Source organism: Scleropages formosus, chromosome 18 (genome assembly GCF_900964775.1).
Source record: "Scleropages formosus chromosome 18, fSclFor1.1, whole genome shotgun sequence".
NCBI classification, from domain to species: domain Eukaryota; kingdom Metazoa; phylum Chordata; class Actinopteri; order Osteoglossiformes; family Osteoglossidae; genus Scleropages; species Scleropages formosus.
The window spans coordinates 12,155,387-12,298,406 of record NC_041823.1 but is presented as its reverse complement, the minus strand read 5'-3'; the positions used below and the strand labels follow the sequence as shown (position 1 = coordinate 12,298,406).

Below are 143,020 nucleotides of genomic sequence, written 5' to 3'. Positions count from 1 at the left end.
AAAAGAAAAAAAAGACAGGCTGGTTTGGAGAAAAGCCAACACACAATTATGTTTGGTGGAGAAATATACATGCAGAACTTTGTCAGCCTCACGTTAAATAAGTCATACAGCATATTCCCCGAATAGCCGCTTAAAAGCCATTGCTTTTAAGTCTCAGGCAAACAATAATTGAAATATAAAATTTCGGCATGTGTCCTAATTACGACGCTGAAGGGAATTGTGGGAAGAACCCAGCTGAGATCTGATGTCAGCGGGGAAGGAGGCCAAAAACACACAGAGCAGGAAACATCTGAGGCTCGCGACACAGCGTCAGATGTGGTTAAGAAGGAAAATTACTAAGAGTGGCAGATATTTTCTCATACAAATTGAAAACCTAAACAACCGCTGGGAGAGACAAAAAAGCTAACCAAATTAAGACATAAATAAAAACCCTGACATGTCCTTCCTCAAGTTACTTTTATGTCTTCATTTTGCTGCTTAACAAATTCCATATCTCCCCGCCCATGGTAATGAGTGTCCTTTTTTCCAGCGACATCCAGTAACATTCAGTATTGTCATCTAATGCCGAATGAATGGAATGCGATGCTCAGCCAAGAAGAGCAGCAGGATCCACACATGCAGGAAAGAACATCTTACATTTACATTTATTCATTTAGTAGACGCTTATCTCAAAAGTGACATACATCTCATAGAAAAGGAGAAAAAAAAAAATCTTCAGAGGACAGTGCATGCTGACACATTCATGTGTATTTCCTATTGCGCCAATGTGCTTCTGTCATGCTGCACGCCAGCAACAACAACTGGAACAACTGTTAAAACCCAGGTACTTAACTCTACATAGCTAGGATAAGCCCAACACAAAACAAACCATTATATCATCATTGCTGCACAAGATCATTCAAGGTCTAATAATTTAAAAACTCATAAAAACTAGAAAATATATACTCAATATGCTGGACAGCTACAATTTCACAAGATTGGAAACCGATCCTCATAGCTATAAGGGGAAAAAGTGAGAAGTTACAAGTAGCACTGTGTGAACTACTTGTTACTATTTGCTAAAAGATCATTGATAGATTCAGGGAAAAAAAAAAAAAAAAAAAAAATCAAAATCAACTGAACAGTAACTGTTTCTGATGGTATTTATCCTATATCTTTATTTGGAGACACGAGGGACTGCAAATTGTGCTGGTGCCTCCCTGGGCTGCGGACTGAACTACGACTCAGTCTCTAGAATTTGCACATTCTTCCAGTCTTTGTGTGGGTTTTCTCCTACAGAGCAAAGACATGTGTTTCAGGTAAAAAGGCAAACCTCAATTGCCTGTAAAGTGTGTGTGATTGCTCTGCAATAGAGCATGAGGCGGCGTGCACAGTGTTTCCGGGATAGGTTATGGATCACAGCAGCCTCGCACTGGGCAAGTGGCTACTGAAAATGGACAGATGAATTTTCATTGAGTGTTTTTGACACCCGTGACATCCGAGGGGCCTGCGAGATCCTTGCCCTCTGCAGACATCATCCAAAAACAGGATTTTATTGACAGGTCAGAGGAGCCATCGCAACACATCACTAAGAGAGCAGCTCTGGAGATTTACGGTTTCTCCTGCCAAAATCGAGATCAGAACCAGACACTACCGGATGCCAAACCTCGCAGAGCTGTTTGATGAATGAGACATACCTAAATTAGCATCTGACTTCTTCTAAGGAAGACAACACACTAATTAAAAGACCATCTATTTAGAACAAACACAATGGAAAGTCAACACTTACACAATTACACAAGAAAGAATGCTCATCATCATGCGCATTTAAACACAGAGCTGAGTCCTGCCAAAACCAAAGTCTTATGTAACAGTTAAAAACCTTTTGGACTTACTTTTCATAAGCCTTAATATACATCCTCTACATTCCTTTTAGAACAGGCAACAAGCCTGTAATACCAAACCATACAGCAGGTTCATATTTTACCAAACTTGATTCAGATAATAAATCAGAATACCACTACAATCTTAAAATATATTCTGGTTTAACTGTAGTTATAATTTAATTACGTATCAGCTGCCACCACAATATGATAGTGTAATCCAGTGCTGCATGCCTATACATCAATCTGCTTGAAATATTTTTGGAACTAAATTTGGAAAAAATTTTGGAAAGATTATTTTCTGCACGGTGGTTTACCAAAATCGGTAGCTGCTCAAACACATGGACACACCCCTGCTCCTGTTTTAAACGGTACACTCATTTGTTGTGTATTACATGATGTATAATAGATGTGGAAGCAGTGCTCAGCTGGGTGCCGAGGGAAGCCTGACCTTGGCAGGCCCTTTGTCTCAGACACTAAAGAAGGAGGGTGCTCACCAAATGCATGGGTGGCCTCCTGTTTCAGGCTGCTCCTTCTTCAGGCTGCTGACTTCACAGCACCACCTCCTGGTTAAAGTTGACCCCTTAGGAAAGATGTAAGCTAGTCGCTCCCTTCTCCATTTCTTGATGTGAAATTTCTTAAACTGTGCGATCATTAACATCTGCAGGGAATTAGACTGCGTTCAGTACCAGTGTTCAGTTGTGTTCTGTTCAGATATTTTCGGAATACCATAATGCAATAGCTTAATTAAAATATATTATAATATGCAATGTCACGCGTTAGCGCATTACCCCAACCTTGGCCTACACCAACCGTTCCTAACTTGTACTTCAAAAACTAAGAGCAAAAGAATGCAGTCTACATTGTTCAATTCTTTTAAATGGGTTATAAAGACTATCCAATTACAGGCATTGCCGGTCATTTTTTCTATTGCCACTTCAGTACTGTCCACACTGCTATGAAACAACAGAAAGGTCACAAAAAACACAGATGCACACACACACCACCTACATAAAGGAAGTTCTGGTCAAGACTTTACGAACTGCTACAACCCTTGACCTCAACCAAGCCAAGTTCAGTGTATGGCAGGGGTGAAGGGGCGGGATTGCAGACACAGCTCGCCACCAGCACACCTCACCTGACAGGGACTCCAAATGAGAAAATTAACAAGTAAATCATTATCAATCTTTCTGAGCAGGCTGTAAAGTGGGGTTACTCTGGTACGATGAAAGTGGGTTTTGTGGCTAAAACACCAGGTTCATAGAGCCATCAAGCACTTCGAACTACATACTAGGAGACAAACAGCGGGAGGGGGTGTGTGCATGTCTGCAAATCCCCAGACTTTGCAAGTGTGTGTGTCAAAGAGCGAGTGTCTATGTACCTAGAACTGCAGGCCTGCCTGCAATTGGCAGAGTGAGAGAGCGTTTTACTGCTCCATGTCTGTCTCTCAAGGCGAAAGCTGTTATCTGCCCTCTCCCCTGCACTCAGTCAGCCCCCAGTGCTATAAAGCCACAGAAGTGCTCCCACTTTATGACCCTTTATCTACATGAAAGCGAGGGAGGCAGGATACACCACTAAGCCACTTTACACACATGAAAGGCGGTGACACGGGATACGATACGTCATTTCAACCCAAGCCATTAAAACCATCAGCCGCAGCCCTGGGCATTGTCACTGAGATGTCAGGATCCCACCCTGGACAAAATGCAAAAAGTGGCAAAGAGGAAGAAAAAAAATAAAATAATAATAAAAAAAAAACTTGCAAAAATCTAAAACTTTTCATTGGTGTGACATCTGCAACACATTTCTGTTCATATTTACTGAGGAGAGTACACCTGCGTTCTCAATTATTAGTCCTTAAATTAGTTTGCAGTGCATGTTATTAATCAGACATACATACTGTCATTTTCAACTCAGACAAGGGTGGCAATGTGAGCATGGAAAAATGAAGCGTAATTCTTATGGGCCTGACCTCCAGACACCGGCGCATCCATGAACACAGCCCCCATTTTCTCAGCGGCCACTGCCATCTCCTTGGAAACGGAGGGGTCTATGGTGCTGGAGTCAATGAGCAAAGAGCCTTTCCTGACCTTCCTGTTTGAGGAGAGAGCCAAGGAAACACAGACTGTGAGAGACACCAACATGTCAACTGCTGAATTCTGACCTGGCAGAGTTATTATAAATAACCCATAAAGCAGACTCCCGCTTGCTTGATTTGTACTCAGTGTTCTCCTGTTCTGGTAACACGCAAGCAACTGACAGGTTTGGAAAGAATGTATGAAGACATTGGGCATGGAAATCACAATGTTGCAACAGCAATTGAAGTGGAAGCAGGTTTGGGTTTGGAGGTACTGCAGGGATCTGTCATATCTTCAGCTCCACTACTGCTTTCTTCACAGGCTTACTGTTACTGTTCTTCAACCCAGATTCTGGCAGAAGAGCTCATTTTTGGTATAGCTCACCTCTTAATGTCCCATTTTTTAGCTGTTGATTGACTGAATCGCACAATTCAAAACACATCAAATATTCCAAATCACATTATCCAAAACCTAAGTGAAGCTGAGGAAAACAATACTGGGCAACAACTGAAACTGGTCCCTAGAAGTAACTCGTTTATAAGGTTGTATATAATCTTTGTAATAATTGATTTTTCAAAGTGTAGGTTTGAATCCAGCTCATTCAGCATGGCATTTTCACGTTCTCTCCGTGTACATGTCGGTTTCCTCTGGGTGCTCTGGTTTCCATTCACAGTCCTAAGATGTTTCAGGTTTTCTGGTGACTCACATTGTCCATAGTGACTGAACATTTGCATGTGTGGCTACCCTGTGATGGACTGCCATTCTGCCTACCACCATGTATTTCCAGATAGAGTTTCGATCACTGTGACACTGACTTAGGCAAGCGGTTGATGAAAGTGGGAGAGCAGTAAGACCAAAAAAAAAAAAAAAAAAAAAACCTCTGCTGGGACAAAAACCAACATTCACAGGGGGCTGCCAGGACTAGGGTTAAAAAGCACTGTTTTTTTTGTTCATTTACATTTATTCATTTAGCAGGCACCAATGCCACGTACATCTCAGAGAAAAATACAAATGTGCTACATCAAGAGGAGAGACTTGAATGTAGACATGTGATTCTAAAGTACAGTTAATTTGTCACATTCCACCTTATGAACATGCGTCACATGGGTAACTGCATAAATAAAAATTTATAAAGCAGAATGATCTAGGAATAGCTGCTGGGCAATCAGGAGAGATAGGAATAAGATCTGGGTCTTGCAGAAATGTGAAGAGGCTCTTGACAGTCTTTGTCCTACTCACTTGAGAATCCCGTTGGGCCCAGTGTACACTTCAATCACATTAGGGCTTGAAGGCAGCATGGTAATGATTCGATCCGCATTTTCCGCTACCTCCGCTGGAGAGTCTAAAATCTAAGAAGAGAACCAACCCCACCATTGGTATTTACACTTTATATAGCCTGATATGGTGGCAGGGGGTATGACAGAGCATATTTTCCACAACAGCAACAAAAAAAATTGTCATATTCATGAAGTTTGGCAAATTTCCTGCATCTAATCCAGGAATATATGTTTGTCTACAACTACATTGCACATGATGGCCAATTTGAAAGCATAAATCTTTTAAAAAAAAAAAAAAAAAAGGCCAACCACACACATCTGTTAAAATATGATGAATGGCAAACAATTAAAAGCTATTTTACAATCACCTCAGTCACCTGTAACCAACAAACCAACCAATCGACCAATTTCAATAACCACTTGTCCCAAGCAGGGTTGCGGTAAGCCGGAGCCTATCCTGGAGACACTGGGTGCAACACCGGGGGGTGGGGGGGCACCAGTCTATCGCAGGGCCACACTGGGTACCTAGGCACATAGCCGGGCAAAGGTACTGGAGCAATTGCAGGGCAAGCACCTTGATCAAGGGCACCACAGCTGGAAGCGGGGTTCGAACCAGCAACCTTCGGAGCCAAAGGCAGCTGCCCCCACCTGTAACCATTTCTTTAAAATTCTGCATGACAAAAATGTATCCTACTTCTATGGTAATCAGGTTCTGTCTTCATTTTGGAATACGTGTGTACCGAGAACCCCACCTGAGCACCAAGGCCCTGAAGTTCCTTGCAGGAATCTGGGAAGATGTCTGTGGCAATGAGGGGGTAGCCGTGCTTCAGCAAGTTCATGGCCATGGGCCTTCCCATGTTCCCTAGCCCGATGAAGCCCACCTGAGTCTTGGAGGCCATGGACCTGGAAGGTGCTAATTAAACAGAGAGACACTTTTACACACAAAAACAGCGGGACGTCACATATGAGTATTTTCACAGCTCAGTCGAACTGCATGTTAAGTGACAGACACATTTACAGGACAAAACAACAGAGAGAAACAACAACAACAACAACAACAACAACAAGACTGCCATGTCCATGATTTAGACTTACATAAAAACTAATGGAAAAGCCCACAGTTCCTCAAACACTCCTGGTATGTGCCAATATCTTAATCTCTCATTTAAATTTAATGAATAAACAGATACAGTAAAGATGATTGTTAGAGACATTTAAACATGTACATCGGTTCAGCAACTTGACTGGCTTTCCAAAATTTTAAAGCACTTCCCAGATCTCTGAGGCTTAAGAAGTACACGATAAGGAGGTCCTGCACTGTCACAGGGATGGTGGATGTGGAACATATTCTATACACACCAGCAGAGTCCTCCTCAGGGAATCCAAATGACACAGTGAAAACAATGCAGCTCACAACAACGTAAAGTCATCACACCAAAGGCTTCACCACAACCAAATGGAATCTCCAAAGCTGTACTACTTGGTTGACCTCATCACTAATGATATGAGAAAATGATCTGATAGAACGGTGTGTGTACAAAATAAATTTTTATAAGCATCTCAGAATTAATTGTGCCACGTTACCACCTGTGATTACTTTTGCACACAGAAGACACTAATTAATTAATTAATTAATTAATATTTGAGATTTATGTAAAACTGCACATTTTCAGTGCCAGTATTACTTGGCCAGACTCATCAACCAATATCAGCTTCAGTTTCTGGGAAGGCTGGCAGAAATTAATAACCAACTGATTTTTTTTTTTTTTTTAAGCAGTCTTATGCCACCACCTTATGAACTATAGTCTGTGTCCTTTCAGATCTGTATACCAACGCCAAGTCTGATCACATAGCAAAGAAAAGTTTAAACATTGCCCTGTCAAGACAAGTATTTACATTTTCAAACAAAGGGTCACAGGCAGATCAAGTGTTGAAGAACGCAGAATTGAATTTAATAATGACAAGCGTGCACAAGCGGTCAAGACATCAGCATCACACCGGCAGAAGTAAGCAGCAAAGGCTGTACTCAAAATTTCAACTCAATCCTCCCAAGAAAATTCAAATAATAAATTAACACGACAAACAGGCCAAGTTACATGCATTTTTAGTGATTATAATACATAACAAAAGTTAGTTCTCCTGTGACAAAATTAAAAAGGCCTTGGATTATGAGGAATACCACATTCTGTTAGAGTTAAGAATACAACACTTGTAACACAGGTTGCTGGTTTGAATCCCATCCCTACTGTGGTACCCTCGATGAAGGTACTTACTTTCAGGTAAGTACCTAATAATAATAATAATAATAATAATAATAATAATAATAATAATAATAATATCTAAGGGCTTCAGGCAGTTAACTGTATGAATAGAGCAGTTAAGGTACACCAAGCTCAGCTGTAATATTGACATACCACTAGAAAAGTGCTTTTTAATTAGGACGGGGAAATCCTTCAGTAATTTTAACTGGCTGCCAAGAAATGGTTTAGTCAATTAGTTAGTGTAATGATTAACTTAGAAACGCGCCTCCTTCCATGATCATCACGCACACGCCGGAACCTGTTCGTCCTCACACCACGAACCCGTCAGGACTGCAATAACTGCGCACACACACACACAGCACTGATATGAACGGAAAGCTCTGAGTTGATCCTGACCAATTTTCTTTAGACAAACTGGTTCACCAGTTGGAGACACTGCAGTACATCTAGATACACAGATTTCTGCCCTTGTACGGCGGGACAAGTAGGGGACAGTGCTTCACACAGGAAAATAACTCGCTGACACTAATGTGACCCGTCAGCCTGGTTAGTAATCGCCCACTGACAAGCTCTGATACCCCTGAAACTCAGCTTCCGGCTTTTGGACGACTAGCCGCATGCTAACCCTGCACGGTAGCGTCTAGCGAGCTATACTGCCTTAATCAATACAAATCAAAACACTGCGTGCGCATTCTAACCAGAACTCCAGTATAATAAGAGCATACATTACCAAACGAAATATCGACATAGCTATTCCACTTTTTAAACAAGTTCTGAGACCGTCTAAACAGAGCAGCCATGCTATCCGCCTCACAGAGCCAGAGAAGAGTGCACGGGCCGTGAACAAGTTACCGAGTCCGGTATCCAATGAAAATAAGCCCTACCGAGCCCAGTGCCCAATGACATGGGAGGGAAGGCGGGCGTGTCTGTATAGCATTATTTGATTGGGTGTTCAATTCAAAGTTAAGACGCCAACCTTTCTTTACCGACTATTATCTGCAAGCCTTGCAGCAAGGTGACCTGTAATGTAGCATTAATAATACAAGTGTACTGATTTATGCAGCTAGGTATTATTACAGTTTAAATTCAAGATAAAGGAATGAAGGGCACAACAGCAAGAGGGATTCTATCCTGACCTCAGGCATAAACACTAAGTACTTTTTGTCACAGTTTTACATTTCAAGAACTTTTTCTAACTACTTGGATGTATATTTACTGAGATGATCACGTCTCTGTCTGCATAGTCATCCAGTCTGTTTAGCTATCTTTGTGACTATGCTTGGATGTTGATAAGCTTTGGAATGATACTTTCTTAATTAATGTGTGCCACTTCAGTTTTAACAGCAGTACATTTGATTTGAATTATGCATCTGCTGTGTGGGGAAATCAGGTGTGGCTATTGTACACATTTGGACTCAGATATCCATGTACTCCACTGTGGAAGGGGGCTTGATGTCCAAGATTACAAGTTTTCTCTACATAGCCAAAAAATCATACATAACAAACTTTACAATGCTGATTTATATAATAGAATTTGTGATGTACCTAGTCACATAATCATTGATGTATTTTGGAGTAACTCAGTGTCTTGGGTCTTTCAAAATCAAACGCTGTCACCCAGGTGACTGGACAACAGTTGATCAGATATCGCCTCACGGCGGGTCTCCCCCAGTGTTTAAATGAGCGCCGACTGGGAAATACATCTTCAAAAATAAACACCCTATATCATAATATATCCATGTGACTCTTAGTGGACCAATCAGGATTCAACTTCGGCTGTACCAATGCGGTAGGCTCCTTACGTCCCCTTTATTCATAATGAGAACTTGGCTGCACAACGGATTTTGCGAGTAATCCATGTTTGCATGTATCATGTTTCTATATGCGATACAGAGGCCTAATATGAAAGGCCCCGGACCCCTCGATGTTCACTCTGGCATTGCCTGTAATGCGTGCATGGATGGATCCATTTATAATAACCACTTGTTGGACCAAGGTTGCAGTGATCTGGTGCCTATCCCTCAATCGTTGGGCATAAAATTGGGGGTACACTCCTAGACGGGATGCCAGTCCATCGCTGAGTAACCATACACGGTGACTTACTCATTCAAACACTAAGGTCAATTTAGTGTTACCACTTCAGTTTAATTCCATGTCGTTGGAGTGTGGGAGGGAACTGGTGCACTCAGAGACATCCCACATAGACACGGGAAGGAGATACAAACTCAACACAGACTGAGCAGGGAATCCAGGTATTGCATGCTCTATAGCAGCAAAATTTGCAGCCCACACATTGCAACACAGGATAGAAACTACAACATAGACAGCTACAAAACAAAATCAGTTATGGTCTCATTTAGGAGGGCAAAAACATAAGAGGTAGTATTATAAGTAGTATTATACACAAACATTGGGGAAATATGATTAGCTTGAACATTCTTAAGACACGCCCCCTTACAATCCACTTGTTACAAATATGGCTCAATAAAATGTTAAATTTGTAAACATAAAAGACAGCAGAATATGCGCATACAAATTCTGTTTCAAACGGACAAAATATGCGCTTTTTGGAAAATAATGAAACATGGGAAAATCTGTTCTTTAACTACTACTGTTACATCGTACAGGCCGCTGATTCGGATGATATCGTCACTTTTCGGAGGAGCACGAGATCGGAAATGACGTCACGATGTTTTGAGTTTTCAGGAAGTTGGCCAGGAGATCGGCAGTTGTGGCGAAATGTCAATAATTCTGTGGATTGTTTAATTTTCTTCAGTTTCCGATGGACAGGGGTATTTTATGTAAGGGTATTATGTCCTGGTAGATTGGCTGTTACGTCCCAGCTCATCTTGCTAACATTAATTTCTGTGTTTTATTTTTTCTGAACCGAAGAAACCGAGGTGGTAGTCATGACGTTAAGCTCGCTAGCTACTAGCTAGCATTTTATGGCAGTCATTGACGCAGTGACAGAGTCTTTATTTAATATTGAAATTTTGTTAAAGCTGATTATACTGTTTTAATCTTTTGAACTGATATAATCAGTTTGCTGTTGATATACGTGTCGGGGCGTTGTGTTGTGTGTGGATCATGGCCTCGTGTCGTGAGTCAGTGTGTGGGGGTGTCAAAGATCTGATGAGCACTTCTGTTCTGTTGTCAGTTGTCTGCTTGCGAGCGATGTCATTGTCAGTCTTGTGATTTCTAAAACAGAGACTAAATGTCGTGGTGTGTGAAATGTTAGTGGAACTTCACTTGTTCTTGTCTTCCTCACAAAACTAAGTTCAGTATCGTTATCTAGATTCAGAAAACTTAAAGTGAATAAGTTATTTATCATTTATTGTAATACATCTGACTATAGAATCCTCCTCTTCTGTTGTTATTCTGTATATTTTTATTTACAGTATAAAAAATATGCATGTATGTAACAGGATATCTTACTGACAGAGGAGTGAGGGATAATATCACAGAAAACAACTGTTCAGCATCCTATTTTGCCTCAAACTAGCTGTGCAGGACTTCCTGAGACAGTGGCATTCTGGTGCAGTGGGTTACACTGTTGTTTCACAGCACTTGCAGAGCAGGTTTGAATCTGGCTTTGTCTGTCTGAAGGTTTCATGTTCTCCATATGTTTGCTTAGGTTTCCTTTAGCTGCTCTGGTTTCCTGCTACAGTCTTAACATCTGTTTCAGGTGGATTGGTGACTCTAAATTGTCTAGTGTGTGAGTGGATCTTTGAGAATGTGTGTGGCTACCCTGTGATTGATTGGTGAACTGTATACTTGGACCAGCCTAGTGGAATAGGTTCTGGACCACCGTGACCCTGACTTAGATAAGCGGTTAACCAAGAATGGGTGAGGACTTTGAGTGCAGAGTTGCCTTTTTCTCGTGTCGAGAGCCGGAACTTCAATATGCTGTTTACCCGTTTTTATTAATTTTTGAGTAATATGCATGTTTTGCAGGCACAAACTATATGTTTTTCTCCATTTTTTTGTTACTGTATTTTTATATAGCTTATAGAACCTATCAAAGAACTTAAACATAGGGGAGTAATATATATGCACACACGTAAACTCCAATTGACCATGTTGGGAAATTACACAAAGACATTACAAAACCTTATCAGCTCTTCCATTTGCAGTTGACCTCAAATTTCCTTGACAGCGCCATGCTTAAGACATTTTACCTCTTTTTTTCTTCCTCAGAAGCAACTGGCTAGCTAAGGAATGGCATCATTCCCTGACAACACACTGTCAAACTGTGGCATGGAAACATCCAACTTTGCCCATGTTGTCTTTCAAAATGTTGGGAAGACCTACCTTCCTCATGCGGCTCTTGAGTGCCGCTACACCCTCAGCCCATTCATCAAGCCGCACCCGAAAGACTGGGTCGGCATCTTCAAGGTGAGTTTTTCTTTTTTCCTCTCTTCCCACCCATTTGCGTCTTTTTTTTATTCCTATTCTTTAATTTCAAGTGACATGAAAAGAATAGGACTTGGTATTGAATGTACTTTGCCCAGTATGCAGCTGGACCCATTTCAGGAAGACTTGTATAAAACATGCAGACTGGCAGTGGGAGATTAGGATTTTGGCTTCCTCCTCTATTGGAGTTCCCCCACGGAGGGTGGTAATAAAACGTGATGGTACTCACTGACTGTATGTGGCATGTGTTTGAGTGAAAGCCCAGACTAATGTGGAGCCACAGGTGAGGCATGCTGGGACTGGGAGAAGGAGGACCATGAGTCGGCCTCTAATTTGACCCCATCAAAGCAGGGGCTCTGTGGAGCCTTGCCTCTGAACCTCTTTGTGGGGGCCTGCTGAACACATTTGACATATGCTTTGTGGAGCTCTTGTATTTTTACTGAATAATTTAATCTGCTGACAAGAAAATGTGGAAGAAAGCACATTTTATAGGAGCACATTTGTCACATTTTAATTTTAAGTTACCGTACAATAAATTACTTCATACATTCTGAAGAAGTTTGAAGTTTTGTGTTCTTATACCCTTTCTTTCTTGCTCCTACGTCAGCATCTGTTTACATTTATTGATCAGACATATTAATACGTAATAAAATAGGCTTGTGAGCTACAATTACATTTTTTTTGTAGACAGTTGTGCAATAGCTAAGGCTGAGAAAACAAATATATTTTATGCATAAAATATATTTCTAATTAATTTTAAATTTTGGTAATGAGTGGGTTACTGGAGCAGTTTGTAATTCTGGTCCTGCAGACAGCCGGTGTGTTCTGTTTTTGTTCCTACCGCATTGTTAATCAAGTTGTTGTGGAAGGTATTCATTAACTAAACCTCATGATTCAGCTTATGAAAGAAAGAGGTCATTGTGAAATTGCTGTCTTCAGTTGTTTTTAACAGAATTTGAGGAATGTCCATTATTGTGAAGAATATTATACAGATGTTTTCATTTTGGTAATACCTGCATAATGTTACCTTAATCTGATCATTTGTCAGACTTAAACTGATTGAGTGTTGTGCTTAAAGGATTGGTTTATCTTTATTTACCATAACTGATGAATAAATTAAGGATTGAGTTTGTGGTAATTAATATTATTAGCACTATTTTTTTACATTTTTACAATCTTTATATTGTATATCACCTTGGACAAAGGCATAATTTCACTAAAGAATAATAAATAGTTTATGAATTCTGCCGTTAATTCAACAAACAGCTTAGTTAAGGTTAATTAATTACAATCCAAGATGACCCATAACCAGTGTATGCCATGGATTTACAGGACCATAGCTGAAAGATACTTTAAAAATGTGGAGGGTTCCTTAGCATACTGAGAAAATGTAAAGTATTGGGAGTTCCTCAGTGGGGTTAAATCAGTGTTTCCCCATTGATATGTTGGCTCCAGTGGGCAGGCCCATCCATGGAGCTGCCCAAGCTCAGCATAACCCTGGGAAAGTGAGGCCTGGGCTCATAAATCCTTCTTGCGTCCCTGTGGAGTGTTGACAGATGAGCCTGGCGCAAGGATACCTGGGCCATGACTCACATGCCCGCAGCCACGTTCTGCTGCTGACGCATGCTTCCTTGCCCACAGTCAGTGGTGTGTCGTCGCCCCCTGCTGAAGCACAGCTGCAACAGCCTGTGACTTCCAGGGTGCTCTCCCAGGTGAAATTCCCCTCCTGAGTTGCCTCTAGGCAGAACTGGCCCAAGCATTGCTCTGAGAGTAAATCTTGCACAAATGTTATACAAGTCATGGATGACTGCAGCACAGCTCTGACATGAAGTTAATTTTATAGTTTTTCTTCTTTCCTAAAGCAGTTATAGACAGCTATATGCAGACACGATTCCTTCCGTTATCCTGACACGCAGGTGTATTTTGTTACTAGTATGTCACAGCATCACCGAGAATGCATTAAATTTAGCATTCCCTTAAGTTTTTAAGTTCAGGTAACATCTGAATATTACTTACTTCGTCATGACAATCTTGCAAGTCGTGTTGTGTTAACAAGGATGTTTAACTGAAGAATAAGTCGGAAACTGGTAACTTTTTAGTGCTTTGAAAAGTAAAAATGTTTTAATGTGTTTGGATGGGAAATGCAGACTAGGTAGTGTGTGTCCGTGAATGTGGCTGATATCTCTCCATTGCATGTTCATGTGGGTTTTGTGACTTGCGTAAGAACACCCTGAAATCTTTCTGTTGGCTTTTTAAAACAGCAGCTCTTACATGGAGGCATAATTTTAACAGTCATGTGAGCATGGTTTGGACCGTCGGGGCAAGTCGACAGAGTCGCCCGAGGAGAACTCGAACAGGGAGTTTATAATTACCCTGTCAGCTTGCTGCTGAGTGTGACTTGACTGTGTGATTTATTGACAGTTCTCTGTATTTATTCAAACAAATTGTTCCTGTGCATACATGCTGTTAAAAATGGTTGGCACTCTTCAGTCACCTGCAGTTCTCTGCTGTGCAATTACCATGTTATTTATGGCTTTCTCTCCTGTATGGAGGTATAAGCAATGATATCTAAACAAGTTGTACCTTTCCCTCTTCTGGAAAATATTTAACAGAAGTCTTAAATGATATTTCAACACATTGTCTTGAGTCATTTCCATCTCGTTGACTGTGTTTGTTCACTCAGAATAGTTTTTGCAAGTGTGTTCTTTGTGTGTATTTTCAGTGTATTTTACGGTACGTGTTGCCATGCAGTCATCTTCATCTTGTGGAGCTGTTAGTCATCTTCAGTCTGGGCCCAGAGTTAATGCAGTCACACATTTCCTCAAATGTCTTTGGAGCTCTGTAACTGGGGCTACTGCTGGCTAATAACATTAATAATCTTAATGTTTTAATTGCTTCCTGTTCTTTATAGCCATAACACCCCAACTACCACACAGTGCCCATGGGTATTCCTCTCATACTGACATCATTGTCAAAATGACAGTCTTGGAACAAACCGCACAGAGTTGGAAGTAAACGTCAGGGCTGCAAGACCTGAGATCCCAGTGGAGCCCTGAGGAATTTGTGTGTGCGCACGCGCACGTGCGGATCACTTTAGAGGATTGTGGCCTTGCTGTCCGTGTGTCTGCATACATGTGCACATGTGTTTAGAAACACAGGCTTCTCTGCGTGAGTCTGATTCCATCTGACAGTTTTATAGCAGAGGGCTGAAATTATGGATGTATTTTCTGTACTCCCCTCATCAGCCATCAGTTAACAACACATAAAATTCCTATAATTACATCTTGGTTTCCAGTTTGAAGTATGTATAAAATTTTCACCTATTTTGTCCTTCCTGTTTGAAGTTTCAGCTAACTGAACCCATGCTTTCTCTCAGGCTGCATGAAATAAGGGACAGAAAGAAACATTGAAATTATTGCTGAACTTCTTCAGGTCTAAAGTTAATTTGCATTAAACTCAATGTCGTGTTTAAACAGTGATGAAAATTTAATTCATACTTATTTTTATAATTTCCTCCTGGTACTGAAATTTGGCTGCACGGTTTAACTTTAAAGTTTTTGTAAAGTGCTAGTGCAGCAAGTAGCTGCTCCTGGGCTCTGGGTTCAAATTTGGCTGAGCCTATATAGAGTTTGCATGTTTTCCTTGTGTTCACTTGGGTTTCCTTTTAAGGTCTCATGTTTGCTCCTACAGTCCTGAAACTTGTGTTTCAGGTGAAATGGTGACTTTAAATTCTCTTTAGAGTTTGTATGATTCCCCTTTGAAGGAAATGTTGTTTGGGGTGGCACGGTGGCACAGCGAGTAGCGCTGCTGTCTCACAGCGCCTGGGTGGTGCGAGAGAACATGGGTTCGATCCCTGCTCAGTCTGTGTGGAAGTTTGCATGTTCTCCCGTGTCTGCATGGGTTTCCTCTGGGTGCTCCGGTTTCCTCCCACAGTCCAAAGACATGCTGTTCCGATTCCCCTATAGTGTGCGAGTGTCACGGAGCGAGTGTGTTTCACTGATGCATGGATGAGTAACCCCTTGTAAGTAGTGTATCTAACAATGTAGTCACCTTGGTAAATAAGGTGTGTGGGCTAGTAACGCTACATAGTATCCGTTGTAAGACGCTTTGGACAGAAGTGTCTGCTAAGTGAATAAATGTAAGGACTGATCCCTCCACTGGATAACTGTTATCAATAAGGAATGAGGAGAAATTACTTAAAACCATAATATCCAAGTCTAGCTTTTTGACTTCTTCAGTTTCTTCTTAAAATTATTAGTAGCTCATTATAGTGGCTTCTGTACTTAGTAAAGCTTTGCCTAGGTTAAAGCTGTGCTTGTGTTTAAAGGTTGAACGTGAGGTTTGACTCAGAGATCCAAAAAAGTAAAGACAGTAAAAAAATTACAGTGTGGATGTATTGTGAATCTTTCTGTTTTTAAGGCCCATCCCTGTAAGTTGTGTGTTCAGGACTTTAATGGCTCTCTTCTCTGTAGGTTGGCTGGAGCTCTGCACGGGACTACCACACATTCCTGTGGTCACCTCTCCCTGAAAACTATGTGGAGGGAACCACAGTCTCCAGGACGGTGGTGTTTCAAGGTAAAATTGTAGGAAATACTTTTCTGTAGAATGAGCTTGTTTTACTAGGGAGGTAGGGTCAGCTCAGTAAACTACTTAGTAATCAGCTTTTGACTTTTTTAATGTTTTGCAGAACACCATTGTCTTTGTAAAACTGGATGATGACAACCTGTAATGTTCTTAACCTTTAGGTTAGCTGAGTTTCTCTTCATTTTTTTTGTGTAGACTTAACTAGGTGTGTGGTCACATGTAAAAGTGTAAATTGGGGGAAAAAAAAGAGCTTTCAAGTGAGATGGCTGACCACAGGCTATCTCTCAATGTCTCTACTGCTGTTAACAGCCTGCCTGCTCCACAGGGTACTACGTTCCCAGCGATGATGGCGAGTTTTACCAGTTTTGCTACGTCACTCACAAAGGGGAGATCCGCGGGGCCAGCACCCCATTCCAGTTCCGTGCCAGTCTCCCAGCGGATGACCTGCTCACTGTAGAGGATGACAACAATTCAGACATTCTGGTGGTCACGACAAAAGCTGGCATTTTGGAGGTGAACATTTAAGGAGCCTATTCCATTCTGGGCCCGCAAACAATGTGAAGCATTAATGAACAGGATGCCATAAACAGTGACCATCATTCTGCAGTCTACGGGGCCGTTTGCTTACGTTTCTAGTATTCTTGGTTGTGGACAGTTTTTCCCTCCTTTTAATTTTAGCTTGTAGCCAGGAAGCATGCAGAACATGATACAATAGTATGACTACAAAAAGATAGCCATTTTCCTGACTAGCCCAATGTTTTCTTTTGCAGAAAAAGCTGGAAGAGTTGCAGAAGGACAATGAGGATCTGACAAAAGAGGTTGCTGATCTGCAGAAAGAAAAGGAGCGAGTTCTGGAGGAACAGAAAAAATTGCAGAGATTGTGTGAGCAGGAGAGAGAGGTCTGCACTCAGCTAAAAACTGAGAACCAGGTGAGAAGAGGAGGAGAAGTAGGGCGAGGAGAGGTAGGTGAGGGAAAGAGAGATCTGAGGCTTGCATCCGGCAGAGGAGAGGAAGAGGTGGAGAGGATCCCCCTGGCTAGAGGGGGCTACATCATGTTTTCAGCCGCCTCCCCTGCCTTTTTTGATCTTTGTGTGCGATGCCCTGAGTCAGGCTGCCCAGCTTTCCTTCGTTTGAAGAATTCTTAGCCCACCATCGATCACAGGTAGAAACATAAAAAAAGTCAAATACTGTTCCTATGAACTTTGTCTTCAAAGGGCCATCTTAAGTCTAAGATTCATGGCATCTGCAGGCAGGGCAGAAAGAGACTGTGCACGTGCTTGTATGCACGTGCATATTAGTGTGTGTGCCTCTCTCTGTGCATGTGTCTGTATATGCTCCTTACATCTCGTGTGTGTTTGTGTGTATCAGTCATGATTTATGAGCAATCCTGCTCCTTGTTCCATGGTATGGGAAACATTTGTCTGACTTTGCTCACTAGTTGGGAAGTATTCTGTTTCTGGGGGCTGGTGTCACTTGGTGCCACAACACTCACAGCATGTGAGCACAGTGCCAAGGCCACACAACCTCTTTGCTGCTGGAATATGTTAGTTAACAGCACTAGAGCAGCGACTGGCCTTTGACAGAGCACTACCAGAGAATCAGTTACATACTTTTTTTGACAAGCCGTCTCTGTGCTGTGTGTTTTTAATGGGCACCTCTGTTTATGACTATATGAATACTGGACAGTGTTCATGGGTTTAGTCTAACACTTTATTAAGCTGTTTCTGGATTCGGGGGGTAAAACCATGTACATTTCTGCTCAGGAGCCCATGGGGTTGTGTAGTTTTAGACTTCTAGTGCCCCCTAGTGTGGCGATCATGTCTGATGTCTGATACTGTTCAGTTCATTTTATTTTCATATAGGGTGCATCTCAGTGAGGTGACTCAGTGTTGGTCATTGTGTCCAGCAATGAAAAGAGAAGCCAAAAAGACAATAAGCAGACAACGCTGTATGCTAATGTATTGATAAAAATGAGCCATCTGGCAACTGAGGAGAGGAAAACAAAAAAAAAAACTCCTAGCTGAGGGAATTAAGAGAGTAATAAACTTTTTGGGAACCAAGTACCAGTTGTTGCCCTCCAGGGCAGATAAGGATGTCAGGAGGATCAGTCTGTGATCAGGGTACATTACCTGATACCTCCCCCTCTACCACAGATACCTGATGCATTCAGTGTACTTGTGCAGAAGGGGCTTTCGTATAGACTGTTTACTTTGTGTGTGAGTGAGTGAGGGTGCGTGCATGAGTCTGAGAAAGAGAGATTACTTTCATGTTCTCCTGTCTGAAACAGATGGTCCTGGCAGCATTTCAGACACTTTGTGAATTATTTAGTTGGTGAGTATTGACAAGTTCCAACAAGTTGGAATTTTATGCCATGGGTACTTATGCCCTTTGTGAATCAGCTATGATGGTGGAACCACAGGGGATTCTGGCCCAGACTCTACATTCTGTGCCTTTCCTGTGTATGAGAGGGAAGTCACATGATCTGGCTGGGTCCCAGTATAAGGGCTGCTGCTTGGAGTCTCTGTACAAAGTCGTCATTCCATGGGTGTTGGAGGGATAGAGGGTGGGTGTACCCCTTTCATGTTGTCTTTCTTAAATTGAGATATAAATTTGATAGGAATAATTTTATGACCCCCCCCACCTACATCTGGAATTTTTTTGCTCCTGGCCTGTACATGTTGCTTTCAATACTAGTCTTGTTTCTTTTATTTGTGCATGATCAGCCAACCTTCTGGTGGTGCTAGTGTTTATAGCCCAGAATCCAAAAGATGATGCAATTTTACTTTCTCTGGCTTGCTGAAGTGCATGCCCTTTTACTCCCTTCCCCGAGGAGCTGTTTTGTTTTGTTGCTCAGAGGCAGCCTGCAGTTAACCACATATACCTTCCCACGGTATGGGGCACCCCACCATGCTGGGCTATCACTTTGTCCACTATCACTGACAGTGTGTATCTCTTATACCATTTCAGGAGCTCCAGTGTAGTGTGCATACCCTACGGGATGAGGCAGAGGAGGCCAGGAGGAGGCACACAGAAACCAGCAGCAGAGTTGTCCAGCTGGAGGAGGACCTCATTGGGGTAACACAGAGGGCAATCCAGAAGGAGACAGATTTGGATTGGTGAGTTGTGAAGGAGCTTTTTTGGATATATTATTGTGCATTATTTGTTTCTTCTGCAACTTGCAGAACTTCCAATGCTTAGCAGCCAGATGTTTCCTGAAACAAGTAATGTAAAGTAGCTTGCTGGAGGATTTAAAGGCAATATGCCTGAATTTACACTCGCCTCCTTCTGGCTGCACCCATTTCCTTAAAGTCTGTGGTTGCCTCCATCTGAAGAATAACATTATAAGATGGAATCTTGGCCTGTTGATGGCTTAGGGGTGTGGCTGTTTCAAGAAAAAAAAATGATTACATATGACTAGAATTTAATGGATATTGTATTCATCTACAGCCTCAGGGACAGGGTGAAAAAGCTGACCCAAGAGAAAGATGTGCTGGAATCTCAGCTGAAGAACGAGAGGGATGAGAAGGAGTTGTACAAGGTGATGATCAGTGCCTTTGAGGAGGGTTTCTCTGCTGCAGTGTGATCACTCCCATTTACACCTTGTTCAGACGCATGTTCTTGTCTGTTTTCAGTGTCTGTTAAGATGTGTTCCTCTGCTTCTGTTCGGAGTCTGGTCTGTTTTTAAGCCAAAAAGATATGGTTTAAGGTTTTACCAGTCTGCGGTTCATTTCTTGCTACTAGTGTAGCATTATAGTGATCATAATTCAGTAGAAAGTCAGTGAGCTTGCTGTTGCAGCAATTAATATTATTTACTCGTTTAGCTGAAGCTTTTCTAAAAAGTGACTTATCGAAGATGTGTACATTAAGTTGCCTACAATAGTTTACCCTTTAGACAGCTGAGTGTTTTTTACTGTATCAATTTAGGGTAAATACTTTGTTCAGAAATACTACAGCAGGAACAGGGAATTGAACTGTGGATCTTTTATTGGAAGGCAGTAGCTCAAAACCACTGCTCCACCTGCTGCCTCATTGTACCTTATGTTGTTATTGTTTTGACAAGTGGAGCATATTCAGCGTCACTTTACTCACCTCTGTTGAAGCCATGCTGTAGAATGTGCAGAAGTGTGTTAAATAAATAAAATCTCTCTGGCCTGGAACTACATACATTTCATGGACATTATTGGTGTTCAGGTTTTACTTTGGCTGTGATTAAACTGTGAAAGTTTTACATGCCTGTGTTTAACCAGGGCTTTAGTTGTTGTGTATTGTTGATGGTTTCCGTCTGTGTGCTTCTCATTCTTGGGCCAGTTATTGCTGCATGGCCACAGAAACACTGTCAGACCTGTGTCTAATTTAGCCTGCCTTTCATTGAGCAGTGATAGACTAAGTTTTATTGCCAGGTTCTCCACTCTCCTCCTTGGGGTTATCGTGTTTGTTTTGAGCCATAAATTCACTTTGATCAAAGTTAGTAATGAATGTACTTACTCTTAGATGTGGTACACACAACAGTAACAAGGTAGAAGTGGAGGTGCCCTTTAAAGAGCCGTGTGTGTCGTGCAGATCCATCTGAAGAACAGGGAGCTGGAGAACACAAAGCTGACAGCCGAGCTGCAGCTGCTGAAGTCAGTGGATGTGAACAAGGAGAACATGATCATTCAGCTGAAAGAGGAGGCTGGCCAGTTGAAGTTGTGCCTGGCAGAGAAGGAGAAGCTGCAGAGGGAGATTCTGGCCCAGGCCTCTCCCCTGGTACTTTTTGTTTGTATACACTGTCTGTATGTGAAAGGCTTCATGAAGAAATGCATTTAACATACTCTTTATAATCTATAAAACAGTCCATATCCACCTTGTCATGCTTTTAACTGATTCCATACCCACAAACATCAATATTGTATAGCTCAGAATGGGTTCTAATACACTTAATCCAGATATAATTGATTATAGATGGTTTTGCCGCACTATTGCCAGCAACAGACACTACATATATATTTTATGTGTACGTCTGAGTGTGTGTACAGTTCCTCCTTAGTGCATTATGTTCATGGTAAATTTGTGTGTTTTTGACAGAGAGAGAAGGACATTCTGAAAGAGCAGCTGCACCAAGCTGAGGAGCAGCTGCAGGCTACACGTCAACAGGCCTCCATGCTGATGTCCGAACTGAGGGAGGTGTCAAGCATGCGAGACCGCAGTGCGGCTGAGCTTTATCGCACCCGGCAAGAGGTGGAAGAGCTGCTCAAGGGTCATGCACATAACCAAGCTGAACGCAACCTCCGAGGGGCCACCATTCACCAGCAAACAGTATGTCAGATCCTAGACCCTGCCTTAGTCCCTCCAGCTGCTCCTTACCATGTCCTGACCACAGTGATGCTCTTTGCTTCAGGGGAGTCGGGAGGAGGCTGGTTCTGGGGCTGCCACGGTGACAGAGGCAGAGCTGAAGAGGGAGGTGGAAGACCTGAAGTTGAGGCTGCAGATGGCCGGAGAGCACTATAAAGAAAAATATAAGGAGTGTCAAAAGTACCAGAGACAGGTGGCCAAGCTCTCGGAGCTGCAAGGGGTCAGTCTGACATGTTTTAGAAGAAACTGTGCTTGTTGCCATAGGAACTCTGCCTCAGTGTCTTGAAGTTCCACAAAACCAAGAAATTGATCAAGGCATAAACACATTTGCTGATAGCAGCATTAAAGTCCCAGATTTATTTAAAATTGTTTCTTAATTCATTAAATAGTATGATTAAAATTGGAAAATTAATTAGTATTAACAGTAGTGAAAATTACCTTCTGAATTAATGTGTACACAGTCACCTAATTTAGCATTCCATTGTTTGTTCACTGTTGTAGCTCCTACCAGTTAGACAATCACTTCCGGTAATTGAGCACTAGTGTGACATTAGCTTTCAGTCAGGCATCTGAAAATTCTGAAGTTGAGGGTCACCACAATACGTGGCCCGTGAATTCCATCCGCTGAGACCAGACAACTGTTGTGCGCGTTGTCAGTATGTTGGTTTCTGTTTGAAGGAGCTGAAGAGGAGCGCAGTGACATCCAGTGCTTCCACAGCAGAAGTGGCAGTAGGTGCTAAGAGTCCAGAACCCCCAGGTAACCCTCACCCCTGCACTCTGCTGCTGCTGCTCTATACATACTTACTTGAAATATGTACAGTTAAGCCCCGGTTCCTACCCATTCCTCACTGCTTCAGGGAGCCCATTCTCTGTGGATGTTGCACTTGACCCCCTGACTCAAGAAAGTCTTAAAGATGTAAACAGAGGAATGAGTGAGAAAAGCGAGAAATACAGAAGATGCAAGCAGATGCTGAGTGTAAGTACACTGTATACATGTGCATGAAGCTCACAGATTATGGTTTCTCTACAAACTGGTTTATGGTGTCTGTGTATTTTATGTTTAGAGAAAGCAACGGTGTTGAGAATAGGTTTATGTAGAGATGGAGGGGTGATGATGATGCTTTAAGTGTCAAAGAGAGAAATGGAGGTGGTTGTAACAGGGTTTTATATGTTTTATGTGTAGGAGGAAAAGGAGAGGAGCAGCATGTTGGTGGATGAGCTGGCTAAAATGGAGGTGAAGTGGAAGGAGCAGGTGAAGATCAATGATGGCCTCAAGCTGCAGCTGGCAGCAGAGGAGGACCGTTACAAGGTAACGATCTTGCTTCCTTAGAACGCTGATGCCACGTGCTGGAGCCTTATAAGGGCAAGGACTGTTTTTCACACTATAATTACTTATAATGAGAGGCATTACTTCAAATAGGGCAGCAAGGAAATGGAGATGACCACTGTTAGGGATGTATCAGAAAGCATGACCACTTCAAGGCCACCTGCAGTGGAGAAGATCATATTTAGGGTAAACATCAATGCTGACAGGAGAGGACTGCATAGAGAAGCACAATAGCAAAACAGGAGGAGAGTAAGTTCTCTGCAGCCACTTCAGCATAGCTGTACTGATGAAGACCACTCTCAGGCTAGTAGAAACTAACCTTTGGTCCACCGAGAGAGCATTGAGGTCTTCTTGTATCATTTGCACTGGGTTATCTCGTACTTTTAGGCCCTGAAATCTGCATTCTTTCAAACATGTTTTTATCTGTTTGAAACAAAGGAGCTCCACTTTGATACTATATTTGGATTAGCCTAAATAAAGGAGTACCAAGGTTTATGGGCCAGCTCTCTCAGGGACATCTTTTATGATTGTTTATGAAGAGACTTGAGATGTGGAGACTGAAGAGTCCCAAAGGCTTGCCTCCCTAATGCAGTTGCTGGCTCACAGTGTTTCACCCAAACCCAGGACTGCTATTGTCCAGAAAGAGTATAGTTTTATAAGATGGTTGTGATGTAAATACGCTAATTACGTTGTCCGCATCACTGGCTCCAAACCTCCACTCTGTCTCCACTTTAAATTAAATGCAGGATCAGATCTAAGTTTATTTGATGTCATTTGGGATCATTTCAACAAAGTTAGTATCTCCAATATATCGTCAACATTTCTTTGTTGCAGAGTCAGGTGGCAGAAAAGGGAAGGGAGGTAAAAGAACTGAAGGAGAGCCTTGCCTTGCTTGTGAAAGAGAAGGAGAAACTAGAGGAGGTAAGCACTGGAGTTCTGTTATGTGGAGACGGCCGTGTTCAGGCTAAGAATGTTGTGTTTTGGCTTGGTATCCGGTTTGGGTTTATCATTGCTCTCTAATTGCACCACCAAAGCCAGTGACTTCTTTTTTTTTCCATTCAATTACTGTGAACCACAGAAAGAGCCGCATGGACCAAAATGTCTGAAAGGTAACGCAGTTGCCGTTCGGAAGGCAAAATGACCCAGTTTGAGGTTGAGACTCAATAAATGAAATTGGCGCCTCCAAAAAAACATCAATAAAATGCAGACTTAAAAATTCCTTTGAAAACAAGTTTTTTTTTTTTTTTTTTTAATGAAGGAGCTAATTAAACTGTTTGTGTGAGAGTGGAAGCACTGAGTCCGCTGGACTGGGTTACCATGTCTTTTATGGGCATGTGATGTATTGTTTGGAGAAGCGACGGAAAGCATTGACGTAGGAATGGAAGCCTGTGTGTCTGATTACAAGCTCTCATGAGCACATATGAGAAGATGTATTTGAATGGGTTGCTGCCTTTGTAATTTGAGGTAAAAATGTCCTCGCTTGGTTCCCATCTTAAGCTGGAATACGTCATAGCAATTTTGATCATTTACGGTTTTGTTTTTGGTAATTCTGAAACCATATGACACACACAGACTCGCTGCTTAATCAGGGACATAGTCTTTGGTCCACTGAAAGGCAAGTTAATTTCCCCCATAAGTTTGCCTTGGGTAGTTAAATAAAAGTGGGTGCTGGCAGAAACAAACAGTTCCACAACATCTTCCATTAGTTATGTTTATTTGAAGGACCTCACTCTTGTTCAGTTTAACATGTATTTAATAAGTCCCAAAATGTAGTCCTTTGCTGCCATCCCTTTGTGATAGAGCGCCTGTTACTACAGGTCTACACCAGTAATACTAGTTCAGTCTTTCTGATGGGTTACAGGAATTATTGGGCTGTTTGGAAGATGGCATTCAGCCACCCTCTGATCTGTTTGAACTTAGCCCTTCTGCATCCCTACTATGTGGTCTTTTGGAATTTGTTTTGCTTTTTTATTTATGCAATTTTTTCTGCTTTTTTATTTATGCAATTTTTTCTGTTGGTTTGTGCAACGCGGGTAATATTGCAAACACGTAGGAGCTGCATAAGAGGTTGGACAGAGAGCTAGAGCAGCAAGCTGCAAGCAACGGTGCTGAGCGGAGTCAGCCTGTGTTCCTGCAGTACCCACTGCCGTACCCCCAGGAGCCCTCCCCGCTGACTCCCCTGGTGCCGGGGCTTCCTGTCGACCTGCAGTTTGGCAACCCCTACAGTAAAATTCACACTCAAGGTGGGACCCCCTTTTCTACCCAGAATCCACACACAAAACAGGCCCAAGTATGAGCAATCGTCTCCGTGTGCAGTGACCATTTTCCCCTGGACTGCGACCAGGGTCTCTTTAAGAATCACATGCTTGCTCTCTCTCTACCAAGATGGTGCTGACAGCGAGTTCTTGAAAGACCAGGTTCCCAGATGCCCACCTATGGACTCTCCCTCTTGGGACCGCGATGTTGTCTGCATTCAGCCGTCCCGCAACCTGAGCCGCCCCGACGGACTGGAGGACCCCGAGGAGCAAGGCAGCGTGAGTTTCATTTAACATCCGTTACATGACAGACCCGTTGTGATGATTGCTTTCTGCAGTACGTGATAGCTCATGTTTGCTGGAGAACACAGGTGTGAAACTTTCCTTGGTGGACCTCACCTGCTCTGTTTTTAACATCAGTGTGGAGGTGTCATTAAGGACTGTAAAATAATGCAGCATTCAAAGAACTGAGAGTGCTCATAGCTGCAGTGTACTGAGACTATGGAAATCACAGGTATGTGAAAGTTGCTCTTTGGCCACCCAACAGGACAGCTGTGAGGGCCAGCCAGAGACAGGAGAGGTCTGCAGTCCCCCAGTGGATGACGGTCAGGCCCCTTTCTCCTTTGACTCAAGGTAACCTGGAGCAGAGGCCATACTTCTTAACATTTAATGAAACCTTCTAGGCTCACGTTTGAGGATCATATTGTATCAAACATCCAAGCTGCCACTCTGCCTTACTACACAGCAGTGTTGAGTCTCACTGGTGTAGAAGAGGAGGCCTTCACTTACCGCACATAGCCCACCCATGTAGACAGACAGATGCTTTTCATTATGCTGTTAGGTTTTGCCAGCATTGTGTGGCTGCATCACAGTGTTGGTGAACAGGGGCTTCATCATTTAATGGGTGGCCTGCTGGGTAGTTAGGAATGGTGCGTGTGACCAAAAAATGGCAAATTGAGGTCCCTTGCACCTTGCTGTTTTACCATTTTGAAAAGTATCCAAGTAGAACTGTTTTCTTGAAAAAATGTCCCTATAAATTAGCATGATTGTGAGAGATGTTATTTTTGGTAAGCAGTGGAATTAAGTACTGAAATGTTACATTTTAATAATAAAGCACCCTTATAATACCCCATGCATCCGTGGGAATAATCTGGTTTTTCACATGTGCAAACAACAAAGCAACACATGGCCTGTATTCCTTTGTGTAGCACGGAGGTCCAGAAGCGCTGCCCCCTGTGTGAGGTTATCTTCCCTCCCAACTATGAGCAGCGCAAGTTCGAGGAGCACGTGGAGAGCCACTGGAAGGTGTGCCCCATGTGCAGTGAGCAGTTTCCCCTGGACTGTGACCAGGGTCTCTTTGAGAATCATGTGCTCACGCACTTCTCCAGAGATGTGCTCACCTTTGATTAGGAGAGCTTGCTGCCCCTGGTTTGTCATCCAATGCAAAGAGCAAATGGGGCAACTTGTTTAATCTCTGTTGTGAGACATTAGCTTGTCAACCTAATCGCATGCACTGAATGTCAAGATGATTTGGGATAAAGACATCATAATCAGTCCTGTTTCTCTTCGTAGTAAGTGCAGACAAGATTAGGAACAGATGCCTGATATTTTATTAAATAGTGACTTTATCATATAAGTATTTTACACTTAGAGCATTGGTTGTGAAAATCATATAACATTTATAGCATAAAGGACACTGGGGGAAAAAAATGTTACTACTTGTCCCAGAGAACTATGCTCTCTAGTTCAAATGTTTATTTTCTCATCTGCACAGTGCTTTACCATATTATCAAGATTATTTACCTTCGTGCTGGGCTTCTGTAACATCTAAATTTGACAGTTAACAGTGGTTCTCTATAAACATTTAATTGCTTTAATTTTTGAGTTAATAAAACATGATCAGGGTGAGCTGAGATTGCTCCCCCAAGTGCTGTGTGGCTCTTTATAATAAAGTCTTTGTTTGAAATCAACTGTGTTTGTTTTCATGTCCCACTACTGAATGATACAAATTAGCTGACTTGTGCTTTAGCATTGATATCAGTAGCAGCCACCTTGAAGCAACGGTCTCAGATAGTTGTAAACATTGGCCCTCCAACTTCTTCAGAGGTACTTCACGTTCAATAGTACCTGTTAAATGTTTACAGAAAACATCCCCAAGAGTTCATGAACTTCAAAATAATTGCAGAATATATTGTAATATTTTAATAAGATGAACATTTAAGAAGCAGCTTTTTAAAGGAAAGTTTGACATACCACCTTCAATTCTGAAACATACTTTTTTGCCTTCAAACATACAAGTGCATTGTTCTCCACAAACATATGAAAATATAATTTAAAGCACTTACAGGAGATGTTAACAAATACATTCACTATACACAATATCAAAATAGTCCCCTCCATACCTGTTGTATAATACTGTTACAAATTTAAGCTAAATATAAAGAGGCTCCATAACAATATTCAGATCCATGCAGCAGATGGTTGGACAGCCCTGGCTCTTGGGTACACAGACGGCTCTGTCCTTCTAAAAACAGAGGCGTGTGTATCCAAACCCAAACGTGACCCAACAGACAGGAAACACTGGACTTTCTGAATGCCCGAGCAGTTTTCTCTTGTGCCTTTTCACACCCCAGTGTCCATTCCTTTGGAAGAGAGTCTTCCCCTGTGCAAAGAAATGGCATCAGGGTGCTTCGCGGCCTGTAAAAAAAACCCACGGGGCATCGATGGAACGTACGGGATTGACCAAATACAGCTGTCAGCTCAGATAACAAGGCACCGCGGTCGAGCTTCAGTCTGGCCAGGGCTGCTTTTGAAATGAACACCAGCACTGCACAAGAACTGGAAACAATACTACAGAGTAGGCTTTTGACTAGATACTCTACGAGGGTCACCATAAAGCTACACTGGCATATACGGGACTGCAGAAATGTCAAACACAAGGCAGTCTGAGAGACGCATGGAAACGCACAACATACAGTACAGTACTACCAATTCACAGGAGGCGAGGCGGAAAAAGAAATATTCTTAAAAGAAGCGGTGCCTCCACACAACAGTAACACGCAGGTTGGTCCATCTCACCTACGTGGCAGCGCACACATCCTCCTGACATAATGGAAATGAACATTTCCCAAACTTGGCAAGCAGCACCAGCAAAGCGGTTACAACACTTTACCCAGGTGATGAAGGGGGAAGGAAAAAAAACATATCCCGCTTCCTCAGGATAGGGTCCAGGGTGCAGGGAGGGAAAGCAGAGCCACAGCCACAGAATCCCTGGAAAAGGGTGGAACTATTCCTTCCAGATTCCGTGGGGAATGTCTGGGGCGGGAATTGCATTTCCGAAAATGCTGGCAAAAAACTGACCTGAGATTGTCTTTTGGCATCGATACAAATTAAGCATTAATCATCTGGGTCTGAAGAAAATACAAACTTTGTCGTATTTAATCTTATGTTTAGCTTCAACTCTCCAGCTCTCTCAAAGTCTTAGATGAAGAATAGTTAGCAACGTAAAACTGGGAAATAAAGCACACCTTTTTAACTGATACAGTATACACACACACACACAGATACTTTTTACACACTCGGTAACAATCTGTGCTGATTATAAACATTCACACTAACTTGCCCTTTTATGATCAACTTAAAACAGTCCAATTTCGTACTCCTCACACCGCTGGAATGATAGAGAGTAGAGATTAAACCAACACGTTATTTCTGCTGCGAGGCCACATACTCTCCAGATGAGTTCAGACGCTCTCTGTCGATCCCCCCTCAGATCCTCAAATCAATTCCCAAGCACCTTTGCGGGCCCTGTTTGCCACCTACGTGCTTTTATGAAGGTACCGGAGAAAGAAGGGGCGCATGATTCATAGCTGTTGCCTTGCATGTCCAATACGAGTCCCTCACTTTTAAAAACATTTAGCACCGTATGACAAAATAGGCAGAAAGATGTATGGTAACAATGTGCAAAATGTATCAAATCACTAACTCAGCAAATATTTATCATTCTGACATACAGACAGGAAAACAAATGGTGACAGTTAAAGCATGCAATAGAGCTGTAGTGTAGAGTAATGAAAGAGTGTATGTGTGTGCGTGTGCATGTGTGTGTGGGGAGGAGACTCAGCATTTGCTGGTGATGGGGGAAGGGAGGGGGTTGGGCTAGTTGGCACGGCGACCAGCACTACTGCTGCATCTTGCGGATGATGTCGGCCGACACCGGCGGGTGGAAGTTGATGGTGTGGTGCCGGAGGCCCTGAGACGTCTTGTAGCTCTTCCCGCAGCGGCACTTGAAGGGCTTGCGCACTCGGATCTGGGTCCGGTGGCCGTTCTTGGCGTGATACTTGATACCGTTCACATTCTGCAGAGGGCGGAGACGCAGTTAGCAATAGTGGTGAACGCTGCGAGGTGCTTCAGTGTCCCCCCACAAGCCCGTCAGGCTCTGCCCCCGCGTGTTCCTCGTGCAGATGAGTGTGTTCCGTTTCCTGCTCGCCGGTGTGTCATCCCTCCCTGCGTCGGCAATTCCATTTTGCCTGACTGTGTAATTTATGTCGGCCGCACACCAGATGTGAACGGAAAATACCGTAAAACCGAAGAGGGCTTTTTTTTTTTTTTAAAGTTGATTTCGATTGGTATGTTAATTAAAAGCACTTTGTCATGTCATCTTCATATGCAGCTCCTTGCTAAATCCCATTTCCAACAAAAGGAAGCCCTTTAAATCTTAAGTCCTTCCGTAGTTCGGTATCAGGCCTGGGAAGTGGCTCTCACTGTACATGTGAAATCACTTGTCAGTATTATTCTCATTAACATTTTTACTGGATGTGGTTTTTTAAAGAAATCACTTTAAATGAATCACATACACGTATATAAAAACACACAACCCCTCATGGCACTTACTTTAAAGTGCACTGCGCCTCTCTTTCCCCCGTATTTTTTAAGAGAGTGGCGAGGAGGTAATTCTGTGGGCTCTTTTCATGCTCCAGGAGGACGCAGTTCCTTTCCCTGTGGTTATGACATAGCTCTTGCTGCCCAAAGGGACTGACAGGTAGTGTACTCTACACCTCTGTAACATTCAGCCGAACAAGTGCCTTTCAAGGAGAAGCGGTCTTCCGCCCTAGCGGGGAAATGCCGTCCTGTCTAAACCTTTCAAAACAGACTTCAGGGTCCAAGACTGACCATCTCCAGACCCCCAGCCATCTGAGAGCCATCCTGCCCACCCGCCATCCCGCAGGAGTCCCCGTCACTTGCCTTGTATCGCTTTTTGCAGCCAGGGACAGGGCAGGCGAAGGGCTTCTCGTCACCACCGTTCATGCACATGGAGCTCAGGATGGACTCAGAGCTTATGGCGCTCTCCGTGGTCCAGGACTCGTCGCTGTCGGACTCCTCATAGTCCACCTCCTCCTCGTCGTACTCGCTGCCTGGGGGACCGAGACCGTAAAGAGAGACGTCAGATCAGCACGGTCGCACAGCCGCAGAACAAAGCAACATCGTTTTACTGCTCCACCTGAGCCCACAATGATGCGGCGCACATCAGCCATGCAGTAGATTAAGGATCGAGAAGGCAGGTGCTGAGGAGCAGCAAGGGAGCGTTGGCTTTGGGAGCTGTGCGAGGGAGCAACTGCAGATGGGAGGAAGAGGTTCAAGGCCAACCGTGGCCACGTTGAGCACCGTGAATTTGGACTGGAAACTTCATGACCCCTTAAGAACACCAGTTCCAGATCCCCAAGATGCACATCTGCCCCCTTCCCCCCGGAACGCCTGGCTGTCGCTGGAAAAAGTTAAAAAGACGTGCGGCTGTGCTCATGCTGCGACCCAACGACCATCCCAAAAAAACGTCAACATCTGCTGCGCAATTAAAACACCTAGAGCGCTGAGCTTGAGGTAATTGCCTCTGCCCAGAACCGGGGGGACCACCCTGCTCTAGACGGACAGACCCGTGCTGCTGGCTTTGGGGGATCCGTGGAAAACAATCTGGCGAGAGCGGCACTTCCCGAGACATTCCAGAGCGGCTCTCTGCTCAGAGCATCAGAGCCTTCAGGCGAGGGAGGCAAGCGAAGCTGTGGGAAAAAAATGCTGGGCTCCTTAAAAGGCCACAAGGTTAATACAATGGAAGCCTGTAATGGCAGCGACTTAAAACACATGCTAAAAACAGAGCAAAATTCAAAACCACAAAAACTTAAAGTGCGCCAATTAGGGGAACACGGGAAAACATTGCGTATAAAGAAGTTGAGCAACATCAGAAAGGAGGCTGGCACACCATGACCACAGTGCGTCGAGGCAGAGGATGCTTTCTCTCGTCCTTTTCATTCTGAAACACCCACATCCTTTCGTCTACAGATTTAAGCGCAGCCGATTCGCACATATCGGACGTCTCCGCCTTGAAGCAGGACTTCCACGGCATCTTGGGAGGGCCGCGCACGTGCGCATTCCTTCTGGGCCTTCCAAGCTGTGAGGTGCTGTATCTTTTTTTACTCGATAGGCACAAGATTGATCGGGCAGTGCGGCATGCTGGGAAGAAAGTGCTAATCGCCCCACTCCATCTGCATCATTTATGCACCTGTCTGACCGGAGCTGTCGCTGTGAAAAACAAGGGGATAAAATCCCAGCCATCCTACCCGCTCAGGGGAACCGGAGCCAATTTTCTGCTCCCTGGGCTCCCCGTTCCCACCCCCTCACTGATGCCTGTTGTCTAGCGTGGCACGGCGGGGATCCAAACTAAATTTACTACAAAAATGGCTTTCCTTTACTGTCTGCTCTTGATCATAACCCCCCATTAGTGTGAGAAACAGCTCCTCTGAGGACTGTGTGGGAACAGAGTGCAACTCCTCTGGGTTCAGCCTCTCCATGGGATCTTCGTGGCCTTACCACCATTAATTGCTTGTAGGACACATATTACCCTATTTAATTTTTCCACTCAAGCATAAAACACAAATGTATTTGTTTACCTGCCACTATAGGTATTTCACAATGACTAACGCAATTCACTAATCCTAACCTGACTGCAGGAACACACACGAAAGCTCTTTTTAGGGCCAAACATGAGTCCGTCCCTCCGTCCAGCCAGTGTCAGCGGCCTCTCGTCCAGCGCAGGACCACAGCGGTCCGAAGCCTATCCCGGAAGCATAGGACGCGAGGCTGGGTTCACGCCGTTGGGGGCGTCCGTCCGTCACAGGGCAATCACACGCAGACATACGCAGACACTCGGCTGCCCACCGTGGGAGGAACCAGCGCCGCCCACCGTACCGCCGTGCTGAGCAAAGATGACTCCTTAGGTTAATATTTCAGGAAAAGCCTTTTATCTTGAAGGGATGTTGTATGAAGGTCTGTGTTTTCACTGCTCTATTTTGCGGGCACATTTTCTGAATTTAGACAAACGCTTCGTCACTCGCAGTGCTGCCGAATTACAAGTTCGCAATGACGCTTCCCTGGTGTCACCAGCCACCTGATGTTATAAAGCGCACAGAGTCACTATGGAATAACATTTACATCTAATCATTTAGACGACACTTTTCTCCAAAGCAACTTACGACGATAAGCTACTTACAATTATTTTCATACATCTGGGTAGTTTTGCTGGAGCAATTCAGGGTAAGTACCTTGCTCGAGGGTACTGCAGCAAAAGCTCTAACCACTATGCTACCAGCTGTCCCTATTAACGAACAAATCATTGGGAATTAACCAACAAAGTAATGAAATATGATTATCAGGTATAAAGAGACTAATCCAGGCTTTCCATGTTCAAACACTACTATTTAGATTGAATTTTAAATACAACTGTAAAACCTTCCCTGTAAAATACCTCATAAAAACAATGTTCACCGCAACATTTTTTTTTTTTCTTAAGTGGGATTACACTCGACAGGTTAGTCATCGCACATCAGTAACCTCCAGTAACAGAGACTGTGGTTATGGCCTACAAAACCATCAACGGGTCTGCTCCCCGATATGTACAAGACCTGATCGCTCGCTACACCCCAACCAGACTGATACGCTCCTCCACCTTGGCCCACTTGGTGACCAAATGCAATGAAAGGTCCAATATCAAAAGCACAAAGGATTCACACACACACACACACACACACACACGCACACACACACACCATACCTAAGACACACTCAGGGCTCACCTGTAGGAGTGCTGCTGCGGAAGGAGGAGGATGGGGTGATGGGCGGAGTCACAGGTGGTGTCAAGCTGCCACTGCTGTGCCTCGGCGGTGTGGACACACTGTTCCGCGACATGCTGCCCGTCAGGGGCAGGGACAGTTTGGGCTGGATTTTCTTCTTCAGGGTTTCCTGTTCACGGCGTGCAGCATCAGTCATGAACCTGAAGAGATGAAGCAGAACCGCACACACAGGTTTAAAATTATACAGCGCATCTCACACAGAGCCGTAAAAAGACAAGAACCTAAAAGAACTGATACAAAGTGTCAAACCTCTTTTCTGAAATGAGTCTCATCGGTATTAATTGCTTTAGATTATTTTCACAGGGCAGGGGGTGCAGTGGCGCGGCGGGTTTGGCCGGGTCCTGCTCTTTGGCGGGTCTGGAGTTCTAGTCCTGCTTGGGGTGCCTTGCAATGGACTGGCATCCCATCCTGGGTGAGTCCCCTCCCCCTCCAGCCTAACGCCCTGTGTTGCCGGGTTAGGCGCCGACTTGCCGCGACCCTGCTTGGGACAAGCAGTTTCAGACAATGTGTGTGTGTGTATGTTTGTGTATTTTCACTGGTTTGCTTGAGGATGCTTTGAAACCTCGTAAGAAAATCTGCTTGCTGTTGGATCCTTGAGCAAAGCTAGTTACACTAAACTGCTCAGGAGAATGAAACACACACATTTTCTGAACCGCTTGTCCCATACGGGGTCGCAGGGAGCCAGAGTCTAACTTGGCAACACAGGGTAAAAGGCTGGAGGGGGAGGGGACACACCCAGGACGGGACGCCAGTCCGTCGCAAGGCACCCCAAGCGGGACTTGAACCCCAGACCTGCCGGAGAGCAGGACCCGGTCCAACCCACTGCGCCACCGCACCTCCTGAGAATGAAATACATCATCTAAAAAGTAAAACCTACAGTATCAATAGGTACACCTCAGCATGGATTGAAAACCAGTCTTCATCAGTTCATCAAAATCTATATCGGTAACATTAGCCATTTTATTTCTGTGAGATGTCCAGAAGTCAGATTGTGCAGCTCTCTTCTAGACTTTAAACGGCTTGAAATTGCAAATTTCATGTTAAATTTTATTTTTTGTAATTAAACACATTTGAGCTAGGTTGTGTCCCTCTTCCTCCTACCAGAGAAAAGTCAGATTTGGTGTACCGCGCAATAAATCCACGTTCCCTTGCCCGCCTCTCCTTTTTCTGTACGCATAAAGTGCAACTTTTGGAAAATGTATCTCTAAAAATATGTACGAAACAACCCGTCTACCAGTAGCTGCCATTTGTTTAAGTAAACATGTAAGAAATACAAGTAATCGTTTTGGCTGATTTTAATACAGCTTTCAATGTCATATTTAAGCCAGTACCCATGATGCAAATGTATTAAACCACGCCGAGCAGTGCGGCAGTTGGAAAGTAATACACCCATTGTAATAAAGGCCGCTGCGTTAACAGCCTCACCATCCCATCAGGCATCACTGATTATATAACTGCACAATCTGCAAAAATTTCTTCCTTGAGACAAACTAAGTCACTTCGCATAACACCATCAGCCAGAAAACAAAATCATAATTCAATTACACACCTTGTCTTATTACTCCCTCATGTTTGTCTCACGTGTGGGTGCAGTTAAGTTCCAAGACCAGCTGCTGTGGTTGGTAGCCATAGTTAGTCAGCAGTATGACATGGCAGCCACACTCAGAATTTATTGGATGTACCAGATATACCAGTAAATCTACGGTTTGAAAAAAAAAAAGTTAGTAGGAAAAATTGACGGAAAAAGTATTTTTCCCATTATGTTTTACTGAAGTGTTCCTGCAACAAACGTCTGTTTCCGAAGAAGAAACATTTCCAAGCACCAAGAGAGGACAGCCGCATTAAAGCCGTACCGAACATCAAAAGTGACTTATCGGTGACTGCATATCCGCAACATGTGTACAATGTCTTTGACAAGGAAATGAAAAAAACTGCTCCTGTACTTGGAGCACTTTATGGTGCCTATTTAAATTTGTCTTGAACAGGGCTGGCCAGCGGGAGGTGAACTGTAAAGGTCGCAGGGCGGCTGCACGTGCGGATGCTGCCGCGAGTGGAATGAGCTCCACATCTGGGCAACACGCTTTTGCGCTGGTGGAGGATACGGCGCTAGAGCCGAGACGAGCGTGTGCGTGTTCCTCGGCTGTGCATCACCCCAGCCTGTCCCGCTGGGCCTGATGTTCAGGTTTGCTCAGAAGGACGCACTCGATGAAAGCGTCACCTCCCCAGACATCCGCGAGGTAACCCAACTCATCATCTCTCAAGAACGCCACCGCTGTGTTGATGAAGGACACCCGAAAGGGCTAAGAAACAGGCCTCCCAATGTGCCTTATGTGGTGCTGTGCCATTTTATTACAATAATCATAATAATAATAATAATAGTCATATAATTGCAAAGTGGTTTTTAACCGACACCTTTTGTCCATGATGACTAACAGAGTTACTCATTCATATCACACATTATATCCTGGACAGATCACCAGTGATGTAACCGGAACACAGTGATCAAGAACTTCACACATGGACCTCATAGAGCAGCTCCTCTGCTGTCTGCGACAACCAGCATCGACATTAAAGCCGGTCAGGGCAGTCGACGTTAAACCGACTCGTCTGTCCACCGGTACGGACTCGGAGGCGGTGACGTTCACACGGCGGAAGAAGGTGTGTTCGAGATCGTCTAGCCTGTGAATAATGACCCCGTCGTTTCCTTCCCAGGCACCTTGACTTTTCCGAGCCAGCAGAACCACCGATGTGGAAACCATCAAGACGCTGGCTCATAGTGACGTGTCAGTTTTGGCCTGAAGATGAAAGCCTCATATTCTGGCAGAGCGCGACTTGTCAGTGGTTGACTGTTGGGCTGAAACATCTTGCAAGGTTAGAAAAGGTTGGCTGTGAACACCCTCAACAGCGCGCCGTGTTACTCGGCCCTTTGGGATGGGAATGTTCCGGGCAAGCTGGTTTCTTGCCATGTTTTTCCATCTTCCTTACATCAGCTTTCAAGTTTTTCTAGATATCTGAAAGCCAGATCTCGAAGAAACAGCTGCATCTCTTTAGCTAATAATTAACCAAGAACAACATGAGGCCATTGGATCATCGTCGAGACGAAAATAACTGAATATTCAGAGCATCTGCTGGCTATTAGAGGGCCTTTTATTCTGCAGAAGCGACATTATAATAGGATTCTCACAGCTAAGAGTCTTGCCATTGCAGCGTTAATTCCTTTACTTTTTTTAATGACCGAACTTTGCAATTTAGGTAGAATTTCATCACAAATTTGTGAACGTTGTTCATAAAGTGGACTGTTCACACACTTAATAAAAACAATAACTAACAGGTTACATTCAAACCACACCGAATTCTCGGGATTTTAGAAAAGTGACGTTTGAGCGACCTGTTGGAGCACTACAGAAGAGTGTTAAATGATTAGTTTAAGTCGTTTAAAATGTTGAAAGTGTCGAAAACGAATGTCAGTCGTACACGTCAAAGTCAGACAAAGAACGCATGGCGGTTTTGAGCGCCTGCTCACAGCGAACCGCGAAGGGCGTTCCTGCTCACCTGTTGATGTAGCTGAGGGCGACGTACGTCGGCTGCTGCAGCTCCTGTTTTTCCAGCACCCGCGGGTCTGTGTCTAAAAGGGAAGGAGAGCAAAAGTCAGCGGAGACCTACCTTCCCCGGGACGCATCGTCCACCCCGGGGCCCGGCACTTGGGGCAGACACAGGGCCTCAAAGACGGCGCTCGTTTCCCTGACATGTCATTGCTGCTTCTACTCTTTATTCCATGAAGACTGCTTACTGTGCACCCGGCGACAGTGGACCTCAGAGTTTCACCGGAAAGACGCACTTTGCACGGATCCTCCTGGAGTTTCTGGAACAATCCGAAAAAGCTAATCCCAACAGAACTGCGTAGAAGGGACCAATAATGCTGTACAAGCGCTAAGTTGTAGCGGCAGCCTTGGTAGCCATGGATAACAGACGCGATATGTTCATGTAACAATGTGCATCCGAAAGGAAAAATAACATTTTATACAGATAGAAACCTGTTACAAGACAAAGCAGGATGAGGGAAGGTCGTAAGTGACTTCGGTACGGACTGCTTAAAAAATCTTTTTTCTTTTTTTTTTAAAGAAACTATTCTTTATTAAACGTGGAATTCCACGGATTCATTTGGAAATCATAAGTCAAGAAATAACAAAAAAAAAAAAATAAAAAATACTGGAAACTGTAAATGACCACAAAAGAAGAAAGAAAAAAAACAAATAAAAGGACCGAGGATATCAATAATTAAAAACAGTATCCAGCACAAATATGATGCATATTTAATGAACGCATTCCAGTATTTCAGTCGGGGTTCAGAAAGGTCACAAACTTGGACAATATATTTCAAATGAGCTAATGAGAAACACGTGTCGGAACCTAATGGGCATGATCTTTTAACCAAAGGTGCGCAATTTTGCTCTGCTGAAATAACCCTGTATTTACCATAAAACATGTAACACATCACTTCCTGCTCAAGCCACTTTCTTCCTGTCTTGTTCAGCATTTAGGAGACATCTGTCCATTCTGTAACATGTCATTAAAGTTTGAGGTGGAAAGCACTGAATTTTGTGCGCACAGGACCGGAGTGGGGGGGGGGATTTACCGCGGTATACCACTGCGCTCTTTCATTGCGCTGAAAGCGCATCAGAGTACACGGGGGTCTCGCGTGCGTCCGTGCGTGCATGCGTGCGTGCCTACGTGCGTACGTGCGTAAGGCGGGAAACCCGTCTCCTCTCGCACTGGGAGGCCACAGAGCGCTCGTCGCTGTATAGGGAGGACGACCTGTGACGTGGTTGTGTTCATTTATACGTTATCCCTTCAATCAGCCGTACCCAACTTACATCACTTGTAAGTTATTGCCTCCTTCATTTAATTAAAAACCAGCAGAAAAAGCTGGGTATAACTGAAACGATGTGCCTGCTCCTCCTGTTCCTGTTCCACTACTCATTTCGCCCTATACGAGACCACACTCAAAACAAATTTTTTTCCCTCCTCCTCCTCCTCTCATGCTTTTTCCAGACATTCGGCGGGTTTTGCACGGCTCATGCGGACAGTGTCCAAACCCCGAGGTGAAGCAGCCACAGCTAGCCGCCTACTACCAGGCACGCATGAGCGCCAAGTGAGTGACGATGCGCTTGACAGCACTGCCCCCTTGTGGCCACAAAACAAACTGCACGCTGCGGCGCAGCTCAAGGTGAGCAGGTTTTATAACCACAGCGCAGGAATCAAAGCGGCTATAAAACACTGACCCGCTGGAGCTCGGTGAGACAAACAGAGGAAAACACGGTATTTCTCTGCCGTTTCCTCTTGGCTCCTCAATAGGAAAACGACCATCAGCAGTCCTTTTTCAAAAAATTTCCCGCAAAGGATAGCATTAAATAGCCACAAAAGTTTTGTGCTAAACCTAAAAATAATTCATTTAAATAAAAATCCAAATTTCAAACCGAAGCTTTTGTAGGTTTTAAATTATAATTTCTTAAATTACTCTCTTATGCAGAACTGGAACACATGTTTGCAACATCACGACATTCTGAGAGCAAATTCTGCCGACTCACATTTGCTCTTGCGGTAATAAACAGTTGAGTAGTGAATTTTTGAAGGTACAAACAGTTCTCCGGTTTATTTAGAAAATTTTAATAATTACATAGTGTTCAGTTTGCTGTTTTCTACCATTTAGAATACATTACAGGTGGTTCCCGCATAAATTGTACTTTTGCTGAGATGTAGGTTGCTTTGAACAAAAGCATCTGCTAAAGAAATAAATGTAAAGGTAAGATGGGGTTATATTCCACGAAACCCATCATAAGTCAAAAATATTGTAAGTCGAAAATGCATTTAATACACCTAACCTACAGAACATCATAACCTAGCATACGCGTGATGGCCATTATGGGCTTGCCGCTTTAATGCTGGGCAACTAGCTTGAGTTTCTCCTCAAAAGTAATTGCCCTCCTCTTCTTCTTCCCACCAGTAGCAGGAGACAGAGATGGGCATTTCATAGACATGATGGATGTACAAAACACAACACAGATACAGGGGGGGTATCCAAAAAATAAATGCTAGCAACACAGAACACTGCAGAATATTGGTTGTATATACTAGCGACCGCTTGCAAGACTGGGAGATGCAGATCGCTGCCCAGCATTGTGAGAGTTTCGCACTGTATATCACTTGCCCAGGGGGAGAAAAAAAAAAAATCAAAATTCAAAATTCGAAGTCAGGTTTGTACCGAATGTCTATCGCCAGCTTACCGTTGTAAAGTCAAAAAAATCGCAAGTCAAACCATCGTAAGTCAAGGAGCATCTGCACGTTTGTGCCTGTGATGGAGCAAAAGCAACCCTTGTTTACCCACCTAGCCAATAGATGGCAGTAAAGCTTACAAAGAGATCAGGAGCGTGGGACCACCTTTCTTCAACTCACTTTCACTGTGTTTACAGTCTGTGTTTGTTGTTTCAGAGTATCGGGAATCAACAGTAATGAATAAACGGTAACACGATGAATGTTACACCTGTCCGCGATGAATCAGCGAGCAATCAGCGCTGAACAGGAGTTTGTGGAGAACGTTTTCAATTTTTGCAGTCATTTTGAGTGTTTTCATTTACCTGAAATGTAAATAAAATGCCAAAATAAGAATTCTCACCATGTAGTTTTTAAAAAATTCTTTAGCTTTAGTGTCTTGAGAAACTAACATGCAAGTAAAAGGAGAAACGTCGCCGTTATTTAACCTATATTGACTGTGACTTAGAGGTGACTTAGACTTCTGGTCCCAAATGTGTTTACACTTTGAAGATACAGTGTATATCATATAAACAGCTTCTACTCAAAATGGAACCCAGCAGAATTAAGGCTTTCTTCTCAAATGTATTTACGCACCTCTAATTAAAAAAAAAACCCAATGTACATACCCTCAGTTTCACACCCCAGAACCTTATTAAAAAGTGAGAAGTCTAAAATCGTATGCTCAATGAAATGCGACTTCCTTGATAATGTCGTTAATTTAACCCAGATGTATGTCGTGGGATTTACTGCAAGGCTTCGGAGAGCTACTTTAAGAGCAGTTAAAGGGTTCTCTCCAAAGCAAGATTTTTTGAGCAGGTATAACTTTTGAAGTTTAGCGCTATTAAGAGTATTCACAAATCATGTCTGAGTATATTTGGTTGCTTTGTGAACTTTTACCACTGATCATTCCTCGTTACCAGTATGATTACACCGTACAAACACGCTCTTAGGACTTCCTTTACAATGCTGTACAACGCGTATCCATTGACGCGACGTTATATGTGTATCGGTGTGGACTAAATCCACTCTGCTCAGGTGATTAGTTCCTTCTCACATAAATGCAGAGAGGACTTCCTGTTCTGAAAAGCCAGACCCATCCACGTACCCGACTTTGTAGAGACAGCCACATCCCGTGAACACTGCTTCGCTAAACTTGACATTTTAAGTGCACCGTACACATCGACGTGCCCCTCGTTTCGTCGGCGAAACAGCTCCGCGTTAATGGGAGCTCGATTCAGACCCTTCCCGTAACGCCGGTGTCCCGTCGCAGCAGCGGATGAAAGCGTCGTAAGCGCAGCGGGGCCTGTGCTGGAATTACGAGGGGGTCTGGGAGGGCGGAAGTCTGCGAACCCCTGGCTGGGACCCCATGCTGGGGATTTCATGTGCGCCAGTCGCCCGGCGAGCCGTGTGCTGGAACGCGGGAGTGTGGCGTGAACGCTGCCAACGAGGCGATTACCTGACACTGCGCAGTGCGTGAGAGGACATTAAAACACATGGCTGTCAGAGGGGACACGCCGCTACGGACGTTCCCCTTCCACCATCCACCCCCCCGGGCCGTGGGCCTTACTGGGCCTCCGAGGCCATAAAATGTGCGTGTCACTTTTAAGCTCATGAGTGATGGTCATATGCAGAAAACACAGCACTTTTACATTAAACCCATGTTCTCCTGAAAACAATTAAGTCTCTCTGTGGATTTCGGCCTTTAAAATTTCAGTCGCGGGCTCCTCTGGCCCAAACGCTCGCATTCGAGTCCGGGAAGAGGTCCGAGCCGGAGAGGCCCGCCAGGGATTCCAGCTCCCCGGCCGGTCGCCATGGTGAGACGTGTCGCCTGAGGGACGTATGCGCGTAGCGTGCGCTCTGCGGTCGTCTCCACACGGAAGGAGCCCCGAACCCCCCCCGTCGCCCCTCACCCTTAATGAGTTCTCACCCTTGCCTGTTTCGATGCTCGGCTTTGTGTTCTCTGCAAGTAAACAAATTTTTCTGCACAGTTTAACTTGAACCATATTAACTTACATTAAAACCCCACGAGGCGACTAAATGGGTGTATCTGCAATCACCCCAAATGGGTTGGTGCTGTGAATTAAAAGCTAAAACACTTTATATAATTAGGAAAAAATGCAGACTGCGCTGCTGGGCATTTACGACACCCTGGCCTGCACAGGAACACGGCCCACGCCAGGCCATCTGCGGCGCGTTTCGACCACTAGAACGCAAAACAAACTGAATTAGTGAAACGCTGCAGCAGAACACAAAGGGCCTTCGACACATTCTCCACCATTATACACGTGTTTCATTAGCGCCTTTTAATCTGGCAAAATGACTCTTGACACCCTTCCCCCATCATGCCCACCACAGACACACACACACACCAATGTGCAACTGCACACACCCTCTTCATCTTTACAAAGAGCTCTGTGCAAGGCTCGAATTCTTAGGTGCTGTAAACTGTTGAGCTGTTGCATTGTTGGGTGGCATGGCAGGTAGCGCTGGTGCCTCGTAGCTCCTGGGCTGTGGATTTAGACAAGGGTTTGAATCCAGCCCAGTCTGTCTGGAGTTTGCATGTTCTCCTCCATGTTTACATGGCTTTCCTTCAGGTGCTCTGGTTTCCTCCCACAGTCCAAAAACATGGCTCAGGTGAACTGGTGACTCTAATCACCCTTAGTGTGTATGTATTAGTGAATGAGGGTGTGACTGCCCTGCGATGGACTGGCGTTCCCTCTAGGGTGTACCCTCCATCGAGCCCCATGCTTCTGAGATAGGCTCTGGACCACTGCAACCCCACATTTAACAAGTGATTGGCAATACTGAACGGATGGATGTTGCATGGTTTCAGTAGCCAGGGAGGCACTGCAAAGGAAATCCCTGCAGCCCAAACAACACGGCCTGCCGGACGGGGGCCGCAGCTTGTTACTTATCGATCAATGCACTCCTACACCCCATAAATCAGACCTGCTCTAGGTCAGGGCTGCATGGGGCCGACGGTGGAGGGGGGCAGGATTACCGGCCATTTACAGAGGCCACCCGGGCAGAAAGAGCAGGGAGGGGTGGGGGTGACACACTGACAAAATGACAGGCCCAGGAGCAAGGAGGTGGTCGCTCGCTCCAGCAGGTGGTCCTCTGTGGTGGTCTTGTTTGAAGGCCACACCTGAGGGTTATGTCCATAGATTTACTCCCAGGAAGTCCACCCTGACCAAAGGCAGACTTCTCCGGGGGCCCCTCAAAAGGGCACTGAAGATGAACGTGCTGCAACGAGAAGGCGCCTTTCTACTTCTGGTGTCCTGCTTCCGACAGGACAGGACGGTGTCCCTCACCGCACCAATGGCCAAACACTTCTGACAGCATTCTTGAAGTCAGGTGGGAGCTCACGGTTTCAAGGCCCTCATTACCCTGCCCCTCCCCAAAAGCCTATCGCGCCACTCGTTACGGCGCGGTTTCCAGGCCCAGTCTGTCGGAGCCTGGCGGACTGTGGCGCTGCCAGCGCCATGGTGACATTTTTATGGCAGAGCCAAACTGCAGGGCACACTTAATGTCCTGTGTGACAACGAGTGCATTAATCAGTGATTTGTTTTCACAAAGCTCCAGTTGTACCACCCAAAGGCTCCCGCTCTCAGCCAGCGGTACTTCCTAAACAAAACAGCGCAATAAAAATGGCCAACATGCTTTTCACAACTGTTCTTTTTAACACCAAGCTGGGAAAGTGCATTTGACTTGAATGAACACTACTGGTATAGAAAGGTGAAAAACACACATCTTTATATTAAACGCAACCTAAATTCGGACCCCACGATGCTGCTGTGGGTAGCGCTGGTGCCTTACAGCGGCTGGACTGCGGGTGCAGATTGCGCTTCGAATCTGACTCGGTCCGTGTGGAGTTTGCACGAGTTTCCGCCCACAGCTCGAAGATGTGTTTCGGGTGAAGAGCTGATCCTAAACTGCCCATAGTGCGAGTCTGAGTAATGCATGAGTGCGTCTGTGATTGTCCTGTGACGAACTGGCGTCCCATCCAGGGCGAACCCTGCTTCGCACTCTGTGCTTTTGGGACAGGCTCCTGGCCACCCTCATCCCGCACTGGACAAGCAGTTATTTAATAATGGATGGACAGATGAAAAACTACATTTCCTAAATTATGTCAGCAGCGTTAAATCAAACTGTCTGCAAAAATTAAATCAAACCATCCCCCGACCATTTTCTTTCTGCATATGTCAGTTATGAATCACTTTAGCTACATTTTTATGGATCAATGCCTGCTTGCAGTGCTGAGCAGCAGCGCTACTCTCATTATTACTGCTGTTATTAAGCACTATACGATCCTCAGCAGAGCCATGTTTACACATTCAGCCCTATTCCTCAATCAGAGCTGCATTCAAAGCATCTGAATAATGGCTCGGGGGCAAGGGGGTGGTGCTGTAATTAAGTCCACCAGGTGCAGGGTCTGGGGCACCAGAAATGGCCCCCTGGCCCGAGTTTATTACTTCCGTTCTCTTGTGTGTGTGTGTGTGTGTGTGTGTGTGTGTGTGTGGAGGGGGGGGGGTTGGACGCCTCTTAAACGAGCCTCCTGTACACAGGATGAACGCAACCTTCGCTCCAAACATGGTGCGATTATGACAGGGCAGAGCCTTCATTATTAAAACATGATAAATAAAGGGGTTGCCACTAGGAACCCAAGCCTTTTTTGCTTAACCTACAAAATTTAATGTACAGCCCAGGTTTCTGACACATTCCAATCACAAGTGTGGCGAATGATGCATGGAATTAATCACAGTCAGAAAAAAAAAAAAAAAAACCTAAATTCTTAATGGGAAAACTAGATTTGCTGAAACGAATCAAGCACCGTTCCCAAAAGAATTTGAACCAAACATTTTGGAGATGGCCAATTTCCTTAGGCCTCTCACTGCATATGGACGTACAATTAATTACCTTTCTGAGTTTTCGTGACAGGCAGGACGTGAACGTGCCTACTTTTCAAAAAATTTGTACAAGTTTCATTTTGATGCATTATAAACTGTACATGAGAGCACAATAGCATAAAAACAATTGTACAGGTATCACAGCTTTATTGAAACAAATCGAATGCATTTGTCAAGTGACAAATCAAATCAAGTAGCGGCTGGTCAACGTGTTACTGACTCTGGACCTAGATCACTGCAAAATACACCAGAAACACACTTGCGCACCCCTTCGGCAGACTCGCCACATACTGCACAAATTAAGTGCGAGATGTACGTCGCTTCGGAGAGAAGCGTCTGCTGAACGAATAAATGCAAAGAACTTCATAACTAATACCGCACGTCGCAACAAATGTTAAAATATAAATGCAGAACTGTAGTGATGAATGAGATGAAGGATCTCTGCTTCCATAAATATGTTTCAAATTAGCAAACATATTGTAAAAAAAAAAAAAAAAAAAAAAACCACCACTGCTGGTGTGGAGTTGCCCATCTCAGGAGGCCCAGGAGGGTTTGCGGCTGGCGCTCTTGTGGTGCTTTGGCGACACCTGCTGGCCGAAGGCGCGAACAACGTTTCGGAACCAGAACCCAGGACTTATTTTACAGCACCTTAATTAAACAAGGAGAATGTGCCCGGAGCAGCAGGACACCAGATGAGGGGAAGAAGGCCAAATCAAGAGCCCCTCTCTGTAATTAGGGCCTACGGCACTTTACACGAAGTGCCAGGATTGGCACTTCTGTAGGCGGATGCTGGGATTTGAATGGGGAAGGGGAGGGGGGGGTTTGGGGATTTTTTTCCACTCTGGGCACCCTAATGGCCTCATTATTCCCGAATAAGCCATTTAGCTCACACCTCAGAAGCACACGGTTCCACTCACTCAGGAGGAAGACGGGAGTCATGAAAAACGAGCAAGAAACGAGCACATCCAAGGGAATACCGTACGCACGAGCGATCCGCACGCAGCGACACTGTGATGCGCGAAAGATACGTAGTCCAAGCACAAAAGCAACGCTAAAGGAGTTAAACAGAGCATTCGTAGATAACTGCAAGCTGTGGTCTATCATTCTGTAAACCGCTATAGAAGAACGAAGCAGCTGATTAATGCGTGTACATTTCAATACCAACAGTAAATAATGCTGCCTGATACAGAGAGATGAACATATTTGATGCGGTTAATAACACAGTACCAGTACTGGTGAATTACACCTCTGGAGGTCGGATTGCTGGTTGACTTCCTGTGCTTCAACACTCAGTCAAGGGATGTGGTAACTATAAAGAGATGAAGTGAGTTTTCACCCCGTGCGTGTGCACATTTTGCACCACATGCACGCGGTTTCTAAACTTAAAACGTGCCACTCGCATCCATATGTGGCAGTTTATTTAGTTCCTGTCGCTCTAAAAATGTAGCAGTGCCTCTCTTTGTAATGAGTGTTTCAGAACATATCGGGACTCCTACAGGTTAAGCATCATCTCCAGCTAACTCGCAACAAAATGCAAAATGGTGAAGATCAGATGAGACGCGCGCGCACACACACACACACACACACACACACACACACACACACAGAGTCTGAAACTGCTTGTCCTCCATGGGGTCACGGCGAGCTGGAGCCTAACCTGGCAAGACAGGGCATAGGGCTGGAGGGGGAGGGGAGGGGACACACTCAGGACGGGACGCCAGTCCATTGCAAGGCACCCCAAGCAAGACTCGAACCCCAGACCCGCTGGAGAGCAGGACTCGGCCAAGCCCGCTGCACCACCACGCCCCCAACAAGACATATGTATAAGTTTAAAAATTAAAACCAGAAATGAACACCAAACCACTGGACCAGCAGTGATGTGAAAGACCTTTTAATCATTTTAATTTAATGAAGCAAGAAAAAATAAATAAATTTACGGGGCAGTTGGTAGCACAGCAGTTAGCGGTTCTGCCTTCGGACCCCAACGTCGTAGGTTTGAATCCCACCTCCAGCTATAATACCCTTGATCAAGGTACTCACCCTGTATTGGTCCTGTAACATTACCCAGCTATATAAATGTGTAAATAATTTTAGGAAACATTGTAAGTCGCTTTGAGAAAAACATCAGCTAAACGGGCAGTACAGTAGCATTAGTGAGTAGCGCTGCTGTCTCACAGAGCCTGGTTGGTGCAAGAGGATGTGGGTTCGATCCCCACTCAGTCTGTGTGGAGTCTGCATGTTCTTCCCGTGTCTGTGTGGGTTTTCTCCAGGTGCTCTGGTTTCCTCCCACAGTCCAAAGACATGCTGTTCAGGTTCCTCCGCAGTGTGTGTTCCACTGATATATGGATGAGTGAGCCAGTGTAAGTAGTGTATCTAGCAGTGTAAGTCACCGCGGTGAATAAGGTGTGCGGACTGGTAACACTACATAGAGTTCATTGGAAGTCACTTTGGAGAAAAGCATCTGCTAAATTAAAATGTAAACATAAATGTAAAAACAGCTTATAAAAATAGATTTCAGCAGCTAAGACAAAATAAATGATGCCTCCTGCTATCTAGCTGGCTTCATTGCACAGGCCATAGTTTTATGCAGCAGTAAACTGTTTCGCCAACAACCTTCTACTTTAATTATTATTGAAGAAAACGTTGAGGAACCCATGCAACGGCCTGATAAAATTAATAATAGCCTTCGGCCAGTTTAGCACTTGTACTGCTGTTTATTACACGTTCTGTGGTTACGGATGAATTTAAACACACAAAAGTCACATTTAAACTGCAAAAACATTCTTCCTTACTATTATTTAGATATTTTAACCTCTCACTTACAGTTATGTAGCACCACTGAGACAATAAACTTTACTAATAGGCTGAGTCACTGCCATAAAAGACATGATGATAAATACTAATAATCTGTGTGAATTTATAGCCTTATACCCTATCCAAAAGTCGAAATGGAAAAAAAAAAAAAAATTCTCCTTGACAAGTGGTCTAACAGCTTGTCTGGTACAGGGGAAACTATAAAATATTAGCAACAGTCTGTAGTAGAGTTATACATAAATATTGGAGGGGGCATATTAGACATGACTGAACACAGACCCCCCCATTGCACCTATGTTCTTAACACACTTGACAGCTTCACAATTTCTTCATGGCTGGTCCTTTTATCTCATACTAGATATTAATTAAAGCTGCCTTCTGGTGGATTTCTGGAGAAGGAGTGGACAAACCCATGTCCATAATCCTATTAAGCAACAGGACTCAATCCTAGTAAGTATCAAAGAGATCCCCAGAGCAGGACCTGCCAAAGAGCCCAACGTCAATGTCCAGCCTTGTGCACGTTATACACAGCTGGGGTGCTTGCATATCTAAAAATCCACGTCCAATAATGAACCAGTGTCTTGCAATGGACCGGTGTCCCATTCATTGTGTCCCGTACCCTGCATCACAACCTATGCTTCCGGAAGAGGCTCGGGACCACAGCGACCCTGCAGCGCACAAGTTCCCTGACTGGAACGGATAGATGGAAGAATATAAACAAGGTACAGAAAAGCAGTGCCCGAAGCACAACAATCCCAGAGGACCAGCCTCTCCGATGCCTTAACTGCATTGAAGATATAAATCCCCATTTCCCCCAATAAAGGAGCACGTACAGTACAATAGTGAGGTTTTACACACTGCCTCACTGCTTCTCCTCGGGACATCACACACACACGCCCGCTGTCAGCCTGCTAATAAAAAACACAGAAACATTTCCACTCCTCGTTTTGACATTTTGCAGTCATATCATAAAAAACACTTGATTATTTTCACCACGGGGGGTGCGGTGGGTTGAACCACAGTCCTGTTCTCCGGTGGGTCTGGGGTTCGAGTCCCGCTTGGGGTGCCTTGCGACGGACTGGCATCCCGTCCTGGGTGTGTCCCCTCCCCCTCTGGCCTTACGCCTTGTGTTAGCGGGTAGGCTCCGGTTCCCTGCGACCCCGTATGGGACAAGCGGTTCTGGAAATGTGTGTGTGTGTGTGTGTGCGTGTATTTTCACCACCTGACCTCCATCCCTGAGTGTCACTCAGGAGATGAGTGTATTATAGTGTCCCAGTACAACGGAGCAACAGAAACAAGGGTGTGTGCGCCTCTGTGTTCACAAAGCGTGTGGAAATTACTGGATGCAGCCACAGTAAACACAGTGTCTAAGTTATCAATATTCATATTTTTATTATACAAGCCAGGCAGCCCCGGCCTCAGGAACTTGTGATGAGTCAACACACACGGAGGAGTAACACCGTGCCAGGTGTTGGCGGACTGAAAATATATTACCAACAACAGTGCGTGCGGCGCTATGCAGGAAAATGGGGGGGGGGGGGGGGGCGGGCGCGTGCAATAAGCGGTGGAAAAACCGCAACTTGTTAGAGCGTCGGAGGTGCGCGATCGGGCGACGGGGGCGGGCACGCGATCTGACTTCCGCACGAGACGAGTGTCAAATACACCCCCACCCCCGCTGTCACACCCGTCCGTCGCCAGGAGAGTGATCGTAGATCACTGCGCGTGTCATATCACTAGACTAGTCACGCACTAGACAGTAAGTCTTTTCCTTGTTAAGTTTCCAGCAGCTGCATTACTCTAGACGCCGCCGCCACGCTGCCGATGATGATGTATCACACTGACTTAGTAATAATATGATTCCGACTTGGTTAACGCCTGTCTCTCGCGCACGTAACCGCTATTCGCACTCGCCACGAGTGGATCATCGCGCGTGTGACCGTGTCTATATTACGCCGCGCTGTCGCCGCGATCGCGTGTCAAAGGCGCGCTCCGGCGCGGCCAACGCGGCGCTCTCGGGGCCTATCAGCGGCGCCGGCCGCTGCTCGAGCCGGTCCACGCACGAGCGTACATAGACATAGTGAGTGCGCGCGCACGGGTTCGCTCGCGCCGGCGCTCTTCTTCGCGTCCGCGGGGGCAGACGAGCGTTAAACAAAATGAACGCTCGGCGCGGTCGCGGTGGCCTCGGACTGAGCGCTCGATCCACGCACTGGGCGCCCCGCGGGCACACCACGCCCAGCAACAGCGGCCGTGCGGACGCGGGAAGGGGGAAGGGGGATGTTGGAGGAGGAGGAGGAGGAGGTGGAGGGGGGTGTCCACGCCATGCCGGTTCGCTCTGCGCCGGCCATCACGCCACGGCGGCTCGCTCACCGATGTGGTTGTCCTCGATGTGCACGATGAGCTCGGCCAGCGACTCGAAGTGCAGCCCGCAGCCGCCGAAGCGGCAGGTGTTGGAGAAGAAGGAGGCGGCGGCGATGCCCGTCATGGCGCTGCGGCTCCGAGACGAGACGAGAGCCGCTGTTCAGCTACATGGAAGATGGTGGAGGGCGGGGAGGGAGGCCATGCAGCGGCGGCAGGAGGAGCAGCGGGAGGAGCGGGAGGAGCAGGAGGCGGAACGGCAGCAGGAGAGGCGGTGGCGGTGGCGGCGGCGGCTGGAACGGCGTCGCGAGGGGAAACGGGGCAGCGGCGCGTGAAGGAGGGCCCGTGACACTCAGCTCGTGACGTCACGGGTACCTGTTGCTGAGCGGAAAAAAAGAGAAAGAAAACCCCGGTGTCACCTGACAGCCCAGGAGGTCCTACTAGTCACTTAATAAATACGCAGCAAATCCGACACATTTATAGATGTACGGTTCTGGAACAAAATCTGCCCCATACTGTACCGGGATCCAGGGTAAATACTCAAGTGTATTGGCGGGCACCGCACCGGGCAGCAGGTGGCGTAGTGGTTAGAGCAGTGAGTCACTTTCAAGGAATCCCGCTCCCGCGACAGTACCCTTGATCAAGCTAATAACCCCAAATTGCTCCCGTAGAAAAAAAATTCCCCGGCTGTATAAATGGGTAAATCATTGTAAGTAGCTTACGAAAGAGGTCACAAAGCCAATAACCGATTTGGGCTTAAAAAGTTCTAATATAAATAAATTTTAAAAAATCTTTATTTAAAACTTATCTCAGCTCAAACCAAAAAAAAAAAAAAAAAAAGAAAAACGTTTATTACTGGAAATAGTAATTACCAGTACCACTAAGTAACTGCAAACCAGCCTTTAGCACAAAAAACTTCTTTTTATTTTCAACTAATCAACCACTTGATATCCGTTAATAACAGCATTTAATCTCTGATTTTCCACCACTTCTCATCTATATGTTACAAGTGAACAACTGAATTATAACTATAAGCCATATATGTATTTTCCAGTTTGATGGTCGTAAAGAATTGTGTCACTTTAACCACACTTTTATATAACAGTGAAAGAAAGTTATGATTTATCAAGAATTGTTCTTTGAAAGAATAAATGTAATACCGTTCGGTATAACGCAAACGAAGTTGCTGCTGTGTTGTAAACTGCTTGACTGTAGTTTGTTGTCCACGTTATGCTGCAGTGTATTTATTTCTCCACTGAAGGGCGCTATATGCTAGAAGATTGTGCAGCTCCCTCACCTGCTGCTGGACTCGGGCCCAGTCGAGACGAAACTACAGAACTTTCTTATTTTCATATGAAAAAAGGTTGATGTGGACAGTTATATATAGGCTATCCACAGGATGTATATCATCCATCCATCCATCCATCCATCCTTCCATCCATCTTCTGTCCCGCTTGTCCTAAAAGGGTCGCGGTGGCAGCAGGGAGAGCAGAGAGGCCCAGCCGCCCCTGTCCCCCGCAATTTCCTCCAGCTCAGCCTGGGGGATCCCCAGCCGTTCCCAGGCCAACTGCGAGATATAATCCCTTCAGCGGGTCCTGGGCCGACCTCGGGGCCTCGTCCCAGTTGGCCATGCCTGGTATAGATCCAAAGGGAGGCATCCAGGGGGCATCCTTATCATATGCCCGAACCACCTCAACTGGCTCCTCTCAATGTGAAGGAGTAGCGGCTCTACTCTGAGCTCCTCCCGGATGTCCGAACTCCTCACCCTGTCACGGAGAGTGAGTCCCAGCACCCTGCGGAGAAAACTCATTTCGGCCGCTTGTATCCGCGATCTTATTCTTTCGGTTATCACCTAGAGTTGATGAGCATAGGTGAGGGTAGGGACGTAGATTGACCGGTAAATGGAGAGCTTCGCCTTATGGCTCAGCTCCCCCTTCACCACTACAGTCCGGTACAGCGACCTCATTACTACTGCCGCTGCTCCCAGTCTGCGGCCGATCTCACGCTCCCTTCTTCCCTCACTCGTGAACAAGACCCCAAGATACTTGAACTCCTCCACCTGGGGAAAAACTCTCCCCTTACCCGGAGGGGGCATGCCATCCTTTTCCGTGAGAGAACCGTGGACTCAGACTTTGAGGTGCTGATCCTCATCCTCACCGCTTCACGCTCGGCTGCAAACCGTTCCAGTGCGTGCTGGAGGCAACAATGTGACGGTGCCAAAAGGAGAACATCATCTGCAAAAAGCAGAGACGTCGCCTTCCGTCTCCCACACAGAATGCCCTCCCGACCTCGACTGCGGCACAACCTTGGCGGAGTCAACACCCACACTGAACAGGCCTGACTTAATGCCGAGTATGCGGACACAGCTTTCGCTCCGTATGGTGGCGGGAGGGGGCGGGGTGGCGCACGGCGTCACAGCCCCTCGCGACAAAAACTGGATGTATATCCTAAACACTTGAAAGACCGGAGGTTGTGTTGGACTTCTGGCGGTTCAAGGGTCCACTAGTGACCACTGCTGGAGAGGAAGTGGGCGTGATGGGGTTGTACAGGTGCTGTGGGGGTGGACAACAGGCTGGAGTGGTCGTGCAACACGGAGGCTTTCCACAGTTAAAGCCAGAGTCACCTTTCCTTTCTGACGAGGCTTCGGTCTTTCGGAGGTCACAGGTCACTGCTGCAGATGTTGTGCCAGCCTGTTGTAGCAGGTGCAGCTCCCTCCCGGTACAGCTGTTCGTTGGGACAGTGGCATTACCGTACGTGGTGCCAGCAGACCGAACCAGCTGATCAAGAAAACGGACTCAGCCCTGGCAGTTAGGCTGGACCCTCTGGAGGAAGTGGTCCAGGAAAGGACTCTGAACAGGCTGCTTGCCGTCGCGGACGGTGACTCTCAGCCCCTGCGTGTCGTCCAGGCTGAACAGAGGAACACAATGAGCAGGACGCTGGTCCAGCTGTGCTACCCTAAGGAACCGGTTGAGGTCACGTTTACCATCACCTAACAGGCTGTCTAATGGGTTACTGTGATACTGACCTCTCGTTGTCTGAGTGGTGCTGAGCTCTGAATACCAAAGTATATTTATTCACCCACTGTCTATTTGTGCTCTTTTATACTTGTGTTTCATAAATTTGACATTTATTTACTCAGGGAGATCCTGCTGTCTTCCGTCACTCCTGAGAGAAGTACTGCTGTGCTGCTGGAGCCTCGTGCAATTTCCTTCAGGAATAATAAAGTTTTTACAAGGATCTAAAAACTTATACAAAGCTAAATAAAAACCTCTATATATTCACTCTTTAGCATTTGAATGTAAAAAATGTGAAGTTTTATTTCATATATATGTTGTTTTTGAGATGGGGGTACAATGGCGCAGTGGGTTTGACTGGGTGCTGCTCTCCGGGGGGTCTGGGGTTTGAGTCCCACTTGGGGTGTCCTGCAATGGACTGGCGTCCCATCCTGGGTGTGTCCCCTCCCCATCCAGCCTTGCGCCCTGTGTTGCCGGGTTAGGCTCCGGCTCCCCGCAACCCCACATGGGACAAGTGGTTTCAGACAGCGTGTGTGTGTGTGTGTTGTTCTTGAAGCCATTTAAATAGCCCTTTATATATACTGTGTTTTACTTTATAAAACCCTAAATCTGGGATAAGTGTTTTGTAGAGGGCCCATTAAGATTTTTCAAATGGTTATAACAATGAGAAACATATTTCACAATTAATAAAACAATACAGTAAGTGGTAGTAGTACACAATAGTATGATTTGGGCAACTCAAAGTGAGGATGCCAGAAAATATTACTAACCTTGTCACATTTAAATGTTTGTTTTGGGATTGAGCTGGAATCTGAGTGGAGTGGACTGTGAGACAGCCTCAAGAGGTTAGTTACTGGATGCTGATGCAAGGCGGTGGGTGAGCCAGGATGAAACGTACTGTTCTACACTTGATTAAGTCTGCTGTAATTAAATTTAAACTCTCAGTGCTATTTTGTACTTTTTGGGTATCTACTGTCAACAGGAAGCCCTGATCCCATTTTAGGCTGCAGTTTACTGTCTAGTCTTGTTTGCTCTAAAGGGGGAATTTGTTTTCAGTCAGATTCAAAACTTAATTTGCATTTTTTTGAATTTGTGGCAATAAATGTCAGTTCAAAGTAAACACATTTTCTCAATACATTTAACATAAACATTTTTATCCACTCAGTATTCTATAGCTTTGAAGACTATATGAAGAAGGATATGGATTGTCATGTCCCTTATTTTTCATCCCACCTATGCTTGGCTAGTGCCTTCCATGGTTCTGTCTGTACCCCACGCTTCTCTACTTGTCTGCCTGGCAGTGTGTTGGCTCCTGGTTCTGTGCCTGCAGTGCGTAATGGGTTCTCACATGGCCTTGCCCACCTTTGCTGTGAACTTCAGATGAAAATGTTTTTTCCATAGGAGCTGGAGAGTAGCGGAGTACGCAGTGGGAGTACGACATCAGACACGCCTGGCTGCACGAGTCCATGAATTTCATCATAAATCCTGGCTCTCCATGCACTCTCAGGGTATATGGTTATTCATGAAGAACCGTTCTTTCAGTAATAAGAAATTAGTGTGGTCAAGTTCGTGTAAACACTCCAGACCACATGAGGTCAGTGCTGCAGTGTGGACAAGAACCAGTGGCACCCTTTAAAGATATGAGTGAGAGAGAAGACCTGACAGAGCACCGTATGATTGATATGAAAAATGATTTAGAGAACCACACGGTTAAAGGTGTATTACCATACCGCTTCTTTTCGGATTTTAACTGCAGCATCAAATACAACCTTTTACTGAACTGTCTGGGTTGGGCTGTAATTCGACACAGGAAAGTTACTGCAATTTCATGGTGAAACACAATCAGATAAGAATTTTGTGTTTTCCAAATTTTTCATTCCATCTAATTCATTTAATGAAAAGCACTACATATCATCTGAAGTCCTTCTGGTCCGGTACCTTCTTCTGAATATTTTGAAACCCGACAATATATATTTCAAAATAAGTTTGCAGTCCTCTTTCATTAACACTCACAGTGCAAATCTGACAACGTTTTTAAGTTTAGATAAAAAGTCTTTCCATTTCCTCCTGAAACAATTTTTAAGGATTTTATACATCTAAAATGCTTCTGCTTCCCCTTACTCAAACTTTGACCTTAAACCCCTTGTCTTTAAAGATATTAAAATGCAAAGATCTTGCTCACAATCAGTGTGAGTGTAATACTTTGTGGGGTCATGCTGGTGATATTCACCTATATAGCTCAGAAAAGTATTTTTTTTTTTAATTTAGCACATGGACCTCATTTTAGATTTTTAACTTGAAAAAAATGTTTTGGCCCAATAATATTTTTCCTTCTTATAAATTACACAGAAACTTTTATAAACAGTGAAGGAAAGATCTGGGTGCTTGTAATATATGCTTTCTGTGCCAGTTGCACACATTGGGTATAATGTTACATTTTTGTTTGTACTGAAAGGTTTTTTTTTTTTTTTGGCATATTTAAAATCTTTTAGTACATGTGCAATAATAAAATGTGTTATATCCCAATGTAGAATCATTTTGGCACCCATGTCTAAAATAAATGAGCCTATGTGTATTTCTGATGGCGAAAACCTTCAGTGGTGTAGTTGGGTAAAAATGGTGCCTACACTGGTAACGCCTCGTTGGGCCGCGGGTGTTGCATGGTTTTTTAACAAGGCTGTAATGACAAAGTAATTTTACAGAGTAGCAATCCAAAGTTTGATTCGACTGTCTCAATTTCCCATAGCCCTTGCATGTCTGCCTCTTAAACTACATTTACTCTGACTGACGCATGTGTGAAGAGAGTCCCATTTGATTACGTGTGACCACTGTGAGGAAAAAGTAAAATAAATATCTAACACAAGTCTACAGTAAGTTGCTGCAACAGAGGTTGGATGTGTACATTTTCCATATGTAAACATGTCTCATATGAAATATTACATGGGCAAGGTATGTGTTTATTAAATGCTGGTGACACTGTGCTTGTGATCAGATATTCTTTTGTCTTTTTTCACCTCAGAATTGTCACCCTAACTGTGTCTGACAGTGACATATATACAAATACTTTGCACTTGGTTTTTATTATAACATCTCAAAATCCAGCACTCAGAAGCCTACAGCCTTCCAGATGTAGATAGACTTCCAATTACTTATTTACTCAAGTCAACTGCATTATTCATCAGCCCTGTTTGTGCACGCCTGTGCGTTAATTTACAAAACAGAGCAGCATTTATTTTATTGTGTTTGAGCTTGTTTTTATAGTCTGTGATCTCGCTCAACTCGACTGCACATGTTCTGTTTTCGTCGCTCCCGTTTCTTGTACTGCGCAAAATCATTTTAGCACCGATGAGCCACGAGTATCGTACGCAGCTTTTCACATGCACATGATCTTGTAAGCTGAGTTCATCTGTCTTGCAAAAACACGAACTTTCACTCAAGACGCAGGAGATATTCTAGCAGGGAAAGTTGTCAGCCGAAGGTCGACGTCGCCGAGCGAGCTCCACGCCCACATACAGTTGACCACGCCCCCTTCCGTACGGCACAGCAGACGTGCGGTTTGTAGCCCCGCCCATTTTCTAACCCCGCCCGGACAAGTGTATAACCCCGCCCCAAGAGGGACCGCAATGATTTAGAAGTTCAGGAATCCCACGTGACGTCACCGAAGGGTGATGTAATGCTTCTCTAAATAGAACGCATTGTAATCTTCTCTCAGTCCAACGTGGTTCGTTCAGTGAGTGCTGCTTCTCCTCCGCACTTGTCCGGTAAGTTCCGAAAATTGTCTTCCGTCACAGAAAAACGATTTTATAACACGTGCCCGAAGTGCATAGGCGAGCTTCTTATTCTTGCTAAGTTTTTTAGGTGGCGTGTTTTGTGAAAAAAATCAATGTGTTGATATAACTCGTTCTTAAAATGTCAGACGCAGTCGGAGGGGGTCGATGTTTATGTGATGTCACCCCGCCGCTCTTCACAAATGTACAGTTTTGCCTTTTCTCTCCGTATGACAGTTCGGTACCTGCAGTGAGTGAGGCGGCGGGGCTCATCGATAACACAGTTGAGTGGCGGGTCCGACGTTGCTGAAGTTGCGCGCGAGGAGACGAGCGCTCCGCTCCACGGAGCTGTCAGTCACTGTCAGCTCGAGTTGGTCAAGCGCGGAAACGACGCTATATGCTGAGTTCTTTCGACCCCTCGTCCAATGACCTGCAAGATAGGGAGCAGGTGTCTGGCGTTTGGTTTGGATGCGGTTAAAGTTTGATTTCGCTTTCTGCGAGACTTGTTCTTGCAGCGCTGAGTGAGACCGAGAGGAATGCAGTCCCGGGTCAAAACCCGGGTCCTAGCGAAGGATGGCATGCTTACGCCAGCTCATTCATGCCCAAACCCAGCGTGATTCCGAAGAGGATCATCAGCTGAGAGGTCCGTCCCAGGGCCGTTATCACAGCGCACACACACACAGGGCAGAGACACAGACACAGTGACAGACACACACACACCCGGCGGCACCTCCTCCGGGAAGTTGGAGCGCCGAAACTTCTCTTTAAAAATATAATGTCTACGTTTAGACTTTGCCTTTCTCTACCCGGAGAGTGTTTTGCGTGCTTTACCGTAAATAGGGGCGATGTATTTCGGCATGACGTCATTCTGCAGGCCAGCGAGTCGGGGTTCGATTGAGCGCCGGGGGGGGACTGAAGGGTCCCGGGGAGCTGCTGACCCATCAATCGGGCTTCAGAGCCCGCGGGCTTTTAGCACGAGACACTCACTGAGTTAAAGAAGCTCACCGCACTTACTATTTTCTTCATTATTCGACAGTATTTCTTCTCGCTTTTTGAGTTATTGCGTCTGTTAGAAGAAGCAATCAACCAACGACACATGATGTTTCTGTTTTTGTGAATAAGAAGTACAGTTTTGATCCATCATCATCATGATCATCATGCCACGGCATTTCCTTACGCATGCGAAGCTTATGACGATGATCTGCACGGGCGACAATTAGTGTATCAGTGAGTCAATGTGGATAATGCTAAGTTACACTGCTGCTGTGGCTTGATTCTGTTGCAAATGTTGAGTAAGTTCAGCTGTCATGCAAAAAAGAAGTTAAGAAAGAGGACACGTTGAAACCTGCAGACTGGAACACGCAGCCTCCTTGTGTGAAAAATCCAGTCACCGGCACCGATAAACAGGACTTCACCAGTATCTTCGAAGTGCGTCTTTCTGATTCGATGCACGCAGATTTTCAGATTTTTTTTTTCGGTTAGTTATCTGGAATTTGGCCCGGAGACGTTCTAACGCGTACCTGGGAACTGAATAAATTATTGTCCTCACAAACGTGTTTCCTTTGAATTCCTTGGATACTGCAGTATATATACTGCCAAAAGCAATACAATAGTGGAAAGTAACATGTATTTACAATGTCACATTCCTATAAATATGCGCTTCTTTAAGAACGTTGCAAGTACACTTCTCCATATAAAAACTGTCCGTCAAATCATTCATTGCTTCACAAAAAAGTCTTCATCTTGGATTGCATCCTAAGCTTCAGAATACATAAAATATATTAATATGCTACATGCAGTTATATTTTGCAGTTAAGTGTGATGTGCATCCTATGTTTAATAGATTAACCGATCATGTCAATGTTATTATGTAGTACAAACCAAGTAGCCAGTAGATTAGGCTGCTGTTAATTTAGTAATTTCTTTAACTTTCTTTAACACCACAGCTGTAGTAGGATCTTGCAAAAATTTTGCATGCTGTTAATTCAATGCTTACCTGACATTTTTCTTCCAAATCAAATTATAGTGCAGTATTTGACCCATTTATACAGCTTGATATTTTTGCTGTAGTACTTCATGGTGAATTACTACAGCAGAAATTCAAATATCAAGCTGTATAAATAGGTCAAATACTGCATTATACCATGGTATCATGGTACCATGACCACATACACTATGCCGCTGTTGGGGAGAAGGGAGTCAAATCGGCAGCCTTGACATTCTAAGTTCATGTCCTTTCAAGCAATAATCATTGCCACTGCTGTATTACTTTAACTATTCATTATAAAGCACATAGTACATCATTGAATCTTCCTTGCTTTACAGTTCGCGGGCTGCTCATTTTTATTGCATATGGTCAGTAGAACATTCCAAAAAAACCTGTTTATTATTTTTATGAGGTGCATTTTACGTTTTTTATTTGGAGAACTGTCATGTTATTTGGTATTGCACAGTGATGCTTCCTCAGACAAGTTCTTGCTTGCTGTTAACATATTAACATAAATATTTAGAGAAAAAGGTAAGTGAAGTGCTATTTGTCATTTGATAAAGTATTAGTCACTCAGAAACTAATGTGTAGACAAGTGCACCCCGTAAGCTTAATTTAGTGGCAGCTGATCAAATTTATATTCATTCATCTTCAGTTGTATAATTAGTATCCCATGAAAGTTTTAAAGCATAGGCCAATTCATTAAGTGCATTTTAACTGTCTTTCGAGTGAAAACCGGCCCTTTGTAGAAATATTGCTGTTTTAGTAAGGAAACGGAATGTTAACCTAATTCAGAGTGTATGACAAATGTCTTGCTTAGTGTTGGGCTGCAGTGAAAATGTTTTTAAACGTGTAATTTCTTCCTCCAAGAACATTCTCTCCTCTTTCAGTCACAAGCGTACAAATTGCGTACACATGCACGTCCAGAGCAACGAATATGTAACAAAAATAAATTTCAGCATTTACTTCTGAATATCAGTTAAAAGTTGACAGTTTTACAAAATGTAACCTAACATATATGAAGCATATACAATATGTAGAAAGAAATTAAAAAATGTTCTGAAGAGAGTAAAGCATGCCATACGGGCCACTTTTACTCATTTATACTGCAGGACACTTAGGATTTGGACAAGAAACATCAGAGTCACAAATTTGTATCCTCAGCCCTCACAGAAAGCACTGTGAGGGGCAAAGTAATACATAGAAATAAAAAAATAAAAGCCATTTTTATATATAACTGAATAAGTTTCCCAGTTTTGTGAATGGCATTCATATTACTTGAAGACACAATGGTGGTTTTGTTGTAAGGACCTTAATCTAAGGGTTAGTGGGGATGTGCTGATAAAGATACATGCAGCAGTGGATCTAAAGCAGTTCGCTCTATCTGGTTGCTCCAAGGAGTTCCTGACAAACACTGTCTAAGTAAACACTCCCTCCTTTTTCCAGCTGGTCTCAAGGCTCAAAGTGATCTTGCCTTGAACCTGTGTTGTAAAGGAGCTGTGGATTCAGGTCGCTGCACAAGTTGGCACTTGCCTCCCTCTCCTTGTCGTGCTGTTTGCATTAAAACACATACCTGGAGAGTTCCTCTCCTGCATCTTGTAAAATTGTAGCCTCTGCTCCATAATTGTGGGGTTCACCCGCATCAGGACTCACTTATGAAGGAACGTAACTGGATTTCCTCTGTTGAACTGAAACATAAGCGCTAAATATAATCCTAGGGCCCAGTTGTGCGAGAACGTTGACATGGCAAGTGAAGTGGCCACATGAAGTGTGCAATTGATTCGTCGTCACAGGAAAGCTCACATGAGACCTGGATTACGAAGTTAATTTCAGGAATTCATCGTTATGGGATTCTTATGGTAATGTGCTGAAAGCTTAGATGAAGAGTAATGCTTCCTAAATTACTTTCTGTTAAATAGCTCTATTAGAGCCACGTGAGTAAACTTTTTTGTCGATATCTTAAGTTAAGTTAAAAGTTGAAAAATGTGATGCGATCACCAGTTTCTCCATTATTAACTTGGTGGTATCCCAGAGGAAATTGGCCCTTTCAGCGGTGTTATACAAATAGTTTTCTTGCTCATTAAACATATTCTTGCCGTAGTGTGTGCGCGTGTTTTTTGTCCGTGTGTAATACCTACCACCGCTGTGAGCTGAGATCTCCTTTCAGCCCTGGCGCTGCTCAAATCCCCATGTTAAATTTTAATTGAAAAGTCTTACATTCAGTCTGGCTAAACGCAATGCCAGCGTGCATGACCGAAGTCATCTTAAGTGAGAGCTTTGCCATGTCAAAGATCACATCAGTGTGACCCCAAAGGACTGGTCTACAGACACAACACTGAGGTTCAATGGTACAGTATGAGTAATATCTGCAGTCTGTCTCCTCTCCACAGTAATGAGAAAGCAGGACCCAAATGAGCAGATGAGAGTGGTGCAAATGAGTACATCTGTATCCAGCCGCCTGGCAGATGGGCTTTCCGCAACTGGAGCCGCGGGGGCACGCTGGTGTTACTGCCCGTCACGGCAGCATCCTGCAAAAAAGATGAAACCAAATTTAAATGTTTTCCCTGCAGGAAAAGTGTTTGGATGTTGGTGAAATGCAACATAAATGCAAATAAGTTGGGAGAGTCCAGTAACACAAAGGAAATTGTTCCTGTTGTTTTATGTTTCTTTGTTTAAGATTAAAGTACTTGCTGTTATTTTTAGTGAGGTCTTACAGCTTCACCCGTTAAATAAAATTCAACCTTCGATTGAATTTTCTCATAAGCATTAAAGAAACACATGAGGCATTTAGTTATTATAATTTATATTTGGCTGACACCTTTATTCACGGTAACTTACCATGATAGGCACAGCACACTAAGGCACATACAATTAAGTACCCATCCACACACAACAGAACAATGTAACACACAGTCACTGACACATGCACATAGGGTGATTCAGAGTCAGCAATTTCCCTGAAACAGGTGTCTCTGGAGGGTGGGCGGAAACCAGAGCACCCAGAAGAAACACAGAGAGAACATGTAAACTCCACAATGACTGTGCCAGACTAAAATTCACAGCCCAGGAACCGTGAGGCAACCACGCTATCCCCTGCATCACCATGTCCTATGGCAAGCTGTGTTTCCTCTATCCAAAGCTCGTCCGAACCGCTCTGTACATCCAGCTTGTTGAGCAGTTTTCCGGCCGCAGCTACAAACACGAGCGGTCATGCAGAAGATAAGCCCCCAGCACCTGACTGTGGTTATTTCAGTGAAGATGACTTGACCCCTGGCGGTGAATTACTTGACACAGGTCCTGTTGGTGACCTTGTCCTACTGTGGCAGGGCCAACATGTTCAGTGCCACATGTGAACTTGGGCTGCCATCATCATCACTCTTAATAGAAGCCTCACTCACACGCAACACACGCACCCGCTGGGCACATACCTGGGCCGGCACTGTGGAAAATGCGAACATCACAATGGGGGTGACCTGATCTGTGTTTTAAAAATAAATAGCCTGCTTTATACCATTTATTTTTAGCACAAGATGGCTTTATGATCTTATTTCATTGACCAGAGGGTTTTGTTCAGGGTAATATCGTTCTTTTCTTTTCATTATAAAAACCTCTTGGCCGGCGTGAGATGTTTCATGTTGTTTTCTTTCAGTTTAATATTGTTATAATTATTCCATGAACTTACACTGTTATGACATAATTGGTACAAATACATACGGTACATTCTACTTTGCCATTTCGTTTTCATTTAGATTTTATAACTGAGCCCACAATTCTGTCCAGATCAGTTTACAAAGTCAAAAATACAAGATAAACAAGCAAGTTAAGTTTTATATAGCAGCAACATAGAATCTGGGAGTAACCTGGGCTTGTGGAGGAAATGTTGCTTCTTGGAATGTTAGTTCTGTGGTTATGTACCGGGATTTCAAAGCTGATATGAGGTATGATTGGTATGTAACGGACGGTGCTTAAGAACTGAAGGGTAATTAGGAAGATCAAATGTAATTATGTGTGTACTATGAACTTAGAATTGTCCTTGTGAGATTAAAAATACTGTACTAATTCAATATGCCCACATAAATTAGTCTTACTGTCAGAGGTGAAGGATTAACCGCATGTAACATGGGTGCCAAATCATGCAGCTACAGATTTACAGGTTTCTGCAGATGTGTCATTTTTCTGAAGTTCTGATACAGAAGTACTTATCTTTAGAATTTGTATTAACCAGTAACACATTGTATTTGCCCTTTGAAGCAGAGAACCCCATTAAGCGAGAAACATGCTGGAGGCCAACCAGGGTTTCATCACTGGAGCATACCTGACAGGCCTGCCAAGGTGATCACACTGTTTTACCTGTCACTAAAGGAAAAAAGATGAAATTCAAGGAAGAAGTGCAAGCTTCTCTATGAAGCACAGTTAATGAACAGAAACATTAAATGTAGTGCTGTAGCTGATGTCCTGAATGCCCAACAGCCGAGACCATTTCCGCTGTAGTCTTTAGATCCCATTTACTGTTGCACATTATGAGTACAGTGGCATGTATTCAGACAGTATTTACTAAGTAATTAAAAATATTAAAATTAAAGAAATGAATTACTGCAATGCAGATTTAAGGCGTTTTATGGAACTGACAAACTTCCCGTGAGAAAAAGGCATTTACAGAAGTGCAGATTCTCAGTTTACTTGAAGGAGATGCCTTGAGATGCTGTACAGTAGCGACTTTTGTACTTGCCCACACCAGCCCCCCCCGACCCCCCCGAAGCTGACTGCTGTCTGAAGTGGGCACTTGTGGTCAGTGGCACACCACCTGAAACAAGGTGCTTTGTGCAGATCTGGTGACGGTGGTCTATGCCTGCCATCGATGAGGTTTGCTTCTCCACGTACAGTGGATGTGCAATTTCTTTTCTTCCCCACCTACAGTCAGATGTGCAAGACCTCCATTGAGACACCAGAGTAACACAAAACAAGAAAGGACAGAAACCTCCTACTTTCTCTATGCTGTCTGTGTTGGAGTCTTACCCTGAGAATTTTTCCGTTTTGAGATTCACCCGAGACAAGTTTCTGTTTCAGCGAAGGAGTAGCAAACCGCCATGGCTCTGTGGCGAATCTCATCCTACTTGTGTAAGACTAATGACCTTTCTCTCTCCCCTTTTGTGTCTCAGTTTTTATGAAGAAACAGTGACAGTGATGAACTCAGAGCAGGAAAGGCCATTTGTATGCCTTGCCCCTGGCTGTTCCCAGGTCAGTAGCTCATCACACTATTTGTAAGTATAGGAAAAAGTGGATAGAAAGTATTTACCCCTTTCCATTATGTTGTACACATTTACATTTAGCTGACGCTTTTCTACAAAGCAACTTACAACATTGCGCTACCAACAATTATGTCCTCATTTATACAACTGGTTAATTTTATTGGAGCGATTTAGGATGAGTACCTGGCTCAAGGGTACTACAGCTGGGATTTCAGTCTGTGACACTTGAGTCCAAAGGCAGCAGCACTAACCACTACGCTACCAGCTGCGACCTCGAATACCTGATCAAATTTAACGGCAAAAGCTGGTAAAATAGAGAAAATTTACGACGGCGCAAATACTTTTCCCGCAGCACTGCATGTGTCTGTGAGCTGGTGAAAGGAAGCTCACTGGCACGCGCACATAACTGTAACACAATAGCATGGAACACCTCAGAATGCCAGCCATATATTTGAGTATATGCCTTCTGGTGCTCTCTCATTTATGTACATAAAAAAGGTCTTAATAAAAACCCTAGGTTCATGCCAAGATTGCCATTTGTCCCCAGGCATTAAGGTCTTTCACTTACAGAGGTCAATAAAAAACGAAACCTGAGACCGCATAAAAACTGAATGTCTAAGATCGTGCATTTCATAAGTTCACCTTCATAGAATTTATATAGGATTTTCTTAATTCAGGTGCCAATGCACAAAGCTTCTGCTTGATGGAATTGAAGAACACTGTTATTAATATGGGGGGGCACGGTGGTGCAGTGGGTTGGACCAGGTCTTGCTCTTTGGCGGGTCTGGGGTTCGAGTCCTGCTTGGGGTGCCTTGCGACGGACTGGTGTCCCGTCCTGGGTGCGTCCCCTCCCCCTCCGGCCTTATGCCCTGTGTTGCCGGGTTAGGCTCCTGCGACCCCGAATGGGTTCAGAAAGTGCATGTGTTATTAATATTTCACTGCCCCTCATTTTCACGGACCGTTTGTCCAATGCAGGGCTGCAGTGGTCAGAAATGTGTAGCTGAAGCACGGGGTAAGGTAGACCCCAGATAGTCCTTGTGCAGACAGGAAGAGCAAGACCTTGTTAGGGCACACCTGCCTGTACCTGTCATAACACCCTTCTCTCTGTCCACCAGCGATTCCCCACAGAAGACCACCTAATGATTCACCGACATAAGCATGAGATGACACTGAAGTTTCCCTCCATAAAGAATGACAACATCCTGTTAGGTAAGAAAGAGTCCAAACCTTGTCATACCACTGTAGTCTTAGAATTCCTGTCCCATAATTCCTCACCTCTTCAAGGATTCTTTTCCTTAGCGCCATTGTCCGTCTTACTGCAGTGTCTTTACACTCTTGATCAGTGAGACCTTCGGGCTTTACATTGTACAGTTTATACATAAAGGACAAACTACGACAGCATAACTTCTCAGCTGTGAATCACCTTGAGCTCGAATGTCTACCCATGTAGCCTGGTTCTAGTCACACGTAGGAAAACCCTATGATTCTCTGTACCGATATTACTCAAGATTTTCAATTTTAGATTGTTTTCAATGAATGCCTGGGGACAAAGGGGGTTTCTTAGTGTATGGTTTGCCCTTTGGAGCAGGAACTTATATGTCTGTGATAATATTTGTCTTGCCTCCAGCAGCGTGGAACCAAATACTATCTTATCGGCACATTTCATTTGCCATGCCGCATGGTCAGAACCTAGACTGTCAGAGGGGGATGGTCAGGGGCAGGGAGTTCGGTGGAGACTGAACCTCGGCCAAACCGCGGTCGTGGGGAGGCTTTGAGTTGTGGTGGGGAATTGTACACGCGTTAGATCCGTAAATCTAAAACAACACACACCTAGGGAGGGAAAGCTCACACTTTCTAGCAGAAAACTCTGAGAAGAAGTAGAAGACGTGTGTGTGCGAATGGGTGCTAAACTTCCAACAAACATGCAGCTGACACCAGCCCCCACATCCACATAAAGGTCATGGTACATGTGTCAAGCTCAGTTCCTGGCACTTCAGGGAAAGCACACATGCACTGAAATGTTACAACATAACAGGTACGTATTTTAAAAGTTTAGAATTGGTGCACTGATTGCTCTGGTGCCGTGTATTCAGGCTCGCTCTGCGAGATGCCAGAAGAAATCGTAATGTTGACACCTGACCTTTATTCTTAGGATCTCGTCATATATTTTTTGCAAACACGGTAATTTTGTAACAACAAAAGATGAAATTTAATACAGACTCAGCTGTGCCCCAGTCAGATGTGACATTATGTTATGACACCTGGTAGAGTAAATGCAAAAGCTTATCTGGAATGTATGAAGCTGCATGAGTGACATTTATAAGAAACTGTATGGTTAAAGACATTTGTGATTACAGGTGATTCTATATTTATGGCTGTACTGTTTTTAGGCTCGAATTTGTTAACATCAAGCTGTTGCGCGTGTGCGTGTGTGTTACTGAACAGTTTGTTCAGTATTTCCATGAGAATGGCAAATCATATTTGCTGCATTTTTCTTTTGCGGTTTATCACTCATTGTGTCCTCTTTAAAAGATCAAGAGTTTTATTTAACTTTTTAAGGCCTCCTTACATATAGAGGTGTGCTTTGCCTTTTCAGTAAGAGAACATTGACAGTGTGTCTGTCCATCTTCTTCACGAAAAGAGCTGTTGGCGTGAGCCAAGGACTCCTGTACGCTGATAATGGCGGATGGTCTCCACATCCTTACTGGGAGATTGTGATAAGATACAGGCAGAAAATTTGGTGCAGATAACAGCAGAGGAGTGCATTACGTGTTTGAGAAAAACCGCTAGAAGAAAACCGCGTTTAGAAATTTTTTTTCTCGGTTGAACCTTTTTATGTGGGTTTCATCCTCATGTGATACAGTGGGTGCCACTGAACTTGATAACATATATAAATTCATAACTGACACTTTTCTTTTCACAAATTAAACCCTTTGCATTAAACAATGAATGCCAGAATCTCTTCTTTATGAAGCTGTTTTGCCGTGTTCCTGCTCGCATTTCAGACCAGACGCCCACGCCCACACGGTTTCTGAAGAACTGCGAAGAGGTGGGGCTCTTCAGTGACCTGGACTGCTCCATTGAGCAGGAGTTCCGCAAAGCACAGGAGGAAGAAGACAGCAAGCAGGTGAGGAGGGGGGACTCTTCTCAGCTCTGCAGGTGGGATCTATGTCATGTCTTTGCAGAAAGCAAGGCTCTCAGTCACCCCCTGTCCATCATGGGACAGAAAGACAGTATTCTTATTATCGTCACATTGTTTCCATGACTTAGGTGGCTGACAGAGAGACACCATCCCAGATGGACATCTTTGTAGATCTTGATAGCGAGTGATACAAAAACAAGCAGAGGTTTTCTCCTATTCACTGTTCCTGAGCTTCTCTTGCAAATACACTCAGCGTTAAAGACAAGGATTCAAATGCATGGTTTCAGCAACCAAGTGATGTACAGTTGAATGTAGTTAGGTGAAGGAAAAAAACAGAAGGATCTTGTTTACACGATTGTTTATAATAGGGTAATAGCCACTGCAATATTTTGCTTCTGAAAGTTTGAGAGGAGAGAGATGCCCTTCTGTTCACTACAGCATTCGTCTTACTCAATTTTTAAAATATTTGCCATGCAGAATCCACAGGGAAGTGTACAAGTGCTAAAACAGAAGAGTCTTTTAAATTATTTCTGCTAAAGAAGATGAGTTCACTGAGGTCGTTGCATTTTGCTCAACGCTAAATGCCATCCGCACATGTGGAAACTCAACTCAAAACGCAACACAAAAATGCTACATGCAAAACTGTGCATGTGGCTGTTGCCTAACCTTTGTAAGACCAAATAGTCTGAAAAACTATTCCATAGACTCACTCTGTTCTAAGGTGGCTGGTGAGATGTGAAAGTGGATAGTTCACTCAAAAAGCAAAGTAAGGTGAGCAGAACAGCTTTCTTTTGAGACATATTTAACATATGATGAAAAATATCAAACATGTTTACAAGGGAAACAGCCAAGCAGACAACAAGAAGTTTAATATGAAAATGAGACACATTGTTAAAATCAACAACGGACAGAACCGGAAAACAAATTTAGCGCATGACGTACTCGTAAATTTTTACACTCGTATTCTCAAGCTCCTGATATTCATGATATGAGAGATGAAGGAAAGGTGCACCTGAAATTATTGCAGGATCAGCAATTTAATTTTGATTAACTAACAGTTGAGAACTTGAGTGGATTAGCCTCCCTTCTTTGTGAGGAACCTATCATTATCTTTGCACTGCGGAGAAGCATCCTTGTTTGAGCCATAATCCCTGTGTGCACTCATGAAATCCATACTAAGTAGTAGGGGAGTTACCATAGTGGTTGTTGTAGGATCAATTTTACCATAGAACACTTTTTTTTACCCCATCTCCGCCCATCATCAGTCTCTTGAGCCACTTCGAAGGGCACAGTAGAAAAATAACTTAATAAATAAATATAGGAACTTTTAATTTATTTGCATTTATATTTTCATATTTTTTAGCAGGTTTTACATTATGTTATAAATTAATTTTGTCCACCCAATCTCATTAGATGATGATTACTTCGCAGTGCTCTGTTGCTACTGGCATATTTTCCGCTGGAACTGTTATATTCATTATGCAAATTGCCATAACACTATGTTTCATATGAATGCATAACTCACATTACAGCAGAGCTGACTGTATTTGTGATCTTCTCACCTTCAGACTGCTGGTCTTCCTAGTGGGTGCAACGTAAAACAGGACAGTAAAACACAAAACACTTATAAGTGTTGCAAATCACGATGAAGGCACATACTTCTAGTAAGACACGACGTCCAAGACATGTAGTAGTCCTGGTGGACATGCTCATTAGAGGATTCTTTTGGAATGTAATGGATGTCCTACGCATTGGGCGAGTGACTTTCAATAATTACATCACATTACATTATGTAATCCCTTAATGGATGTTTTTAAAATTATTTATTTAGTTTATGGGCTTTAAAGGTTATCACTGTATATAGTAGCATAATTTACTGAAGTAGTTCCAAATTGACATCTTGCTCATTATTAATGGCTCTCCTGTGAATCAAACATATGTCCAACGTGTGCTAGCCCAGCTTGAACGGAATGTCTGAATGTGCTTTCTGAGTTTCAAGAGTCATAATATAATTCCAGAAACAAAAGTACAGCTTTTGTGGTGGATGGTTTGAAAAAGGCTTCAATGCACACTCTTGTTGTTCTGGACATCTGCAAAGAAACACAGTATTGATTGGTGTGTCTGTGACTCGTGTGTTGGGTATTCTTAACCTCACCTCTCCTTCCTTTCAGAACATTCCCCTTCATGGGTCGGCCGGACAGAATCAGCACCACTCCCGGATGCCAAACCATGACACCAGCATTGTGATACAGCAGGCACTGCCCTCACCTCAGTCCAGCTCGGTCATCACTCAGGCTCCTTCTACTAACCGACAGATCGGGTGAGCATCCATCTTTGAGCTTAGATCTCAGTTAATTTATAGAAATCTTACATACATCTGAACCTTTTCTTTGCATATCTGCTGTTCAGCACCTACAGACAAAACAATAAATGATCTTATAAGGAGGAGATTCTCATTGCAGTACTGGGAATGCAGCCCATAAAGGGTACTTTTACTTTTACTCTATTCATTTGGTTGCCACTGTTACCCAGATGTAGTACAAGGCCATCATGGTAAAGAAAACAGGTGGAAATAATAATGGTGTTGCAGTGAAACAAGAAGTTAGGAAATACAGGTAATCCTCATAAGTACATTATTACAGAGGCGAAGTTGCCAAGACTTAGGCAAAAGAAAAAATACACGAGGTAAACTGTCGCTAATCTTTTCATTTCCATTAGATCTCCATTAATGCATAGTTTTCCTAATACAAGGGGATGTGGGTTCTGGTGGATAAGGTTAAATTACATGATTCTTTATTTTTATGTGGCAAAAAGCAGGCACTCTGCACTAGCAAATTTCTGATAATAGCTCACTTCTGATGGTAGCAGTATCAATGGTAACATGGTAACTGTTGAGAAAGAATCTGCAGTATCAGTGTCACTTTATCCACATGGTTGGAGGAGGCTGACTGGTTGTGAAAACTTCTCAAGGATGTAGAAGCTTTGGAAAGTTTCACCCATGATGGAGGCGAAGACTTGAAGGAGCTGTGACTCGTTTTGGTTGGAACCCGGTGCACCTTACTCTATCTCAAGCTGAGCTTGAGATACAATGGTATCGGTGGTCTTTGAGCCCTGTGTAATGATGGGGTTGGAGGGGTGGAGGATTGGAGAGAAACAGTTGTATGCATTTAACATAACAGCAATCTACAGGCCTTGTGCGGTGATGACAGGGTCTAGGAATCACTGACTGGGAAAAATATAGGTCCAAATACTGACCTTTGAGGGACTTGTGTTGAGCAGTATCAAGAAAACAGAGTTTGCTGCTTGTCTGCAGAGGTCTCAAAATTGGAGTCAAATAATTATGGCTTGCATGGACATAAACATTCATCTTGTACAGTAATTATGAGCCAATATGGTGCTAATTCTGTGAAAAAAAAATATTAGGAGAGAGAAATCAAGGAAGAAGGAAGCTCCTTTCTGAGATAGAATCGAAAACAGAGCACCAGATAAATGACAGGCCTTGTGGATCACTGCAATCAAAAAGGTAATTTAGGAACAAAAAAAGAGGACAGCTGCTTTGCTGGTGCATGTTCTAAGGAGAGAAAAAGGGAAGGATGCTAGGTAATATTTACAAAGGTAAAGTAAAAAAGTTATTTATGAGTGGAATTCTTGATTTTAAACCTGACCTGCCTTGTACAATTCAGTGTTTTGTGATTCATACAGCACATCAAATATTTTGTGTAATTTTTTTCTGTTCTCATAATTATTTGAGCCAAGACAGCCAGCCAAGGCCTCCTCAAGATGTGATAAACTTATCACTCCTTTTCAATGAAGTATTGTTCTGCTTTTGTGAGCGCTTATAGCTTCATGATCTGAAATGTTCTCGTTTTCAGCATCGCTGAACAGTTCACATCAAGAACTATAGGGAGTAAGACACCATAATTCTCATTTTGAGAGCAAAAGCTGTGTGTCAGTTGCAGCTATGCAGTTCATTTTTTTGTAATTTATGTTTTTTCATTTCAGACTCATCTGAAAATTCACAAGCATTACCCATGTTCCTCAAAACAGTATGTGAATGGCATGGGTGTATCCTGGGATGATGTCATTATTCACTTGAATTCTGGAGGGGATATCAGTTTTTTTAAGAAACGCCCACATTTCATAAGCACTTTCCAGTGATCTCTGTGTGCTGTAATTGATCCTAAATGCTCTGGCATTGTCAGAAAAAGCATTGTCTACAACATAATCAGCACCTCAACACCAAATTTGCTGGAGAAAACATGAATGTGCCATTTTCATGACTGGGTTTCATCATTTTAGTCGTGGGTTAGGCTCTTTTGTGATCTTTACCTTCCATGTTCTCATGAAACATATTTCTCTTGCATACCCCCGCAGCTCCTGTGTTTATTATCGGTTTTCTCGCTTTCAAGCTTGTCTTGCTCCCATGAAAGTAATAATAGAAAACAGAAGCAAAACAGGAGGCATAATTACTGGCCTTTGCTGCAACAGGCAGCACAGTTCCAATATGGACAATTTTCTTACATTTCAGACATGCACAAAGGTACATAATGGTACCAAAGCATTAATAAACTGATTGTCCACATAAGTATCCATGGATCGGCCTGAGCTATGTCCATCCGGGGAAAGAAAAATGTGACTAAATTTAACTGCCATATGCTAAAATGTTTTAAAGTTTTAGCTTTATTGCAAGGAAAGTATAAACTAAAGCCTTGGACTATACCAAAAATGACACTCATCTGAATACACACACACACACTTTCAGAACCGCTTGTCCCATATGGGGTCACGGGGAACCGGAGCCTACCCGGTAACACAGGGCGTAAGGACGGAGGGGGAGGGGACACACCCAGGACGGGACGCCAGTCCATCGCAAGGCACCCCAAGCGGGACTCGAACCCCAGACCCACCGGAGAGTAGGACTGTAGTTCAACCCACTGCGCCACTGCGCCACCGCACCCCCCTCCTCATCTGAATATTTTTACATAAATAGTTCTTTACGTGTTTCTTACACTCCAGAAAAAGTTCCTTACGTAGAAATCTGCAGTATAATTCTTTAATTATAGTAAGAAAAAACTATAGAGTCTTGTCTGAAATGTGACTCTTGTTGAGAAATTGCATAACGGAGTGTTTATAGTAGAAAATGTGTTCAGTACCGTTCTGGGTATCGCTGGATGTAGGTTTGGGTCTGTTCAGCCATGGTTAGACCACTTGGGCAAGTGTGTCTGGTGTTGAAAGACCGGGGACACCCAGTTACCCCCAGGTAATGTCACTGATGATGTGCCTTGGTACATCATAAGACATATAATACACACACACACACACACATTTTCAGAACCGCTTGTCCCATATGGGGTCGCGGGGAACCGGAGCCTACCCGGCAACACAGGGCGTAAGGCCAGAGGGGGAAGGGGACACACCCAGGACGGGACGCCAGTCCGCCACAAGGCACCCCAAGCGGGACTCGAACCCCAGACCCACCGGAGAGCAGGACTGTGGTTCAACCCACTGCGCCACCGCACCCCCAAGACATATAATATATAAAGGAAAAAAATCCCTGTGACAATCTGCTCTATTTTGTTTACGGTTACTGAATACGTAGCTGTAATTTCTTTTCTGTGAAAAGTTTTTTTTGCACATTGGCGATTCAGAAATCTCATGAATTTTGTATGAGGTGGTAACCGGTGTGTCTGACTGATACGCCGTCTCTCTGGCAGCCTTGATGTGCCGGAGGTGGGGATGAAATTTCAGCCCCAAAGAAGAGCTGCAATCAGTGCAGCTCCTGGAATCACAGTCCGTATTCTACCTCGGCATGGCAAAAAACCGAACACATCAGTGTGTCATACTCTCGCCTCAGCACATAACTGCCTCACACTCGTCACATACAAAGTCTATAGACTTATCACTCAGTGCATCAGTGTTATACTCTCAATACAACGCAACATGCCACAGTCTGACAGACTTAGTATTTATAGACCTAACTGACTTCATGCATGTAATAATTTTTACAGGTTCAAAACATTACTTTCTCGGAGGTTTAACATGCCATTTTTTTTTGAGTTAATACTGTACATTAATGTCTGAAGACCCAAAAACTTCTTGTTATATAGAACGGATGCATTGCTGACTTACAGGCTCAACAACTCACTTCCACAGACTCACTAATGCACACTGCTAGACACTTGGTTTTACTCAGCTACATTTTAAACTGTTTTAATGTTTTTTTAAGTAATTTACAATCACTCATACTATTTAAAAATATTTAACATAATATTTCAAGCCAAGAAAGCAAAAGTGAGCATACTCTATTTTAATTTACTGCACCTGTGCACAAGGAAATTCCCAAAACAGTTATTACGCTGTAATTGTGCAATATCTTCCCTCGACAAAAGCACGTTACAGATAATTATAGTTGTAAATAACAGTGATTGCTATGCATCACTATGAGTAATTCATAAGAACACACTTGGTTTTAACATGCTTATCTTGAATTGTATCATACTTAATTTTTAATATTGGCAATTACAGAGAACATAATCAATTATGTCATTTTGCTGTGTAGAAAACTAAAACCACATGTGCGCATTTGCAGCAGGTGGAATATTAATTAAGCATTTTAATTAGGCTGAAAGACATGTGAACAGTTTTCACCTTTAAATTCTTTAATAGTTGCCGGACTAAATTAATAAATGTAATAAAAATGTAATTTAAATTGTTTGGGATTAAAATATATGCTAATTAATATCATTTAATTTTCCTCCTAACATTTCTAGACTCTTAAAGTTTAATGAATAAATAAATATGTTCACTGTTAATTTACAAAACATAACTCTGAGTTAAGCGGGGCTCGGTGGGTTGGACCGGGTCCTGCTTTCCGGTGGGTCAGGGGTTCGAGTCCCGCTTGGGGTGCCTTACGACGGACTGGCGTCCCGTCCTGGGTGTGTCCCCTTCCCTTCCAGCCTTACTCCCTGCATTACTGAGTTAGGCTCCGGCTCCCCGCAACCCCGTATAGGACAAGCGGTTCAGACAGACAACTCTGAGTTGATTCAATTTTAAGATTTTTTTTTCCCAGGATGTTGGAAGTAGAAATCTGCCATTTGGAATTATGTAAATACTACAGAAGTTTATATTGAAAAGCCATCTCCAGTTTTTTCCATTTTTTGTGCTTAGAGGTTAATTTTCTTGAAACTGTGTTCCTGTGAAGTTTTGTAAAGTAAGTTTTAATGCTTGGAGCTTGAAGGAAGGTTATATGGACATATATTTTCTGCACAGGGGACATCCATTTTTGGTGAGGAACGTCTCCTACTCAGAGACACTGAATGGCACAGATTGAGTGTTATGGGGACCACAATCCAGAATGACTGTTGGTCTCTGGGTGGTAAACTGTTTGTAAAGGCCAAGGAATTTGTGTGTAAATATTTGGATGAAAAGCTCTTACTGCTTGTGTGTTTTCCTTTGGTTTGCGCGCTCCAGTTTGAAAAGAAACCGATTTCGAACTTCAAGTCATCGACTACGCCACTCGCAATGGTTTCCCTCAAAAAACATTTCCAGGTCTTTGTGTTATTTCTGGGGGGCGTGGTGGCGCAGTGGGTTGGACCGGGTCCTGCTCTCCGGTGGGTCTGGGATTTGAGTCCCGCTTGGGGTGCCTTGCGACGGATTGGCGTCCCATCCTGGGTGTGTCCCCTCCCCCTCCGGCCTTACGCCCTGAGTTGCTGGGTAGGCTCCAGTTCCCCGCGACCCTGTATGGGACAAGCGGCTCAGAAAATGTGTATGTGTGTGTTATTTCCTTTGTGATTATTGATGTCTGGGTATTAATGATGGGATGTTGTACTCTTTTGCAGAGTACCTTCAATAGCGTGCAAGTTTTAGAGTGTAGAGGAGCGGAGTGACGGTATTTTTTGTTCACTTAGCGCTGCTGTCTCACCGTACCTGGGTGGTGCGAGAGAAGGTGGGTTTGATCCCTGCTCAGTCTCTGTGGAATTTGCATGTTCTCCCCGTGTTTGTGTGGGTTTCCTCCCACGGTCCAAAGACATGCTGTTCAGGTGGATTAGTGACTCTAAAATCACCCCTGGTGTGTGTGAGGGGCAAAGAGAGTGTGTTTCACTGGTAGATGGATGAGTGACCCAATATAAGTAGTTTATATAGCAGTGTAAGTCACCTTGGGTGAATAAGGTATGAGCTGATAACACTATACAGTATTTTTTGGAAGTCGCTTTGGAGAAAGGCATCCGCTAAATGAATAATTGTAAATGTAAATGTTTGGTCATGTGTGGTTTTTCTTTGCAAGAACAGGGAGTTCTATGTATGGGTGTGTATGTGTGTTGGGGGAGGGGGATTAAGATGCTCAGCTCTGTTTTGCCAGCACACTGGTTGCGGTGCTGTCTCCTCTTACCACAGTAAGAAATTTTCTGGTTAGCACGGACACTAAATCCCTGGGGAATTTGCATGATGAGGGTGGCACATGGCTTCTCAGACCATCGCTGCCCGTGTCTGTTCTTCGGAGAAAGTTTCTGGATTTAAGTCGAACCAGACACAGAAAACAGTCATTAAACGGGGCATGCAGACGTGACGGGGCCCTCCCCATCACTGGATTGTGCTAGGGTGAGCGCTCTGTGTGGCTCATGGGTGGTAGGATCTGTTTAAGGCACCAGGCTCCTTGTTTAGAGTCAGCTGGGTGGTGTGGAAGCAGAGGGCTCAGTGTGGGTGTTTTGCAGAGTTGTGGTACAATCACGGTGGGAAAACCTGGGGTTGGGTCAACGGCTTGATGTGGAAAGTTCGGAAACCATGTGGATGACCGGTGGTGGCAGTGTTTACGGGTCGGTCACCACTGGATGAAAGAAGTCCCACAAGCAGAGAGTAGAGCTGGATGGAAATGTTGTCATCGGCTCGGGAAGTTGTAGGGGAAACTCGCCGATGCGAGCAGCACCACATTCAGAGGAAGTCAACAGGGGGTTGGCCTCTCCACAGGAACTTCCTGCCTTCAGGCCATGGCCACAGTGTCCTCGTCCACCCCCGCAGGCTTGTCCCAGCACGCACCTCTCGGCTTCTCTGTTCGTGTCCTGAAATGGGCAGTATACCTACACCCACGCTAAATTCCACTTTGGGAAACAGTGTGCTCACTGTGGGCGCAAGAGGCATGGGAACCACTCAGGTGTTAACGGTAAAAAATTATTTTTATATTCTTGGGCACCAGAATTGTGGGGGCTCCAATGGCAATTGCTTCATTTGTTATTTTTTTCCAAATCATTTCACTAGCAAGGCAAATATCACTTAGAACTAAATCACATTTTTGCCTGTAAATATGTGCAATACATTATTAATAAATTAACAGTAGTCTTAAAGTGTGCATCTTATGCCCCCCCCCCCCTCCGAGTGCTGAGGTGCTCCAGCCTTGGCTGCCACCGGCTCTACTCCTAATTCCTGTGGGAAGCCTTTCTTGGTTGCCCCACGTCAGGATAATGAGCCTCACTTCACCCTGTGAGGGTCCGCATGGGGGATCGAGTGTCTCCTGTAATAATCAATCCCTTCATTTATTCATGACCACTCAGATCTGGCCGAATGGCAACCACGGATTTAGTAGGCGAGGGGCCGCTCAGATACGTCCCAGAGGCTGTGCAGCAAAAGGCACGTTCTGGCTGAGAGGTGGCTGGGCAGCCAGTGTGTGCTGAAATCACGGTGTTTAATAAGGATTGAGAGCTCAGTCCTTCTCCCTTCCATCTCACTGGAAGGAGTTGTGAAAAAGAAGCACACTTTTAGACCTTTAGACCTCTCACTGTTATACAGTGGACAGAAAAGGCAAAAAGAAAACATTTTAGTCTTGAGTTCATCAGAGTGTTTGTCTGCAGTTTAAGAGAACTATGATAAAAAGATAGGAAGTAAGACATAGAGGTGCAAGGATTGCTCCCTCATGTCAGATACTGGTAATTCAGATCATTTGCAAGTGAAGCATGGGGTGTTCTGCAGAAGAATGCAACAATAAAGCATATTTTCAAAAGGCCAGAACCATTTAGGGTGTCATGGAAATTGCTATCAAAGAAACAATGGGGTGTCCAGACAATTAGTGTGCACTGCAGCGATGAATTATAAACATGTGTCGCTGAGTTGTGGTATACGTGATAGCCTGAACGTGATAGCTTGTCAAGTGCACGAGATACAGTGCTAAGCTCTGTCATCCGTCAATGTCGCCTGTCTTGTGCAGTGATGATTCACCTGAATACAGTCAGCTGTTAAAGTGACACATTTGATGAGAACGTTCATGCCTCACACATTTGCAGTTTGCTCTATGCCCTCTTCTGACAGAGTGACATCTATATTTAAAGTTCACATTTACAGGGTATTTTTGCTTCTGCAGAGAAAAAGTGGTCAATAGCTGCGATCTCACATACACATATTATGGCACTTGACTTACAGATGCATTGCACTGTGTGTTTAATGGGTGCAAAGGGTTGATAAAGGGGATTGTAAAAACTGCCTAAACTGATGCTATGAGCAGAATTTGTGCAGGCTTACAACTTGAGGATCTGAATGACAAAGCAGATGTGAAAATGAATGGTTGCTCCTTTGGAGAGTTTAGACTCATTTTTAAAGACACTCTTTGGTGTTAACTAATTAACAAATTTTCCAGTATTTTCTATAACGTAATTTGAAATGTGGAAACATGACTCATATAAATAGATGCACATACTGTATATAGATACACAACATATACGTATATGCATACATTCATACATACATACATACATATATCTATATGTCGTGCAAATGATTGTGCAAATATATAAGGTAAAACTACATATGTGTGTGTTCGTGTGTATATATACTGCATATATATATTCAATTCAATTTATTTTTATAGAGCTCTCTTCTCACACAGTGACACAAAGCGCTTGAACACAGGTATAGAGCAAAGAAACAAATGCATTAGACAAGGAAGCAAAGAAACTACAGAAGTAACGTAATACATTATCAATGCATTTTTAAAGCTATAAGTATACCTGGTAGCCACAGAGGACAGGAACAAAAACTCCCAACTGAAAGTCGAGGGAGAAAAAAACCTCAGGGGGTCCAAGTGCCAGTGACTGCCCACCCCACCTGGGTATTCTAGATTAAATAAGAATTCTAAGTTTACAAGTAATAATGATATTGTTGCTGTATGGTAGCTTGATTTCACAGTTCAGCAAGGTATGTCTCATCCGTCATGGTGGCTGGTCATCATCTTCAGTCAGCCTGGGGTTTGTCTGTGACTGCCGACCGGCCTCCTCTGGTCTTATTGTAGAGAGACAATGCTCAAAAAGAAGAAATTGTTAGTAATTAATAACGTGAAGAAATAAGTTTAATACGTTTTGACACAGAGGTGGGAAAACCTGAAACGCAGCCAAGTGGAATTCAATTTCATGGTGATACATGTAAGTGTTGCATGATAGATAGGCGATATATTGGAGTGAACATGTAAGTCTTTAGTCTGGATGTAAAAACTGATACAGATGGGCCATTTCTGACAGTAACTAATACACTGTTCCACGGTTAAGGTGCTCTATACCTAAAGGCACGGCCTCCTACCGAGGTCTTGTAATCAACTCTAAATGTAACAGGGAGCCAATGCAGCAATTTCAGCACTGGTTTTATTGTAATACTTCCTAGTTCTAGTGACAATTCTTGCAGCAGCATTTTGTCAACTGTAGCTTGGATACAGTCTGGTATGGACAACCTGATAGTAAAGCATTGCAATAGTCCATCCTGCTTGAAACAAAAGCATCAACCACTTTCTCAGCATCCTGCCTACATAGGAATTGCCTTAATTTAGCTATATTTCTCAAGTGAAGGAAGCATGATTTAGTCAGAGCATTTACATGATATATAAATGATGGCCTCCCATCCAACAGGACACCAAAATCCTTGACACAATCTCTACGCTTGAAGCTTATACCATTTGTGGTAAAGAGTAGTGTGATTGTGTCAAGAGTTTTGGTATTACTTCCCACCACAAGTACCTCTGTTTTGTTGCCATTTAGAGATAAAAAATTTTTTACTTATCCATAGTTTTATAATGGTAAAACAATTAGCTAAAGACACCACATGTGAGGGGTCATCAGGCTTAAAAGAAACGTATAGCTGTGTGTCATCGGCATATGAATAGAAACTTACATTGTGTTTATGACTGATGTCACCCAATGGTAACATATAGATTGAGAACAATAGTGGACCCAGCACAGAGCCCTGTGGCACACCATATCGAACCGTAGTTGAGATGGAGGGGGTGCAGTCATCTGATTTCAATACAGATTGTTCACGGTTAGCTAAGTATGAAATACATATAAAGAGAATACACACACACACACACTTTCAGAACCGCTTGTCCCATACGGGGTCACGGAGCCAACCCGGTAACACAGGGCGTAAGGCCGGAGGGGGAGGGGACACACCCAGGACAGGACACCAGTCCGTCGCAAGGCACCCCAAGCGGGACTCAAACCCCAGACCCACCGGAGAGCAGGACTGTGGTCCAACCCACTGCGCCACCGCACCCCCCTATAAAGAGAATATATATATATATAATATAAATAATGCATTGCACTCAGTATGGCTTGTTGTAGACTGCTTTTTGTAAAACCATCTGTTTTGTGAGCTCTCCTAGTCATTGGTACCTTGAACATTCACATTGGTCATGAATGTTCTGCAGGGTCAGGCTTGGCCAAGGCTCAGCACTTGGAACTGCAGAAAGGGTGCTTGTTTCTGGAATTTGGAAGAATTAAGGTGGGGTTGGGTGAAGGTGCCTGTGGCCCTGGCCATGTTAGCAGAGACACAAACAGAGAAGTGATCATTTCAGCCCATGTGGAACACTGGTGTATGAACTGGTCCTGCTTCGCACCCGCGGAGTGAGAATCAGCAACACACCAGAATAGCCCAACCACACATGAGGAAGTGTGTATGTGTGTGAGGTATGGGGGTGGGGGAACTTTGAAATGTGTTTTCGATTTTTTTTCTAGAAACAATATTCATGTCGTGTAAACTGTTAAAATAAATAGTTTTCACACCTCTAGAGAAAGGCTTTGAAGTTTTCACGGAAGTCAAAACCTAAAATAAAAAGGATGGTTTGTACAGATACTCGTTTGAATGATATGCTGAAGATGGGCTATTTTATCTTATTCAAAGGAGCAACTAATGACATGTTCGATGGTACGAACACGCTTGTGTCCGACCTGAGAATTTGACTTGTGAAGCTGATTATGTGCGTATGGTTTGCATAATTATCACTTAAACGTTTTTTAATCATAACAAGAACCATCTGTTTAAGTTTATGAGCAAAAAGCTTGCGTAACAGTTGTTGATTATTTCATGTTCGGTGGAAAGTAGCGCTTACGTCGCAAGCTAATTACTTCCTACTTTAATTATTATTGATTGCGCTTACAGCCACTATCCCACACCTACCAGAACTAGAACTGTAAGGGATGCAAAGCTGTTTGTTGTTGTTATCACAACATCAGAGACCTCTTCAGAAGACCCCAGAGTGCATATGAATCCTCATAAAATGACACAGTGTGTAACGTACATATTATAAGCACAAGATTTGATGGTGGTATCAATAAAAATGGTGGTGTCTAGCAAATCAAATGTGCTTTACTCTTCATCTGCTGTGGAATACACTGTTGTTTACAGTGACTCGTTGATAGTGTCTGGAGAGAAGCATCTGCCAAATGCATAAATACAAATGTGTATAGAAATACACCACCTGATGAAGTGTACTGTAGCACATGAATGAGGATAGTGCCTCTTTGGCCTGAGGTGGCTCACACTAAGCAAGTGTGGGACATGCCATGTGGTCCTACCTGTCTGGGCTGTAGAAGCAAGGATTGTGCTGCTAGGGTAGTGACGTGGTGACCCTATTCGCCAGGACCCCGCTCCACGGGGAGAGCCAGCACAGGACCACATCTGACCCAAATTAGGATGAGCTCATTGTGTACTGCAGAGAGTTTAATAGTGCTCCCAGAGAGCAACGCCCAGGCTGCGTTGCCTCTCATTCCAGCGTCTCTGTGTCATCCCAGCCTGGGGCCACCACACGTCAGGGAGAGAGAAGGAGACTGATCTGTGAGGAGAAGAGGGATCTGCACGGAGCAGAGGAAGTGAGAGATTAGTAAAGAAGAGGTACAGAGGAGGAGATGTGTCTGTATGGAGTAGAAGAAGAGAAGGACATGGAGTGGAGAAGTGGAAGAGAGGAGGAGAATGGTCTGTATGGAACAGAAGAAGAGGGGTGGATGGACTCTACCTGGAGTGGAGATTAGAAAGAGAGGAGGACCTATATGATCTGTATGGAGTGGAGGAACAGCAGGAAAGAGGGATGTGGTATAGACTGGAGCAAAGGAAGAAAGGTAAATGGAATGGAGAAAGAGAGGAAATGAATAAGGGTATGAGAGGAAAAGAGGGATAGGTACTAAATAAAGAACAGGTAGAGAAGTGCCTATGGAGTGGAAGAGGCTGAGAAGGCTCTCTACTGAGGCTTGGAGGCAGGAGACAGGAGTAAAAGTTAGTCTGGGAGGGATTACAGTAAAGTTAAAGATATAAAGGGCATCACGGCACAAAAAAAGCCATTGGTGCTTTTCAAGACGTTCCCTTCCATATATACAGAGATACAGAGAACTGATCACCAAAGAAATTCAGATCTTCCTTTGAAATGGTGTGTTCTTAAATAAATTAAGTGTCAACTGTACATTTTTAGATGACAAGCACGACTGACATGGACCTGATCAGACCGCTGTATTTTAACTTCATTAGTCAACATGTGTGAGTCAAAGGACAGCAAGGCACTTTCAGACTGAACTGCACATATTGGCTCTGTCCTGATTCTCAAGGGCTGTGTTAACCAAGTCATCCTGGTCACCCCATATGCGTCAACATCCCATGCCACCCGAATGTGCCAGAATGCACCTCCAAATCCACGGCACTTCTGGTACCCGAGAACCGATCTTTCACTTGCTAATAAAAGTCAGGCTCTGTCGTGAGCCATTAGTGTTGATTTATTTGATCAGATTCTTATTATTTCCTCAGCTCAAACCCCATGGCACTCTCCTCCCGCGTCTGATTAAAGGCAGTAAATCACTGACATGTCCTGTGTAGTGTTTACTCAGAGCGCCAGGCAGCTGCAAGCTCTTTCAGGCCGCTGTTTCTCCCCATGTTTGGCCTCGTTGCCATGGCGACTGCACCAACGCGTCTCACGGTGTCTGGAACTCGGCCGCGGGCTGTTTTGGTTACATTTGAAAGTTCTTAGCTGCTGCGTCTACCAGAGTTAGCATAGAGTGGAGGCCCTCGTTGTTGGATAGGAGGAGGGATATGCGGGGGGGAGGGGGGGGGGTTGTTGAAGGAAAGCCAAGAGCATTACATCAGTGCTGGATTGCAGTCAGAAGGGAAGGATATGAGTCAGTGGGCTGGCTGCGCCTGGCTTTTTCTCCTCCCTCCTCTTGGGCGGCTGCCAGGCTGCTTGTGTTTGAGCCACACGGCCAAAGACTCGGGACTCGGGGGGAGGGCAGAGGGCCTTTGGGGGATTTGGGCATCAGAATCCTGTGCTTAGAGCATGGGCACAGACATGCCTTTGAGGAGGTAACATCTTGCTGAAGCTCTCCAGCCTGGAGAGGAGGAGTTTGCAGCGCTTAGCATTAGTAATTCCCAAACGGGACAGAAGAATGAGGGCTGGGTGTTAGTGGAATCAAGGGAAACAAGAGTGAGCGAGAGCAAGGGAGAGAGAAGGGGAGCGAAGGGAAGAGACACGGAGTGAGCGAGGGAGAGGCAGGGACCTCTGGGAGAGTGGTGACGTCATGCTGAAGTTGCGAGGTGCTCAGTAATGTGAGAGCGCAGGGTCAGAGCTGCTCCGCATCTACCTGCTCCCCTGGGGGGAGTGGACTGAGGGGTGCTTATTATCAGTCCTGTCAGTGGAGCTGCAGCCTGGAATTGTTCATGCACACACATATAGGCACACACACACACACACACACATGCACATGCATGCTCATATTCAGGCGTGTGGATGGACACAAGCGGGCGCATTCATGCACACATGTGCATGCATACAGATGAATCTCATGCATGCATGCATGCACACATGCACACATATGCATTTACAGAGACATGATGCTGCAAAACCACACAAGGTTATGCACACTTGCACACACGTGTATCCTACACTGCAAGATGTTTTGTGGTCTTGTACTTAGCATTCTAAGTGAGAGATGAATTTTGAACTTCCTTTGTTAGTGGGAGAGGGAAACTCAGCCAAGGAAATGTTTTTTCCCAGACCTTCTGGACGGCTTTGGCTGTTGGTTTTTCCACAGGAGTCCCTGCCACAGGTGAGGTGTGCTGACACATCGACACGATTGGGGAATCTGTGCAGCTTCAAAGACCCCTTTCTTCTCCCACGGCCAGAGCCGCCCCTAATTAACTCACTTTCCTGCCCTGTGCACATTAATTTGCTTTCCTATCTGGCAAGTGACAAGAAATCGCCCCTTTTCTGTGGCAGACGGTGCGGTACATGGGCAAGGGCAGTTTCATGTGCCCCTGAGAGGTGATCTGGCTCTCATGTTTTTCCAGCCACTCTGGAAGTCATACTGAGAGCTGGTCAGCATTGCTCAGCACTGGGAAGAATAAAAGTTGTTTGTGGAGTGAGTGATGGGCATGGGAGTGGACATTGCAGTGATTCGGTGTGAGATTCAGTTGCTGAAGGTCATGCAGATGTACATTAGTAATGCACTTTTCTGATGGAGTCATAGAACAGAAGGTTAAAGCATGTTTTGAGCAAAAGTTTGAGCACCCTTACCAGAAACTATTTTTTTCGTAACTGATAATGTTTTAGATCCAGGTCAGTAGTTTGAGGTGTCCTTCAGTCTTCTTCTCCACATAGTTCTTGCACAACTATGATGTGTGTTTTGGGTCGTTATCTTGCTGAAGAACGTTGGACTGCCCAACTAGTTCTAGACCTGACAGAACAGTATGTGTCTTAAGAATGCAATAATGGCCATTATTAATTGGTTGAGATTGCCATGGATGTAGTAAAAATTCCCAGCTTTGGTTTACAAAGTGGCCCCACACCATGATGCTGCCCCCTCCATGCTTCACAGTGGGAACCGCTGAGGTGCAAATAATCTGCTCATGCTTTCTGCATTTTATGAATACTTAACTGTTGCACTCAAATATTTCAAATTTTAACTCGTAACAGTGATTGCCTGTCGTCAGATGTCCAGTTTCTGTGTTTCGGTCTCGGGCAAGTTTGGTTTACAGCATCAGTGCACAAACATTTGTAGAGCAAGCACATAAAATCACACCATGCATACAACAGATGGAGCAGGACCCTCTGCAGCCAAGAGCATACATTTTTGTTAGCTTAGCAGTGATTTGATTACTTTTGTGGTTCTTGTACTGGAATTAAATAATGAAAAAACGTTCCTGTTTCACGGAGCAATGCAAGTAGGGGAAAGCCTACACACTGGGAACAATTGTTTGCTTTCGTCAGTGCTCTGTGGTTTTCTGGACCTCAATAAAACATGCATTGTCACTGAGTGCCTGGTGTGCTACTCGAGGATAAATGTGTATTTACGATGGATCGGGGCCCCGGCAAGGAATGTCGCTGAAAAGAAAAAATATCAGACCTGTAACGTCGAAGGGTATTGGTCAATAATGAGTCTGAATGTTGTGACGTGTTGTTCGTGGTATAAGCAAACGATTTCAGGCTGAAATAATACAGCCGTTTGTTCAGGTGGGTGAGAGCAATCTCTGCTAACCCTCCTGTGTCAAGCATTTTAATCCTCCACATGCTTTCGCTCTGTTCACTTGTATAGCATTGGGAACACGTAACTCCTGCAAATGAAACGATGACTTTGCTGCTACAGAATAACAAGAAATCAGGTTTCGGTTTTACATAGCGGGCATCTAATAGACCTCAATGGCCCTTCACTTGTCATGTTTAACAGGAGATGTTGTTAAGGTATAAACCACTTGAAATTGTCAAGGGTGTGTCCGTATAGCGACCACGGAATGGCTGAGACATGAGACCAGCTGTCCTTCAGCGGAGATGGATGCAGCCCGCTGACGCGACGTTACGCATCGTGAAAACAGATACCTCACTGTGGGCGAGTCTGAGACCAGGCCAGGGCGTAGAGCAGATGTGGACACCACGAGAGTCATTGTGCCGGCACTTGTTCTCATGCACGCTGTGTTCTTGCGGGTAGGGTCAGTCTGAGTGCAGGGACCCGTGAGCAGCTGGGTCCGAGACCTGAAGATGTCATGACTTTTCTCAGTCTGCTGGCCTGGGCTGCACCACGCCACGGCGTCATGGGACCCTGGTCTCTGCTGCTCTTCCCTTTCCTACACGTGCTGCATGTGTCTAGCAAAAAATATTGGTATTTCTTACAAGTCATCTTTCTTTCTGAGTGTACCCTATCTATATGTTTTACTGGAGTAAATCTGGTTATTTTAGAGGATTTTGGAACAACTCAAGCTAACTGCTTTTCCAGAATTTCAACAGCCTAGTGCTTGGTATGACTGGAATATCCCTGTAATTTTTGACCATGTTGTTCAGTAGCTAATCAAATGCTGAACTTCAGAGATTAGCTGAATTTTATAGATGGGATGGATAGCAGTTAACGAAAAGGCTAGTAAGTGTCAGAGGTTTACCTCTTCCCTGTCTCTCCCTGTGACTACAGGCCCTTGCCCGGTTCAATGTCCTCCCTGCTGCAACTGCGCAATCGACCCCGGCAGCCACTGCCTGCTTCCATGCCCGGCACACTGCCTGACCCCACCATGCCAGGCTCCTCCGCTGTGCTGATGCCTGTAAGTACTCAGGGATGTCAAGAGAGTCTAGTGGCTCCCCCCCACCACACTCTCATGTTATCTTTTGGCATTTTTTGAACAGAAGGTCTCTCATGGGTGCAGCATCAATTCCCGTCTTATTTGGACGTTCAGCTTTATAGTCTTCAACCCTGCTTCTGACCGTCGACTCACGTACCCCCTCCTCCTACCACCGTACAACTACAAAACATTTCTGAGACCTCTATCTGTGCCTGTCTTACAACATGTTATTACTTATTAAAAAGAGCGTTTGCCGGAGTGCAGTTTTATCCTTTTAATCCTTCTAAAAAAAAAAAAACGTCTTTAACAGCTTTCAGCCTGTGCAATTTTTGGTCTCCATGAGAACTGTAGTGATAACAGCATCAGAGAGGCCCCACCCATCAGTTTTTAATGACACCACATGTTCTCTATAACACAATCCAGCCCGTGCTCCGGCTGACCATGCTCAGTGTTTGGTAAATTAAGACCTGTCAGTACTGCACAGGTGACTGACAGCTCAGGAAAAGGGGTCCAGGCTCTGACAATATTTTCATACAAAATACACTTAGGGCAATTATGGCTCCACGTGGCGTTTTTCTTCCCGGCTCTGGTGGAATGGCGGCTGACGCGTTTCATCTGGTCCCAGCTCAGCGGGGTCTGTCGGGCTTTGTGCTGTTGTCTCTGATGCCCCGAGTCACCTTGCATCAGTTATATGACACTTACAAATATAACTCAAAAATTCTAACTTTCATTTACTCTAGTATTAAGATCTGCACTATCTATTGAGCTCAGAAGTCTGTATTGAGTTGCTATAACAAGGCCAAGGGAGCGATATTTGCATAATTTAACACACCAAAGGAAGCAGCAGATGGCATAGTGATTTACGTTTATTTATTTAGCAGACGCTTTTCTCCAAAGCAGCTTCCAACAAACTGTATGTAGTGTTATGAGCCCACACACCTTATTCACCATGGTGACTTACACTGCTAGATACACTACTTACACTGGTTCACTCATCCACTCACACACTATGGGGGAACCTGAACAGCATGTCTTTGGAGTGTGGGAGGAAACCGGAGCACCCGGAGGAAATCCACGCAGAAATGGGGAGAACATACAAACTCCACACAAACTGAGCAGGGATTGAACCCACATCCTCTCGCACCACCCAGGCGTTGTGAGACAGTGAGACCGTGCTGCCTGATTAGAACCATGGCCTTACAATCCAAAGGCCTGTATCTGAATCCCTTTTCCTGCTGTAGTACCCTTTGATCACGGTACTTACCCTGAACTAATTTGGTAAAAAGGACCTAACAATGTAAGTGGGTAAATAATAACAGTAGCTATGTATACAAACATAGTAAATGGCCTCGAATAGAGATGTCAGCTAAATTTTAACACTTCTAGAACCGTGACTAAGCACGATACAAGTTCTCTTTAAGTGTGACATAGGACACTCCGTTTCAGGCGAGCCCATACTCACATGTACGCATTCTTCCGAGGGCAAAATTCAGCACAAATGTATTTTGCACATATTCCTTTCAGCCAAAGGTTTGTCACATTTGACCTACTCTGTCACAAACAACATGCACTTACTGCTGTGCTTCTCAGGCTATTAATAGTTTTTCAAGATATATTCCATTGTTGCCTGGCTTCCTGTGTTAGTTTCTATTTCACTCATGTCTTCATTCGGCTCGGATGGCATGTGGAGGCCGAGATGTGTGAAACAAGCCATAACTGGCAATAGGTTTGGGGATACATACATCTCGTACGTATCGTGAAAACTCTTTTAGTTCATAAGGCGCGTGAATCTGCCAGTGTTATTTTTCACACTTTTCTGCAATGAGATCACTAGGGTTTGTGTCACCCAGTGTGGTAACTCATGGTGTCACCACCCCCCGTGGACCTCCTCTCGTACCAGACCATACGGAATCCTTAGTAATGTACTGTATTTTTCACTGTTACTCGTAAATCGTAATTCCCGTATATCACTGAATGTAATAGCATAGTAGTGACATAAACAACTAGCAAAATTAAAACAACACCTTTAAATTACAATATCATACACACAGCCTAAATGTATTTACATTTACATAGTTTCATGTGGTTAAAGTGAAAATTCGGTAAGGAAACAATAGAATTTGTAAATAAGTAAAAAGGTTTAACAACTAGGGGGGTGTGGTGGCTCAGTGGGTTGGACCGGGTCCTGCTCTCCAGTGGGTCTGGGGTTCGAGTCCCACTTGGGGTGCCTTGCGGCGGACTGGCGTCCCGTCCTGGGTGTGTCCCCTCCCCTTCTGGCCTTACGCCCTGTGTTGCTGGGTAGGCTCCGCGACCCCGTATGGGATAAGCGGTTCTGAAAATGTGTATGTGATATAGGTTCACAAATGCTAATTACCACAGTACTGTAGCTAAAACACCAGTAAATGTGACAAAATCAGTGACTGTAAAAACAGCAGCAACTGTGAAAAGGAGAGCTCGTGTGAATGAAATCATGTGATTTGAAGCGCCATTGTAATTGGGTAATAATGAGAGCTCTGAGTGGAACACATTAGAAGGTTCGAAAGCTGAATGGGCATAGAGTTGCTCTATTGATACTTGTCAGCTAGGCCTTATTACAGAAGTTGTGTTATTTACATTTATTGATGCTTTTCTCCAAAGAGACTTAAAATGTTAAGGTTAATTATTACACGCTTACAATCATTTACACGGCTGAGTAATTTTTACTAGAGAAATGGAGGGTAAGTACCTTGCTCAAGAGTACTACAGCCAGAAGTGGGAGTCAAACCTGCAACCTTTGGGGCCAAAGGCAGTTGCTCTAACCACTATGCTACCAGCTGTCCCCATGTTGTGACTAACTACATATATATTTTTATAAAAAATAATACATTTCTGCTGAAACACACACACACACACACACACACACACACACACACACACACACACACACACACACATTTTCAGAACCGCTTGTCCCATATGGGGTCGCGGGGAACCGGAGCCTACCCGGCAACTCAGAGCGTAAGGCTGGAGGGGGAGGGGACACACCCAGGACGGGACGCCAGTCCATCGCAAGGCACCCCAAGCGGGACTTGAACCCCAGACCCACCGAAGAGCAGGACTGTGGTCCAACACACTGCGCCACCGCACCCCCTTCTCTGCTGAAACACTGCACAAAAATTTTATAGACAGTCATTTTGGTGTCGCCCACTCCGATGGTGTGCCCCGGTGCGGTCCGTTGCTTTTCCGGATGGTTCTGTTGAGCCGTCTGTGTCGTATCACATGCGGCATGCGTAGTTAATATTGCGTGTTGAAACTGTCCCCTTCAGATGGAGAGACCGATGTCCATGGGCTCCAGCCTGATGGAAATGCAAGGCCCCACCCACAGCAGCTCTTGCTCCTCCCCTCACGTTCCCTCTATGCACTCAGAAGCTAAGCTGGTGAGTTCCACAGTACATATGAATGCGCGCACATACACAGATACCGTTGGCACGCAGCAGTGTGTGCACGCATTTGTTCACGCATACATACATATACATGTTCGGTTGGCTTCCGAACCATTTTTTCCACCGGGCTGTCCAGGAAACCCTTTCTCTGGGCTTTTTGTCATTTGGGGCAGAATCAAAGCCTGGTCTGGGTCGGCCAGCGCCGCGCCAGAATGTTGAAAGGGCCCTTTATGTGCCTGTGAGAGGCCGCCTGTGGATGGCTTGATATATGTACAGAACAGGCACTATAGGTCCTGCAACTTTTTCGCACTTGTCCAACACGGGAAAAAAATCCCGAGCTCCAATGACCTCATTTTAGACAAAGCAGGCAGTTAGAGCAGAATATGGGCGATGCACGAGAGCACCGAGGGCCTGTGAATCGGGCGACATGGCACGGCAACCGGACCTCCGAGGGACCTCGGTGCCGCGCTGTCGCACGGCGGTTTGCCGTTCCGCAGGCGTTCCTGCGTGGGGACGTTCCACGGAGGCTGGTGAGAGGAGAGCACCTGAGGGGAGGCCAGCCTCAGGGCGACGGGATTCTGACTCGGCTGCTGACTGACCGCGGGGAGCGTCAGCTGCTGGGACATGTCTGCGCACAGGAAAGTGGAGCTCGGCACTAGGCCAGACGAAAAACATGCTTTGTTTTCGATGTGAGTAACATTTCCGGCAGGTTCTCGCTCATGTTTATTTTGCTTATTACAGGTGTGAAACACAGCTTCGTTCCTAAACTTTATATTATTTATACTTGAAATAATAATTTGTACTTTTGCTGAGAGGTATGTAGAGGACACCTGCGTTTGATTTTATCCATATTGCGAACACTTTTCCCGATAAAACGCAGTCCAGGTTATATATTTGTGCTTTTTACAACAGGTCGACAGGTAGTGACATACTGTACGTTCGCATTCTCATCATCCTCATCATTCTCATCTTCAGTCTCTTGTTTCGCCCCACAAGTCTTCTTTCATTACCGCACATTTCAAGTGTCCATCTGACACTGGCGGATTTTCAATCCGAGCTTGGATGTACAAGTGAGCAAATGTGATAAATGGAGACCGCTGTGCCACCCTTTCCCAGGATGAGTCACATCTCTGGTTGTGGCTGTTGCCTTGTGTGAGGTCCCGAGCAGCAACACCGACGCTAAAAACTGCACCCCGTCTCGTGTCCCCGCGGGCAGCACCAGTCCCTGTTGACTCAGCCCGTCTGACCTGCTCGACAATTTGTTCTCTCGTGCTGCTCAAGAACCTAAGCTTGTCCATATCACTGTGTGGATGTGGGTGTGGTGGGGAGTTGCTGAGCAGAACAGCACACGCGTACACACACGTACACCTGGACGCTCTGCCGGTACTTGTAACAGATGAGCAAACTGGACAGGACAGTGAAAGTGAAGCGACCAAGTGTCCCACGTCTCTGGGAACTGCTGCAGAAAAGCTGGGGAGAGATGGAATCTCATTTCCGCACCAAAGTTGTTCACCAAATGCCTTGCGGAAAAAAAAAAAAAAAAATTTCCAGCCTTCCAAGCTTTTCACTGGTATTACGCACACACATATACACTTGAAGGCATCATTTGCATGCAAGCATACAATACAGCAGCCACACGTACTTACAGAAGCACACATGTATTTGTGTGTTCCTACACACCGAATGTAACTAGCAATCAAGCCGTGAGGTGAGCGGGAGTAATTATACCTGATCCCAGAGCGAGGAGCCTATTCCTGCATGCCGTCTTTCATTTAACTTTTATTTTTAGAGACACACAAGTTCCACCCTCACTCACACTCTGACCAGTATTTTTATCACTCATGTCTTCTGTTGTGCCTCTTCCAGAAGAATGACTTAGCGCTGTAGCTCGCAGTGTCTTTTATTTCCTTTACGCGATGCGTTTTTCAGATTTCTGAACACGATAAGGAAAAAGTAGCTTGCTTTTGTGGAGCAGCAGTGCAGTGGTGTTGAAATACACAGTCTAAAAACTACATTAAATTGCAGGTGCACTTTTCTTTAGGAAGGGATCAAAACTTTATACTCTAACGTGTAAGAGAGAATGTGATAACGTGGTCTACAAGATTCGTGTAGTTGAAAATGCAGTTCAAGTGAGTTTCAACTTTCAAGTCCAGTGAAACATTCATATTATTGGATATTTCTTAGGATGGTCAGGGTAAAGATCATGGAATTTATCTGTTGTTACAGCACTGGAAATTTGCTGAAAGTGTGATACATATGAATTACATGCAAATCTACTGAAATGTATTTGTGCTGCATCCTATACCACTCTGTTTTACTCACTTGGTTTGGTACAGGTTATTACTCCGTTTTTCTCTCTTTGTTGAAGAATAAATGTAAGTGTAAATGAGAATTATTGTAAAGGAGGCATTAACGAGATTGCTTACGTTGCCCTGACTTCCTGTTTGCGTTGACCCCTGACGCGCATTAATGTCGGCGCACGGCACACTCCAAACGGTACGCTGAAGGATTGCTAGGTACAGTGCGTAACAGTACGCGTTTGTTTGACGCTCAGATTAAACGTAGCTCCATCGGTGCTCTGTGTGTGTTCACGGCTGTAAGCACTTGACCACAGCGTGAAGTGGGGCAGTGCAGGATGCGTACCGCTCTGTGCTTGTTGCAAACTGTTTTGTGGAAGTTGTTGTTAGCTTCTCGAGTGCCCAGCTGTTTCTTTGTGCCATGACAGTGGTTAGGGGTATGGTCAGACTGAGACGTGAAGAGTTCACTGGACGGGGTTCCTCATGCGTCCCATCATCTGTGTGGGGAACACATGTAGGTGCGTGAGAGCGCCGACTGACACTGGATTGGCGGCATCTGGCTCCCTCCACCGCTCTCATACCGCTTTTTCTTTCACTTACCCTGAATTACTCCAGTACGAATACCCAGCTGTATAAATGGGTCTGATTAGCAAGTCGCTTTGTATTAAAGTGACAGCTAAACAACAAAATAATAATAATTCTTCACATATGTGTTAACAGACGAACTTTACTCTCTACTCTGTGGGCTCCGCTGTAATTTGCCAAAAAACTGGGAACATTTTCTCCAGCTGAAAGCTGGACACTGAGGAAAGTCACAAGAAAAAGTAGAGGAGCATTTTCTTTAAGTTCAAATGATTTCTGTAGTTGTCGAGGGAATCGGGAGGTTCGAATGGGAAAAAGAAAGTGCAGTAAGTGTGGTTTTGTAAGCTCATACTGATGGACTCTGATAGGGCCTCCTGTGAGCAGTTAAATGAGGGAGCAGCAATGGACCCCCCCTTCCTTGTCCACCAGAGGCATTGTGGGTCCTCAGACCCATTTCCGCTGCAGTCAGTGCTTCCTGCTGTATCCTCAGCCATGCAGAGCCCAGCATGGCACATGCATACCTATATATCTAAAACCCTCCTTTCGTGTTTTCCACGGGACTTGATGTCCACTCTGGGTCTATAAGGCTTGGGGAAAGGTGGATGGGTGGGGACTCTTGGATCTGACCCATTGTGGTGCATTGTGGTCCTGCTGGGAAGGCCCTCAGAGGCACACACTGGCTCTAATTGGTTTTGCAAGGAGATGCAGCCGCTGTATGCACCATCTCTGGTATAAATACTTAATGAGATCGAGTGAAGTGGCATGTCCCGGTGGGACTTCTGGCTCAGATGCTGGGAAGGCATCATCTCGTTCTGAACTAGAGGGGACTTAAAAACATAAACAACAACAAGCTGGCGTTTTTGTGACCCAAATTACTGCCCAACACCTAAAACACTACACCACTCCTCTTCCTAACCATTTTTCTCTTACTTCACTCATTTTGTGTGCGTTGCAGAGTCCGTGCCAAGTTAGTTACATCATATCCTCTTTGCATGGTTGATGAAAAATTCTGATATAAGATACGCCTTGCCAGTGAAGGGTCAAGATATGTGTGTGTTTATGTGTGAATGAGTGGTAAGTTAAAGGAGTGCCTTTCATGCAATACAACGTTGTCCCATCACTGAATATTTAAGAACACAGAAAGTTTCAGTAACTTCATCCCCCCGTTGTTTAATTCCTTTCTTTTTCGTGATGAAAGAGTTTCACTATCCGTCTCTGGCAAGAAAGCGGGACGTCCAATCTCGCTCTTATCGCGTATATGAAAACAACTCTGCATTTGGAAGCTTTTGCAGTGGAAGCCTGAAATCCAAACGGATAGAATTTCAAAGGGTCACCAGCGTTAAGATCTGTTTTTTGGAGAAGGTGTTATCAGTGTTATTGTTTTTTAGACTGAGGGTGATTTTAACCAAGAGGGCCAAATAAGCCTTTATCAATGAAACCCAAGCCAGTTTTTTTCAAATCTGTTATTTGTTACATTAGTAATTATCTATTGTTTACCCTGTTACTAGGAAAAATAAATGTGTCACTAGGCTCTGAAGTAGGTGCTGAGTTTTTATGAGGTAAACAATACTATATGCTCGAATGCTGAAGGCCCATTGGTTCTTGCACTGGCACAGGTTCAGCCAATGACGTAATTGTTGGCATACCCTAAATGTGCTCCGTTTTTCTTGAAGAAGGGGGAAAAAAGAGGCAATTCTTAAAGAAACATGTCATAATAGAAAGTGATACCATCAAAGGAGGGTAAAGTGATCCAATGGAAGGGAATACCAAAGACAGAATTTATACCTCCATATTTTATAAAAGAAACATATGTCATAGAAACCAATTTTCTGAATTTTTCAGTGAGGACCTTTATTTCTTAACTAAGTGAGTAATTTTTTTTCCTGATTACGGTAAGATGAAGCATTACGGGACAGCAGATAGCATAGTGGTCAGAGCTGCCGCCTTTCAATTAAAGGTTGCCAGTTTGACTGTTACATCTAGCTATAACCCTTGAGCAAGGTACGTACCTTAATTTGCTCCACCTGTATAAATGGGTAAATAGTTGTAATTCATTTTGGAAAAAAGTGTCAGCTAGATGAATGAATGTAAATTAGCTGACAGAATTTCCATGTCCAAAGAAACACCGTCAGAGATTGTTTTACTCTCAGCAGTGATATGGTACTTCCAGATTTACAGCACATGGCAGATGAACAAAATATTAGTGTAGATTGTGTGTTGTTGTAGCACAGAACTTGGGAAAAAATATACCTCATTTTGAGAAAAACATTATATTTAGACACAGTTGAAGAAACATGAGTAGGAGTGATTTTAGACTACAATTTCCAAGCTGATCCTGCAGGTTGCTGTGCAACGCTCTGAAAGTCAGTGGTCATGTTTGGGTTGACCGTGGAGAGTTATAGCTGCAGCCTTAAAGCACATATTTTGTATAATGAGTGTGATGGAAATACAGCAAGGCCAGAGCTGAAAAGAGACATTTTTCACAGTAACTGGGAGGTGACGGGAGTCTGCTTGGGGAATACTGATTAGTGACTGACGCCTCTGGACTCAAACATTGGGCTTGGAGACTGTGAGGTTCAGCTGGATCTTCGATGTCCACACTCACCCTGGCTTCCCAGGTTCAGTTTCATCACCATAAAAGGTGCTTGACTAGAAACTGTTGGTTGTGTGTGTCTTGCAGAGGATACAGCTCGGTGTTCCACGAAGGCCTGAGATCCTGTATGAGGTTCTTTCTCGACACCAAGCGGTGCAGGAAGAAGATGTGTGCCTAAAGTATCATGGCATTATCGCACATGCATATTTAATTTGAAATTAATATTCGAAAGAACTAGACATTGTTGGAAGTACTTACTTGTATCAGCGGTGAGCATGAAGCACTGGGCTTGATTTGACACACTGGATCTGGGAATGATGTACTCTCTGAGGAGGAGAAGGGGGACAGCCAGCAGTCCAACAGCGCTTTGTTTTCCTTTGGATCACCAAGTGTTTTCCTAGCTGTGCGGACAGGGGTGTGTCTGTGTCGAGGGCAGTCGGGCATGGTCGGTGTGTTGTGAATGGGTTAGGCCCTTTGAGGAGCGGGGTTTGTGCAAGACCCAAGTGTGACCGCAGATCGCTGTTCTCAAGAAGGCGGCGGACCTCCGTGTAGGGTCGTTCGTGCGGGAAGAGGGACAATTCAGCTCCGATTGGAGATCTTCAGCTCTTGAGCTCAAAAAAAGACCAGTGGGGAATACTTGATTCCCAGGAGCAACTCAGTCATTATTTATGGTGCTCCTCTAAAACTCCCTACATCTTCTTTGCATCAGAACTTCATTCTCTCAGTATTTACATTTACATTTATTCACCTAGCAGACGCTTTTGTCCAAAGCCACTTAAAAGAGGTACTACGTAGTGTTACTAGCCCACACACATTATTCACCAAGGTGACTACACTGTTAGATACACTACTTGCAAGGGGTTACTCATCCATGCATCAGTGAAACACACTCACTCTGTGACACTCACACACTCTTTTTCTCCGAATTTACAGTGAACGTAAATGTACCGCCTTTATGTAACATCAGTCTGTGACCGTGAGTATCGCAGCCATTTACATTTTCTTAATTTATTATTTTAAAACAAAAGATGAACGTCTGACATTTTCCTTGCCTTTAACAAAACGTAACCCACGGGATGAATATTTTCAAAGTAAGGACACAAATGAAGAAAGGATAAATGAAATAAGAACAGTTATCTGTAATTCACAGCCTTTCTAACAAAACATCATAGCAGAAACACAGACCCTGGACTAAGAGTTGTCACAGGGGCAATTCTGACAAGGCATGAGGAAGCCTAGGGAAGGAAATGACAACCAGGAGCCAAATGACTAGACAAGGAAGCGGAATCCAGAAACAGGTGAAGGATGGTGAAAACCATCAGAACTGTAGACAGAGGAGCAATAAACAGGATCCAAAGGGTGAAAGACATTGACTCGCAAGTCTTCAGCCCACATGCGAGCAGGCGTGGTCCTGACACACCAGACATCAAGTGTCATTTTCTACTGGTCTCACCAAACACGCTCCTCCGTCTGCTCCCTGATTCGCAGTAGGTTGCGGGGACATCGGTGATCGATGCCCCGTGTGTCCAGATAGTGGGGCTGCCCTCTGCTGGATGGCAGTGCTCATCATTCCGAAATAGACCAACTGCATTCAAATCACCAATGAATTCTATAATTTGTATAATTCTGCAGCAGTCCTTCAGAGTTGTTTATGAGTTTGTTTGTGGAGGCCTTTCAGTCTGTAGCAGATGCTCTGTCTGTTGCGTGAGGACAGCCCCGAGGGGGAAGTGGATCTCCGCTGCTGTCATTCACTTTGCTTTACTCAGCTGGTTGACTTGTGTACAGCAGATCCAGGCCTGCAGATGTGATGACACTGATGTACACACTGCTGGAAAAGAGCCATGAGATCCACTTAAAGCTTTTATACAGGTCAGCTGGTAGCATAGTAGTTAGTGCTGCTGCCTATGGATCCTATGGTTGTGGGTTCAATCCCCACCTCTGGGTATAGTATCCTTAAGTAAGGTATTTATCCTGATTTGCTCTAGTACAATTACCCCCCTATCTGAATGAGTAATTGTGAACTTGTCCTAAGAATAATATTATAAGCTGCTTCTGAGAAAAGGGTTAGCTAAATGAATAAATGTAAGCGGGTGTGTCAGAGGGGATGCAGTGTGTAGATGGGGAGAACAGGAGGGCTGCCCTGTGGGAAAGTGGCTAAGAGTGGGGAGTCCAGCTTGGGAGCATCTGGCCCAAAAAATTACCCAGTCCTTTTCAATAGCCAGTGTTTCTGGGTGGGTTGAACCACAACCTCTGGCCCCAGTGGGGAAACACAGCTTTTACTCACACAGCGCTGGCTGTGCTCACAGTCCTGTCAGAAAGCAGTTTAACAGCCACCCATGCTGGGAGGGGGTAATGCGGGCAGAGGGGGGTACTTGGGGGGACTAAGCTTTCTGTTGTTGGTTACGGCCTCTTGGGGGGAGAGGAAAATGTAATAAAGTGAACTGAAGGGGGGCATTGAGTGTGAGGCTTATAGACTGGGTATGGCTGCGACGGAAGGCAGGGTGGGGTTTGTGGGAAAATGAGACCCTCTCAGGGTCTGGCAGTGGCTGTAATGAGACCCTTGCTCCCTTACAGCAGATGGGGTCCCTCACCTGGGGACCAAGGGCCTACAAATATCACTGCCAGGAAAGTTACTGCCGTGATTTATTTGGCAATTATGCCACATATATGTACACACGTACTGTATACACACACACACACACACACACACACACACACACACACAAGCACACGCACCACCCGGCTCTCATGCCGGAGCCAGGAACTCCCGGCTCCTGATACTAATGAGGTTCACGAGAACAGGCCCCAGCATCCGTTCTGCATCCACTCACAATTGCTCTCCAGCTGCAGTGAACAGAAGCACATTTATTTGGACTTGTATTTATAACGATGGTGCTTAAATATTTCAGTTCAGATAATTCCAATAATTCCAATGTCTGAATGTGGAATTTGCTTAAAAACGTCATTTGAACATTCATTCTAAGAAGCTGCTTTTAAAGAAAATATCAAGTTGCGAAATCTGAATATTTAATAATTAATTTATGCACTGGGAGCTCATGATAAAGTTACAGTAATAATCAACAGCCACTCACTGGTTGATAACTGCATTTATCAATCGTATCTCCAGGCCAACCTGTGCGGTGTCTTTGATCTGTGCTCGCACTTCTTGCGCTGCTCGGACGAAATGCATCTTTTTTGCCTGGACCTGTGTCTTGCGCGCTCTTTCTCATGTTATGGTTTAACACTTCTGCTCGTGTCAGGAAGGCCACAGTGCGAAGAAGCTGGGGTGCTACAAACGCTGCGGTCTCATCAGCGAGCACATGGGTGCACACATCACGTTCGCCATCGTGTAGCAATCACAGTTTGCTTTCCGTAGCTCTTGCAGTTAGAAGAACGTGTGTGTTTATTAGCGATAGGGTAAGGGTTAAAAAGATAATGTTTCACTACAACCCCCACCCCCATCTCTACCTCTTCCAGGACAATGAGACCCAGGTTATATGAAATACACATATTTCCTTAAACCTATTACTTCTGGGCTGGAGATGTCAACTAGGCGCTGTGGTGGTCCTCACCCGAAAAACTGTCTTTCCTTCCTGCATCAGACTATCCGGACCTCAGTGAAAATGATAATGCAGATTTCCCATGTGGTTTCTTCTCGCTGGGAAACTGTGCACCGATGCGTAGGAAAGTGTTTTTTTTGTTTTTTTTTTGTCTTAAGTTGTCTCAAGGAAATTTGCTGGACTTATATTGCTCTATGCATATTTGCCACTTCCAGACACGTGAACTGTGCAGTCGAAAGCCGTCGTTGTTTGTACGGCACAAAAACATGCTGCCAGTTATACTATCATGCTCTTGTACTAATTACTGTGAGTATTGTCAGTTATTAACCGTTGCTTATGTATTGGTGTATTGTCCAAGGTTACAATGCTAGGTTTGCATACTGATCTATTTATAGTGATTCACTCATTGATACAGCTGGGCAATGTTCACTGGGGCTGTTCGGAGTGACTACTTTGCTCACATGTACTATAGCGGAAGGTGGGATTCAAACCCGAATTCTTTGATGGCAAAGCAACCACTGTAATCCGCTACGCTACTCGCATTTTGAGGGAGCTGCGCAATATGGGGCGAATGCTGCCGCTGGCCTTGTATCCACGACCCGATCCCATGCAGCGCCCCTCAATTTCACTCGTACCAGTTGTGTGGGAGCGAGTCCCCGACAAGGCTCTCCGCAGGCCCCCTCTGGGAGGCGCCGGGACCCGGCCTGATAAGAGAACGGACTGATTGGATTAATAAAGTAGAAAGAGCGATAGCTCTGCCAGCTGGAACGCCATCAAAAACAAAAACGAGTGCTGGGCTGGCCAGCCGTCTCTGCAGAGGAGAGGGATGTAGACTGATCTCCTCCCACAGCCGAGATCCCTCACGCTCCCACCAGCTCCATGCCCCACCCCCCTCCAACACCCCCTATCGGCTGGCAGGGGTCCAAGCAGACTTAACTCCGGACGAACCGCTTAGAACTCACCAGCCCGGTGCTTGGTGAGCAAATTCCACCCAGTTCTGTGGGAACGGGCGAGGCGGGCTGGGGCGGGGAGGGTCCGCTGTGGCTGGCGCGGTACGAGATAAACTCATGGCATCAACCGAGGGCGCGATCATGGGGTGGCGATGGAGCCAGGTGCCGACTGACCGACTGTCGCTAAAGGATGTGTAGCTGCGCATGATATGTGAGCTAGGCTCAGCAACCAAAGAGTACTGCTCACTTTAAGTTAGCCTCACTGACACACGAGTGTGAGGGTATGGACGACGGATGGAGGCAGCAGTTGAGAATTGAAGTAGTTGGACCAACCCTGACCCTAAGGAGCCTTTTCTTCTGCAAAGAAAAATGTCAAAAACCTACACTGTATTGATCTTGATCGTTGCTACCACTGGGTGCGGAATGCTTAGTTAAACGCAATTAAACCGACGAATTGCTGACATATTTCTGTTCCGCTACAAGAAAATCAGGTTTATTTCATTGCCTGAAGAAGTTTGGATGTTCAATTTTCCACTTTTCATTCATTCAAGGCTCAATCCATCACCGACCTCTTATTGCGCTACTTAGCAGCTTTTTACTCGCAGCTGGCCGAAGTTAGCGCGTAACTGTTTGCGGGTTCGAGCTGAACAGCTGTAACCGGACTCGTGGAGCCGCGGGGCGGCAAAGCGCGGGCCTGAGCCGCGCGAGCAAAATGGAGATGGTGGTCCTTCGCGTCAGTTTCGATGCGGTAGCTTGCAGGGCTCTGGCAAACACAGGGAGTTCGGTGTCAGCGCTTGGTCCATCTCCCTGTCGCGTGCGCACACACGCGGAACGCACAACCTGTCCATGTACGAGGACAGGAATGGCCTCCATGAATGCCTCTGTGAGGTTTACAGCCTCGGCGGAGGGAGAGATCTTGACTGCAGGGGGTGGGGTGGGGTGGGGTGAGGTGGTGCTGCACATCGAGCCCAGGGATTGTATCCGAGCCAGCTGGCGGCTGTTCCCGCTGGGAATCGTCAATGTGGAGCTTGTTAAAGATATGGAGCCCCATGCACGGGCAGTACAGACCGACAGCAGCTGTGAGGGATGTGGGGAGGGGGGCGGGGGACTGAGAAGGAGCAGCGGCGCGGGGTTGCTGGTGGGAGAATGAGGGAAGGTGAGAGAATAAGTGCAAAATGCGAGGACAGATCGCAGGGTTTAATTCAGATGTACCTGCATCATTCCTTCCCCAGAGTAATTCACTGCTTTTCTGTCACTTCATCCTCAGCGCCCAGATTTGACACCTTCTTTCACAGTTTTCTTCAAACCTCACGTGTCACGCACGACTCAGGCTTACAGGGAGCGCTGGTTTGTTCGGGGGGAGGCGTGATGAGGTGATGAATCGAATTAACAGCTTTGCCATTTACAGGTGCTAATCAACACATTTTACAGTCACAGCGGCAAATAAATGTACACATATACAGCCGCCTTATGGGATACTATGTTTTTACACCAGTGAACAATCGTGTACAGTGGTGCTTGAAAACAGGTAAACTCCTAGCGTTTGTAAATGTTACAGTGAAACCCTCGAATAACCAGTACGTTCTCACTTGAATAAATAAATAATGAATAGTTAATTAATGTGCAAGCAAATGTACTTCTCTGAAAGAAAATGTTTATATGCACTGCTTCCGCTGTGCGGTAGTGGTGCTGATGTGTTAAATATAGCAGAATTAAGGTGAAATGAGGAAGAGTGCGTGCACGAAAAGAAGTGAACCCAATGGAAAATTTTTTCAGTCAGTGGTATTCATTATGCGGTGTATAAAAACTGTGACAAGTGACAATCGGTCCAAGCGCATGCTTCCGTGACAGCGCCACAAGCTGAGGTGGTACTCTCTAAGACCTGGATAGTGACGTAGGTTCAAATCTGACTGTGTAGAGTTACCGCCTTGTGCTCTGGTTTCCTCTCACCGTCCAAAGACATGTTTCATGTGAACCGGTGACTCTAAATTGCCTGTTGTGTGTGGGTGAGCGCCATACAATGAAACGGTGTCCCGTCCAGGGTGTACCCTGCCTCACGCCCTGTACTTCCAGGATAAGCTGCAGACCGCCGGAGGAGAGGTTATTGAAAATGGATTTGCGGAATAAAAAGTTATGATGCAGGTTGATGAGATGAGCTTGTTTAAGACCTGATCCGGACGTCGCGTACAGATGGTGTGAAGGATTCTGAAGAAGGTCCCTCTTCAGTCGTTACACACGAAGTGTGTGGAGTCTCATTGAACTTTCACACATGTAGATGCGAGGTGCTCCAAAGCCCAAGGCTCTGTTTGAGAAGACTTCCAGATGGGGTGAACCTCCTTTTTCCCCACAGTACAGGGCGGAGCAGGAAGCGTCTGGAAGCCCCCCCTGACGGGGCAGGAGGTGGAGCTTGTCTCCTCACCACCCCTCCTGGTTGGATCACAGGTGGACACAATGCCCTGGTCCGTTAGGGCTCGCTAGGCCCTCATTGACAAGGAGCAGATTCTGCGCTCAGTCACATCTCGAACTCTTCTTTCGGTTCATAAAAAATAAAAGAGCATGTTGAAGTGGTGCAGACATTTTTATTTAGTCTAAGTACTTTCACTAGGGATCATATCCAGCAGGTTGAGACTGCAGACACTGCATGGCACTTAGATGATCGTGTTTGTTTATTTTTCTCGGTCGCCTTTCAAAGATGTAAAAACAGGTCTCGCCTGAGTTTTTCGGGTTCGGCAAATATGAGAAGACAAGCGCACCTTGTCCAAGACACTCTCATCTTTCACGTGCCAAGCCGCTCAGAGCGTCTCATTCACCGGCTTAAAAGTAGACCACACAGCTAAACAAACAAGTGCGCTGCAGAGTAAACATGGAGCGGTCCAGACTGAGGCCGCGCGGTGGAGAGTTGTTCCAGGCCTTGACCAGACGTCTCTCGGCCTGGGCACGGCTCCAGCCGGGAAGGTGCTGAGCTGCGGTGGCCGCCGAGCCCTTGAACCGCCGCGCGTTTGCCTGGACTGCCGCAGCGCCGGCGTGACTTCTGGAGAGTGTGGGAATGTATATCAGCAGCGACCGACATCCTGGTCCACGTCTGTCTGCATGATCCTGCACCGAGGGCTGCCTATAGACAGAAGAAAAGAGAATTATAGTGAAATATTCTAAACCATTTCCAAAAATATACGACAACACATTGCTGCATATATTGCAGCATGCTCCTTTTAAGACATACAAACATTTACATGTTGAGATTTCTTTTTGTTTAGATCTGTTTTCTTATATGCCAGATGTGGCTGTTGGGCCAGTTTTAAATTCCTACATTTACTGTAAAAATCCAACTATCTGTTATTAATAGTAGGTCGGCCAGTGAAGTTTCGTGGTGGTCCAAAGCACATTCTGGAGACATAGTGTGTGAGAAACCATAAGGTACACCCTGGATGGGACGCCAGTCCATTGCAGAGCAATCGCACACATTCCTTCACACACACACACACACACACACACACACACACACACTAAGAGTAATTTAGAGTCTTCGTTTAATCTGAAACACGGACTGTGGGTGGACATGGTAACACCCAGAGGAAACCCACATGAATGTGGAGAGAACATTCAAACTCGACACAGACTGAGCTGGATTTAAACCCCCTTCTGAAGTCATAGCTCAGGCACTTTGATCCACCAGCGCCATGTGCTGCACCCACAGGTTGATGTTTTATAAAAATATATTTTGGAATATTTTTCTCTTGCGTATCAGTCTGAGACTTCAGGACCGGTGGACACTGGCTTGGTCTCAGGGAAAGTGACAGTGTGTTTTCTGTTCCTTGCAGCGCCTGAAAGCGGCCCTTGCCCATCACCCGGGCGCCATCGCCAACGGCAACATAAGCGCCATGGGCCACATGATGGAGATCATGGCATCGCAGCAGGAGCAGGCGGCCCACCACCACCACCTGCACTCGCACCCGCAGCACCTGTCGGCACAGGCCCACGCCTACCAGCACCACGCCCACCACCACCACACCCACGTCCAGGCTCACGCCCAGACTGGGCACCACCAGCAGCAAGGTCACAGCCACCATCCTGCGCATCCAGCGCATCCAGCGCATCCAGCGCATCCGACGCACCTGCACCCAGGTCACGGCCACCAGACCTCTCCACACCCCCCGCTCCACTCGGGCGCCCCCTCGCAGGTACGAATTTTTGTGACTAACAGCAGAAGAGAACAGAACTGGATCACAACGGCGCAGAGACTATAGCCAGGAAAAGCAAATGCATACAGATGCAAGGTAACGCTGCGCCAGGGCAAAACGTTATATTTACGGTGATCAAGTAGCACCATCTGACAAGTTCCAGAAAGAAGTGCGGATAATTAGGAATCATTACCTCACATTTTTATTCAAAGCAGCTTTAAATGATGCAGAAAAATTTCAAGCTATACATGCGTGTTCTTAAACCCGATGCCGTTTCCATGGCCTCTGTCCATTCGGGTCTGTTGTAGTGTGCGAACCTCGTCACGGATTAGGAAGATGCTTTGCTATTCTCAAGGGGTCGTTGCACGTGGGGGGGGGGTCCTGTTTTCTTTCTGCACTTGACCAGCCCATCTGTTTCACACGCTGCGGCCTTCCACAGTTTCGACACATGAGCTTTTCCACGCGTATTTGGTTTCTTTGGGTATGTGTGACGGACGTGTATCTGAGACCGCTCTGACGGTCCAACACCACGAGGTCCGAGTCTGATCCCGAGAGCGAGACCAAGACTGAGGCCAGACCATATGACGACAAGGCTGATAGTTAGAGAGAGTCACCGTTACATCCTGTGGATATTTATATATACCGTAAGACTGCACATAAACAACCCGTAGATATTTTGAGCATCAGGGCCGAGTGAGACCTATAATAAGGACAGAAGCGGCCAGTCCCATGGCCGAGACCACGGCCGGAGGCAGATCTTCTAAGTCGGAGACGCTTTGTTGCTGTTTCCGCTGTTGGCAACTCGAAGGTGCCTGCGGGCCTGATGGACATCATCAAAGCGGCTCAACCTTCCTGTGGTCAGCTGAAAATCCGTAATATCGAGCCTCTAAACATCAGGTTTTTCCAAGCACTTGTCAGTTTTTTTCTCCCGTTCTGACAGTTTAGGGCATGTGGAATTTCATCAGAGGTTTGTTTCCAAACATGTGCATGGAAAGAGGGGGTGGAAAAATGTGTCTTGACACCTCTTTAGCAGGTGGAGAAAGCAGCGCGGCGGCCCGCTTTGGGCTGCCGCTCACAGACACTCAGCGAAATGAATCAAGGCAGGCTGTGTAGCCGTGTTGTTTTTAGGCAAGTACCAGACAGGGAAAGTGCTGTTTATATGGGGGGGGGGTGCTAGTTTTGGAGGGTCAAGGGTGGGGTACAGTGGAAGGTTGAGATTTGATTGAATGATTTTAGTGCCAGGTTGAGCTGCACTTCTGGGGGGGCGGGGCAGCCTGCAGGGGGCTCCAATGCTCCTGCTGTCATTGACATGTGTCCGTGTGTCCCCCAGCTGTCTCCGGCAGCCCAGCAGATGCAACCGACGCAGACCCTGCAGCCAGCGCCCGCTCCCACCGGGGGTCGCCGGCGACGGGTGGCGGACGAGGACCCGGACGAGCGCAGGCGGAAGTTTCTGGAGAGGAATCGGGCGGCGGCCACACGCTGCAGGCAGAAGAGAAAGGTGTGGGTGATGTCGCTGGAGAAGAAGGCAGAGGAGCTCACACAGACCAACATGCAACTGCAGGTACCTTCCTGTCCATTACCCAAACCTCCTCCTCGTATGACATCATGCATTCATTCTGCAGACGCTTTGATCCGTAAGGATTTACACGGCTTTCCGTTTGCACTTATTTACAAAGTTGGATAATTGTTGAGAGCAGTTCGGGGCGAGAGCCCATCTCAAGAGCAATGATTGAACTGAAGTGGAGGAGGTGGTGGTATGAAGAACTGTAAAGTATGGGCACGCTGTAAGGTGGCCTTCAGGGATGGGTCCGGTTCGGGCACCACTGAGTGGTACTACTGCAGTTATACCACAGTCTTTGCACCAGCAACGTTTTGGTCACATATTGAATCCCTTGCAATCCACTGCAATACTCAGTGCCCTTTTTTATACTTCATAAACTTTCATTTACATTTTTCATAGCAGATGCTTCCTCTGACAACAACACAAAAAGGACATTATGCCAACAGATTTGAGTTCAGGTGCGTGATTCTTGAGTACAGTCAGTTGGGAGAGATTCAGCAGTCCTGAGTGAGAGGCCATTCTATCGAATCGGAATCGGAACCGAAAACCTTTACGCGTTTGATTTCGGACCTTCTGTGCGTGGGACCACCAAGCGGACAGAGGTGGAGGAGCGTAGCAAGCAACCAGGTCTTGCAAATATCCAGGAGCAGATCCGTTTGATGGTTTTAGAAGCCGTAACCAGGGTGTTGAATTTGATCCGGGCAGCCACAGGAAGCCCATGCGGAGAGATGAGGAGGGGAGGTACGTGGGAACGCTTCGGCAGATCAAGCACAACTCGTGCGGCAGCATTCTGTATCGGCTGTAGAGGTTTGATGGAAGAGGGCAGAAGGCCATAGTTGCAGTAGTCCAGGTGCGATATAGCCATGGCCTGGACCGGGAGTTGCGTAGCGCTTGCCGTGAGATCAGGGTGGATCTTGCGGATGTCATGATCTCCGGCACTTGAGTGCAGCCCCCACTTCTGCTGGGCTCCATAAACAGACCCCTGTGCAGAATTACATTAGAGCGCGCAGATGTCGGACATGAAACGCTATGGCGGCACAAAGAGTCCTTTGGCAATTTAATACAACTGCTGGCCTTCGAAAGCAAATATCAGCTTCATAGAACATTGAAAAAATAAACATAAGAAAACATACGCAAGCCCCCTTTCCCAGCCGCAGCCCTCTTCACTCACACAGCCAGACCACCTTTTCCCAGGTACGCTGGAATCAGTCTGGCTGTTTTGTGGGCAGGACCATAAAAAATTGCGCTCCTTCGAGTTGCTCCCCCATCCGTTTGCCTGGGAACGGGAGCCCGCGGTCTGGGGCCACCCGCCCGACCCCGGGTAGCGCCCTGCGGGAACTTGCCTTTGCTGAAATGCACCTGAGTGCCGCAACCTGAGACTCAGCGTTGGCTCAGCACGTCGCACCGCAGAGAAATCACAGCAGTCACCTCGTACTTCAGACTCAGCGCTCACACCTTTCCTTTCTAATTCGCACTGTGTGTGGCTTCTTAAAAATACTTTTGCCCTCTGCGTAGGCTACCTGAGGTTTAACCAGATCAGGTGTTTGTAATGACTGTAATCATCGCGGTAATAGGAACGTGTGGACTATAATGGCCCCTTTTTGGCAAGCTCTGTGCGTCACTGGTTTGGGCTCTGAGTGAAATGCAGAATCGTACCCCAGGCGGGGTGCTGTTGTTTTGTCCTTGAGCAAAGACACAGCGTCAGATATCGAATTCTCTATTTTAAACAGGCCGTGTCAACCGCTTAAATACTCACGTCACTTTAGGAAAAGTCGCGTAATAACTGATGAATAATAACCAATAAGTACCGAGAAAAGAGGGTGGTGTATTGACTAGAGGTTTCGCCTACCCTCCGCATACTTTCCAGTACTTACCCTGAATTACCCCAGTAAAATCCGCCCAGCTCCAAACAGTGCTGCTTGAAAGTATGTGCACCCTGTATTGTGTTCTTGCATAAAATGTTAAAATAAGCTGATAAAATCTAACTCAGATCTTTAAAAAACTTATAAAATGAATAAATGAATATGAGTTACACACTGGGGGGGGGGGGGGGGGGCACAGTGGGTTGGACCGGGTCCTGCTCTCCGGTGGGTCTGAGGTTCGAGTCCCGCTTGGGGTGCCTTGAGACGGACTGGCGTCCCGTCCTGGGTGTGTCCCCTCCCCCCCCCCAGCCTTATGCCCTGTGTTGCTGGGTTAGGCTCCGGTTCCCTGCAACCCCGTATGGGACAAGCGGTTCAGACTCTGTGTGTGTGCGTGAGATTTACACACCTGATTCTACTTACCTGCTTGGTTTAACCAGTGCAACTTGGGGTTCACTTATTTTTGCACCTGCACTCCTTCCATTTTTCTACAACACACATGATTTCCTGTAAACAAACATATGGAACTGGTCATTACACATCCGTTGTGTCAGGTGAGAAACACCGCTTCTAATTAAGTAACACTTATGTGGTGAAACTAAGGGACACGAGGGGTTCAGATACGTTCAAGCAGTACTGTACATGGGTAAATAAGTGTAAATAGTGTAATGCAGAGACCTCACATTGTAAGCTGGCTGAGACAAAGATGTGAGCTAAAGGCTGTTCGTAAGAATTTGATTGTAACTGTTGTGCTTTCTGTTAATATTGAACTTTTCTTGTATCTGTGGTGAGACAAGGGTTTGTCGACAGCGCAGACGCAGCTCACCGAGTGTGTGCGCGTGTCTCCCGTCTCCAGAACGAGGTGACCATGCTGAAGAACGAGGTGACGCAGCTGAAGCAGCTCCTGCTCACACACAAGGACTGCCCCATCACCGCCAGGCAGAAGGAGTCCCAGGGGTACCTCAGTGAGTGTCAGTCCTTACCAACCCCATCAGAGCACAAGCACACGCTCACCCAACCAGGATCCTACGAGATTCATTCTGCCCGGCGGACAGACGTGTTCTCCGCCGCAGCCGTGAGAGAGGGCCCCGTCCGTCCGCCGGGCTGCCCAGCTGCACAGGCTCAGATCAGCCTCACCGCTATTAAAAATGTCCACACCTCAGAGACAAACCCTCTGACATGGATACGGCTGGCTATAAAAGTCTAATTCTCATTGAGAAAAGGGAAAAACAGGCTCATTCTTTGAGCTCCTGTATGTCTTTTCCATTGGAGCCAGTTGTAAACTCCGCCCACCCGACTGACTCCCTGTAAAAACCCCCTCAAGTGATTCTAGTGGCTGCAGTGATGTCATTGTCAATGTTCTGGAAAACCATCGGTGCATGGATTATATAATTTTGATCATATTTGGAAGTAAGCATATTTGCCTATAAACTACCGTCCTTATACATATATGCCACATAGCACTTTTTTATACAACCACACACAAAACTGTAGCTTTGAGAGTATAACGTAATAAAGTTGTATAAAAATGATTCATGAATGGAAAGATAGGATTTAGGTGTTGATGAAGTCACTGGAATTCTGGAGTAATTTGCCGTTACATAATTTAAATGTGTTGTAAAGAATGACTCAGGCAGGTTAAATTTTAATCACTGGGGCCCTGAGCTTCTGAACTACTGGGGTATAAAAGCAAAAGGAAAGATGGTGAATGTGCGGTGAATGTATGATATTTTGTGCTCAATGCTTTGAGCAATGAGGAACTAATCTTAAAAGGTGGGCCAGTAGATACTATAGTGGTTAGATCTGTCACGTCGCGCTCAGAGGGCCCAGTAAAGATTAGCCAGCAGTAGAAATGGATAAATAATTGCAAGTACAATAGTATACAACCTATGACACTGGAAGCTGCCTGGGAGAAAGCTGGATAGATAGATAGATAGATAGATAGATAGACAGATAGATAGATAGATAGATAGATAGATAGATAGATAGATGTATTAAGGAAAGTGTAGTGCATCGCCTGGGTTTGTGTGCGTTATCCTTGCCGACCTCTTGTCTCGTCCTTTTGCTCCAGGTCCAGAGAGCAGCAGCCCGGCAGGAAGTCCTGCCCCCGTGTGCTCTCAGCAGCAGGTCATCCAGCACAACACCATCACCACCTCCACCACCGCAGCTGGGGGCGGCGCCGCTCTCGGCCAGCTTAACCACCACACTGACATCAACCCCATCCACTAGGAGGTGCTCACGCCTTCCACCCCGCTGGCAGGGCGGCTCCAACCAACCGCGCTCGTTCAGTGGAGCCCGCGGGACCTGGAATGCCAGCCCTTCCTACATTTGTATTTTTACTGACTCTCAGCTCGTTTGTGTGTTTTGTCGATCGTTTTTTTGTGATTTTTTTTTTTTTTACATATACTAAAGGGAGGATTGCAATCTGTGCAGCATAAACCTGGCATTAAAACGCTGGCTCCTGCATCTGGTACAAATGCAATAGACTGATGTGTTCAGGGAGGCTCCAAGAGCTACCTGACCCCTCTGAGTTGGACTCGGCACTCCAGCATCGCTCCTGCCTTTCCTGCAAAGCTTCCTTTACTTCGGAGCGACATGCTCTAAAGTACTATTGTGTCCTCAGTGTTATCTTCCAGGTTGGCTGATATGCAACCACGATATGCACTTACTCTGTGAGCAACAGGGATGCCCAACGGACCTGCTGGGTCAGAATGGATCAGATATTAATGAAACAGGGCACAAAGCTCTCCTCGCTGGACTCCTTACGTATCCACATTGGGAAAAAGACAGGCTCGTCACTGTGTACCTGCCTCAGACATGAGCCCCGTTGGCAGTTCATTTAGAAAATGTCAGCGAGAAGCGACTTGCAGAAGCAGGTATGGCAAAAACACCATTTAATCAATTTCTCTTACAGGATGCTTTGTAGAAAAGTGTTTTGACAGAACGAGCAGTAAATGCTCACCAAGATTTGAGGAACACTCAGAATCCAAGCCATATTTCCTGGAGAAGGTTTCCTGGAGCTCCACAGCACCGGTCCTTCCCTCCGCCATTCGAGGTGCACTAACGTTGGCGTGACGTTTTACCACCACAGCCTGGCAAACTGTTCCAGACACCGCTAGTGCCGCGATCTGGGGGTCTTGCATAAATCAGACCCTGGCTGACGTCTTACGGTAACGTGCTGCCAGGACCCATGACACGACTCACCGATTTGGGAATCCCGTTGTTTGGCTTTGAGCAAATGAGCGTAACATTCCAAAGTCACACCTTCAGTGCTGTTTTCTGCCTTCGCATTGCCTAACGCTGTTTGCGTGGGTCACGTTCTGGACTAGACGCCCATGTTCCCAGCGCGTTCGACCATCTGGAGGGAGTAAAGCCATCTGTTGCGCGGCAGATACGTTTCGTGAGGCATCAGCGAAGAGAACCGCTTCAAAACAAGCACGCCGCTTGTCAGTATTTTCGAAGCAATTCCTTTGGGATATTAACTGCACTATATGTAACCAGGCATCTGCATGCAAAGAGTTGTATTCCTTTCTGTATGACATGTAGATCTGGATTTGCCACAATGTGCCTGAATTGTTGTCATTGGGCAGAACATCTGTATTTTCCAAGGGTTGCGTTTATTCAACAAGTCAGTCGTTTCATAATGAACAGTATTCATACCTTCATACCATTCCCTGCAGAAATATTGGCAGAGACCTAAACTATACACCTGCAGCTGAAGCATATACTGTCGCTCTTTGTCTGAATTATAAGCGCAAGCTGTTATGGGGAAGGCTGCTTGTATACTGAAAAATGTGTGAAATGGTCCAGTTTCTTACGGTGGATCCTAGGTGAGATCTTGTGCCAGACTGCAGTGGAAATTCACTCCCTTCTGGACTCTTCTGCCAAGTCCAAATTCGCAGCATTAAGGGCTGCTCAAGGTGAGCTGATTTGGCTTTCGGGGAGTTGAGGAAACCCCGTGGTCTGGACGTGTTGAGAGTTTCCTTCTTTCCAAGGCCTAAGTTGAGTCTGTAGAGACAAACTCGTTCTTCCTCTGTACACCGAAGAAGGAAAATGCAGAGGAAAATGTTTGAGGGAAAAAAAGACATTCACGGAAAAAATATTCTGCAGATTAAATGCAGCTGAGCCAACGAAGAAATGTTTCTAATGTTAAATGTGTACAAACGTTTTCCGGCGTACGGCTTAGACGGACGGCGGTTTTCGGAACAGGACTTTGCTCATCGCCCATGAAAACCAGCATTTTTTAATTCTCCTTATTCATGAATCCTCTCATATGTTCACTCTAAAGTGAGATCATTGCTGAACATACCTGTCAGGCCTTTCATGCAAATCTGTCTGCCAGCGATATGGAGACGTGGAAACATTATGTAGCGCTCTATGCACTTTGCCCTCTGCCGCGTCAGGGCGTGATAATAGCCATACTAAAATCTCAGTGAAACTCCATGATGTTCCTGCACCAGCAAGAGACACATCTGTTGGCACACACTTGGTGATGAGGCCAAGGGTGTGTGCGCGTGTGTGTGAGAGTGTGTGTGTATGTGTAGAGAATATATCACATATCACAAAGGACAGGTCCTGTGTGCGTCTCTCCGTGGAGAAAAGGGCAAACGTCGCACGTAAAACTGGGCGTTCGCCTATCTCTTTGGAGTCTGGGAACTGGGGTGATTCTCCTTAAGCTTTAATATTTCCAGAGTATTTCACTTTTTCATGTGTCGTTCTGGGAGTTATGTTGTTTTTGTAACAACAAGACCACGAGTAATGGATTTTTGCACACTGTGAAGATAACGCACGTTATCGCAAACTGGAAACGCGTTCTTCTTCCCGTCTTCTGCCGTACCATGTTCTTTCATCCGCGAGCTCGGTCTGTGTGTTCTGCGTGTCGGGGGGGGGGGGGGAGGTCATCGTGGTTGGCCATCGTGGTTGGCACGGTGGCGGAAATGGGATCTTCTGGTCCGATTGCGTTTGCAGGGTCGATGCGCGCTCACCTTCGTGTGTCTGCCATCGTCCTTTGCTGTCACGGTGTCTTGTCAAAACTGTCGTGAAGAGAATGGCTTTTTTGATCTCGGCAAACTGTGATCTCGGATCAGCTTGCTTGTGTCGCAAAGTCTAGTTTCTTTGTGTCTCGAAAACAAATGGATTTTCTCCCCCCCCCCCCCCTCCTGTTTTTGGTTTACAATAAATGGTTCTGATGTCATCACCGCACATGTAATAAGACGCTGTGCCTCTTCTCAGCCTCAACTGGAAAGTGTTTTTTTTTTTTTTCTTTTCTTATTCTGTTATTATAGTAGATTTTACAAGTAACACATAATTATCTATATGTTTCACGCTGGTGGTGTGTAAGATGGGCGTGGCCCGAATCTCTTGCGTAAGCAGTCTGGGGAGACTGACGTGTGTGATTGTGTGTATGTGGCTACGTGCGATGCTGAGGACAATGCGTATGCAAAAATAAGTTTTAATTTGTATCACGTCAAATGTAAAACTATAAATATTGCATAGAATCTCATACTTTTTTGTAACCTTTTACGCATAATGCAACCACCTTTCTTTTCGAAAGGAGTCAGATGTTTGGTACATGTTTGTAAATACTGTTTGCATAGCACTCGTTACTTTCAAACGTATGTCAACGTTCATTTCGGCTCTTGGGGCATGTTTATTGAAAATTATGCATAACGGATTATGGATTCAAAATGTTTGCTTAACTTTGTACATTGATACGTGTTCGTTACTGGCCTTGAAATTGTTCTGTCCATTGTGTTCCTGCATTTGTACAGATGTGAAATATCAATGCAGCTACAGTACAGTATGAAAATAAAGCACTTGTTTTATAACGACATGGTGAATGGCGTGGAGGTTTTTGGTTAAGGGAGCGGTGCCGTTACATCGGCGTGTCGGTCGCGGAGAAGAATTCCTGTCACCCGCATTCCACCCTCGGGGGTTCTTCTTGTCATCGGATGATCTGTGGAAGAGTTCGGCGTAGGCCTGCCGCTCCCAGCGAGGGCCACCGCGTTCGCAGGTACAGTCCTACTTCAGATAGATTTGGGTCAGCCTGCTTGTTCAGGTGTGAGCAATTCACCGATTGAGCAATGTTCCGGAAGATCACCAGTTGATTTTTCGACCGCAAAATCAGATGATGTTGTTTTCTATTCAAACAAGGGCCCTAGCTAGTCAACGTAGAGCCTGGGAAACAATAAAAACCTTGCTGTTCTGCGGTAAACGTAGTACACCGCCATAACACTCGTTCTTCTACATTTAGACGTATTCATTTAGCAGACGCTTTTCTCCAAAATGACATACGTCTCATGGAAAATACAATGTGTTCATCACATTAGTAGGAAGAAAGACTTAGATGCAGATGCATGACTCTGAACTAGTTAGTTACTTTCCACCATATGAACCAATGTTGATCACACTAGTAGCTGCATAAAACTTTATCCGAATATAAACAATTCTTGATCACCTTCCTATAATTTTTTTTAATACAAACATTTACATTACAGGAGTAGCTGTGTGACGGTTTATCCGTTGTTCAACTGGTATGATCTCAAAATTTATAGTGCATGAACATTTACACATTACATGAAGATCATGGGTGAAGTGAGTCTGGAAGAGGTGTCTAAAGTCTAACTTCACAGGCTAACTATGGTAAAATACCTTATCACCTCTAGTACACCGGAACAGCGCAAACACATCCTGGCAAATAAAATGTTAAATTATAACCGATGGGGTAGTTTGTTCATTTGTCCAAGCATTTCTGATGGCCGTTTGTCCGGCCGAGGTTCGCAGCGCTCCGAAACGTATCTGGGAAGCACAGGGCGTGAGGTAGGGGACACTGCACTTCCTGGGCACGGCCATTTAACTAGGGGTATATCAACGGTTCCAATATCTCACACTGTTGCGAAGAAACTCATTTAGAACTGATTGACAAGAACTGTCAACGTGCATGATGTCAGTGCTTCATGGTGCCGTTGTATGTAGGTGTTAATGTACTTCCAATCTGAGACTGCTATGTTTGTATATTAAGCTCTCAAGCTATCAGTCTCACACAACTGTGTGTGTTTAACAAGTCTTTATAAATAGCTTTGAGCGAAGCAGGACGGACCCGCTTCGCTCAGGGCTATCGCACATGGGAGCAGGTGCTGCTCCCATGTACCACTTCTACGCGCTGTACGCTCGCATGATGCACGTTCTGAACCTTCCCAGCGCACCTCACACGTGTTCGGAGATCCGACATCCGGGTCGAGACCTCTCGGCATTGGCCGGTGCTCGTGCTAACTAGCCAACCCTCCAAAATAGCACTCCGCGGAAAACAACAAACTCCTCAGACCCGTCTAGACGCTGTGAAATGACAAAATAATATGTTGGTTTACCTCACTTTAAGAACAGTTCTGTCTGCTGTGGTCTGGTGTGGTCTAGGCCACAGTCAATGCAGTTGGGTTCAGAAGCGTTGATTCCGAGAAGCAGGGCAACGAGCGCCAGGATTGTTTCGGGCCTTATCAGATGCGGCCCTCGGAATCCCTATCGCATTCATACAGGGAACGAAGTTGTTTTTATCTGTAGAAATTTCTGAAGGATTGCTTAACGTGGTCGTTTGTGGGGACAGTACTACACAAATGAATATGCTGCAATATCCCAGGGGCATTCCGACCACAGAAACACTCAAGCCCTGGTGTCCCAGGCCACAGGCATCACAGGAAGGGCCAGGGCTCAAGAGTCTCTACAGTATTTCATCAGTGCGTGAACTGACATTTCATCACTCTTCATTATGCCGTTGCTTACCTGATGGTTTTATGCAAAGCAGCTCGCTAACTGAACCCATTCGTACAGCTGAAACAACGGAGGGAAGGTACCTTGCCTACTACAACAGGGGCAGGAAAATGTCTCGAGTCAGCAACCTTCTGGTTATAAGTCATGGTACACAGTCAAGGCCACATCTGGAACCACCACGTGTGCTGCTCCCATGTACCACCTAAACAGCAATTAAGCCAGCAGCTATTTGTGTACCTCTACAAAACAAGGCAATGCATATATTTAATAAACAGTAATAGTTGACAAACATGAGTGATAGTAGAGGTATAGGCAGTGGACTTTTTGTGATTTTTTTTTTTTCCCAAGTATGTGTGTATGCAATAACTTGCTCAAGATACCAAAATCACAAGGAAAAATGTTGATGGTTTCACTGCAAAATTGTTAATGTTCTTTAGGCTGAAAGGTGTGCCATTTCCATAATGTTCCAGCTACACTTTACGACCAGCAGATAATTAAAAATTCTCAATGGATTCCTTTAAAATAAATGAATACATGTAAACGTAACGCAGGAGTGACACTATAAGCATGTTAGGGCCCCCTGGTGTTTGATGTTACATCTGCACCTACACAGGGGTTTGGACAGAGCAATGTTGGCTCAGGCCTCCTCTAACTTTTATTGCTCTTTTATTTTATTCCTCTCTAAACTGTCTATAACTTACAGGTTAAAACATATAAAATTGTCTTGAGTTAAGAACAAAATGACTTATGAACAAATTCCAGTCCCAGAAGTTTGTTCATGAGTCATTTTGACTTATGAACAACCTTCACCGCTTTACAATAATTAAAGGGACTCACTTGAAATACATCATAATCACCTAAAATGAGAAAGCTCTTGTTTCAATAGGCAATTTATGATTAAATGTAAATTACATTTAATAATGGGAAAAACCTTCCTCAGTCAATTCTCCAATAAGATAAGATAACAGTACTTTGTCATGATAAATTTATTTTTCCGGTCGACGCAATGAATAGAAATGTTTGCTTTGGTTGTTTAAAATGTTGATTGTTTTATAGTATGTGAACAAACCATTTGAGTTTGCTATTATTTGTAAAACCATGTAGCACCTCATAAGTAAGCACTGGAAACAGACACAAAGACCTTAACTGTTTATCTCATCCTGCATATGAGTGAAAGCACAAAGACAAAAGGCAATACAGAGAGCTTCAACAAGGAACTGTCATCACAAAGTGCTACGCATATAACTGTTAAACTGGAAAGAAATTTCCACTGTTGCTTCTGAAAAGCTTGGATTCCTGAAGAAACAAGTGCAAACACATGGCAGCAAGCGGAAGAACAGAGGAAGGAGAAGTTTTCTTGAAGTGCTTTTTTTTTTTTTCCCCCCCTCGTGATGGACTGGCGTCCATCCAGAGCGTAATGCCTGGGCTTTCCAGGATCGACTCTGGACGACCTCTCATCCCGACCAGGTCAAGCGCGCAATAAAGGTGAGAGAGAGCAGTGTTTGTACTACCATGTGTTACCAACAGGAGGTACTCCACTCCTGCAGAACCCAGAGGAGCAGCATGATGGAAAAACCAGCTGTGAAGGATTGAATTTCTATTGTTTTACTGCTCTAAAGGAGAGATTGTTCAGCTGCTCCTCTGCAGCCTCCAAGTAAACACTGGGCTGCTGAGCAACCCGCTGGGGAAGAGGTCGAAATGCAACATCTGCAGCAGCTAGCCGACCCGTAATATTGTCTGACAAAGCCCGGATGCCATATAATTAGCTGGAAATATCACTTCTCATAGACAATTTATTTCAATCATAGTGCGATCACACAACATCCGTGTAGTTAAAAAGAAAGGTCGAGAATATGTACAACAATCAAGTAGATGGAAGGACCTTGCAGTTCCCTTTGTGGTGCCCTTCATCTCACCAAAGCAGGTGTGCCGACAGTTAACGCAAAGAATTATTTTAACATTTAAAATTCCGATTAGCCTTAAAGATTCGTCTCCGCTGGAAGCACACGTGAAAGTGGTTACCACTCCTCGGTGGACAGAAACCTGTCGATCATGTCGAAGGCTCTTTCTGGCTGATCGTAGGGCAGAATGTGACCTCCGCCTCGAACAATCACCTGTACGGCACAAAGAAGGGAGCCGAATATGACGAACAGGATGACTCAGAACACTCGTCACAGCAACCTTTCTGGTCTCACGGAAATACTGGAGGGATGAGTCAAAGGGTGAGGAAAAACCGTCTGAACTAAAAGTGGTACCAAACCCACCCACCCCCCACAAAGACCTGATGCTTTTCCTCCCATGTAGATAAGAGCGTTACATTTGTTTTTCAACTACCTACAATGACTTACCCATTTATAGAGCTGGGTAAATTTTACTGTAGAAATTCACGGCGAGTACCTCGATCAAAGATACTACAGCAAGGGTGGGAATTTGAACCCCCAGCTGCCCTGACTGGAAGGCAACAGCTCTAACCATTACACCACCTGCTGCCCCATTTCACCCAAATGAACCACCGATGAAACAGACTCTTGCCAATTCTCCTATGTTCAAAAAAAAAAAAAAAAACGGAATTCAACTGATTTCATTACATATATTCTTGAAAAATAAGTTTGACCTTTTGGGTACTAAAGTACCATATTTTATCTTATTTTATTGATTTGCATGTACAAACATGTTTCTTTTGGATATATCATTTAATAAATAAAGAAAATAATAAAAAAAACACAGCTGTCCTTGGTTACTAATATACAAATGTTCTTTTTCCAGGAATTTAGAAATCTGGGTGACCCTTAAATATAGAAATATATTTAAGTAATACAGTGTAGGAAATATTACAGATTCTGTCATCGTCATGATTCATCATCATAAAGTATACTTTTATGACATTACATATACTTAAAATGATCTACTCACTTATTTAACCACTTTTGTACATTATTTTAGTTGTACTTATATAGAATGTATTTACATACAGAATGTCTCCTGCAACTGTTTGTTGTGTGAAGGTTTGTTATTTTTAACCTTCGGAATGCACTGTAGGTCTGTCTTCAGGACAGAGTGCTATATAAAAATAAACAGTTTTAGACTTTATTGTATTTTGGTGTTATGGCAATGCAAAAAAAGATTGCTGTGTTCAGTCACCTATAAAGATACAAATGTCCATCCTATCAAACTGCACCCTTTCATCTCTTCGTTCACGAAAAGGGACCGACAGCACGGAACAGCAGCAATACTGTACACGCAGGACAGAACGGACCCGACCATCAAAAGCGTCAGCAAGCCTCCCCCGCTCTCACCTGGAAGAAATTGCGCACTTGGCGGACGTATCCAGCCACCTCCGTGTCGCTGGGCTTGACCTTCCAGTAGTAGCGCTCGGCCCGTTTGTAGTCATCGGCGCCAGACCAGGGGACCGTGAGGAGGAAGCGCTCGGTGAGCGGCGCTGCCACAATGACGTCCAGCTGGCCGCTGTAAATGAGCACCTGGGAGAGGTGACGGCCGGTCAGGGTAGAGCAGGTCAGCCGGACCTTTAACTCTACCTGCACACGATCACATCGGCATCGCTTCACGAGGGTGCAGCTAAACTCACTGGTAGGCTCCTCACCCCACATATGGGGCCACCATCTATGCCTCTGGCGGGACAGCAGCCAAGCCCCGACTGACCACAGCAAGCACAGCGCTCACCCTGTAGTTGTCCATGAGCTCCGCCAGCCAGGGTTTCACTGTCTTCATCACGTCTTCCAGAAGGTACTTCTCCACCCGCGAGCCATCATGGAACGTGAGGTTCCCAACATGAATGGCACTCCTTACCGCTGGCAGCGTCACAAACGCAGAGAAGTACTCCTGGTCCGGGGGCTCCTGGCGGAAACGGACGGTCGCGGTGGTGAAAGCGCACACGCGCCTCGCATGGTGGGAGAAATACTCACGAGAGCAAAGGTACCTGACACTGCAGGTAGTTGAAGTAGTTGGTGCATCCCGTCGCATTCTGGAAGAATGACGGATAAGGACTCATGTCCCCATTTAGCAAGCTGTCAAAGACCTGCGTGAACAAGAATCGCACTTGTGTGACATCCAACGAATATGTGACTGATGAAAATGTCCAGCAGAGCATCGCTGACAGCGCAATGCCTGTGAAACACACATGTGGTCAACTGAAACGCAACGTCCATGCAGAACACCGTGGTCTGGACTGCGGCCCTGATCCGTCGCCATTTACGAAGCGGGACGCGCAAGGCCCCGCACTCCATCCGCAGACCCCTCTCTATGGAGTCACACAGACAGAGACATGTTGATTCTCGCACCTCAAACGCCTCCACCCATTTCCGCAGCTGGATGAGACGCACCCCGATGTCCGTCTGTTGTTGCACGTATTGTTTCTGAAGCTCATCCACCATACCTGTCTGGTACAGGAACTCAGCATATCCCCCCAACATCTGGGAGGGGAGAGAGAGAGAGAGAGAGAGAGAGAGAGAGAGAGAGAGAGAGAGAGAGAGAGCGAGAGAGAGAGAGAGAGAGAGAGAGAGATGGATAAAGTGTATGTGTGTATATGTATGTAAAAGAGGGATACTCAAGGGGGTAGATATAAGAGAGACCAATCTCTCCTTGTAACACAGATCTATTTAATAACAATAATCAGATTTCGGACTTTTCGTAAACAGGTCTAGAGCAGACCCTCCCCTGGACCACAGCGTTTCACACTGCCTCAGCACACCCTCATACGAGAGGTCATCGCAAATGCTGAGAGGTGACAAGTAGGAGTACGCACCACCTCGGGGTCACACAGCCCGTCACCGATGGCCACTCCTTTAAAGTTGATCTTCACCTTGGCTGAGGGATTGTTTTTGTGGATGTAGAACCCAACGGCTGGAACATACTTCCCTGCATATGACTAAAGAAACAAGCAAACGTACAATGCAAACATAAATGTATATACAATGAACAGTTACATTAAGCTTTCAGTAAACTCACACACACACACACACACACACACACACACACACACACACACACACACACACACACACACACACAAAAAGACATTGCTACGGTTATCTTTAGCAAAGGCTAACACAACTGGCTCCTCAATTTATGCATACGTTTGGGACCGGACATCTGCTTGAAGTAGTTCTGTTCGTAACTGCAACGTCATTTTCACCCCTTATGTCACTATGAATAAAAAATTAATACTGTCTTCGGCTAAGCAGGTGTGGATAGAGAGAGAGAGCAAATACAGACATGCATACCTTAGTTATTTATGGGTTATGTTGTATAAAAGAAAAATGTCACGTATAGCAATTATAGATAAAATATATTTTGTAAGATCTTAAACATTTTTATTGACACCAAGCTACATTAAACATTAAAACTCACTGGAAATAAGTGTCTCCACAATACAGTAAAAATACAGTGTCGCCACAAACTTATTCAATACTGATTGCTGATCAGTTCAATACATAAACACGTGCATCTTTCTTCATCCTGTTATTGATAACTAAAGCTCAGGAGCACCAGGCAGAAGTTATAAACATTGTGGGAGTGAGTCGAACTGGATCGACTAACGTCTATCTGTTCCACAGGTAAACACTGTTCACGTTTGCAGAACTACAAATCTGTGGAAACAGATTTTTTTTAAAAAAAAAAAAGCCATTTAAAATGCTTGAACAACAGCTGCTAGGGCAGTGATTAGAGCTGCTGCCCTTTGACCCAGAGGTTGCAAGTTCAAATCCTACCTTCAGCTTAACATTGTAAGTTGCTTTGGAGAAAAGCGTGAAGCAAATGAATAAATGTAAATCAGTAACTCGACTGTTTAACAAAAGTTGTTTGCGTCTTTAAAACGTAACACTAGTGGCTGGTTTACTTCTCTTCTGTTTAAAATTTAAAACGACTTGCTCTCATTAGGAAATACAGCCATTTCGGTAAAGGTACGTGGGGAGGAAAGTTTACTGGACTGGTGGTATTCCGAACTATGCATTTGTGGAAAATGTTCACCATGCTCTGCCCTGCGATGGGGAGCAGGGAAGATCGGGCACTTGGAACCCACCTCTCCAGTTGCATAGAAGTCATTGTGCTGGTATTCACTGAAGATCTGGAAGAACTGAGTCAGAGCACTGGGCACAAGGGATAAGAACACAACTTTCACATGGGTAGGAGGGGGGGGGAAAAAAACAAAAACACAGGGAAAGGGGACCTCGAGCCTCACCTGTAAAGGTCGCGGCCCACATCGTCCTGGTTGCGGGCATAGCCTCGGTCGTCGTCGCAAAAGCTGAAACCTGTGCCTACCTGGATGGAGAGAAACGGAGCTCATGTGAGAGGAGAGAGAGTAAATGGGCTGGAACATCGAGGCACTAAGCAGAGAGCGTACTGAGGGACGCCATGTGACGTCAGCAGAGACATGTTTCCGTAATGTCTCCATTAAATTAAAAAAAATATTGATTTTATATATTTGTTTTAAATTCCTTACTTTGCTTTAGATATTTCATATGATTTCCTGTACATCTGCAGGGGGACCCGGGCAGAAGGTATACATACCGGGTTGTCGACGTACAGAACCGAGTACCTGGAGGTCCACGGGAATCTCCGGAGGCCCACTGTGAAGAGACAGATGGACGCTTTGTTCCTGCTGCAGGGACCCCACGCTCACCCAGAAGCAAAAAAACCCAACAGTCTAACCCATGGTCCAAAAGAAGGGAAGCGGCCGATCAGAGGAAGACGTGCACGTGCGCCTACCCGTCATGTTCCGATAGACGACGTACGGTCCGTGTTCAACAAACAGACCAAACAGGGAGGTGCCCCCTGGGCCACCCTGGAGCCACAGCAACACCGGAGCAGTTTCCGGCCTCTCCTGAATGACAGGGAACACGTCGACGCATGACGACACGCTCGTGTTCACATGTCATTCTGGAGACTTCACACCCACTGCTTTGATCAGCAACGTAATAAAATAAGAAATCTGATAACTTTCTAATGTAAAAATCAAAACATATCACTTTGCGCAGCCACCTTTTCAGGATCTGCGATTCAGGCTTTACTCTTCATTTTGGGTTAAATCACATCTCTCTCTCACTCACTCACTCACTCTCACACACACACACAGAGATACAAGAAGTCAGAATTTCAATGGAGAATGTCAATGAAATACAAAGTAGCCTGACTAAAATGTCACTCCGGGTACTCAAAGACATGCAGGTAAAGCAGCAGGAAGGAGGTCAGAACCTGAAGTGCTGCACATGACAGAGACCCACCCCACACAGACCCATTTAAAATCAGAGAACGTCCTCCATACATCAGCACTCTGCATTGTTTCATGTGCAGTTTGGGTGACACGTGTCCTCTACAGTGGACAAAAACTGAATGAGTGGATCTCAGGAGCATACAAACAGACAATGTAGAATTACTGGCTGTGAAGTCAGCAGAAATGCTCTACCACCAAGACCCTTTTTGAACCTTGGTTTCCCCACAAGCACTGAAGATACCGCGGTCTGCGCTTTCTGAGACCCTTTATCAATTGTTTGCAGCTATCATTTGGACTCTGGCTGAGAGAGGAGCCGACCTTCCTCACCTGTGCAGGGAAGAACCAGAAGAAAAGATTGCTGTTAAAGGTCTTGTTCACCGTCAGGTAGCCTGAATGACTCCTGACGTTTGCTCCAGGCAGCGGCCCCACAAGACTGAGTTTCCTGGCTGGGACAACGAAGATGGAAGGTGATCTCTCACAAAACTCACAGGGTTCGCATTACATCGGACACACCACGCATTTATCCCAGGAACTGGTCGTGCCTCTACATTCCTTATAATGGCATCATCATCATCATCATCATCACCATCATTTGCATTTATTCATTTGGTTCACTCTGCTTTTGTCCAAAGTGACGGATAACAGACAGGTGACGACCGATTTCCCTCTTTGTTTGGCTTATGCTTTAATCCAAAGGGACTTGAACTCAGCATTGTTACTGCGGTAACTCTGGGTACTAGAAAAGGAGCGAGGTGTGGGATGCAAACCAACAACCTTCATGCTGCGCACCCACGACCGCCGCGCCACCTGCTGTCAAGCTGATTTTGCAGGTGAAATATGGTGGGGGAGGTCCACAGTACAGCGCGTGAGCGGGCATCTACCTTCCTCGATGTTGCCCTTCTCGATGTAGGGTGTGAGGAACAGGGGATTCCCGGGGTCGGGTCCCAGGGGACCGCTCACTCGAACCGACTTCCGGCAGAAGAAAGAGGTGCAGCCCCTGGACTGGGCCGACCGCACGGCGCTGCACAGCAGGAGGAGGCCAAGCGTTGCCTTGAGCATGGTGCCGGGCCGCACGGGTCCGAGGGCTGCGGGACGCACGCAACCTTGTTTCAGTGAAGATCGGGTTTCCAAACCTCATCCGCCGGCCGCGCCTGAGCGACCATGCAGCTGGGGTGAGGGGGGGGGGGGGGGGTCAGAAGTGTTTGGAAACAAAACACAGCAGCACTTCTCCGTTCTTTTGCACCGGCTGTCTCTTTTACACACACATTTACACGCCTCCCCACAGAAAAGAAGGTAAACAGGTTTACCACAGCACATCACCATCAGCTCAGTGCTGCTGCCACAGCAAAATACGTACAAAATGACATCCCACAGAGGCACATGATTGACATTCACGTCAAAAATGAGTATTATCATACGTGCATTGATTTTACCACATTCCAGCTGCAACTGCATCAGCTTCTACCGCTTCAGCGAAGGCTTCACGCTACAACAGTCAGATGACCTTTTTATTAAGACGCCGGTTACTGTTCAATTTATGAAAATTATTTTTAAAAAGTTAAGTGATCCAAAAGCTACCTTAGACAAACGATCCGTGTCTTCACTGGACCCCCCCACACACACACGCCAGCTCACCGCTCGCCGCCTTCAAAGCGAAGAGGAACAGCGCGCGGTCATGTGGCTCCGTCACCTGACGCGGATGCGCGCCCGTCACGTGACCCGCCGCGGCTCCGCCATCACGTGAAGCACTTTGCGTGCCGGTTGAACGGCCGTCGTTTCCGATGGAAGCTGTCGGTGTGACGTTATTCGCGCTGCGTTCTACCGGGCAAATCTTTATAATTCTGTCTCGTTATTCCCTAATTATCTTTTTGTGGTAGGCAGTACAGTAAAACTGTGGTAAAGAAGTTGAGGGACGAAGTTGAGCTGGGGACTGCTGGGGTTAGCTTAGGCTAGCGCTGCCTACTGGACCGAAATGTTGCAGGTTCAGTTACCCGCGCGTGTTTAGCTTGCTTTGCTCCAGTAAAATTATGATTATAAGCATGTAATAATTGTGACCTTAACATCAGAAGTCGCTTTAGAGAAAAGCGTCAGGAAAATATAATACAGCTGGAACTTTCCCACGTGCTTCATAAACACGACGCTGTTCTGGACGAGCGTTGATGCCGTGGCCACACGGTGGCGCTACTGAGCGGGACTCGGTTCCTTCCACTGGCTGGTGCTACCCGTCATCTTTCAGGAGTGATATTGGATAAACTACTTCATTTTAAAGTTTTATATAAGAAATACTAATAATTAGCCATACATTGCAAGAAGATGTATGATGCGAAAATAGAAATAGTACGTAATGCAGTGTTTTGCAATGTGTGTGGTGTAGGCCTACTGACTGCATTGTGGTGGCCTTGCGTGATTACTGTAGCCACGTGAAACTGCATGTTGAAGGACTTGCTCTGTAGAGCAAAGTGGATTCTGCACTTTGAAATCTGCTGCTCCTGAGTTTCGAGTCCTGTATGCAGATGGTAATTCCTGAATTCTGCCTTTATTGCATGTGTGTGGGACACATCATCGGTGATGTAATCGGGGGCCGCGGGGTGTTTTGGGTCCTTCGGCAGCAGACACCCTCGCCTAGGTGACCCAGCCACGGTTGATCAGACCCCAGGCTGCGTCCGAGCAGCACTATCTCGAACCCTCAACTTGCGTTTCCCGATACGCAGATAATGCCCCTTCTGCAGTCTCAGGAACAACCTTCTCAGGGTCCCTCCTCCGGCTGCCCGTGACACCTAACATACTGTAGATCATATAGAAAGACCTTCCCTGCAGCCTGTGTCAGTGGCCACACGCCTTGCCCTCCAGCCTGCTGAGTGACACTGCTCCATCAGTTCCTCATTCCTCGCCATCTTTCTCTCCTTTGCCCCATCACCCGTTCATCCCAAAATGACTTGTCCAGAAGCTTCATGCAGCAGAACTTTCTCACGTTTACATATGAACTGTATGACACGTAGCCATGTAACGTGCTTTATATGCCACTTTTCTGTTGCCACAAGATTTCCCTCGGAACAGGAATGCTCTTGCGTGGAATTACTGGGACACTGAGGCTTGTCTACGTCCTTCTTCCTACAGTCCGAAGACATGCAGTTTAGGTGAACCGGCAATGCTGTGTTGCCCATGATGTGTGTATATGTGTCTTCCCCACAATGGACTGGCGTTCCGTCCATGATGTGCCCCTCCTGCTTTGTGCACGTTGATTCCAGGATAAGTTCTGGACTGCCGTCACCCTGATCAGGACAAGCCATTCGTGAAAATTGATAGACGGATGGATTAATAAAAGACATAATTAACTTGTGTTCTATATCTTACCCAAGAAGTCTGTTTGACCATAAGTCAAATTTAATGTTTTCATATTGACTGACCAGAAAGACACATTGATAAATTGCACTGGATCTCTCAGTGTTGAGCAGTCCTCTTTCCACTAGGAGGCACAACAAGTCGGTGCTGCTCTGTGGCCCAACTGCCATCCTCCCTGCGTGCTTGGCGGAGCCGTGCTGTCCTGTGCTGTGTCGCGCTATGCCATGCTGCCTTGGGGCAGTGGTGTGTTTAGTTAATGATTTTGTCAAGTTAAAACAAACATCAGCTAAAAGTCCTCATATAAATTAACAGTGTGTTTAATTACATACTGAAGCCATCTGAAATTGACTGGTCTCTTAGAATCCCTTTGTATTTCTAGGTTCACAGGATTATAGCTTTCCTCTACTGGTAACAGGGGGTGTGGTGGTGCAGTGGGCTTGACCTGCGCCTGCTCTCTGCTGGGGCAGGGGTTCGAGTCCTGCTTGGGGTGCCTTGCGATGGACTGGCATCCTGTCCTGGGTGTGTCCCCTTCCCCTCCAGCTGTGTTTCTGGGTTAGACTCTGGTTTGCTGTGACCCTGCTCAGGACAAGTGGTTTCGGTTGGTGTGTGTGTATGTTTACTGATAATTGGTGAGAGGTAAATTCCAAATGCTCTCAGTGACCCTTGTTTTTTTTTTTTTTTCTTTTTTTTTTTAATATACATATCTGCAGTATGTTGCATTAGTTCTCCATTCTGGCAGATGGAGGCACAGTGTGCCTTCATACCTTCAGCTTGTCTCTGTTTTGCAAAGGTCACTAAATCCTCATATTTACGTTTTTCTTCTTTCAGTCGGTGTTTTCAGCTTATCACGTCTATATTGGTGTATCACATTTACAGTGAAAATCAAACTCTTTTAGCCTTTCAGGTGTCGTGAGAGAAAAGGAGCTGCCAAAATCACGAGGAAATACTTACAGCGTGTTGCAGGAACATATACGGTGCTGCTTGAAGCTATGAGAGAGATGTCATTATTCTTGTATGAAGTATTAAACTCACAAAATGAATAAATGATTATCATGTACACACCTGATCCTACTTATCTACTTGGTTTAACCAGTGCAACGTGGGGTTCACTTATTTTTGCACCTGCTCTACTTCCACTTTTCTGCTACACGCATGGTTTCCTCTAAAGCAGCATGGAATTGGTCATAACACACCTATCATGTTAGATGAGAAATGCTGGTTGTGATTAATGATCCTGTGGTAAAACTAAGGGGCACATGGACGGGGAGAAGAAAATGGGAGATATTTGGTGTTAATTTCTACCAGATACGGAAGAGCAGCATGTGAGCCCACACACACACACACACACACACACACACACACACCGGGTATTTCATTAGCACCTTTCGCCTGCAGACGTGCTGCTCTGACCCCGGCTGAGCAGACATGAGCGTTCGCCTGTCGACGTGCCCCGCGCCACGAGGTCAAGGAGGTCGTATCGCTCCGGGGCGCCCTGGAGAAGAGCCAGATTGCAGTGGGAGTGTGTGGCTAACCGGGCTAACCCAACTCAGTGCCCCATTCCCCGAAGGCGAACACATTCGCAGCACACAAGAATGTCTGCGCGCAACTCTGCGGCGGTCCTTCGCCGATCCCTTACCGACAGTACGACGCTGGAAAAGGAGCCGCCCAGGCCTCCTCGCAGGAGAGAGCGAGAGCCGAATATACCAGTCCGGCAGCCTGCGCTCCGTTCCCATGCCTCAGTTACTGTTGCGAGGTCTGACTAAGGCCGCACTCGCAGCGCTACCGGTTTTCGCGCACTGGAATGTGTCAGCGGCTTCGAGACACTTGTCGCTCTTGCGGAGACCGGGTTGCGTGGCGCACCGTGCGTCAAATCAGTTGTGTCCAGTTTCTTTGCCAGAGGGCTGCTCTTTCCCCCCCCCGAAGGCACACCACGCCTCAGCCATTGAAATATTTCATGTTACAAGTGTTGACACTCTTTGAAAATACAAAGTTGCTATGCTAGGAAAGAATGTCACTCGTCCAGAAATATGTTTTGGCTCAGATATTTCTTTTTGAAGTGATCCAGTGCATCCCTTTGTTAGACACCCATCCATCTATTCATCCATCCATCCATGCGCTCAACCCCGCAGCCTTCTGTAGGCCTAATGAGGAGGGCAATGGCGTCATGTGTCCGTCTAATGTTGAAGCAAGCCTAATGTGCCCTCCCGATATGTGTGTATTAACCCTTTGAATTCTGGTGGCATTATTATTTGGTCCCCAGCAATCCACTGCAATCCATTTAATTCCTTATTTTCCTCATCCAGATGATTTTTTCAATTTTTTCTCACAGTATCAAAAAGCACACAGATTTTCCCGTGTTCAAATGTGTCCAAGAGTTGAGCAAATACATAATGACAAGCAAATATTCATTTGTCGTGCAATAATTCAACTGTGCAAGATCGTTAAAATATCCATCAATGTGTCCAAACGCGAGGGGTGCGGTGGCGCAGTGGGTTGGACCACAGTCCTACTCTCCAGTGGGTCTGGGGTTCAAGTCCCGCTTGGGATGCCTTGCGACGGACTGGTGTCCTGTCCTGGGTGTGTTCCCTCCCCCTCTGGCCTTATGCCCTGTGTTGCCGGGTAGGCTCTGGTTCCCCGTGACCCCATATGGGACAAGCAGTTCTGAAAATGTGTGTGTGTGTGTGTGTGTCCAAACGCGGACTAGAAAAGGTTAATGACGCATGATTCTTCCTCTTTCCTGCGATGGAAGAGACACATTTTGCCGGTACAGGGACCTCTGTGTAGCTAATAAGTGGTTTTTTTCTAGAACTTTCTTTGCCTGTTGCATGGCCATGATGACAAAGTGGCGCAGCCCTCCAAGGTGCAGGTGCCTCACAAAGCACCAGGGAGCTGCGGAGTGGGCCGAATGCAAGACGAGTCTTCGTTAGCTTTCTTTGTGTCCTTTCTCCCTGCTGCTTGTGCGCGGCTAAAGCGATCATCTGCGCCGGGGGCAAAGAGCAATCCCTTTCACACCCCCTTCCGACGGTCAGCTGCCCCGATATACCCCCCGGCCCATCCACTCGCGCTCATCCTTCTTCTCCTTCACCCGGCGTCGTCAATTCTCCTCCCGTCAGGCACTGCTGCCGGACCCAGCCTGTGAAAGGTGAAAGGTTAAAGGTTAGAGGTGTTTGCTGACAGGGTATATTTTTACCTCCCACCTTTTATGTTTGTAGTTGAGTGCGCTTTGCGGGCAGCAGGGTTTGGCTTTCACATATGATTATTCCAAATGAGTCGCTTTGGGGTTTTAAGGCCGTTATGAAATTGCTTTCTGGACTTTAAAGTTCCTGCTTCTATTAGACTGAAAGTGCCTTTGTTTACTTGTACGCTCTGGGTGGGAAACAGTTTGATTATATAATTTTGCTGCACATATTTTTTCCAGTGCCAGATTAACACTGTTTGCACTGCACAGTTCACAGTGGTTGCGATTAAACCCTTTGGTTGAACCGTCACACCGTCCTTCACGGGGATCACGCGCTCCGTGTGGGGAGTATGGGATTAAGGGGGACTGTGCTGCCACGCTGCGAACGCCGAGGCTCGCCTGGTTCAGTGCCACACCGAGCTCCAGCCTCCCGCCACCGAGCCTCCAGGGCCGAGACCGGAGTTTTCACAACAGGGGTCTCCGCTCTTTCGGCAGCAATCAATTCCACAACAGTCCAGGTATCTGAACCAGGCTGTCCTTTCTGACCATGCTGTAGGTGTGATGGAAGAAGGATTGCTGGGGGGACAGGGTGGGGTCACAGGGTGGGATCACAGGGTGGGGTCACATGACAGCAGTGACAGGCATGTCAGCAACTAGCTATGTGTTTCGAAGAAGATCCCGGACAGAGACGTGTGGCTCTGGGTGCAACGGGTTTGGGTTATTGATCTGGGAGCAAATTTTCCTGAAGCAGTAGGCAGCCGCTGGTACTCGGACCCCCGGAGGGTTATTCCTCTCCCCTTTTATATAGTTGGGGTTTTTTTTGTTTTCCTCTACTCGGCTTACTTGCTTAGCCTTTTTAGTGTTATTGCAGCTTCTGTTTTTGTTTTCATGGCCATCCGTGTCAATTTGCTAGAAGTGCTGCACAAAATGTAAAGGTCTGCACTTCTGTGGGTCTGGATGAAGCTGATATGAAGGGCTTGGTGTGTGCGGGCAGAATAAAGGAGGCAAGACGGTATTGGCGGTCAGCAGTTGGACCCAGCAGGGTGCAGCCAGACTATTCTTTGGCTGAATCGATCCTGTTTCGGAGACACGTTGGGTCGCGCGGAGCGGGTCCGACAGCCTGCCCCCTCCTCTTCTAGCTCCTCGGCCTGTGTCTGAATGGAGGTCTTTGTCTCAGGCACACTCCACTGGGTCTCGCGCTGCTTCTTTCACATAGACGGGGCCCGCCTCCCTGCTTGCCAGCTGGCCGCCGAGGGGGGTGGTGGAGAGGGGATGGGGTGTGGAGGAGGGGGGCAGAGTGAAGGCCAGCTGCCTTCATGGTAAGAAGCTCTAGAGGGGAGCTTCTCCTCAGCACACCCGGAGTCCCTCCATCGTGAGGAGATGGAGCCCCTGCCCACCGAGGGGCCCCGGTCCGGTTGCGTCGCGGCGCCCATCAAGCCCAAACGTGAAGGCTCCCACCAGGATCTGCTGACTTTCACGCTGGGTATGAAACTGTGCAGCAGGGGCACAGTGCTATGGAAGCCCTTCAGGCTGCTCACCTACCCACAGCTCACCTCCTCCCTGGAGAAGCGAGGCACCCTGACCGAGAGCGAGAGGCAGCATCGCTATGAGAAGGCTCACAACTTCAAGGTAAACTGTCCCATATCAGCTTGTGTTCTCAGCTTGGTTTTCAGGCTTTGCGAGAACTTTGGAAGAGTTCTATGAGATTGAAGTGTGTACCCTGGGTGCTGTGAGCAGTATGAGTATGGGCACTAACACTGAAGGCACTGTATAGGTGTTGATAGTGAAGGTACTGCATTTACATTTAAATTTACATTTACTCATTTAGCAGACACTTCTCTCCAAAGCGACATACATCTCATAGAAAATACAATGTGTGCATTAGGTTCAGCAGAAAAAGACACTTTGATGCAGACATGTGATTCTTAAGTACAGTTAGTTTACTTTCCACCATATGAACCAATGTACGTTACATGAGTAGCTGTATAAAACTTTATCCGAATATCAACAGTTCCTAGTCGCATACCTAAATTAATAATAATAGACTGTATATATACATATATTTTTAAATAAACATTTACATTGCATGAAGGTTTATCCGTTGCTCAACAGGTATGATCTTAAAGTTACAGAGCAAGAACATTTACACATTAGATGAAGTTTTAATACATCACGGGAGAGGTGAGTCCAGAAGAAGTGAATTTTAATACCCTTTTTAAATGTGGACAGAGATTCAGCAGTTCTGAGTGCGAAGGGGTGGTCATTCCACCACATCGGAGACAGAACCGAGAACCTTTGTGCTTTTGCTTGTAGACCTTTTGTGCGTGGGAACACCAACGGGCGGAGGTGGAGGAACATAGTAGTCTGGTTGCGGCATTGGCACTAATACTGAAGGCACTCTATAGGCATGGATACAGAAGGTACTGTATAGGCACTGATACCGAAGGCACCGTGAGTGGCCTTTGAGTGCCGTTGGGATTGTCCAGTGTACTGAGGGATATACAGAGCTCAACCTCGGCAACAACAGCGCTCACTCAGAGAAACAGCGTTTGCCACCGGTGACTGATGCAGGTGACTTGCGTGAGGGATGCACCCTTGGCGTCTCCTCGAGGAGCAGCCGCTTGTGTTGTTCACTTGCTCTGTTTTGGAAAATATCTTTTTGGGTGGTGCGTTAAAGAGCCTTTTCTTGCTGTCTCTGGGGTTTTCTGACGTACCTTTGTCCACACGTGATGCTCCCTTTGTGCGTAAGCGCGTCCCTTCGCTTCCTGTAAACACGAATGCGCCTGCGTAGGTGGTGCCTGGTGTGGGCTGACCTTTCGCAGGATGCTCGTTTTACGTAAAAGTCATGTTTAAGAATAGGTGCTTCTGGGTGCCCATATTCAGTTTGCGGGAAGGGATTGCTACCGTTCATTTACGCTGAGACACACGTACACACAAAGTCTGTATCTGTGTTGGTAAATATTTTTTAATGCTGTGTAAACATTTCAAGGTGATGCCTGCACTTACATTGAATACACTAAAAAAAGACCACAATTTTTTTTTTCCTGCTTTGAACAGGAAATTAAGCACCGTGTGTGTGTGTGTGTGTGTGTGTGTGTGTGTGTGTGTGTGTGTGTGTGTGTGTGTGTGTGTGTGTGTGTGTGTGTGTGTGTGTGTGTGGGGTGAATCAACAGGAGAATGAACTATCTCCAGAAACAAGTCCTGGCCACTTCCTTTCAGGCTCGTTTTATTCATTCTTTCCATTGTTCCATCCAGGTTTCGGTTAGTTGTCAGGTTACAGTGAATTTCAGGTCAGCGTTTGCATTGATTGCCGTTCGGAGCGCGTGTGATAAATGTCCCTTTTCAGTTTCACTCTATGGACCTGCCAGCGGTTTGTCCCTTTGTTGAGAGACTAACCTGTTCTGTGTGCTGCGCTCCTCTGTGAGGCTGTGTGCCTTCAGGAGGGCAAGACCCTAAAACAGCAACCTGAGGTTCTAATTATTTATTTAGCTGATCCATTTCTCCAAGCAAACTTACAATGGGGGTCCACTAAGCTATGTGTAGGAGTTTATAGAACACGTTATTTTTACTGTGTTGATTCAGGGTAGGGGGTGCGGTGGCGCAGTGGGTTGGACCACAGTCCTGCTCCCCGGTGGGTCTGGGGTTTGAGTCCCGCTTGGGGTGCCTTGTGACGGACTGGCGTCCCGTCCTGGGTGTGTTCCCTCCCCCTCCGGCCTTACGCCCTGTGTTGCCGGGTAGGCTCCGGTTCCCCGTGACCCCGTATGGGACAAGCGGTTCTGAAAGTGTGAGTGTGTGATTCAGGGTAAGAGGGGGCGTGGTGGTGCAGCGGGCTTGGCCGGGTCCTGCTCTCCAGTGGGTCTGGGGTTTGAGTCCCACTTGGGGTGCCTTGCAATGGACTGGCGTTCTGTCTGGGGTGTGTCCTCTCTCCCCCTCCAGCCTTGCACCCTGTGCTGCTGGGTTAGGCTCCGGCTCACTGCGACCCTGTTCAGGACAAGCAGTTTCAGACGGTGTGTGTGTGTGTGTGTGTGTGTGTGTGTGTGTGTGTGTGTGTGTGTGATTTAGGGTAAGTACAGTACCTCAATCACAGGTACAGCACCAGGAGGAGGATTCAAACCAACTTTCAGCTCTAACCACTCTGCCACCTGCTGTCTCATCTGTTGTACCCCTGTGTAAGCATTTGATTTTCAGCCAGATGTATGAATAAATAAAGCAGGAAGTGACTTTGGACAAACATCAGCTGATGGCAATTACATAATCAGAGTGAGATAAATTGTTGACTTTGTTTTTCAACTTGCCCTTCATCTTAAAAATTCGAACCCTTTTCTTATTGTCTGTCACACATGTGGAAATTGTAGGCTGGAGTTATGAAGGAAGGAGTGTTAGCTATAATTAACAGGAAGCATTAATAGGTTAGACTTGCTACCTTTAGACCTTAATGTCGCAGGTTCAAATCCCACCCCCAGCTGTACATTTATTTAGCAGATGCTTTTCTCCAAAGCGACTTCCGATGGATACTATGTAGTGTTATCAGCCCACAGACCTTATTCACCAAGGTGGCTCACAAGCTGTAATACTCATGAGCAAGATACTTACCTAAATTGCACCAGTAAAATTACCCAGCTGTATAAATGGGGAAATAATTGTAAGGTGCTTTGTTAAAAGGCATCAGCTAAATTATTCAACACTTAACCACGGAGTGCATTAAACCACCATTAAGGCATTAGGCAATGATAATATTGTCATTCTCAAGGTAATAAATAGGGGGAAAACCGCAGTCTGTGTTCCGTGTAAAGAACAGACTGTAGCTCTTGAATTCTCTTCCTTCTGTTTCCATGTCCTTTGTGTAACATCGCTCCTTAATCCTTTTCTCTCCAGTCGGAGCGTAGGGCCTTCGCTCCACGTCTCCGTCGGTCTCTGTCCCGGGCTGCCCGCTTTGCCTCTCCCCAGAACATCTCGATCCCACGAGATGGAGCTTTTACGGGGTCATAAAATGGAGTTTTTGCACTGTTGCTTTGTGCAGAGATGAAATTTTTATGGGGTGGGGTTGCTAGCCCCACGCCCAACCTTCCTCCTTTTGCAGCCAGGCTTGGGACCATCCTTGGCTGAGTTTTTGTGTAAAATATTTGAAGAAAATAAACAGATGGCAGACACACTGCTCTAAATCCTGTAATCTCTTGCACAATGTCCCACCCATCATGCTTATAATATGAGAAAACAGCTCCCTTTGCCTGACTGACGTGATTTTTCCTCGGAGCAAAGTGTGAGAAAATGCCCCTATGGGGAAAACGGTGAAACTGGTAAAGCGAGCCGCAAAAGAAAGCTATGGAGACACCTTCCAGCTGATTTCCTTAACTTCCACGGGCTTCGGTGATCGGCTCAAAACAAAAAAATGCTGACTCTCAGTTTTTACATGTGGGAATCACTCGTCTGACCGCCTACCTGCTAAAATACAAGGAGGAGCCAACCTGCAGTCTTCTTGTCGCTCAGAAATATCCTTGTCTCATGGACATCTGATATGCTTTTATCTTATCTTTCATTGAGTCAATTGCACTGAAATAGTTCCAGTTCAGAGGAAGTTTGCCAGAACTTTTTTTGGAACTGTGTGTGATAGGGGCATCAGTTGTTGTATCATATTTTGATTTGCTGACTGTAAAAGAATAATCACAGGTATTTTCAGCAGAAATATTACTCGCACGATAAACGCCATGGACACAGCGCACTGTAGTTAAGGAGCCCAAGTGTTTAAGCTCCTGTAGATACCTTCTGTGCTCCGCTGTGCCACCTTCTTAAGATAGTGACCGAGCAGCAGGGGAATGTGCGAACGAGCGGGTTACACACTGCATCATGTTCGATATGTCTGACGTTTGCCCACCCCCATAGGTACACGCCTTCCGCCGGCCGCACTGGTGCGAGTACTGCACCAACTTCACGTGGGGTTTGACCATCCAAGGGCTCCGTTGCTCAGGTAACTGCTCTCGTGACATATCAGTTTTCTGTTGTTTTTTGTAGGCGTGCTGAGAGCATCACTTGAATAAGCGACCCTCATCGTTTGTTGAGTTGTGCTTGTATGTAGTTAAATAAGGAACATTTTCACAACCGCTTGTCCCATATGGGGTCGCAGGGAACCAGAGCCTACCCGGTAACACAGGGCGTAAGGCCGGAGGGGGAGGGGACACACCGAGGACGGGACGCCAGTCCATCGCAAGGCACCCCAAGCGGGACTCGAACCCCAGACCCACCAGAGAGCAGGACTGTGGTCCAACCCACTGCGCTACTGCACCCCCCTTTAAATAAGGAACAGATAATAGGAAATAGCAGAGAGTGCAGTGTTTAGGGCTGTTAGCAGGTCCCTGGTTCAGATCCTGCTCTTGCTGTCGTCCCCTTGAAGGTTCATGCTCAGTTCTGTCAGGGACTAAATAATCGTACGGCAGTCTGAATTAAAGCATTAACCGAATAGGAAGTAATAATAGCAATTTTGTATAGTGGCGGACAGTGCTTAAAGGTTGTGAGCTCGTATCTTGAGGGAACAACGATGCTGTGTTCTTGACCCCGATATATGAGCTATGTCAGTGCAATATCGAGCGGTTCAAACTGTTTTTTTGTTTTTAAGAAGCGAAAAAATTGCTCATTCGCTCACCATCATTAACTACTGGTCCAAATCAGAATCTCTTGTGGAAATCCAGGGTACCTCCTGGATAGGATGCCAGGCCATCACAGGTTAAGCGCACACACAGAGTCACGCGCTAAGGGCAGTTGAGAGTCACTACTGTGTATGACTGTTGGAGCACCTGAAGGAAACCCACACGTACACGGGGAGAACATGCCAGCTCCACTCAGACTAAGCTGGATACAAACCTACGTCCATAGAGCCGAGTCGCAGCCAAAATTGCAAACTATTTTTTTTTTGTTAAAATGATGGTAATGTTAGAAATGATAAAGATGTGATTTGTTCACTTCTTTGTCATTGAAATCTGCTGCTTTGTGTGTGATATAAAATCCATGAGGCCCACCTGTTCTGACTTTTGAATATATGATGTTTCTAATGTGAACGTGCTCGACTCTTACTGGCACCGTCAAGTTCAGGACTGCAGAAGCCACCAGCCTCGGGCTCTAGTCATTAGCAACGTACTGGCTTGATTTTGTGCATTCAGATCCCCGGAGTCTGAAATGCGGCTATTTAGCATTCCTCCTTGGAACCCGATACAAACCGGTTGTGCTCCTCAGCTGAGGCTTCGGCTAAATTTAGCCCCTTTGAGCTGCGAGCTGAAACTGCTTGAATGGGACACACCCGGGTTAGAGCCGGGACACAGCAGTGAGCGCACACGGCACACGCACAAGGAAGCTTGTTACAGAGCAGTGCAACACACCAACCCTCAACCCACGCACACCTCTCCTCCACCCCACCCCAAACCCATGCCCTCTTGTTGATGCCTGCCACCTCTCTGACGTCAGCAGGATCGCACGTCTCTCCTTGTGATGTACCCATGGAGGATAGGGGCTTTAAGACACAAAATAGGCGTGAAGGTCCAATGGAATGTTCCCTCTCTTGCTTGCAGGAGTCCGCAGTGCTTCTGATTGTACTTTTGAATCTTGCAATAAACAAACGCGCAGTGGGTTGGACCACGGTCCTGCTGTCCGGTGGGTCTGGGGTTCGAGTCCCGCTTAGGGTGCCTTGTGACGGACTGGCGTCCCGTCCTGGGTGTGTCCCCTTCCCCCTCCGGCCTTACGCCCTGTGTTGCCGGGTAGGCTCCGGTTCCCCGTGACCCCGTATGGGACAAGCGGTTCTGAAAATGTGTGTGTGTGTATATGACTCATCTGTGAAACTCTTTAATTAAGGAATTGAACAGCCTGACAGTGTTGCTTTTGATAGTGCAAAATGCTGTGAGACAAGCTCTGGCAATAATAAGACACAAGGCCTTTTTATTTTTCAGATCAAAATATGACATTTTAGTGGTTACACCATGTGTCTGCAAACAGTTGCTGCAGTGAAAGGTTGAGCCTCGTTGGTCTCAACTCATCAACGTATCCTCGGGGACACTCGTTTGTGAATCGGGAGAGATCATGAATAACACTCGTGATTATATGGCCCACATCGTTCGTCTGAGTGCGATCAGATCTGGTGTTTCCGAATACCAAAGTCTTTCCTCCATATATCTCCCTCTATCACTGCTTTCCAGAGGCATGGAGAACCTGAAACTCTGATACTCATGTCACCCTTGAAAAGGAAGTCATGGTTGCGATTGTGCTGTTGTGTAAATGTAAATATTGCCAACAGTAAATGTTAAGGTAAATGCAAGCACTAGTGTAGGGGGGGCAGCCAGTAGTGTAGGAGTTAGAACCTCCTACTTTGGACCTAAAGGTCACATGTTCAAATCCCCCTTCCAGACGTAGCACCTTTGAGCAAGGTACTTACCAGTAATTTTACTGTATAAATGGGTGAATAACTGTAGGTAGTGTAACATTGTAAGTTGCTTTGGAGAAAAGTGTCAGCTAAATGAATAAATGTAAATGTAATGTAAAGAGCAGCCAGTAGTGATACACAGCAGTGCATAATGATATGAGGGCAAAATGCAGTGATAAAGAATAACATACAATGATATGGGGCAGGAAGTAGAGATGGAGTCGGGGATATCGGGATATAGGGCAGGACGTAGTGATAAACATTAGTATGTAGTGAAGAAGAGAAGGTTATAGTTATACAGGGCAGCATGTTGTGATGAAGGACAGATAGAAACAGTAAAAAACCAGGGAGTTTCTACATACCTGCAGTCAGCTGTCTAAACTGTCATACCTGAAGCAGCTTTCTCAATCGCTATGCTCTTTTTCCTTGCTGAAACAGTGACTGTTTGCTTATGCTGTACTGTGAACACCTCCGTTCCCCATTCAGTTGGCCAGTTGGATCAGAATGGGGAACGGAGGTGTTCACAGTACATTACATTTATTTATTTAGCAGACACTTTTCTCCAAAGTGACTTCCAATGAACTCTATTATCAGCCCACACACCTACTTCACCAAGGTGACTTACACTACTAGATACACTCGTTACACTGGGTCACTCATCCACACATCACTGAAACATGCTCTCTCTGTGTCACTCACACACTATGGATGAACCTGAACAGCATGTCTTTGGAGTGTGGGAGGAAACCAGAGCACCCGGTGGAACCCCACGCAGACACAGGGAGAACATGCAAACTCCACACAAACTGAGGAGGGACCAAACCCACATCCTCTCGCACCACCCGGTTGCTGTGAGACAGCAGTACGACCAGCTGCGCCACCGTGCCGCCCAGTGATCTGGTGCACGTTTGCCAATGTGCGCCTGTGTCCTTGCAGATTGCGGACTGAACGTGCACAAGCGGTGCTCCCAGCTGGTGTCCAGGGACTGCCAGCCGGACCTGCGCCACGTAAAGAAGGTCTTCGGCTGTGACCTCACCACCCTGGTCAAGGCCCACAAGACAGAGCGCCCCATGGTGGTGGATATGTGCATTCGTGAGATAGAGCAGAGAGGTATCATGCACTACGACACCCTTGTGTGTCTGCGTTGTAGGATATTAACTCTTTCCTTATTGTGTACAACATCCTGATGAAAGGTGCAGCTTTGTGTTTTGCATGTACAACCTATTCACGCTAGGATATCCTGTCCAAATAAAGGTGACAGCGAAATAATGAGGAGCTTAGACAGGGGTGAAACTGGCAGGCAGGACTGCAGCGTGCCAGTCCTGGTCTAATGTGTGACGGTGGAATGTGGATGGGAAGCAGACAGAGGGGTGTCTATTTTTATGTGGCTGTCAAGCGGTGACGTCCTTGACTTGTTTGGTTCTCTCCCAGGACTGAAATCCGAAGGGCTCTACAGGGTGTCTGGATCCGCAGAGCGCATTGAAGACGTGAAGCTGGCCTTTGATCGAGGTGGGTGTGAAAAGCGTTCTCCGGGAAACACCGAAAACTGATACCGAGGCTGGAAACATTCAGTGATGTCTATGCCGCATGCCAGATGAATAATGCTGTTGAGTGTATTTTAACATGGATGCCCATTACAGAGTGTTTGAAAGGGTGAACATTGCTCTTAGCAATAACTTTCCATTCCCATTCAGACGGAGAAGAGGCCAACATCAGCGCAGCTATGTACGCGGACATCAACGTCATTGCCGGGGCATTGAAGCTCTACCTGAGAGAGCTACCCACCCCTGTCATCACGTACGATGCGTACCCCAAATTCATGCAAGCAGCAAGTAAGCAAGTAATTCAACTTCTCATTGTTCACACAGTTTTAAACTGGAGTGAATCAAATTTATTTTGGCAGTACTGGACATTTTGCACTTGGCCTTGGGTTTGGACCTGTGTCCGTCTGTGCGGAACGAGTGCATGTTCTCCCTCTCTTTCCATTGGCCTTTTGCCGCAGTCTGAAAACCTGTGTTTCAGGTGAATTGGTGACTCTTACATTGCCCGTAGTGTAACACTGTGTGAGTTACTGTGTGTGTGTGTGTGTGTGTGTGTGTGTGTGTGTGTGTGTGTGTGTGTGTGTGGCTACCCTGCAATAGACTGGGGTCCAATCCAGGGTGTACCCTAACTGGCCTTGAGCTCTCTGCTGTCAGGATAGCCTCTGAACCGCCACAACGTTAACTTGGACGAGCAGTTATCGAAAGTGAGCGAGTGCGGTGCGGAGTGGTGAACCACAACAGAGTGCAACACAGGTTTTTTTATTGGGGGAGGTGATCCGTGAAATCAGGTCAGACTTTCTGTTCTAGGAACAACAAGTCTGGACATCCGACTGGAAGCTGTTCGCCAAGGCCTACTGTTGCTGCCACCAGCCCACCGTGAAACTCTCCGCTACCTGCTAACACACCTGAAGAGGTGAGCATGCCCCTCATCCACCATGATTATACACAGTGGGCATCATGTCATAGTCTATATTCTCAGTCGTTTTGCTTGCACCTTTATTTTGTTACTCTGTTTATTTTTGTTTACCTTTTTGTTCTCTTAGGGTTACCATGTTTGAAAAGGACAATTTTATGAACGCGGAGAACCTGGGCATCGTGTTTGGACCAACATTAATGCAGCCTCCAAACGAAAATGCCCTGGAAACCTTGAACGATATGCAGTATCAGAAAGTAATTGTCCAGCTCCTGATTGAGCATGAAAATACACTGTTTTAGAGTTTCGACGGAATCCGCTATCAGGCTATGATATTGAATGCCTTTGTTTCATTATGAAAATGTTTGTTAATTTCCTATACAGGAATATCACTCTGAAAGTGTATTCTCAGAATGAGATTGTTCAAGGAGATGTTTAATTGTACAGTATATGGACTGGTTTTTAAGAGTTAAGTTTCTGCTATAAATCCATCCATTGTCAACAACCGCTTGTCCCGAGCACGGTCGTGGTGGGCCGGAGCCTACCCGGCAGCACAGGGCGCAGGGCCGAGGGGGGAGAGGACACGCCCAGGACGGGACGCCAGTCTGTCGCAGGGCACCCCAAGCAGGGCTCGAGCCCCAGACCCGCCACACAGCGGGCACCGGCAGAACCCACAAAAGGAATCACGGCCCCCCTCTGATACACATAGATGACAAAAATAGTTTCCTTAATGGAAACGAAAAACAAACTATTGCAGGAAAAGTAGCACATTTCCAACCTTGTGAAGAAACCATTTAACTGACAGTTTGCATCTTACAGCAGACAGTTCCAGCATTTTGGAATCCATAAAAGTAAAACAAAATTGTTCAATATGGTACAGTTTGTCAAATTATGCCTCTAACCAGGAATTTTCTAGAAACAAATGGCATGGTACAGACCTGCATATTGGTTCTGTTTTCATAAACATGATGTATACAGTAAAGGTGAAAATGTCCTTTGCTTTCAGCTCTCTGAAAACCACTCTTCTGTTGTAGGAAATGGTTATCCCTCTACCTTTAAAGTGAAGGTCAGGAGTTACCCTGCTCTTACTGTAAAGGCTGTAGAGTTTTACCTTACCTGTCACGTTGGAGGAAGCGACCTCTTCATAGTCAAGTTCACTACATAGAGAGATGAGGACTCCAGCAAATTTTCATCCAACAGGAAACTGGCACATTCCACAGACTCAACTGTGTATCTGCCAGCTTGTTCAGTTCAAGAAGGCGGATTGAGTCGTTACTGTTGTTACCGCAGTACACCTGGACCGTTTCGGTCACGTTACAAACATTACACTTTCAGAACAGAAAGATCTGAGCAATACTGATATAGTATGCAAATTTGTCATATGTTCCCACAAAGACTTCAATGAACTTGCCTAAATGGAGAAGAAGGTCACATGTAGGCAATCTTGAATATAGAGTACATATAGGGAAACTCCAAACATACAGTGTTAGTGTAACCTTACAGTATAAAGTAACTCATCAGGAATGGGCCTCATTTAGAATTCATAACAGCTTTAGTCAGTGGAATGCCGTAACACCCGTCCTGAGCTTTGTGTGGCGAAGCATTGGCCCATTCTTCGAGAAAGAAAGCCTCCAGTGCTTTCAGTGAACTTCCCATAAATTTTCTCTCATGTTCTGTAATGATTTGGAAACCATACATTTGTCTTGGTGTTCATGAAAACAAACATACGAATAAGATGAAGAAACGGTATTCACACCATCGTATGTGCCGGCTCTCCTAAAATTGTTTCTTATTCTTTGTCCATTATGATGTTATAGAGAGCAATCACTGGACCCAAGTAGCTTCCGGAAGCAATGCGTGATGACAGCATCATTTGCCCTTCTCCAAACATGAACCCCACTGGGTGTAAAAGTAAAACTTTTCTCTTCTTTCACAGAATTAAATTTTGCATGTCTCCCAAGAGCAGAGTGCCATGAAGCATTTACATCTACATGTATTCATTTAGCACATGCTTTTCACCAAGGCGACTTACAATGACTAATTAATATTTAGCTGACACCTTCATCCAAGGCCTCCTGCAATGCTAGATAAACTACACTAAACTCTGTACAACCATTCACACCTTTATACAATACAGCATTGAAACACACACACACACACACGAGGGGTCATCTAGAGTCACCAATTCACCTGAAATACATATCTTTGGACCATGAGAGGAAACCCAAATGTGTGGGCAAGGATTTATTTGCAGGTGGGAACTTACATGCATATATATATTCTGTGTATGCTGGTGTTTTTTAGTTTTTCTTTTCTTATCTCTGCACAATTCCAATATATTACAAACATGTTTAGTATCTTCTATAAATGTTTACGTAATGGCAAATTTATTGTAGCATATTCCATAAGGTTCATGTGGTGACTGGGTTTAACAGTTTTTGGATTTACATGAAGCATCAACAGCAGAGCAATGTAATATACACAGATTCATACATTCACAATTTATAGGCAATTCAGAATCACCAATCACCCTAATACACGTTTTTGGACGATGGGGAAAGTTGGGGCACCTGAAGGAAACCCGTGGGCTGTCAAGTGTATTTTATGTAAAAGCTACAAAATAACTGAATGAATACAGAGGGACAGTCATACAGTAATATACAGTAATTATTGAAGGCAAACTATAATGTGGTATGATAACTAATGTTTATTGAAGTAATTCCATTCTATTGGATTTGGTAATATTTTAGCAAAAACGACTATCCCTTTTTGGAGGTCAGGAATTCTTTTTTACATTAAAACTGATGCTCATTATGTCTTTGAGTTGTGAGAATTAACCTAAGACAAGCTTTTCCAGGAACATGGTACCTTTATAAGGTAAGTTAAAGTTGCATAAGAAGTTAGGCACTGATGAAAATCAATCCTCAAAACCAAAGTCAAATTTATTGTCATTCTGCCTATGGGTGAGTTACACGTATGGGAAAACGAAATTCCATTTCTTCTTGGACCTCCATGCCACACAAAACATACAGTGCACTTTGTAAAAAAGATAAATGCAACAGACAAGAGCAACAAAACAAGACAAGACAGTGCAGCACACAGGCCAGAGTCTGGTGACAACGTACATAATATATAATATGCACAGACAATGTAATCCTGAGCGACCCTATTGCACTTTCAGATTTATATCTCAAAACCGTACATAATACTTTAATTTGCAGTGACGGGGAAAGGTTACTGCTAGTATAGACAACCTTTTATCAGCTCTGCTACCAAAATTCTAAAATAAAATAATTCCATGGCTTGTAGAATATGTAAGATGGAGGATAAAACATATTTTTAATTTCACTGACATATATCAGAAAAAAAGAAATACTTCAATGCTTATTTTAAATGGGTGTTTTTAGATATTTTCCCCTGCACTTTATGTGCTGATGTATACTTTTGCGGTAAATAGAAGTGTACTGATACATGTTGTGGCCTAAGAATGTGCTGTATCATATGCAGAAGTCAATCCTGCTCTTGATCTGTTTGCAAACTGACAAATCCAATGTGATGATAAAAATATTAATACTTTTATCAGCTCTTCTATAGCACAATGTAACATAGGAGTTGTAAATCACTGCGGTTGGAACGGCACGTTTCGTATCTGTGTGTTTTAGTAACATTTAAGTACTGTAATTAATTTGCAGGGTACGTCTTGTACCTAAT

General features: G+C 45.2%; 6 protein-coding genes and 1 long non-coding RNA gene across 17 annotated transcripts in view; 4 read left to right on the top strand and 3 right to left on the bottom strand.

Moving 5' to 3' along the window:
* The window catches only part of hibadhb (3-hydroxyisobutyrate dehydrogenase b), a 14,089-nt gene extending 5,771 nt beyond the window's left edge, over window positions 1-8,318 (bottom strand). The window contains exons 1-4 of one of the 2 annotated variants that reach the window (XM_018740685.2): window positions 8,209-8,318; window positions 5,970-6,130; window positions 5,180-5,289; window positions 3,835-3,956 (exon numbers count right to left, since the gene is read on the bottom strand). In XM_018740685.2, coding sequence (XP_018596201.1) covers window positions 3,835-3,956; window positions 5,180-5,289; window positions 5,970-6,130; window positions 8,209-8,278 — 463 coding nt within the window. In that variant the 5' untranslated portion in view covers window positions 8,279-8,318. Of the gene's footprint in view, window positions 1-3,834; window positions 3,957-5,179; window positions 5,290-5,969; window positions 6,131-6,312; window positions 7,473-8,208 lie in introns of those variants that run through there. The other variant, XM_018740686.2, reaches the window with a different exon arrangement.
* Window positions 8,319-8,485: 167 nt separating this feature from the next.
* On the top strand, window positions 8,486-27,354 carry tax1bp1b (Tax1 (human T-cell leukemia virus type I) binding protein 1b). Of its 5 annotated transcripts, none has more exons than XM_018740684.2 (18): window positions 8,486-8,619; window positions 11,676-11,873; window positions 16,364-16,466; window positions 16,801-16,988; window positions 17,246-17,404; window positions 19,443-19,591; window positions 19,923-20,013; window positions 21,036-21,221; window positions 21,540-21,770; window positions 21,853-22,026; window positions 22,485-22,563; window positions 22,664-22,782; window positions 22,990-23,115; window positions 23,968-24,054; window positions 25,187-25,376; window positions 25,519-25,667; window positions 25,936-26,021; window positions 26,597-27,354. In XM_018740684.2, exons 2-18 carry the CDS (start codon window positions 11,697-11,699, stop codon window positions 26,796-26,798), a joined length of 2,496 nt encoding a protein of 831 aa, XP_018596200.1. In that variant the 5' UTR covers window positions 8,486-8,619; window positions 11,676-11,696; the 3' UTR covers window positions 26,799-27,354. The 5 variants fall into 5 exon arrangements, with proteins under 5 accessions (XP_018596200.1, XP_018596197.1, XP_018596198.1 ...); XM_018740681.2 differs by having other exon boundaries at window positions 8,486-8,632; XM_018740682.2 differs by lacking the exon at window positions 8,486-8,619 and adding an exon at window positions 10,167-10,270.
* A 68-nt stretch (window positions 27,355-27,422) lies between these two features.
* jazf1b (JAZF zinc finger 1b) lies at window positions 27,423-50,773 on the bottom strand. The gene is made up of 5 exons (XM_029246008.1): window positions 49,969-50,773; window positions 37,121-37,193; window positions 33,512-33,708; window positions 30,633-30,802; window positions 27,423-29,745 (listed from the first exon to the last, which is right to left on the bottom strand). The coding sequence occupies exons 1-5, from the start codon at window positions 50,081-50,083 to the stop codon at window positions 29,569-29,571; spliced, it is 732 nt and encodes a 243-aa protein (XP_029101841.1). The 5' UTR covers window positions 50,084-50,773; the 3' UTR covers window positions 27,423-29,568.
* Window positions 38,323-40,152, top strand: LOC108927408 (uncharacterized). The gene is made up of 3 exons (XR_001965584.2): window positions 38,323-38,449; window positions 38,621-38,795; window positions 40,058-40,152. It is a non-coding gene; the product is annotated as an uncharacterized LOC108927408 (long non-coding RNA).
* Window positions 50,774-56,644: 5,871 nt separating the features above from the next.
* On the top strand, window positions 56,645-111,813 carry creb5b (cAMP responsive element binding protein 5b). Of its 4 annotated transcripts, none has more exons than XM_029259826.1 (12): window positions 56,645-56,731; window positions 62,979-63,056; window positions 63,884-63,962; window positions 65,089-65,182; window positions 66,979-67,100; window positions 69,287-69,435; window positions 85,796-85,922; window positions 89,246-89,356; window positions 103,163-103,522; window positions 104,853-105,083; window positions 107,753-107,907; window positions 109,014-111,813. In XM_029259826.1, the coding sequence occupies exons 2-12, from the start codon at window positions 63,001-63,003 to the stop codon at window positions 109,138-109,140; spliced, it is 1,611 nt and encodes a 536-aa protein (XP_029115659.1). In that variant the 5' UTR covers window positions 56,645-56,731; window positions 62,979-63,000; the 3' UTR covers window positions 109,141-111,813. The 4 variants fall into 4 exon arrangements, with proteins under 4 accessions (XP_029115659.1, XP_029115658.1, XP_029115661.1 ...); XM_029259825.1 differs by having other exon boundaries at window positions 56,646-56,731; window positions 62,976-63,056; XM_029259827.1 differs by having other exon boundaries at window positions 56,647-56,731; window positions 62,976-63,056; window positions 107,799-107,907.
* A 3,892-nt stretch (window positions 111,814-115,705) lies between these two features.
* On the bottom strand, window positions 115,706-123,608 carry cpvl (carboxypeptidase vitellogenic like). Of its 3 annotated transcripts, none has more exons than XM_018740572.1 (14): window positions 123,513-123,608; window positions 123,353-123,420; window positions 122,816-123,019; window positions 122,262-122,380; window positions 121,430-121,544; window positions 121,232-121,290; window positions 120,903-120,982; window positions 120,744-120,810; window positions 119,469-119,591; window positions 119,005-119,136; window positions 118,644-118,742; window positions 118,388-118,561; window positions 118,003-118,185; window positions 115,706-116,820 (listed from the first exon to the last, which is right to left on the bottom strand). In XM_018740572.1, the coding sequence occupies exons 2-14, from the start codon at window positions 123,387-123,389 to the stop codon at window positions 116,725-116,727; spliced, it is 1,488 nt and encodes a 495-aa protein (XP_018596088.1). In that variant the 5' UTR covers window positions 123,390-123,420; window positions 123,513-123,608; the 3' UTR covers window positions 115,706-116,724. The 3 variants fall into 3 exon arrangements, with proteins under 3 accessions (XP_018596088.1, XP_018596090.1, XP_018596091.1); XM_018740574.1 differs by having other exon boundaries at window positions 123,368-123,420; XM_018740575.2 differs by lacking the exon at window positions 123,513-123,608 and having other exon boundaries at window positions 122,816-123,101; window positions 123,368-123,394.
* A 6,199-nt stretch (window positions 123,609-129,807) lies between these two features.
* On the top strand, window positions 129,808-139,848 carry chn2 (chimerin 2). Its single transcript, XM_018740655.2, has 7 exons — window positions 129,808-130,083; window positions 134,335-134,419; window positions 137,792-137,965; window positions 138,287-138,364; window positions 138,550-138,687; window positions 139,204-139,309; window positions 139,440-139,848. The coding sequence occupies exons 1-7, from the start codon at window positions 129,835-129,837 to the stop codon at window positions 139,609-139,611; spliced, it is 1,002 nt and encodes a 333-aa protein (XP_018596171.1). The 5' UTR covers window positions 129,808-129,834; the 3' UTR covers window positions 139,612-139,848.
* The last annotated feature ends 3,172 nt before the right edge of the window (window positions 139,849-143,020 follow it).

Coding starts and splice junctions, on each gene's coding strand:
- tax1bp1b (XM_018740684.2), top strand. CDS start 11,697: ATGGCATCATTCCCTGACAACACACTGTCAAACTGTGGCATGGAAACA. Junction 16,989..17,245: donor CAAAAGCTGGCATTTTGGAG/GTGAACATTTAA, acceptor TTTCTTTTGCAG/AAAAAGCTGGAAGAGTTGCA. Junction 25,377..25,518: donor CAGTAAAATTCACACTCAAG/GTGGGACCCCCT, acceptor CTCTCTACCAAG/ATGGTGCTGACAGCGAGTTC.
- jazf1b (XM_029246008.1), bottom strand. CDS start 50,083: ATGACGGGCATCGCCGCCGCCTCCTTCTTCTCCAACACCTGCCGCTTC. Junction 33,709..37,120: donor GCCCTCAGCTACATCAACAG/GTGAGCAGGAAC, acceptor TCATCTCTTCAG/GTTCATGACTGATGCTGCAC. Junction 30,803..33,511: donor CCGCAGCAGCACTCCTACAG/GTGAGCCCTGAG, acceptor TCGGTCCCCCAG/GCAGCGAGTACGACGAGGAG.
- creb5b (XM_029259826.1), top strand. CDS start 63,001: ATGCTGGAGGCCAACCAGGGTTTCATCACTGGAGCATACCTGACAGGC. Junction 65,183..66,978: donor GAATGACAACATCCTGTTAG/GTAAGAAAGAGT, acceptor CTCGCATTTCAG/ACCAGACGCCCACGCCCACA. Junction 103,523..104,852: donor ACTCGGGCGCCCCCTCGCAG/GTACGAATTTTT, acceptor TGTGTCCCCCAG/CTGTCTCCGGCAGCCCAGCA.
- cpvl (XM_018740572.1), bottom strand. CDS start 123,389: ATGCAGTTGCAGCTGGAATGTGGTAAAATCAATGCAC. Junction 120,811..120,902: donor GTGGGCCGCGACCTTTACAG/GTGAGGCTCGAG, acceptor CCTTGTGCCCAG/TGCTCTGACTCAGTTCTTCC. Junction 119,137..119,468: donor GGCTGTGTGACCCCGAGGTG/GTGCGTACTCCT, acceptor CTCCCCTCCCAG/ATGTTGGGGGGATATGCTGA.
- chn2 (XM_018740655.2), top strand. CDS start 129,835: ATGGAGCCCCTGCCCACCGAGGGGCCCCGGTCCGGTTGCGTCGCGGCG. Junction 137,966..138,286: donor TCGTGAGATAGAGCAGAGAG/GTATCATGCACT, acceptor GTTCTCTCCCAG/GACTGAAATCCGAAGGGCTC. Junction 138,688..139,203: donor CAAATTCATGCAAGCAGCAA/GTAAGCAAGTAA, acceptor TTTCTGTTCTAG/GAACAACAAGTCTGGACATC.